The sequence below is a fragment of the Excalfactoria chinensis genome, chromosome 8 (assembly GCF_039878825.1).
Source record: "Excalfactoria chinensis isolate bCotChi1 chromosome 8, bCotChi1.hap2, whole genome shotgun sequence".
In the NCBI taxonomy this organism is placed as follows: domain Eukaryota; kingdom Metazoa; phylum Chordata; class Aves; order Galliformes; family Phasianidae; genus Excalfactoria; species Excalfactoria chinensis.
This window is the reverse complement of record NC_092832.1, coordinates 12,531,094-12,674,448: the sequence shown is the minus strand read 5'-3', so window position 1 is coordinate 12,674,448 and position 143,355 is coordinate 12,531,094. Positions and strand designations below refer to the sequence as shown.

General features: G+C 37.4%; 3 protein-coding genes and 1 long non-coding RNA gene across 10 annotated transcripts; 2 read left to right on the top strand and 2 right to left on the bottom strand.

Annotated features, from left to right (window-relative positions):
* Nucleotides 1-21,724: 21,724 nt before the first annotated feature.
* AGL (amylo-alpha-1,6-glucosidase and 4-alpha-glucanotransferase) lies at nucleotides 21,725-50,702 on the bottom strand. 2 transcript variants are annotated; one of them, XM_072342587.1, is made up of 34 exons: nucleotides 50,562-50,702; nucleotides 50,104-50,238; nucleotides 47,716-47,926; nucleotides 46,691-46,857; nucleotides 46,021-46,224; nucleotides 42,572-42,753; nucleotides 42,200-42,311; nucleotides 41,630-41,750; nucleotides 41,374-41,476; nucleotides 41,185-41,282; nucleotides 40,512-40,651; nucleotides 39,917-40,104; nucleotides 38,323-38,446; nucleotides 37,599-37,762; nucleotides 36,955-37,056; nucleotides 36,510-36,662; nucleotides 36,283-36,433; nucleotides 35,443-35,567; nucleotides 35,223-35,335; nucleotides 34,963-35,097; nucleotides 34,566-34,696; nucleotides 33,788-33,924; nucleotides 32,943-33,076; nucleotides 31,636-31,811; nucleotides 29,652-29,754; nucleotides 29,236-29,461; nucleotides 28,742-28,853; nucleotides 28,225-28,360; nucleotides 26,706-26,818; nucleotides 25,921-26,132; nucleotides 25,192-25,289; nucleotides 24,578-24,665; nucleotides 24,357-24,490; nucleotides 21,725-23,301 (listed from the first exon to the last, which is right to left on the bottom strand). In XM_072342587.1, the coding sequence occupies exons 2-34, from the start codon at nucleotides 50,183-50,185 to the stop codon at nucleotides 23,184-23,186; spliced, it is 4,593 nt and encodes a 1,530-aa protein (XP_072198688.1). In that variant the 5' UTR covers nucleotides 50,186-50,238; nucleotides 50,562-50,702; the 3' UTR covers nucleotides 21,725-23,183. The 2 variants fall into 2 exon arrangements, with proteins under 2 accessions (XP_072198688.1, XP_072198689.1); XM_072342588.1 differs by lacking the exon at nucleotides 50,562-50,702 and adding an exon at nucleotides 50,342-50,442.
* A 126-nt stretch (nucleotides 50,703-50,828) lies between these two features.
* Nucleotides 50,829-76,417, top strand: FRRS1 (ferric chelate reductase 1). 6 transcript variants are annotated; one of them, XM_072342589.1, is made up of 18 exons: nucleotides 50,831-51,186; nucleotides 56,576-56,675; nucleotides 59,701-59,803; nucleotides 63,124-63,319; nucleotides 63,530-63,666; nucleotides 64,506-64,600; nucleotides 65,268-65,418; nucleotides 66,232-66,411; nucleotides 67,322-67,420; nucleotides 68,791-68,938; nucleotides 69,488-69,604; nucleotides 70,229-70,344; nucleotides 70,615-70,701; nucleotides 71,515-71,612; nucleotides 71,759-71,817; nucleotides 72,635-72,778; nucleotides 73,811-73,872; nucleotides 73,978-76,417. In XM_072342589.1, the coding sequence occupies exons 4-18, from the start codon at nucleotides 63,124-63,126 to the stop codon at nucleotides 74,068-74,070; spliced, it is 1,782 nt and encodes a 593-aa protein (XP_072198690.1). In that variant the 5' UTR covers nucleotides 50,831-51,186; nucleotides 56,576-56,675; nucleotides 59,701-59,803; the 3' UTR covers nucleotides 74,071-76,417. The 6 variants fall into 6 exon arrangements, 5 of the variants coding, with proteins under 5 accessions (XP_072198691.1, XP_072198690.1, XP_072198694.1 ...); XM_072342590.1 differs by lacking the exon at nucleotides 59,701-59,803 and having other exon boundaries at nucleotides 50,829-51,186; XM_072342593.1 differs by lacking the exons at nucleotides 50,831-51,186; nucleotides 56,576-56,675 and adding an exon at nucleotides 58,069-58,168.
* A 1,666-nt stretch (nucleotides 76,418-78,083) lies between these two features.
* On the bottom strand, nucleotides 78,084-125,568 carry PALMD (palmdelphin). Its single transcript, XM_072343279.1, has 9 exons — nucleotides 125,466-125,568; nucleotides 102,359-102,404; nucleotides 98,752-98,832; nucleotides 94,903-95,033; nucleotides 86,559-86,673; nucleotides 85,960-85,993; nucleotides 85,744-85,854; nucleotides 83,959-85,047; nucleotides 78,084-79,575 (listed from the first exon to the last, which is right to left on the bottom strand). Exons 2-9 carry the CDS (start codon nucleotides 102,401-102,403, stop codon nucleotides 79,532-79,534), a joined length of 1,650 nt encoding a protein of 549 aa, XP_072199380.1. The 5' UTR covers nucleotide 102,404; nucleotides 125,466-125,568; the 3' UTR covers nucleotides 78,084-79,531.
* Nucleotides 82,178-84,654, top strand: LOC140255570 (uncharacterized). The gene is made up of 3 exons (XR_011904502.1): nucleotides 82,178-82,241; nucleotides 83,966-84,024; nucleotides 84,541-84,654. It is a non-coding gene; the product is annotated as an uncharacterized lncRNA (long non-coding RNA).
* Nucleotides 125,569-143,355: the final 17,787 nt, after the last annotated feature.

The window sequence follows — 143,355 nt, the reverse complement described above, 5'->3', positions numbered from 1 at the left end:
ACACACTATTCTCCATAATTCTGACAAAGAGAGAGAAAAAAACTGAACATACTTTCATCCTCTGAGTTGCCATATGCCCTCCAAAGATCATTCAGAACTTTCCTTTGTTCTCTTCTCACTCAGAAAGGGAAGGTCAAGAAAAATTCCTACAAATGCTAAAATAAAGTTTGCTTTCCTAATGCTCACCTTGAAGATCAAAAGGAAATTTCTGCAATTTAAATGAAAACATCATGCATGTCCAATCAAAATGAAAATGGCTTGTACAGTATTTTTGCTATTAAGACAATATTATCTGAGCTGCAATCCTCCAACACACTTTCAAAACCTGGAAAGTATTCAACTGAAGTTTAGAAATGCATTTTTGTGATCTAAATTTACTGTTGAGCTTTCTTACTAAGCTATGTGAATTATGCCATTGTGATTATGAAGACATTTATTTACATTTTATTTATAAACAGTATTTCTTCCTTGCCACTCTTCATAGCCTGTTGCCAAGGCCTCTAAATATTCCCACATTTTTTTGCTTATAGGTAAACATTGTACTTCCTATATTGCAGTTGTTCTCTTAAACATTCATCAACATGTCAACACATAATACAGTATAATTCCATACAGCCCCTAAGGAAATTCATTACATGTACTCTTGATAACTTTAACCAATAATCTAGCAAAACAGTAATTTTTACTTTTTTAGAAAAAAAAAAAAAAAAAAAAGAAGTGAAAACTTATTTCTCACATATTAAAAACTTTCAATTCCTTGTTCTCTTTCATTTATTGCCTTTGCTCATGTTAGCACTTTTCTAGTCTGATTTCAACCCTACCAACATTAATATAAGTCTGGTACTCTGTAAGTAATAATAATGGCCTACACCCTGAAATTCTTGGTTAGATGATGTCACTAGCAGAATTAGTGACTTTAAAAGTTCACTCAAGTACAAAAGAATAGAAATGGAGTGATCAAATGAGCCACTTCTACTGATTTTTTTATTTTTATTTTTTGATACAGCAGAATGAGGGGTGCAAAAGACTGGCTTACTGATGGCATATGCGTTTGTCAGGAGAAACACCTGATGTGAACAGCATATACAACAGCAATGACATATGAACATTGCATCATATTATCTTGTGTTGTGCAAGCTACCAAATGGTATTGTCCCTATGTACTTTCAAGGTGAGTTTTTGGGTGTAGCTGCAAGCATATGCAATACTTCATATAAACGACAGTAAGTACCATTTGCAATTTACCAGACTCTAAATTCAGATCGAAGAATAGAATTTAATGGAAGACACCTGCAGTTAATGTACTGCACATATATATAGCATATATGCATGTATTGCCTTTTCATGAGTGAGCAGCTAGGATTTGGTGATGACCAGCTTTAGAGAGCTTTGTAACTCAACAATACTGGATCAAAAATACCATAGCAACATGGTGCAAAACGCAGGTTGGTATAAACCTGTTTTGATAATGCACATTCATCAACAAGTTTTGACTGTTTAGGGTAATTGAGTTTGGGGTCACTTGACAAAAAAATATTCATATATCCATTACTTATAACCATGACATTTGCACAATTACATGACCAAATATAGCATTGACTTGGTATTAATAATCATGTAAGTCACTCTTAGGCCAAGATGGAGATTGTCACAATATCAGATGTCCTTTCGGATTTCCAAATTGATGCAGATCCCCAGGATCTACTTCTACAACACTGTAGCCCACCAGGAAGTTTATAATTTATCTTTATGCCAAACCAATACAGGATACCCTTTAGTAAGGGAATAAGACTTTAGCTTCGGAGGTCTAAGGTTCACCATTTATAGAAGCCAAAAAGCAGACGTCAAAGAAACATGCTTCTCTGTAGGCAGAGAAGCTGTCTAATTTCACCTAATAACGTGTGCACAATTACTTGAACATGAATGTGCAAAGGAAACAGAAGCAACAGGGAAGATACAATAGGCTTACATGGTTTCTGATAACAGCAGCTTCCCAAGCAAAAGCCAGCCAACGATATATATTTCCAGGACTTGATTAACACATTATTTGATTTTGTACAGGTTTCCAGTAATAAATATTAACACTTGTATTGTATCTTTTCTATTCACCTTCGGACACATCTTTCAAACACTAATGAGGTAACTCTCAGAGCTCCTTTTGAGGCAAGGAAGTAATATTATCACTATCTAATTTTACAGATGAGGAAATCAAGTCACAGAGGGATTAAGTGACTTGGTCAAGGTCATACAGAAAGTCTGCTGCCATACATGGTATGCGTCAGTCTTTGTCAGCATTCAGTGACACTCCCTGAGCAGTTCACTCAGCTCCTTTCTCTGCATAGAGTGAGCATCTGTAAGATTTCTTAAGTATCATCTTCTACCCCAATCTTGACAAAAAGGAGCATAGCCAGTCTTGGTGAGAATTGGGATGAGCAAGATCTCAGTTAATGGTTTTTCTGTTATTTCATTCAGGAATCCTGATTATCTCCAGGACTGTACTTTGCTTTCATCTCTGCCAAGAATTACTCCTAATGAACTCCTCTAATTTAAAACTGCCTAGTTAGGCAGGATAATGTTGCACAAATAAGCTATACAATAAATACACAAAGTAATTATTTTATATATGAATATATACAAATTTTGCTCAGAACATATTTGAAACACAAAACTCCCAATTTCTAAAAAAAATTTTAAAAAATCCTTCTCTGTGTAACATAAACCAGACAGATAGAAGCTTTGTAAAGTTCACTTCTTACACGCATATACGCATATTTATACATATACACAACACAGCACAATACCTCCTGTATAGGTGGTTACACTACAGGGCTAAATCTGTAAGCACATAATCCTCACAGCCAATAAGAGCCAGGGTAATATAAGAAAATCAAAACATATCCTGAAGTTTTTCATTTTTGCAGCAATTTTCTAAATAATGCTGACTTTTTTGTAAGATCAACATGACAGACAATAAATAGAGAGACCAATTCTATGAACTAAAAAGAGGACATCAGTAACAGAATAGTCAACACAGATTTTGGACGAATGTTATTAACCTATAAGCAGAAGTCAGTTGTGCTGCACTGGAAAATATTACTCCTTTATCTGTGTTAAGCTGTAAATTGAGAAACCGGACATAGCCCATGAGTCAGCAGTTAAATGTTGGCCACATCATATACAGCAAAAGAATTTCTGGATGTGCAACTGAAGTGATCTGTGCTTTTTTCCCCACACTGTAGTTGAGAAAACAGCATCAAACCCTGCAGGCCCATACAATGAAGACTGCATTTTCCTCACCTGAAACAAAAATGCTGAAATACAGACACAGCCAAATTGAGGAGTCCAAGAATGAACTGGCATGCTCAAGACTCAAGACCAGATTAAAAGCTGTTTCTCCAGTGCTGGTCATACTCAATTTCTGGGGGCTGGTGCAACACCAAACTGCTGAAAAACCCCTTTCCCTTCCTCACTTTCTTCAAATTCAGGTTCAGATTAGTACAATCTTTATGATCTGTCATTACTTAACATCATTCCTATGCTTCTGTAGCTCCATTCCTCCACTGTTTTAGAATAGAAATAGAGCTGCTGCTGTTTTCTTATGTCACTTACTCGGTAATCCAACTTCATACTTCATGCATTAGCAGCACTGCTACGAAATCAGGAGTGTCTTTTTCGGGGAACCAAAAGAGACATTTTGTGAATAAAACAATAGGCATAAGAGCTGAGGGAGCTGCCATCTATTGCTCTGTCACCAATTTCCTGTGTGACTCTAGCAAGTCATTCATCTCCATATGCCTCACCTAGAAAATGGGATAATAATATTCACCTATTTCACTAGGAGGCTTAATGGTTGTGAAATGTGCTGAGCTCCTTGGATAGAAGGAAGCTGCTGTCGGAATAAACAGTAATAGCATGATTATGGTTGGTGGGAAGGTGGTAGGAGAGTCACTTCGTAACATCAATATCATAATTATGCATTACACATACAAGACTGGCTAATCAAGTGAATCAGTTACCAAGAAATTTGTGGTTTACTTCAGTTGAGGCATCTATGAACACTATGGAATCCAAAGGTGAAAAGTTAACACCCTCTAAGCCTGTGAAAAGAGGTACCTTCTTTAAAGAATGACACATTCTTTTCTCTACTCTTAGAGACCAACTGAAAGCATCAGCCTACAAAAGGCTTAGAAAAATGTCTAGGGGCTCTGAAATTTGCTCCAGACAAGTATGCCCCATTATATGACAAAACAGTCATAGACAATAGAACAGTTATTAGTTCTTCATCGATATTTTCATCTTTTAGAAAACTGTGTTTTGAACTAATCAATCTACGTTTCCCATACTCTTAAGTAAGAACACAGCTATGGATTCTGACAACCTATGTGGAAAACTGCCTAATCCACAAAGTCAGTGGGAGATGTAGGTGCTCAGCATCTCAACAAAAGTAACACAACAGTTTTTGGAACTTCACTGTGGATGTAGGTACCAAATGTTAGACCTGCACACTGGGCAGCTAAAACTTCTCAAACGCTCTCTTCTTTTCAGTGACTCACCTTCACTCTCCTTCATATTAATATTTCAAGCCTTACTGTTGTTCTTTTGTTCATTTATTTTTAAAGGTTTTAGGCTTACATTCCTTTAATTCAGAAAAGAACACGACATTAATAACTTTCATGCACCTTTTGGCCAGCATCACACAAAAGATACTACAACTATCTCCTACTAATTCAAATCAACTGATTCTGACAAATTAACTGACAAAGTATGTAGAGGCACAAATCTGAAATGTTTGCTTCTGCTTCCATACCAATCCTCAGTTCATTGGTGATGAGGAACTAATGCTCGTCAGCTAAATCATCTCTAGTGTTATAATGTTGATGGAACATCAGTGCAAGTGTAGTTATCCTCTTCAAATTAAAAGGTAAATATGTTTATACACACAGTTTGTAAACAATTATTTCTTCCCTCACTGCTGATACCTATTAAAAAAAAACAAAAAACAAAAGAAACAAGATACCCACAACCAATACCTGCCGTACCTTGTCTACAGGAAATAGCATGCAACTTTCTTTTTTTTTTTTTTTCTTTTTTTTTTTAATTTTATTTGAAAAAGGATCTCTGTTCACTTTCACCTAAAAAAAACCTCAAACCATCATGTTGTGGTTACATTTTTTAATGATCAGGAGATCATACCACATCACACTAGTGTGTATTAAATTGCTGTATGATTGCAAAGTGACTGATTCCAAGTGGAGCCAAAAGATGTCATTTAAGATGGATTTTTAAGTAGCAGTAGTTTCGAATTCTATCATCAAATAACTTGTTTCTTGTCAACCAAACTAGAACAGAACTGTTATAACATGGTAGTGGTCAGCAGGCCAACAAGTTAGAATATTCATTCTACCACCAGCACCTTGGGAAACACGCTGAAATAGTCAAGCCTCAAAAGAAAAAAAAGTTACCGTTTACTACAGCAGTTTTCAATAACTCAGTCATAGATGAGCACTGAAATAGGAATTTGTAACCCAGAACAACTATGGCTGTTACTGCTTGGTAGTATCTGAATAATGCAAATTCTATTAGGAGCAACATTTAGCATTGTAAGCAGAAGACAATTATGAATGATTTAGTTGAATGTATAAATTGGATGTAGAAACATCTTAAGAGACTGTGTCTGTTTTCTGCTTTTTGTAAAAAAAAAAATTGTTCTGAAAAGAATTTGTGACAAGAATCTGTTTAATATATACGCTTTTTGAAATGCTGTTATCTTGCATGCCAAACCTAACAGATACGCCACAGAAGAGAGCATTAAACCCATGAAAAGCCCTTAGATTACCTGTAGTTCAGGAAATTCACGAATATAAAATAAGTACCTATTTTATCACAATTATTTATTTACTGATACAAGGCCTATCCGTTATCTGAAATTGACCATCCACCAAAGCTAGGGATTGTCTATTACAAACTTAGAATCTGCAGTTCTGAAATGAAATCATGTCACACAAGTTCCAAATATTCACTTCCAGCACAAGTTATGCACCAACAATTATGTATAAACAGACATCACTAAGAGATCTGTACAAGACTACAGCTGCTTACTATGATAACAGACATTTTCAACTGAGAATTCAGCCCTACTTTTGACTCAGTAGGCAGTGCCCTGTCATCAGGGCCTACCAATCAGCACAGAAAAATATGAGCTTGGCATGACCGAGGTTGCACTTCCAGAGCTAGGAGTGGAAAAACCAGAATGGGCAAGGTGGAGACTATTAAATTCTAGCCTATTTCTTCTCCTGAAATTCTCAAAGAAGGATTTTACAGGGATGAGGTAGCATGCAATTAGCATGCAAAAATAGTAAGAAATGCATAATTCTTCCCAAAAAAATGTTAGGAAGGGGAATGTATATGACAAGGTTCATGATTTTAGATTTCATAAAACTTAGGAAAATGTGACGAGGCATCCGAGAAACTAAAGAAAAAGTTGATTTTGCCCTAAATCTTGCTCTAGACATTCATATACAGCTATACAAGTGGAAGAAAGGATACAACATTGTATACACTGCACAGCTCATTCTTGCACCCTGCAGTTGATTCTCTTTCCATCTAATTAGAATTATAAGAACTTACAGCATATCATACCTCATCACTACAGAAAATATTTTACCAGCACTGTAGAATTCTTACAATGCATAAAATCTATGCCTTGCTCAAATGTATGAAATGGTTTAAATATGAAAAGTAAAAGATGAAAATGGGAGCTGGAGAAGCAAGTAATCTGCAGACCTCTGCTGGAGTGAGCCCCGGGAATAAGAATCTTAAACAGTAAGGCATTTCCAGTTTAGTATTTTCAAAGCTTCAAGCCCGTGTGACCAAAACAGCAATACAGTTCTATTGTCTTCAATATTTTGCATTCACCTTTCAGTACAAGTAACACACAGGGCTTTGAAAATCATCAACTTTCCATCTTTCTCTCAATGCAAAGCCTCAACACAGACAGTTGCAAGTGCAAATCATATGTAACAGTATGATCATTGACCTAACTACCATTCAAAAAAAGTCTGCTCCTTTTTCCCTTGTAATCAAATTAAGTGTTTAAGTAACAATAGGAAACTAATAATATCACAGTCCAAAAATCAAATTGCATTGTAAATCACATTTGTAATGTATGAAGATGAAAATGATAAAGTAGAAAAATTAAAAGTCTTTAAAATACACATATATAATAAATCCCCAAAGGTGATGTTTGTGTGGTTAGCCACAAGGTATTTAAACTTTTATACGTTTATAATTTATACTTTGAAAGTGTTTAAATGACTTTTATTTGCAAAGGGCTGCTTTGTTGGAAGGGTGCAACCCAAAGTCCAAAGGCTGATCCTGACCTGTGTGGTGATGACTTGGAGCCCTGGGAACTGGGATGTCCCTTAAGTTATTATGCTGGCTGAGACATCACAAGATTTTATGACCTCTTAGTTAAGGGTAAACTTGTTCCTCGTTCCCTCAGCAGAGAAACACAGCATTAGCATATACACTTTCCCCAGTACACCATAGCAGATTTATGCAGATAAACTGAAAGGGAAAAGCAAACAAACAAACACCAACCAACCAGAAAATTGAAACCCATTTGGTGGTTTTTGCAAAAGAAAGAATTTTTTTTTAAAAAGCATTCTAAGAAACACAGTAATGTCAGTTCTCATAATTCAATAATGAATTTCTTTAGGCCCAGAAGTGATTACATAAAAATATCAGCTTTCTTATTTTCATTCTAGTTATACATAAAGAAAACAAAAAAATTAATCTGTATTTTAAAGACTGAGGACAGAAATTACTATTTTTAAGCCTTGTATATTTTCAAGGCTAAATTTGCAATACTGGACATCACCTCATTGCTTTTGCTTCGCTAGTGAAAGAGCAGACCCTCCTGCTGCACAACCCCCTCAACACAAATAGGAGACTGGGCCAAATGTAACTGGGGAAATGACTGCCTGAACTTCTAAGGTGCTGAGAGAAATCTTTCAAGCAACTATGTAGCTATTTCTTATAATTGCTACTATATTTAAGAAATGCAAACCAGGGTATATTAGAGCAATGTTTTGTGTGTGCTGCTAGAACAGAAAGTATGCATTCAAATCATTTCAAAGCACAAACACCTAGGTAGATTCTTATTTTAATCAGTCCTTTTAATTCTTTCTGAAATGTGAATAATATCAGAAATAGATTCTGTACACAGGATGCAGTAAGGCTGAGATAGATATTTTTCACTATGGTGAAAAGTCTTGAATGCAAAGTTACTGTGAGTTGTTATTGCAACATAGGAGCAAGTTTAACTCTCCTACTTCTGAAGAAACAACGGTCCAGTACAACCCAAAGTAAACAGGAATGCTGGAAAACAGTTTAGTGTCTAAAATAAGAAAAAGGACAAAAGACAGGAGGCAGATAAAAGTAACATCTATGTAAGACTCAGTCTTTGGTATTTAACATCTACAGCAACCTAGAAACTAAAATGGAAAGCACAGTCCTAGGTAGCATTCTAACTCCAAAACGTCACAGCACATTTATTTTGACTCTACACGTAGGTGGAAAGGGGAGGGATTTGTGAGAGGGAGTGCTTTGTGTGGAAAACAGGATATGGTGAAACAGCTTCATTAGGCTTACCCTATAATTAATTTTAGGAGCACATTAGGCAGCACCCTAGGGACATCGATATCTACTCTTTCCTGGCTTTGTGCTCCTGAAGCTCATACTAAACTATTTTAATTCTAGACCAAAAATTTTTCCAAGCTCTTCGAGGGTCAGTAAAGCAAGATACTCACTGCACTGCAGAGTTCTAGACCAAAGTGTGTTAGTCTTTATTACTGGCATCTTGATAACACACCTTGGTAACCTGAGTTACCTCCTAACTAATTACCTATCAGTTATTACTATTATTTTGGAATTTGGGATAGAAAAAAAAAAAAAAAAAAAAGGAAGCCTGAAAAAATGGCTCATCTGACATATGGAAAAATCAGTGGAACCTACAAATTTACAGCGTTAATGAAGAATAAAATTAAAAGCATGACATATACTCTAAGATGGTCTAATCTACATTCAGTTAGCAAGACTGGATATCACAACTTATAGAGCAAGTTCATTAAAAAGTAACACTAGTAATAGGAAAAAGACTAGGAGCAAGTTAAAAGGTACAGAATCTTCAGATTCTCTTATTTTTCCCCAGTAAAGGCGTTACTAAAAATAACTAAAGGTTAAACAATGTGAGAGAAAACGTATTAACCGACTTGAAGTTGTGAGATGTTTTCCTTCTGGTACTCAACAAAAACAGGTTCCTAAAAATGAAGCTTGGGAACAAAAAGCAGCAATGCCACTACGAGCACCACAACAGTAACAATACCTCCAACCCCTAAGCACATCAAGGTGGAACACAGTATTATGAAAATGGGAGGGCGTCTGCTTCAATCTGTCTGTCAGTCTAGATGAAGGACCCTTCTGTGCTCCGAATTAATGGAACAGAAGAGGTGTGGATACACTTTCACACGCAAAGAAGACTATTTATTGATGCGGCCTGGGAAACAAGAAGTTAGGTGTGACAGGCTTGGGCAATGCCTGTTACCATTTCTGCAGATAGCTTGCTGCACTGGAATCAGTCCTGTGATGCGGATTTCCACAGGGTTGATAGGGTGGAGCTGTACTGTAACTCATTTTCAACTTTGTACCCGAACTATTTTTGCAGTTTTATCTAAAGCATCCAACAGGAATATGATGACAGGAAATGTATTTAAAAAAAAAAATAAATAAAAAATGAGGAAGAACACAGATGACACAGTAAGAGGCAGGTTAGTTACACTGCAAACACTACACTTATTCTCTGTTGATCATCTATGAGAAGCGTGCTGCGTACCAACGTCTGAACATGATTCCATTGGTAACTCTCAATAACAATCTGTGTTTGTTTCTTTTGAAGCAGCAAAAGAAAAAGCTGGCTGGATGGCCCAACCAACTCAGTTATATAGATGAAGATTTCTGAAAGACTTAGAACCATTTCTCAAGCATAAGCTTCTTTCACATTTAGACATGAGTGCATCTCAGATAGCTAAGATTTGTTATTGCTGACAGTCAGTACTATCCTCACACCCTTAACATGTGATACTTCTAGTCTGTGAAATGGAGCATTACTACACAAGCAAGCATACAACTCTGACACTAATGCTAATTTTATGTACTTTTAAAACAAGTGTATAGAATCATCAGTCAGGAAATGCAATTTCTATCTGAATCTTCACATTACTCTTTTAAGTCATATATAATTCAATTCTGTAGAGCTTTTAATTTATTTACAGTGACTATTGTTGGATTATTCCTAGGTTTTCTGACATTTCTGAGATAACAAAATCAGATTTTACTTAACCTTTTTAAAATACAATGGTCTGTACGGCAGTACAGATCTTACCACAGAGATGCAGCAATTAAAACCACAGAGGAAAGAATAACAAAAGAAAACACGATTGTTATGGCCTTTTTTCCTCAGAGGTGTTCCATTCTCACTGTACTAACAATGTATATTCAAGAAACAAACAAACAAAGAAAAAGACAACCAAAAAACAAACCATTGACAAAGCAGTCAAAGAAAGACAGCAGCCAGAAAAGACATATTCATGTTTTTGAGATTTTGGAAACACTACCATCATGAGTCTGGTTACTTTTGAGAAATAAATTACATATCCCAGCTTCACTGTCATATAAAAATGATCGCTGTTCACATTTTGCATAAATGTAAATGACTTCAGATACTCTCAAAGTCTGGAAGCTGTTTCATTAATTGGTCTAAATCTCACTTTGGTGACTTCTTCAAGTGAAAGATTTCTGTTTCGTATTTCTTTGAAGAAGGCTATCAATAAACTATAGTGAGAGTGCTAAGGAGATGTCACATGGATCTATTGGGCTGCATTTCCACTACAATGATTCTTTTAAAGAATTGCAAATTTCACGGGATAACAAATTAACATTTTCCACATTAACTTCTCATTTAGATGCTTTAAATTAGAAACAATGAGGAAAAAAATGTTTTAAATAAATAAAAATGATTGCTCACATTGAAAACAAGAACACCTTGGGGCTTCCACATATTTTCTTAATAGAAATGCACCAGTGTTCAGATTTGGACTTGCAAGGCATAAGAGAACCCGAAAAATAATCTGTTCAGCTATGGACTTTCTCAGTAGAATCAGCTGATCTTTGCTGTTTAATATTTAAGGATCTACTCTCAACATGCCAGAACTGGGACGAGAGTCAACCAGTTAATCTAGAGAGTTTCACATGTATTTTCTGACTGTTCACTCCCTTTCACTCCAAGTAGCAGTGAGAAGTCACTACAAGATGTGCTCTCATGATGCTGTATCATTAGGATTGCATGGAGTTTTCACTTTCAAGGGCAGAAGCAGGTGAAGTTCCACCCCTTCATTAAGGGAATACCAACACAACAATTTCTACTCAGAATTCTTAACGTGTTTTTTCACAGTCAATTTGAAATGTCTCTACTGAAAGGAAAAAAGAAACCTACTTACTACAGTCAGTTCCCCAAGATTGGAACAGTCTTCCATTTTGTTTTTAAATACAGTGCAAAACTGGAACCATTTCTGAAATAAATAAAAAATAAAAACGATAAATGCATGACAACTTAAGTCAAGCACAGATTCATTTCACTTAGAAATTGCTGTAGGGAACTCTATTCTGGAATATGACAACACCTCTTATTTACCTATTTACTCAGTAATACTCAGTAAATCTCAGTAAATACAAAAATACTTAGTTCATCAATAATTTTTTTTTTCCATTCTTATAGCAATAGAGAGAAGTGCAGCAACAGATGGAAATATTACAGAATCATAGAATAATTCAGATGGCAAAGAACTGCAGGAAATTTGTAATCCAGTGCCATTTGTATCTGTTGAGACTGTGCAACCTCTTTGAGAAACCTTTTCCAGTACCTGAATACTTTACTTTAGGAGAACTCAGCTTCTTTTCTGGAAGGAGTAGGGGTGTGTGCTTGTGCTTGATGGCATTATTCTATCTTTGTACGTTTGAGGCACTAATGGTTAAGATTTTATAGGACTAGTGAAAAAGTGCTAGTAGAGAGAGGAGGCAAGAGCATTTCTTGCAAGTACAGTTACGCAGACACACATGTACTTACCAATCTGCAATTGTTTGATTGGGATATGGCCTGTTAATGCCTACCAATATTATTCCAAACATGCCCATCACTTCATCCTCAGAACAAAAGCATTTAGCTGCCATTAGTCATCATCCTTGAATAGCAATCAATACACAAATACAATCTGTTTTGGAGGACAGAGCCTGTTTACAGGAAAGCGCAACTCATAGGGAAGCTTCCTGTGAAACTGAGGAAGAGTCTCTGGTGTACATAAGACAGTCCATTTGCAAGAGTGGTTAAATGTACATGATCTGCACATTGGATAAACACAGCTGCCCTTAAAAGTTTTCAGAAATAGACAAGTAAAGCGTTTCACACTAGTAGCACTTGCACTCATATATCCTTCATAAAACAATCTGAATACAGGGTTTACTTTATTACAAACATCTAACAAGTTAGCCAAGGTGAAGATTGTGGTTTAGTATTGTTGGCTCATTTTCTGTTTGTTTGGTTTTAAGTGGCCACTCTTCTTCCATCCAATTTTCCCCTTGTCTCTTGCTATCACTTGTTATGTCTAAACATATGATTATCACCTTCTGGAGGCAGACATGAGGTATTTTGTCTTTGAAGCACAATGAATCCTAATTAGGTATAATCAATAGTAATTAAAGTTATGTAATAGAAAACAAGAAGATGAGGAAAAGGAAACAGCTGGCATCATCATAATTACTTGGTTTTATGACTGGTAGGGAAAAGCTGGCTTCTCAAGTAAGCAGGTTCTTTTCTTTGGCATTCTACTGGAGTAGAAAAAGCAAAGTGTATTAAATGTCACAAAACATGATTAATAACTTGAACACTTACAATCTCTGAAATGAAGCTATGCTTTCTCTTCACCTGAGGTACAAGCAACTCCGAGGGTTTGCTGCTGTAATCTCTTTGGAATGCAACAATTACCGCTTACGTGTCAAATTGGAAGAGTTGCATTCCTCTGCTAATAATCCTCTCCTCTATTTAGCCAGAGGACAGGGAGGGGGAGGAGGTGACTCCAATGGAAAGAACAATCTGAGCCACAGAGCGTTCCAGTGGAAGAACGAAGAAGCACCAGGTGTTAACCTCTGTGAGTATGACTTAAAAGCTCTCCATGGAGAGTGTAAAAGCCTTCTACACTCATAAGATACAAGACAAATTGCTTAAAAATGAAATTGAGTTCCATGACACACTTTATGTTCATACAAAACACAAAATTTGGCATTCCCAGAAACATTGCACAATGCTGTCTTCCTAACCCAAGTCAGTTTGTTTTTTTGTATTTTGTTTTCTGACAGGCTCACATTTAAATGCTACACACCCGAAAGATAATTACATGTTACAGCTATTTTTTGCTTTCCAGGCCATGAAGAAGTCATGCTACGTCTGTAAAATGGTATCAGCACACACACACACACACACACACACACACACAGAGGTATGCATTTATGCATACATATAAACATATACATATATTTGCTAGTATGTATCATCACGATACTAGCATTTCAAAAATCAAGTTTAATAAATAAAATAATGTTTTATCCATGTAGCAGTTGAGGGTAAAAGAGTTACAAAATAAATTAGTAGTTTAAAGGAAAATATAGTAATGCTATACAGGTGTAAGTTTCTTAAGTTATTTTAAGATTCATAAGTTATTTTAAGAACATACAGCTGTGTTGTTTTGAACAAGTCCAGTTAAAACATGACAATACAAGGAAATCACATCTTTTTGGTTGCTGTTCAGCAGCCTTATGCAATCTTCAAGACCAAGCACAAATGCTTTTAGTTCTCAATCTGATTTAATGACTATATTTAAATAATCACTAAAAAAAACCCCAACATACTTGTCAAAGCTGTTTTCTCCATTGTCTTTACTACTGTAGACTCATATGCTGCTTTTCTGCTAACAAAGAAGTACTTGTGTTAATTTTAAAAAGCATGTTTGGAATCAGCTTTCTCTATTGCGCAAATTCCTGCTCTTGCTGCAACCTGCAGAGTTACATGAATGCTAACCACACCACTGTGAAGACCCAGAAATACCAGACTCAGTTCTGAACAGGTATAACAGATGCTACAGAACATGGTGTCAAGGAACATTAGATGATCTTAAAGGTCCCTTTCACTCCAAACCACTCTATGATTCCATGCATACTGAGAAGTTAATTGTTCCATGGAGAATCTGCTGACCATGGAGGCTGATGGGACAGGGTTTTTCACAGCTATGCTAGATCTGTAGTGCGCCAGCTTATAGGAAATCAGGGGAATAAGTTTGTGTGTGGCAAGTCTGGCCAATCCAAATTTTAGATCTCCAGAATTTTTTTTTGTGGTTTTGCTCTGCAATAATAATCTACTGTCCAGCCTTTTTCAGGCCATCAGATCACTGCAATCAGGTAAAGCTTTAGCTCAAAAGGACTTGGAAGTCAACTTATTTGAGTTCCTCCAGACTGACATTCCATCTATTGAACAGACTACTTAGAGAATGCATTACTTTTTTTGCAGTAAGTTTGAATGCAATTGTATTACATGGCATAGACAACCTAACTGATATCCTAAATAATGGTTACAATGCCGTATTATGTTGAGTAAATGGTGCCATTGCACAGTCATCCTTATGAAGAAGTATTCATCTCTTCTGATAAATGAAAGACTTTCACATTTAGTATGCGTTTGTTAAACAAAAGGATAGCATTCTTTTAGGAACTGTAACAACGAGAAAGAGTAAAATAAATATACTTCATATGTCTTTTAAGTAGGTTTAAGAAGTGAAAATATTTGAGAGTCAATTAATGGTCAGATGTCTAAGGACCAGCTGTCAGTGATTTACCATCCTGCAGTGATTCACAGATTGAGAACTTATGCAAAAACTCAACTACTTGCTATAGCTCCATACTCCCACCCCTGTTTGTATAACCTGTGCATAAATATGCCTCCTGTAAAGGTTTAAACCATGTCCAGATCCACAGTGTGTGATATTAATTACATACTTGAAACTAGGTCACTGCATATAGCTTTCAACAATAATTCAAACTGAGCACAAATAAAAGGATAATCGAAATGAATAATAGGGTCTGAAAAAGTAAAAAGGAAAGCATTTAATAAGCACATCTCAAGTCAGAAAGAAGCAATGGAGTAGTCTTGCAATTAGGTAATCCACAGGATTCAGCCATGGTGCCAGACACTCAGCTTCACATCAGCGGTCAGAAAACTCACGCTTCAGCTTTAATTTATGGGATATTGGTTTTTTGTTTGTTTTTTACATTTCCATCCCTTTCTCCATCAGTGTGAAATTAAAAGAGCCAAAAGAAGTTCGTGGCTTCCAGTAATATATATTAATATAACTATTATTATTTGTTTCAGAATACGCAAACCTGTTGTCTTCTGACACAAATCACAGAATAACCTTAAAAATATATATATATATTCCAGCCACACTGAAGTGAAATATAAATTTCATACACCAGTTCTTACATGCCATGAAACTTTCTGCAGAATGCAGCAGGACAAATTACATCACAAAGGCATCTGATGAGAGTTTAAGCTACTTCATCAGATACTGCCATCCAAGGATCAAAAGACAGAGCAGTTCAGGACCTTTAGAAAACTGAACTCAGCCAGAAGAATGTCTCTCAGTGTCTGATCAGCTGTACACAGTTAAGTCACAGCACAGGCTGTGAGGTTTCCTGACAGCTAAACATGATATGACACGACAGATACAAGAGTAAAGCAGCTGTAAATTCTAAGAGATCAAGAGTTAGTTCTATAGAGTTGGCTGCATCATTAACTATAGGCAATGATCTAAAGACATCCACAGGTGGACCTCAAGACCTACTGCACAGTGAAACATCATGAGATTGGGCATGGTGTATACTGCTGCATAATGCCTGACAGGTAGACAGCAAGATTACACATGAGGCACATGCAGAGGGTGTACCCAAAATCTCACCACTTCTTATGATAATCCCGATAATAGCACAGATTTAAGTAACTCCTGATGAGTATAGCTCACAGAAAAATACTGGTATTACTGATACATTGTTGGGCAAGATCTAAGCAGGCAGAATTGAAACTGTACAGACTGGAAGCAAACTCTCCACATTCTGTTTTTAAATGTTTGAGTTCTGCTGAACTTAACAGTGTATATTACCTACAAACTCATTAACATGAGGTACAACATGACAGCAAAAGCAAAACAACATTTGCAGTTAATTGTACCACTAGAAGCATCAATATTTAGAGATCCCATCCACATCCAACAGTAGCAGCAAGAGTGATGGTTCTTCACTTACACTACATCTTTTTGGCCAAGCAGGAGCTTGGCTAGGAGCATTATGTTACTTAGCAGAAAAAGATTACTGATTAACTGGATATTGGAAATGATGGGGCTGTAGAACCAAATCAAAACTACTCCCAGAGAAGTGTTTTAACCAGCCAGCACTGCTGCCATACACTTCCAGGTGTCCTGAGGATGCCAAAAGTTCTCAGGGTGCAACAGTCATAGTTTTCCAAGAAAGGAAACGTAAGCCACAGAGACATGTCTTGTGCAAGCATCTCTCCAGCTAGTTTAGGTCAAAACATAAATTAACCTTAGATAATGAAAATGGAAATAAACTAGTGTTAGGGGTATGTACTAATTACTGTCACAGCTACTTAGAATTTCAAAGCTTTCTCTAAGTTTCACACCAAATTTATAATGTATTATAACATACAGTAAAGCAGTCATACTAAAAAAAAAAAAAGCTTACAATGATGTATCCTTCACTTCTATTTTTTTTCTCTCATGTTTGAAAACATGTACATCAAACACTGAAACAGTATATTTATTACCATCAAGCATATAATAAAAAATGAAACAAAGTTAGTTCTGAACATTCTCTAAGACAGAAGTTACTATTACGGTAATTAGAATTGTGAGTCACTTTTGTATATGGTATTACATTATGATAAACTCTAAACTGGGAAGTTCAAGCACATAAAAACATAGGGTTTGATGCAGCACTTACGTTTTCACAGAGTTCAATGATTCCTGGGAGAAATTCACAGCTGTACATTTACTATAACGAAGAAGGGTGAAGGGCAGACAAATTGAGAGTTCTATAAAATATCATAGTGAACTAATTGAAGAGCTTGAAATGGAGCTTAGAAAATACAAGGTTTTGACCACATTCAGGTGGAAAATGTCTTTTTCTTCTCTACAGCTGATCATCTAAATTTAAAAATTGTTGATAAAAGTTTCTTTGCAAAGTTTTCTTAAAATCTGTAACCCAAGGCCCATCTTTTTGCATTCAGCTGCTTCATCTCAGAATTAACCTCTACAAGCCCCCCCCCCAAAAAAAAACCAACAACCACCCAACAACAAAATAACAAAACAATATTAAAGGGATTATTTCAAAGAAACATTAATAAAACCAATACAAGTCAAGTGACATGAGCTCAATAGTTTCTGTGAGATTATAATGTGGACGAAGAGCTAAATGTGAAATGCCAATTTAGTTGCCAAAAATCTTTCTGATGAAAGCCTTTCTAGCATGAAACGAACTAAAAGCAGAGCTCTTATCTATTGGAAACCGTTAAGCATTTTCATTCATACAACTTGATGGCAACAATCTAAAATGCTACCATACAGTTAAAAACTCAAGCAGTGCTGAAGATAAAATGCCTTTTTATTTTCAAAGCATCTATGATACAATAAGCTATTGTTGTAATCCTGTTAAACAACAGGCTGCAACATGCTGCCACGCAAAACACTGGGCTTGCCTCCTTCCTGCTTCCTCCATTTGAAACACTCTGGAGCAAAGCCTACTTCCTCCTTGTCCCTCCTTGCTATCATAGGCCTTTCTCTCATGTGCTGCCCCTAACCATCACCTCATCTCTCTCTACCCAGAAGGATTTGCTGACCACCCAAGCAGAAGGCTGCTCTGCAGTGAAGCAGTCCAGATTAAAACAGAGGTTCCACCTCTCATGAGAATTTAACAGATCCCATTCAATTAGCAATTCTGCATCTCTCCTTCCCAACAGAAAAAAAAAATAAAATTAAGTGCTTCATAATTTAAACACTGGCACAAAAAGCGGAACACACACGAAAACCCGTTAAATAGGGCCTTTTATGCTAAATGAAGTAAGAGAGAAGAGGAAGAAGAAACAGAGCTCTTGAACTTCTGACTTCACAGCAACTTTCAGTTCAGAGCAGTAAATTCACCACAGACACAAATACACTTGAGGTTTCTCACTGCCTGACTCAAAGCTGCTATTTCAGCTGCCAGACTAAAACCTCATTTTGAATATTTTAACTTTTAAACCTCCCTAGTCAGTCTTCCAGCAGAAACAACAAAACTTCCCAACAGTAGCAGAGCAAATCTTTTAACACACACCTCATCACCAACTAACTTAATAGTCTTACAGCGAATGTTTTTTACAGTTTAATAAATGCAAAGGATGAAACTTTTGGGGAACACATCAGAATATGCCATCTGTTAGATGGGGACACGGGCACTGACCTTCCACTTCATGGAAGGAAAAACCAGCTGTGCAGGACTAGTTTAAAGAACTGACCATGATGATGCACCTGACTACAATGCAGGCTCCTACCCTGGAGCAAACAATAGCTTGCAGTCTCAATACTTCTGTTTTCTATTCTAAGTGCTGTTTGTAAAGGTGTCCAAACCCAAAATCATACCAAAGTTAATCTACAATAACTCACAAGCTGAATGCCATAAAAAAAAAAATCTGCACACCAAAATACTTAGGTTAGAATTACCACAGTTATTATGAAAGATCTTCGGTAGATAATTATTTTCAGGTTTCATATTAAGTATGCTTGTATATAAACAAAACATCTAAGGAAACACATGGATGTAAGCAATTATAGAATAATTTGATGAACTACAGGGCAGATAAAATTGAATATGCAATGTATGTCTGGCTTTATAACCTAGCATTTCCCACTCTGTAGGAGATAAGCAGATTCCTGGACTTCATGACAAAACAAATAAGCAATTTCCTCATTTCTTCATCTTTTTAAACCAAAACCTCTTTGTTGGCTCCAATCCATACTTTAAAACATCAAATCAAAGATGCACACCTTGCCTCTTCCCCTACGTGGAAATATAGTACTGAAATATTTTCTAAGCATCTCAAAATTATGATGATCTTGACCTGGGGGAGTAGGAACAGAAACATCAGCCATTAAAATGCAGACAAGCACACCAGGCTGCACAGATGCATGGAGATTTTCTCAGAAGGAAGAGCTGGAGAAGTGAATTGCACAAGACTTAGCAATGGCGTATGGCTAACTGGCACCACCTTCTGCTATCAAGCAGGAAATGTTACCTTTTCAGCTATAATAAAAATATATGTAATTTTTAGTATAGAAATCATCCCCAGTTCTCTGCTGATTTACTTCCAGCCAGCCCGCAGTTCTAGTCTCTAGGTCAGCATATTTTCAAGAAAGATGCTTTCTAAAACATCACCCACAACATTTAAGCCATCCATCAATCTCTACAATTTACGTATCAACTTCTTTTAAAATGGCATTTATTCCAATATGTTTTTAGAGAAATACTATAAAGCATTTTGACAACTGTTAAGCTCTGACCCACTACCCTGGCTAAAACAATATAATCTCATTATTTCCATACACTTCAGAGTATTATGGTAGGAACCACATATCCTCCTAAGCCCCCTATTTGGCACCAATCTTTCACTGCATTATTAAGCAGATGCCCCTCTCCATAACATAGGCTGCATGTAGGACTTTTATAGACAGGCTTTTCCACTACAGAAAATAAATAACTTTATCAAAACATCAAATATACATTTTGCTTCTAAAAACATAGACTTGTCTTTTCTTCCTGGGAAGCAACACTAGGCAGTCTTTTACTTATAGTGCTATATTGAGTGCAAATGAATCATGCTATTCAGAAAGGTATAGAATGATTGTATAAAAGTGCATTTCTTTTCCAAAGAAGCCTATACATACCAGCAGTCCAGAAGGTTTCATTATAGCTAGAATATGTCATATATTCAACAAAGTAAATGTGTTTGGTAAGCGTTGGCCTCATGGACCATCTCCAAAGTTGCTGGGTGCCAGCCACACCATCTGAAACATTAGATCAAGATACACACCCGAAACTCTGCTTTTTGTAGGCAAAGCCATGACTATCTGTGGTGAACTTGTGAACGACTGCTTCAGAAATCCAGGTTGAAAAGCACAGGGTGTTTTCGTGGAAGCTGGGCCGTGTGCCCCCAGCTGTGCTCTTGCACAAGCAACTGACAAGCTGCAGCCTTGCTTACTAAGAACGTCTGTGAAGAACAAAACACACAGGAAATCTCCCGGATTACAAACTGCAGTCCTCCTCGCAGCTACGTTAACCAACAGGTACGTAAGCTCCGACGTTTGCACATCAAGCCAATCATTCACAAGCAAAAGCAAAAACCAGCGCACACCTTCCACCACGCGACCCGCACCCTCCGGCCGCCTTGCAGAGCTGGTTCTCCTGAGGCGGCTGAGCCACCCCGCGGCCGGGTATGGCGGTGCGAACCAGGAGATCTTTCCACAGCAACCACATAGCCGCTCTAAGGAGCCAGAAGGGTACGTGCCGGCTGGGGTACGGTAGTGTGGTCAGATTCAGTGCTTACCACCTGCCCGCTGCCGGCTCCGAGGCGCTGCCGTGGCTCCCGCTCCTCCCGCCTCGTGCACGCGGGCTGCCCGGAGCGGCTCTAGGAAGCATCGGTAGTGGTACAAGCTGTGCACTGAAAGTAATGCCTAACGGTGCTGCTCCAGAACAGCTGTTAGCCGGTCATTGGTTGGAAAAGGAAAAGGACAAAAGCTTAGCTATAAGCCTAACTCTTCTTCTGTTGCTGCTATACATTATTTTCCCTTGTTTTAAAAGACTTCTATAATTAAAGCTATACTTAGCGGTGCAAAAACATCATAATAAGCAAGCATATATCCCATATGTATTTGTGTACACAAGTAATTTTATCTTTTAGAATATTACTAATCCATTAGAAAATAAACTAGCAGTTATAAAAATACTCTCTTTCAGGAGAGGAGCCCATGCTACAGTGAAATTTCCTGCAGTAGCATAGGGACATTTTGATGAGCTTTTAACCCCAATGTAGTATTACTGCCACTGTAGGTAACCTGATACCTTGCAGGCTGTTTTTCAGTCACAGCTCTTCAGATGGCACTTCTCAGTTCTAAGCATGCTCATCAGACAGGAACAATTCGTTGTGCCAGAGAAGCTATAAAACATACCTCGATGTAACAAAGAAGGAAAAATTATCTGGGAAAACTGCAAATCACAGTGACATAGTAAGACAAACCTCGATATCATGAACAAGAATTCTATAGCATTTGCTTCTTGGTGTAAGAGGCATACAAAACGTTTCTCACTCTATTTCTAACATTTCAGTAAAGCTTTTGATCAAGTGACAGCTATCATGCATTATGCCAATAAAACAAAAGTCTCCTGTACCATGTATCACAGCAGCTCAATGCCTGAGATGTAATATACACCATCTTAAATCATAATTTCAAGCAACAAACACTTTAACAAGGGAGTTCATAAGTTTATTAGCCTTTCAAATAAACAGTGCAAGGATAGCCAGCTCTTACAGTTCATTTGTTTTCAGTCTGTTAACTTGCCCTTAAATCCATCTGGAACATCTCTCTGATGAAGACAGCACCCTTGCACTCTACTTCAGACAGCGTAATAAAACTTAAAACACAGAAAATATTGTCCTATAATAGTTTGTTTTAATTACATCCTATGTATGTTTTATTTTCAGAATGTTTTTCAACAACAGGAAATACATCATCAGTTTTGCTCTTTCCCTTTGTGATTCTAGAAGCAGCGTCACCTTCTGCCTGTTTCTGTTGCTCACGACCACAGAGATGGGAATTACAGCTGCACTTCTGCCAGACACCTCTCAGACTGGGAGCAATGTACAGAAGTCAGTAAGGGTGTCAAAAGACTTAAGAACATGTGTTTTGCATTGTGTTCACTGCACGCTATTCCCAAAGAACTACATATACAGATAGCCTGCTTATTCTTACTGGTGAAATTCAAAGAGGTCTAGAAACCTCATTTTCTCCAGGGGTAGGTTAATATCTTTTCATACTGAACTTAACTCCACCTGCTTCAGAGCCAGGATTTTACTAACAATGAAGGACTGAAGTGACCACGTATCTTCAGTAACAGAAAAAATGTCTCCACCTCTGACATACAGACAGTGCATTTTATGCACATGCATGTTTCTTATATTCTTATAGTGAAACACATAACATGTAAATAAATTTATCAGTGGATTATCACACGGTATCATCTCATCACTGCTCAAGAGTTAACTTGAGAGTAGTTTAAGATTTTAAAAATCTCATATTTAACTGCAAAAGTTCATGTGTAAACTTCTGCCAGTAGTTGCTTGATGGAGTGTTCAACTGAATACATATAAAAGACCTACCCCAGTGCAGTTGAACAGACAAAGTAGTCTGCCTTTATTAATGTATGGTGCTGTAGCTCAATGCATACCAAATCCAGAAAGATTAGTCTACTCCCCTTTAAGCGTGTGTTTCAAACATCTGTTTACTCTTTAAGAGACAAAGAAAAAAGCAAAAGCAAAACATGAGAGCTCTCCCTCATACAATCAGCTCAGTAAAGAACCACTCCAGTTTGCTACATGTAAGATTTTGATTTGACAAGTCTAAAAATCATAGCGACCTAAAGTAAGTTTGTGCATATTCTTAAAATTGCTCCTTACTAGAACTTTCTGCATCAAATGTGCACGGCAGTTTTACTTTATTGTCATGGCCTTATTTTCTAAAGAGAAACAAGCCCCACACAATTTGTCAGAATAGGAGCAGGTGACTTTCAGCGTTTTTGCTAGTCAGGATGCAGTTTAAATGATAGTGCAAGCAGGACGATTCTGTTGCTATATAAGCAAAATGTTCATTTATGCCCAGTGGTGAGAAGACCACAGAAGTTTCATGGAAATCAATCAACATAAACTTCTATAAGTCATAAAGAACTTCAAGGATAACACCAATCGACCAGGCCTGAGTCTCACAGCTAAAAGGACAATACTGCCCATTTTCATTGGTCAGTTCTGGAAGCCCTTTCCAAGATGATCTGATAAAAGAAAAACAAACAAACAAGAGTATTGTTGTTAGATTACACAATGAAATGAACATTTCATTATAAAACTTTTAAGACCAGTATTTCAGCAGGAAACTTAAACAATGCTTGTATTCCTACATTATGTTATTTAATAACAAAGCTCTAACTCAATTATTTCTGCTGCAGAAATTTACAGGTTTCTGTGAGAAAGCTTCTCTATCAAAGTAGATTCTCTGACACAATAATACCTGAAGTTATGCTACTGGAAGGATGCTCCTGTTTTCCATTCAGTAGCTTGAAGTACCTAAGTTATCTTTGAGATAACTAAATAACTGGATTATCTATCCTGTTTCAAACTACAGTTGAAAGTGGATTATGGTGCTAAGAAGTGATGAAGGTTGGAAGATAGTGTGAAACCATAAACCTTCCTCCGCCCCCCCAAAGATTTGTTTATATACAAAATCCCTTTTGCTCCTTATGTGGCTACTAGACAAACCCTTCCATCATAGACTACCAAACCCAACTGATTTACTCTTAGGGGTACAAATGAATGCATATTTGAAGCACAGCATAACAGATTGTATAGAAGTGTTATCAAGGGGAAGACTTTTGTTTGTTATTGTCTCGAATTCTTAAGAATTAACAATATAATAGAAAAAGCAATTTGTTTATTTTAAAGGAGGAGACTTAAAAATGCAAAGGAACATTTCTGTGCCATACAGTGAATTCCTCTGTCTTTTTGGAACATCAATATTATTAAGATTCTGAAATGGACAGACTAATTGGTTGATTTATAACACGTTAAATCTTCCCTAAAATTTATTTTCTCTTCACATGGGTAGATATTAGTAATTCTAAGTATCTATGAACAGCACTAGATCTGAGCTGTACTTGAAACATGACTTGAAATTTGCAATAGCATTCATAGAGGCCAACTTTGTTAGTAGAAAGCAGATGCTATTTATGTTCCAGTCATTTGTGTAGTACACTACTGTACATGCAATCAGATAGTAGATACCACCAGTCCCTGAATATTTTGAATGTTAGATTGTTAGATGGCATTTTACCTTTCAAGGTGAACATAGTGGCGAGAAAGGACATTCTTGATCATAACTACAGTTTTCGCATATATCTCTGGACCAATCAACTTTGAGAAGTACAATTTGGCACGAAGAAAATATCCAATCGGCCACAGCCATTCCTAAGCAAAGATAGGAGTAATTATTATAGCTGGCAGTTTCAAAAAAAATGTTAGCACTTATTTAGAAATTCAAGAAACAGCTCTTACAGGTCCTTGGTGGTAATTAAAACCTCTGGCTACATTATAGTTGTCATTGTCAAGAGCATTATCATATACTCCACAGTACACCATATCGCTGCAAGAAAAAAAAAAAACAAACAAAAAACAAAACATAAGCAAAGTATTAACAGAAACTGTGTATAAAATGCACAGCAGAAATTTATCACGGGATTTACATCTGACAGGCGTTAAGTCAGGGAAGTCCCAAAGTTCTCAGTTTTGTATCCCGATCCTGCATTAACTAGTGGGAAAATTGTTAACATTTTCAGATTACTTGTATAATTTCACCCTTATGTTTTTATTAGAACTGTAATGCTATGCATTGTATGATACTGAATTTGCATTTTGATGCCTACTCATATCTTTTGTGATAACAAATTTGAATTGTTTGCCATGTGGCATCCAAAAACACCTGGAAATTGTCAGCATAAATAAAATCAATTGTTTGGAGTTTTAGAACTGTAAGATACTCATTCCTGGAATATTTATTGCAGCCTTATTTCCCAACTACATATGGGAAACTTTAACAAAATATTAACCCCCCCCCCCCCCCCCAGATCATAACTTCTACTGTGACTTACTCTTTTGCCTCCTATACTTACTCTGGATCTAAAGTTTTCATGCCCAACGGACCAAGTAGTTTTTCCTCTGCTATTTTCAGAGCTTTCCAAGCTCTCTCAGGTGAGAACAACTCAGGGGCCTATAAAACAGGAGATCGACTCACTGAATTTTGCATATGTACACACGTAAGACCACGCATATGAATGTAGAAGATGACAAAAACCTCCCGTATTACTGAATGAAAATACAATTACAATTCCAGAATCTAGAGACAGAGTAAGCAAGAGAAAAGCTCTAAGTTACTTTGGGTTTTATTATTATTTTTTTTATAACAGTTGAAAAACATTTTTATAAAAATAATCCACACATTTCAGCTACTCTGAGGGGATTCATTAGCAGGGGGCTGGACTTGATCTTCAGAGGTTCCCTCCAACCCCTGCAATTCTTGATTCTTTGAGTCTGTGACTCCCCTCCCATCCATCTAATCTAAAACAGATAACCTCAACACTACAAAAATACCAGACACAGCTAATTTTTCCCAGTGATAACTTTGGAGAGCAATTTCATATAGATAAGTTCTGGCGAAGTTATCACTTTTATCAGATATTCTAACATGGGTCAATATTAAAAGCACAGACAAGAAAAAACACTTTCAAGATGTATTTTAAGCATTATTTTTCCTGATATAATGCCATGCAGCTGAGCCTTATAACACAAGTTTGGTTCAATAATAAAATAATTTTAAGTGCAAATGCTTCTTACTCACTTACCACAACCATTGCTATTGTAAAATTTGGCCTGAGTTGGTAATCACACCATGGACTTGAAGCACCATAGCTGTCTTTGTAAATCCCGCGTTTGTGAACTAGATTTGGATGTTTTTCATTTGGATCTGCAGGGTTCTCAGAGACAAAGAAGAGTCTTTCAAAGTGTCCTTGAATTTTTCTGTTCCATTCATCATACGTGATGGTCTCCTCCCTTCCTGCAAAAATTACACACGGATTTTCTTCAAACCACCAACAGTGTGTGCTTATGGCTAGTTCTGCTTACTACTGTTTTACCTATTACATTACCTATTACACTCCTAACACAAGCAAGGCCGTAGAAGCACTGGAAAAAAACTTAAGCTGAATTATGTTGCAGATCAACTCCGCCACCTGCACAATTTCTTACAATACAAATCTTTCTCACTTCTTTTAACTAGCCAAAAATGAACAGTGTGAGTTACTATGAACTACAGTAAATATTTAACTAAGTCTAAAGTTGACGTTCAGCATTCTCAAGACAATAACACGCCATCTTTTCTTTAGTAGTTTGCATACATACGCTTAATACCTAGGAGACTACAAAGAGAATGTCTTGATCTGATATCTGACTCCTAGTAATTTTAGTAATGGAAGAGTTTATTTATACAAGATACTTTCCTCAAGCTTATTTTTTCTCCTATACTTTTGTGAATAGTTTTGACAGTCATTCCTGATGTAATATGGCCACCAGCTCATTTGACTTATTTTCATACTCCCATAATAGATTCATGACATGTGTTCAATCTTACCGTTTCTTTTTATGGTGACGCCATGGAACGGATATTCATTTTTCCTAGATAAATCCAGCAACCAGCGAACAGCTGACTTGCACAAGCCAACAATTTCCACTGCAGAGCCATCTCTAAAACAAATGTTTTACAAGTCCAAAAATTACTTTAAGAAGGCTATTTAACATGCAGATTTTATTCAGTTACTTGCAGAACTTTAAGCACATTAATTAAATAGCGTATTTTTTTCCCCATAGGTTATTGCACATTATGCCTGCTTGTTTTTAGTTAATATTTTGCTTCAAAACTGCATACCACATGCATGAAGAACTGATACACACATACTCATCATCTTCTACAGACAGTTTCTAGTACATTATGATATTTCTAACACAGGTTTTTTCATCACCTTTTCCTTGCTATTACTTAAAGACTTCTAAGAATCTGATAACCTAAACTTTTGTTAGTAAACAGTCACAAGCCATTCACAGCATCATTCACCTTTCAGTTTTCTCCTACTAGCTTTGAATACATATTCAATGAAGAGGGCTAAAAGGGAGAAAAACCCACAAAAACTGCAATTTAGAGGAAGACAAAGTGTCCAATATGATAATCCAAAATGGAAATAATAATTCAAATCCAGCCCCATTTACTACAGCCACAGCCTGCAGTAAAGCATAAGCGTGAATGCTGAACTCTGGTCTATGCAAATGACCAAAGTAGATGCTTGCAGTGAAGACGGTACATATTAATAAAATGGAACTTAATGCAACTATTAGGTGATATTGCAAGTCTGCAAAGATACTGCACTAACCTTGCAAAAAATGCCATTAATAAGCAACATAGGGCATGCACCACAGATATACTAATGGTTGCTATTAGACTATACCACAGGAGCTTGTGCTTTTATTTCAATACTATTACCACGAAGAACCATTTCCCAGAGAAAACATAATATATATTCTTTATGAAAAAAGACAACGGCAGTTTACAGCTTGTAACTCAAGACTAAAGTTTACAAATCACACAAGTAAAAAAAGCCAGAAACAGGGAAACAACAGCACAAGCCTGCCATCCATTAGACTCTTTTAAATCAATCTGCTTGAATATGTAATTAGCATATCACATACTTGCATACTACATTGCCACCCTATTTCTCCTTATCGTATATAGATTTTTGTCATCAGTATAAAGCAAAAAAAATCACAGGGTTTGCTTTGCTAATCACTTCATATCCATAGAGTTTGTTAGAGAAGACCTTGATTCCTAAATAAATTACCCTTCATTTTTAACTTTGATATTGCAGATATTTTTAAATTTCAAAAAAGAAATATTTAAATCAATTATCAAAAGTACTCCTGTAACAAGAGGTCATGCATAATCCATCCAGATAACAAATATTTCAATGATCTATTACTGCAAGCATACAAATTTTCCTAAATTGTTTTACTACTTGAAGTTACTATTTATAAGGACTGAAGTCCTTGTAACTTCTCCTGCTTAAAATAAATAAATAAATAAATAAAAATGGATTTTGGACCTTGGAGTAGCAGGAATTCCTTTGTTGCGAGCTCTGTCACTCTCTCCCATTTTATCCATCCAAGTGCCACAATTGAAGCGGTTCCCTCCAAAGACAAAGCCAGTTTCCTGGTCAACACCTGCTACGATATTAAAACCTGCCAAGCAAAAATATCACATGTGAAATGTATATGCTAAAAAACACAAAACCCCAAGTGTCTGCCCCAGCCCAAAGATCCTACATAGGCAATAGCCCTGCACAAAAGAGTGGTCTAAGATGGGTTTTCATAGGCAGCTGCACTTTTTGTGTGAACTTCTGAGATAACTTCTACCACAACAATTGCTGAAAGGAAACAAGCACTTCCTAAACATTAAATGAATTTACATTAAGCAAACCATTAATTTTTCAAAAGTAAACTCAATAGCTTGATGAAAAATAACCAAATGCAATATTCATAGTTTAAATTGCAAAGCAAACGTGCTCTCTCTCTCTCTCTATATATATATATATATACACACACACACACATTTATTTTTACCTTCATCTCTCATGTTTTGATCTATCTGTGGACCAGCATTTCTTTCTCTGAAATTTATGCCTTCCATGTGTCGTTGCATTGCTTCCTGTATTACTTCATAGAGTGGCTGATCCTAGATTGGTTAGCATTGAGAAAGGCAAGATCAACAGACCTAGTAAAAAGGCTCGATATAATGTGCAGGTAGTAGGAATTCTTAGCCTCTATGATACTTAAAAGAGCAACATCTACATTTTCATCACATCTTTGTCAATGTGATACATGCTGATTAATTTTCAGTATTGTACAATTATTAAGTTCTTTTCAAAACTAAAAGTAAATAAAAATTTAGAAGCTGATCAATATTTTTTCCATACTCCCACCCCACATCTGTCTAAGCAAGTAATGCAAACATAGTGGAAAGTGTCCAAAACATAATTCTTGTAGATAGAAAAGTTATACTCTTTCATAAAAATTACAGCCGTGTTAAAGACTTTAAAATCAGAAGTCATCTTTACCACAGTGCCTGCAGGCTGAGGAGAAGAATCATCTCTTGGGTACATTCTAGAAACAGGACACCTGAGAATATCTAATCCATTTGGAACAATCTTACAGTAGTCCTGGATACACTGAAGCCACCACCACACAGCATCACGACAGTTGTATCTGGCATGTGTACCCTGGCCGAGCAGGTTGGGAATGAGACCATGTCTTAAAGTCCCACCAAATGCTAGAATTATGTTTCTATAAAGAAGAAAACAGTCTTAAGTTACTCCAGGCAATTAGTGGACCAAAGATTAATTACAAAGCACACAAGTTTACCTTAATAGCACAGTTAAGGAGAAAAACAGTATCTTAAAGACATATATATATACACTACATCAACTGTTTCTATTTTGGTCAACAGAAAGAACTAAGGAATCATCACTCTTACCTTGCTTCTATATAACGTCCCGTAAGTAACATTAGGCCTCTAAGTGCAATAAAAGTATCCCTTCCCCAAGAACGGAAGATTCCAGAAGAGAAGTGAGGCAAACCTATTAAGAAACACTGATGTTAATCTCAACTACAGACAGGGCAAAAATCTCTGAGCAAACAGGTGTAACAGGTATATAGAAAACAAACAGAAGTAAAAATACATCCATGTGCAATTGTTGATTTTTCCTAGAATTGTGCAAAGAAGAGTTTTCATTGTATTCTACAACTTTAAAATCATGCAATAGACTATCCCAGATTAATAAGTCACATCAGTTGCTAGTTTTTATTTATTATTTTATTTACATAATGTAACCAAACGCTGTCCTTTAATTAAAAGAACCACAAAAAAAAAAAAAAAAAAAAAAAAAAAAAAAAAAAAAAAAAAAAGAAGAAAAAAAAAGACATAACCAGAAAAGGAACAAAAAGCCAGAACAGTGACATGATATCTAATGCTTTGTTGGCAAGAGTTTATGTTCAAGAGCCATGTCACTTAAAAGGAATGGCTAGAGAGCTATGAATCTCTTCAGTCTAATAATATTCTCAGCCACTATAAAAGGAATCCTGCTTCTCTCTTTTGGAGCAGTTTCCAGAGTTACATTTTAAAGCAGACATTATGACGTAACTTTATGCTTTCAAAGCAAATTTCCTCTTCTTAATTTCAACAGTGAAGTACATTTTTTGTCTTTTCTTCTATTTGTTAACTTTCCCAAGCTAACAAAAATAAAATAAAATAAAATAAAAAAGCATTATGGTAAAGGTTCAAAACAATAGCCTGCTGTGCGTGCTTGCTTAAACAAAACTGTGCGTCCTGTCAGTAAACCATCCACTGTATTTGCTAAAGCTCCAATACAGCCTCTGCACCTCTGTAATTTTACAGAATATAGCAACAGCAACTTGAGAACAACAATCCATTTATGAGTTAATAGTATCACAGGCTCAAATATGTGATGAGAATATTTAACACGAAGCCCTTCTGTATAATTAATCTCTATGATTAAATTAAGTGAGCAGTGGTTGTCTGTGCTTCCAGGCAACACTAAAACAGCCAAACGGAATGTTACTAGAAACCAGAAGCTCAAAGCAGTACAATTCTATGGAAAAGACATACAACAGAAAGAGCAGGAAAGGAAATCCAGCCAGGCAGGGGCCATGGAACCTTTAGATGCTACAAGTTTCCATGGTTCAAAAAAAAAAAAAAAAAAAAAAAAAAAAAAAAAAGAAAAAGAAAAAGAAAAAAGAAAAAAGGAACGGGCCAATTTGGAGAAAAAAAAAATACAAAAGCTGCTAAACACAGTAAATAGTGCTTCTGACATAGGAAAGTGCCCACTTCCAAGACATGCTGGCAGAACATTTGGAGGAATAAAATGCATCTGCTTGACTGCTTTTATGGCCTTTCCTAAACAACTATTGTTGCCCCTTTTGGACACAGCTCCAGACCAGAGATTCTTTTGGTCCATTAATAGCCCTTACGTCACTTCAGAAAACTTGCAAGCAGTAAATCCATACTTGCAATTAATTACACAACTCAGTTGTTAACATTTTAAAACAACCTTGAACCTATTATGGGAAGCATTATTATCCCAAGTAAGTCTTTTGGAAAGAAAGAAGACATACTTGCAGATCTCTGTAAATGGGAAAACTGGGTAAGTTAAAAATGCTTAAATATAATATTGAAAAGCTTTTTTCCCCCCCAAGAGCAAAAATATAATTGTTACCCGCAAAAGTACTGCTAGACAAAACTCCATTATTTTTAAACAGAGAAACCTTTACCTTAAAGGCAAGTTTAAAACACGGGGGAAGAGTAAAGACATAAACAACATTTTCAAAACAGTTTCTGGCATTTAGATCTCAAATGCAGTGAAAGCAACTCCAGTAGTTTTGAAAGAAATATAACTGTTCCGCAAGAACTTATTCCTCCTGTTGTAAACTTCCTCACTTACCAGCTGCTAAAGTAACACAGCACTGTTCTTTCTCATTTGTAATCTCATTCAGCCTATAGGGAACATCATGTAAGGAAGGAGACAGATTTGGCAGACATGCATATTTTCCTATCCCACACATCTGGATTGAGCCCAACGAAAGGTGTTTAACAAATGTTGATCCGTTCTGCACAAAGCTGTAATATAATACAATCAAATTAAGAAATACATTCATACAAAGATGTCAGTACCCTTTTTCATTTGCAGAGAGGTAAAACACGTTATACACAATATAACAAAGTGACAGAATGAGTTAATTTATTATGCATTATCTTTGCACATAAGATTTAATTTGTAAATCACTTTTTTTTTCTTTCCAGAAGATCTGCCCACAGTTAGCCTTACATAGTTAATTCATGAATGCCAATGGGAATGTTTACATGTTAAATACTTCCAGGGAAAGGGGTAGCAAAGTGAAACTGGTTTAATTTATTTGATACCTACAGATGGATGTCAGAGTGCAAAATAGGAGAAACTAAAAAGATAATTTATCATCTTATTCTATAAACAAAATTTTGTAAAACCCAGTCAGCAATTTTATAGACCTCTGCATTTGTATATATACTTATATATCATACACATATATATTCTTACATGATAGAATCCTAAGTCGTTTATTCGTTTAGCATATTGGCTAATATAATGCAGCCTGCATTCTTGACTTTTTTCATACTCTGCTTTCCACATGGTATTAAATCCATACCAAATCCAACATCTTTTTTTTTTTTTTTTTTTTTTTTTTTTTTTTTTAATGAAATTTGTTGAAAATACTCATAACTAGAATAGAGCTACATGAATCTTCCTTCCCCTTCCAGGAAAGGGCACTGATAATCAATTTCCAGAACTAAAGACAGAAGAAACACTGGACAAAGCATCAGAAGAAGTGCAATCTCTTTCTCCCAGAAAGTATTGCAGCTTCACTAAAAAGTGCAGCAAGAAAGTTTCTGCAATGCTTCAGAAAAATGCTTGTTATAATATTTATCTTCCAACATAATTTGGAATATTTATTATTTATTATTTGGAATATTTATAATATTTATCTTCCAACAGTACAATGCCAGCAATAGTTATAAATCCAAATCCAGGATAGAAACAGCAATCAAACCTTCCAAACTAATGCAGTTTGGAGATTGGTTTGATTTTCACCACCAATATTACCATCCTCCATTGGACAGCACAAGTACAAAAACAAATACACAAATATCATTTTCCAACACTTTAAACATAAAAGTTGCAATATCTCCATATTAATGACATGCCAAACATACCTAGACATCTGATGCCATCCCACATCCAGAAGAGTTGTGTATGCACCTACTAAAATGGCATCAAAATAACATGGAATAAGGTAACGTGGAATTTTCTTTAAATACACAAACATGGCCTTCAACCATTTACCAACCTGTTAAAATACAAGACAATATTAGACGCTGATGACACTGGAGTTCAAAAACAGTGCTTTTAGGATCAATTTGGTTAAAACATTTATTAGATTTTGAACAGATGTGAGAATGCTACAGAGTTTGTTACTATATAAATTAATTACCTGAGTCACCTAAATCAAGTCTTCTGAAATGAATAAAGCAATTCCCTTGTAGGAAAGTAAAGGTGTTTTATAATGTGGGTATGCAGATAACTTGAATCTCAGTGCTAGATGGGGCAAATCTTACTCTAACTGCATCATAATCGTGTATGTCTCAGTAGTATTTACAGCCCTATCTGAAAGAACTCACTTAAAAAGAAAAACTCTCCATGCCCTACATATATTTTCCACATCTCTTTTCTAATGTATTCTTAAATAAGTTCAGTGAGAGGTAAGAAAACCATATTACTGTCTTAGTCTCCCAAAATAAACTGCCTAGACAATAAATATTTTATAGACATACTGAACCTGAAGGCCAGGTTGGATGGGGCCCAGGGCAGCCTGATCTAGTATTAAATATGGAGGTTGGCAGCCTTGCCTGTGGCAGGACAGTTGGAGCTCGATGATCCCCTGAGGTCCCTTTCAACCCAAGCCATTCTATGATTCTATGAACTTAGAAACAGCAATAATGAAAAACAAAGCAAAGCAGTCATTTGAAACCCCAAAGTCATGAAACATATTTTTACTCACTTCTGCACAGGCTCCTGCACGTGAAATCAGACGATTACTGACATAATCAATCATCCAGTCTCCAGATCTTAAATTATCACAGAAAGGATGTCCCAAATCATTCTTTGGTCTAATGTCTGCCATCACCGACATTAACCCTGAAGAGATAAATCAAACACAGTATTATAGAACATGTAAATATCACGAACAGAAGAAAAGCTACAAAGTAACAAAGAACATTAACTGGTTTTAACTGCAGTACTTCTCTTGATCTGCAGGGGGAGTGAGGATATAACTCATATGCATTTGCTCTTCGTTTTAAATGTCAGAGACTGGTGTTTAAAACATACTAGAATTAATTTTTTAGTCAAAGGGTGGTGAGACACTGGCACAGGTTGCCCAGAGAAACTGCAGATGCCCCATCACACCTTGGGGTGTGTTCAAAGTCAGGTTGGATGGGGCCCTGGACAGGCTGATCTGGTGGGTGGCAGCCCTGCCCATGGCAAGGATGGCTGTTAATAGATGATCTTTAAAGTCTATTCCATCCCAAGCCAATCTATGCTAATTTTATGATTAATTTTGAATTCAAAAATACTGGAAAAGAGTTAAGTACATTGCTCCAATTTGATTCCCTGGGGTAAAACACCGATTAATGTGATGAAGCTGAAACAACATATTGTTTTTCATTCAAGCAGTAGCGCTATCCATTAAACAGTACTAAGGAATGATCTACAGGGACGAGTTCTATTTTATCCCTTTTCCTGACAGAAAAAAGAAAATAGAATTCCGAAGCTATTACCTTGGAGACCTGCATACTTCAGGGATGACCAGTTTGGTATATTGTAACAGCCTCCGCCATCTTCCTGTTCTTCCGACTCGCACCTATACAGCACTTGATTTAAGTCAGCCAAAGTTAGTTTAGATGCAATTCTGAAAAAACAAAAACAAACCACAAAACACAATATACTCCATGTTAGAAGTCTACTTTAAGTCACAATTACACCAAACATCAATGAACTAGCCTGGAAACCTCTTAAGTATCAATTCTATTCAGTATTATACATAGGAAGAGAAAATCTCAGTTTTATAACAGTCCAAAAATCCAACCACAGAAACAGCAACAAATCCTTTTTTTAAATTTACAGATATTTTTGCTCTTACTCTAATTCTCATTTAGAAACCCAAAGAATACTTACGAAGAAAATAATGTTTTTAATATAGGGGCTGAATGATCATCAGGAAGACTCCCAGATTTAAAATGAGGACTGAACTGAATCAGATGATTGCGAAGTACGCCAACAGCCTCTTGTGCCTTTGGATCAAGACTAACTCTGAAATATGAACATATAATTTATAGAATGAAGTACTTATGATAACATTTCCCAAGTCTCAAAAACAAAGAATCCTAATATTCTATTTTGACTAATACAGCCATTTGGCAATTATTATAACGTACCTGAATACTATTACACTTCCTGGTGTTAAATTTTCAAATTCTATTTCTTGAACAAATTCATTTGGCCCTTTTATGGTAGTTCCAGCTTGCTTTATAATTTTACTGTCTTTAATCTTAGAAAAGAAAACATATTTGCAACTGAAATTCAATGTATTTTTTCTAAGGTAAAAAAATCATAACAAGATGTTACATCAGAACACAGGTAAATAAGGATAATTACCTGGATATGCTCCCTGAGTTCCACTGTGAAATTAGGCAATCCATTTATAAAATGTTCATCTTTTTTGTAAGGACTAATACTTCTCTCAACAGTTCTAGCCTCAAATACTACTTCTTCAATTTTTCCTAAGGAAAGCAAAATCATGTTGCAGCTGTTAATATGGGTTAAATGTGAGGTAATACTTTTGAGTGCATTAACTAAAAAAACACCAACTAAAAAACTAAATATGTAAAATACAAGTCCCTACTGTACAACTAAAGAATAACTAACAAAACAGATGGAAGTGCTATAAAATAACCCATAAAACATTCATTACAATTAATCTACATTTCATTTAAAACATACATTTCATTTAAAACTCTCTTGTTTTAAAATTGCTGGTTTTTTTTTTTTTCCATTTTATAATAAATCAAACCATGAAATCAATTATCAGATGGTGAACTAGATCTTCTTTTCCTCGTTAAAGCATTAGACTAGTTTCCAAACTACAGAAACAGATAGTGTTTTTTCCAAGAGTAACAACTTACATTAATAGTTACAAACAGTAACTTCTTTCTCGCACCTTGTACAACTGATCACCTTCCGCTTGTCTTACCATTTTACAGACACACATACATGGTGCACTTAGAGCAGAAAATTGTATGAAAACATGAAAACCTTTGAAAAATCCAAAGCAAGTTTGATTACACATTAGTCCTTACAAAATGAGTATTACATACTGAATATTGACACATTAAGTTTGTGTGTTCAAAGTTTAAAAAATAAAAAGGAATATTTTGAACTAATGCACACACGCATACATACATTAGTATGTTACCGTTTGCAAAGAAATCTCATTACCTGGGATGAACATTTCAGGTACTTCTTTACTGTAGAAGGAAGTCTTTGGATCCCTGAAAGCAGTTCTACTTACAGCCACAACAGACTGGTGCGTGTTAGGGCAGTGTCTTGTCACTGCCACTATATCTTCATCAACTTGATCTACATACACCTAGAAGACATATACCATTACAAACAGGCTAGTCCAAACTACATAGAGAAATCAAATTGTTACCCCCATGTCTTGCCTGATTGAAGCCTTTAGTTCCCAGCTCCTGATGCAGTCTGTTCATAGCCAGCCTTCCAGCTAGAATTCCTGTCTGGAAATTAACTTCACCAGAATTCAGGAGTGCTTGTGGATTCCAGGTTGAATAAAATCTCTCTTCAGATACTACAGAAATCTGTAGGAACATTAACTTTTTTGCAAATATCAACTATGCTTAAAACCAAATAGCAATTACAATTAATCAGTTCAGGTATCATACGAAATTAGACAATCCTAAATAATGCTAACTAGTTAACTGTTTGGAATTTAAAGCCAAAACAAAAGCATACCAAAAACCAACAAATGAACCCATGAAAAACAAAAAACAAAAGCTCACAAAAACACACCAAAAAACCCCAATGTTAAAACACTTAGAATCAAATGTATAGTTTTAGAGGTAATTTAAAAGTTAAGCTGTAAACACAGACCTGGTGTGGTACTAGTTCATCATAACCTTTGGTGCTTCCTGTAGCACAACACGCCATGGAAACAATCATGGCACTTGGAAGTGCATCATATGCAGATCGGTGCTAGGATGAAAAATAAAATAAAATCACATACAAAACAAGTAAGATACATAATTCATCCCTCCTGACTCAGCAAATAGAAGACAAACTCAGTTTAGTAGAGGAACTAATTACTTACCACATGTTTATAATTTTCTCAATCACAGTAGATTTATGGATGACTTATTACAAACACACTAACAAAAGCAATGTAAGAGCAATCCTCAAATATAAGCACTTCCCTTCACACCATTCTCTCTCATCCTCTCCTGTGTAGGAGAACAGATGAACCATCATACAGAACCAATCATAGCAGCTGCAATAAAAGAACCAAAACAGCTCACTGAGTAGCTTTACATATCTTTTTTTCTTAGAAGACAAAATCTTGGAAGCCAGTAGGACTTCTGTTTTTCACATCAATTTTATACCTCCAGTAAATCAATTTTCTAAATATTGCTCAGACGGGGAAAAAAAAAGCACATAAACTGCATCAAGCCCTCCCATCATTCAGAAACATGAATTTAGAATAGAATAAACAAACTCTGGTTTCCAATTTATGTGCCTACCTGAATTGGACACTCGTTGTCATGCGTAATATCCATGAACAGCGCATGTGCTATTGCTGGTACCAAAGGCCGCAAACGTGGCTGAACAAAAGAGCCAACGGGTTCACCTCCAAAACGGTAGACTAACCTCCCCTCTTCATGGCTATTATAAGCTGTCATGGCCTCTACAGAACAAAATAGGTAAGTGTTTACATAAGAGTAGCTACCATATAGTACAGCGTGTACAGAGATGTTAATGTAGAGTTTTACATTTGTTATTTTGGTGTGTTCAGATACCACATTAAAACTTTTTTCTCCAATATTCTCCAGTATGGATGCACAAACTTGAAATATTCTGTCCACTATAAGACAGTCAGGTAGGAAAGGGAGAAAAGGGAGAAAAAAAAAGCATATATATGTAGCAGTTTCCCCAGAGGACTTAAGAAACTCATGCAACAAAAATCAGACACGGCGCAGCACTTGCATAGCAGAGCTGTGCTACAGTTTTTCTCCCTCACTGTAACATAAGTGAAATAGTTAACCTCCAGTAAATTAATGCAGGGTGTCTTCTCTCAATTTACAGCTAATACTGTAATTTTTCTCTTTGTTGAGAATCAAAAAGTTGCAATACTTTACATCCCGTAATTACATTAGTGTATAATCCAGAAAGAATTTTTCTTTGAAAAAAAAATTCCATCCTCTATTATCTCCAGTTGGAAAGACAGCACATGCACAGCAAGCCTACCTCTTATTAAGGAGGTAATGCCCAGACTATTCACAAAGATATTGTCCAGCTCCTCATCTCCTGTGAACAGTTCAGCCACTACAAACAAATCAGCTCGCAACTTTCTAGCTGTGTCCAGCATGTACTGCAAAAAGCACAGCCAAAAAAGCCACAGAAAGGGGAAAGGTAGACATAAAAGAGGACAATTTCAAAGCTAGGCAGGGATTGAAATAGGAAAATGCCATGCAGCAAGGATAAATAGAAAGCCAAAATTAAGTAATTTAAATAACAGATGAGGATAACACAAACATAAGCAAAAATTAAGTTTTAAGATTCAGCATAGGAGAAATTAAGTACAACATGAAGAAGAGAATTGCATAAGCAAAGAACATAAGGGGAAAAAAAAAAAGCATACCAATGTTAGTTTCACATTAAGAACTCCAAACCATACGTGACAATCCTACACGACTTTTAACTGCTTATTGTACCTCTAATCAGGCTGGTAATTCCCAGGCGGTTGACAAAAACATTGTCAATGTACTCACTGCCCGTGAAGAGTTCAGCTACCACATAAAGATTAGGTCTGACTGATCTGGCTGTGGCTAGCATCTCCTATAGATCATAATACATTTTTAATGGAAGTCATCCATTGTCAGCTACATATAGGCAATCATCAGTGTGAATGTTAACCAAATATAAGTGCATTCTTAATATATGCGATTCACAAAAACAGTCATAATAGGCAACACTCATAAAGTTACATTTTTATTTTATAGAAATTTACAAATTACCCAAATAATTCTAAAAAATATCCTGAAGATTTTAAGCTAATTACAACTCCGTTTTAAATAAAAATTTGGCTCAAATTTAACAACCAAAGGTTGGATAGAAAAGATCTATCAAGCCTTCAAGGTTACTATTCCAAAAATTAGTAACAGGTGTACTAATGGTGGAAAGTGTTTAAGCAGCTGCATTTCAGAATCACAACTTCTATGCAGACACATCAGCTAGTCTGAGTTCTTCACAGATGTAGGTGAGCTCTGTACCCAAGCTAAGACACCACACAGCAAACTCAAGCCTGTGTAAAAGTAATATACTAGTTAAGTACAATTTCTGGATGTAGTCAGTTCCATAGGGAACAAGCACTAAGTATTAGCAACAAGCCCGACTAAATTTTTGCTGATGTTTTTGCCAACTTTTTAATTATGGAACATAGAAACCTTCCTGTTTAATTCAGCAACAGTAAAACATACATGGCAAATAAACACTAATATAATTTTTACCAAGTCTTAGAAATAACTGAGACTAGCACTGACATACTATATACTAGCACTGACTGCATTTCAGTCCACAGCTGCATATGCAGAATGTTTCCCATACCCGTCAGTGCCTTTGCTATTTCAGCTGAAATGCAGAATGAAAACATACAATAGCTACACTACTTTGCTAACTGTTCAGAGTAACTGAAACTACATCTAAACATTGCCAGTCAAGAAACATTATCTACACAGAGTAAGCTTCACTCATACAAACCCTGTGGATTTTGTATAAGCAGTGGAGAACTTATTTCACAGTCAGAAGCTGCTTTATCATCAATGCACTTAGTTTCACGTACCTCAGCTACATGAATAGGCGTTGAATGACAGTTGTCAAGACGAACACCGTGGAAATTTTTGGCAGTGATTTCAGTGTATTTTTTCATATGTGCCCAGAGGTATGGGCAGTCTTCGGGTTTGTTACCATACCGCAGTTTCACACTGTCTCCCCAACAAATAAGCTCTCTTCTCAAGTAAACATTTGAACCTGGAACAATGTAAACAGAATAAACCACAATTTATGTCAGAGGTTTAACTGTGGCACAGTCTTATCTAAAAAAAAAGTGACTTATCTCCCATATAAAATAGATATTTGATGCAGCAGTATCAAGATATTTTTTCAACGTTCATTTGCAATAAGTGATATCTGAGCACAATAAAATGAAATTTTCAATAATCAGAGAGCAACAGGACAAATAAATTGTATTGACTATTGACTACTGTATTGACACTATATACAGAGTATCTGCCTGACATTTGGCTTTTTCCAACTTCATAGGGATATTTGTGGAAAAATGTAGACTCAACAAAATGGACTACAAATTCAGTCTATTTATTATGCCTTGGCTAAAATATTAAAAGGTTAACAAGACTATTCACATTTATTTTACAAACCTGGTTCTGCAAAGTTTCTAAGAGGATCATCACCCATAACCCATCCATTATGGGCCATGAAATAACAAGCTTTATCTGGCTGATGCATCATACTTTGTTCTTCCTCCACAGTCAGGTCTTTGAACGGATAAGTAAAATACCTATGGAATGGACAAGCAAATTAAAAAAATACATATGCATAAAGTGAAAACCACTGTCTTCAAAATTAAAGTATCTGCTATGAACTGACAAAAAACACAAATAGCTGTTGTTAGAAAACTCGCCATCATTTATTCTTATTTTTTAATCACATTTTGAAAGATTGAGGCAGCCACTATCTTGGTGTGAAGTGGTAGGGTAAGTTTAAAGTCACAGCCCTTCAGATATATTAGTGGCACCAAGTACGTCAGACTTAAACCTTTCACGTTTTTCTAGTTCTATTCCTTTTCCACCTACAAAAGCAATAAGCACTATGTCAGGTTTTAGTGTGCTCTGAGCACTTTTAATGCCCTCCAACATCCCATTTGTTTTTTAAATTTTTTTTTTTTTTTTAATATAGTCAGTTCATTGATGACGTGACATGTGTCTATGGGAGAGAAAAAAACATAAGTGTACTTATGTTTACTTTTAATGAATTTTACATTCATATTCCCTGAATAGATTCTAATAGTTTTTAACAACAAAAAAATAATACCTTGTAACTAAAGGATATTTCCTACTAACAGGACCTAGTTTAGGACCATGACCAGCCAGACGTTCATAAACCACAGTTCCTGCAAGACAGTTGACAGCCTAGAAATAATTGAATTATGCATTATTAGAATGCCTGAATTTAATTTCAATGCAGAACAGTTCAGCATTGAAAACACAGAAACTATGAAACCTGCTCTTGATGATGATGAATCTGTCTGTATTGCTCAGCATTCAGTTCCTCAATTCTCTTGCGAAACCAGTTACAACATTCTTCTATTGCACCTGGTCCATTGCTTAGCAGGAAGAAAGAGCAGAGAACAATTAGAGACATTGTTAAAACATGTAACTGAAATGAAATAAGATTTTTATCTTTGATTTTTTATTTATTTATTTATTTTAATTTAGCTTTACAAGTAAATTTTAACTTGTGGTTAACAGTACAATACCTGTGTGGTATGAATGTTGCCAATGCTATATTCATATCTACAGTACAACCTAATCTTCTATAATCAGGGTCTTGAACTATTTGAAGATGTTGATTCGGATCAGACTTAGTGCCTATTTTTCCTGAGGACAAAACGAAAATAGCATTGATAAAATAGAAATTACATTTAAAAGACATACAACTCATACAGTTCAAACACAAGCAATGCATGGGCAGACGAAAAGCTTTGAAGGACTAAAAAGGAAAAGAATACTTAAGGCATAACAGAGTTGGCTAATCAAAAATATTCATGCTCAGATACAATATTGGATTCTAGTGAAAACAGCAATTTATTCATTTTATAAATCTCCTTTTCTATCTAAAGTATGTCCAGACTATTGAGCAGAGTCTTCCAAGACTCTACCAGGACTCAAAAGATCCTCATATGCTTAGATCAGCATGGTAGATTTCTCACATAACAAAAACTGTCAATATTTGGTTTTCCAGCTGGGGCCTTTTAGAGTTTCCCTATAACATTTCTTGAATTCTAAATAAAGGATCTGCCTGCTCTAGCAACACACTCTTGCTTTACCTTTAGTTAGAAGGGTTCTAAATTGCTGCACAGCTTTATTAACATCCACTTGGAAAAATTCCCATAGTTTAATTTTTGGATATATATCTTCCCAAATGATTTTACGGATACACTGCAAAAACAACAACAACAAAAAAAATACATCTGTTGAAGCTGATGATTAATTTAACCAAAGAAAAGCTAAATGCTCATATGAATTGATCAGAGGGGAAAAAAATGCAGGAATAAGGAGCGGTTTTGTCAAATGTACCTGCAAAGTACATCTGCTGTGAGTTTCCACAACAGAACTGTGGACTGGTAATTCATATTGGCAAAGGATTATTCAGCTGTTTACAATGTTAATTAGCTTACACTCAATTCTCATTTACTTACATTCAGGTGATGATCATTTTCAATCAAGGGAGGGACTCCTTTATCAATACATCTTCCATCAGCCACCATACAGCTCAGGTGCCACAGAGCCCTATCTAAAACCCAGGCTGGCTTCAGGTGAGGAGAATTTACAAGGTTGTAGCCACACTCTGGATGCATCCTGAGCCACTCACTGTTAGCAGCTTATTCAAAAAAAAAAAAGGAGGAAGGAAAAAGTACACAAGCTGTTATTCTATGCAAAAATCTTAAGAACAGAAAGCTAAGGTAATACAGTATGGTTAAGTAGCTCACATTCAAATTAAAATTTTCCATGCTAATAGAAAATAGCATCTTATGCAGATCTGTGCATCACCGATAGCTATTTGTTCCATTCAGCAAGAACCACAGTTTATTACATAGGACTTTCATGACTAAATACAAGGAATTCTAAAGAGGCAGTAAAGTCTAAATCTACTATGTTCCTATATCTACTATGTTTATGGAGGGGAAAAAAAAAAAAAGAAAAAAGGTAAACAGGCCTTCTGCTAATTCTGGTAAGGCATAGAACTACATTTTCTGTTAAGAAGATAAGAAATGCCATCTGGTTGGGCCAAAGAAGGTTTTGGTGGAATATCAGGAAGCATTTATTTACAGAAAAATAGTTAAGTACTAGAAGTGTCTCCACAGGGAACTGATAGAGTTGCCATCCCTGGAGAAATTTAAGAGATGTGTGGATGTGTCTATTAGGGAAATGGCTTAGCAGCAGACTTGGTTGTCAGGTGATGGTTTGACTTGATATCCTTATGGATCTTGTCCAGCATAAATGACTTTATGATTTATAACATCAAAAAAAATCTGCTTCTGGAGAAAAAAACTGCACAAAGCAAAGCGTGTGATTACATTTGTTACAGATAGCAACAGTACTCACAGGTATAAAAACATTTCAATAGGAAGATGGAGAATTACAGAAAACAAGTTCTAAAAGTCAATACATTTTTATGCAAGGAAGATTATCCTATTTCATGATCTTCAAAAGACTGATTTATTGTTATATAAACTAAACAGAATCAAGACCTAGTATTGATGCTCTCTGCTTCTGACTCGTTTTTCCCTTTATAAAGCCAAAGAAAGGAGGCATTTGATGGCACTGGCCAAGGGCTTGGGAGTAAGATTTACTGAAGTGTTAAACTGCATTTAGACAATAGTAGCCTCTTCTGAAAGAGGATATTTCAGCTCAGAAAAAAAGGAATTAACCTTTTCCTATCTCTGGATAAAAACAAGGAAATGCAGATGAACACAGTATTCTTATTTCACGTTGTTTGTTTGAATACACTGAAGGGAAAACAACCAACAGGGCTCATCTAGTCAGTTTACCAGGCAGAGGTGGCAAGTTTACTTATAATATTCTGCCTAATGTGCCAAGGCGCATTCATCTACGTTACACGTACGGTCAGGCCATAGATGCTGCTTTCAATAGAAACTAACAGAGATATTATCATAAAAAACTGACTCCCACCATTCTCTGTTATAGAAGCATTCTATACCTCTTTGCAGTGGAAATAAACCCACGTATTTAAGCTTAACCACTTCATAATGAAACTGAGTTGTCTGACTGTACAGTAGAAACAATAGGGAAGCACTGACATTTTATACAGCAGTCTCAGCTAGAAAGTAGAAACTACCACAGGTACTGACTGCTGTAAGCTGACAGCTCATGAGCTGTGTTACCAGCATGAGAGGATTTGTTGTGAGACGATCTGTGCTTCAGGCATTTAATGCAGACATACTGTGGAATTAATAAGTGACGTGAAGTATTCATAATCCACTCAAAATAACTGGCTATACATTTTATGTCTTTTACATCCAAATAAATCTGAAACATTTTATAGTTAAATCGTCAAAAAATGATAAAGTCAAATTTCCCTCTGATCAAGTTGTACATGCAAAGAACACCTTAAGTAGTTATTTTTGCATTACAGAAGCACCTAAAATATCTACCTCCACCTGCATACGCAAAACTACAGCTTTAGCAGTCAATGATCATTTAGCATAAGCATAAATGTGTATAAATCTGGCATTCAACTAAGTCTGTAGTCAGTTGGGAATCAAAAGGTTCTGATATTTAACAACCAAAAGGGGAAAAAACATTCAGCTCTCATTGTGAGTTCAGAACCTTGAAGCCAAACACAGTTTGATTAATAGCTTAAGACAGAACCTTGGTCATTTTGAAGACACTTATAAACATCCACACACCACAGTATAATTTAAAAAATAAATCACTTATCCATCCAATCAAGGAAAAATAATTTGGGCTCTGCTTGAAAACTGACAAAGTCCTTCAGCTACTGTAACCAAGTAGCAATGTGACTGCTTTCTCAAGAATATATATATTGAAGTCCAATAGTTAGTTTTGACAAATATTTCTGTCCACAGAAACATTTTCCTTGGTAGGACATAAATGCACAGGATTTCAAGCATGTCTGGGACAAACTAAACTCTTCATTAATTGTTAAAGTGAAAGAAACTTTTTTTTCCTGATGAGAAAGTCAAAACCAAATTCCCCTCAGACACAGGGTTAATAACCACATGGAGTAACATTTCAACAAACAGACAGGGCAAACAACAGGGCCCATTTTACACTGCAGACTGATTGGCTAAGAATGTTTGGCAACAGTCAACACCAAAGAACTAAAGCAAATAAAAGCCTGTAATTCATAGGAATCTATGATTCAGGGTTTGTGTTTTTTTTAAACAGAGGACAGGGACAGAAATGTTAACAGAAATTTGTTGTTCTCTGCCACTAGAATACTAATTAGTGCAGTCTTCAAGCTAAGAGTGCAAGACGAAAACTGAAATTGAAACATAATAAAAACTCTCATAATCCAAATAACTAAACTTGCAAGTAACAAAATACTGTGACTGACTTCTCATAGTTTGAATACAATCTCACTGTCCCTCTCTGCAGGGCAGACAACATTAGCTATGAAGGGCAATTGGATGCAAGACCTTCAGTGCACCAGCACATTTATGCTTAAACAACAAAACTGTCTACTTCACCACCAACACACCCACAGCTGTAACATTTCCTCGACTGCTTAATCCTAGTTCCCATTTCTATTCTGATTGTTATCCATGTATAAAACACCATTAGAGCAGAAAAAAAAAAAAAAAGCAGTAATAATAATTCTGTAGTCAAGAAAGTAGTCTGTTTACCTTAAATCCATTACATAGGCTGAAAGCTGAACAATACAGATCACAAAAATAAGCAAGATATGAAAAATACAGATATGCACAGTTCGTTAATGCCACCTAAGAAAGGCTCAGTTCAGCTCAAGCACCAATACAAAATACTTCTACATCTGTTATGGAGACACAGCTGTTGTAATTTCAATGATTTTTCGAGGGGGAAAAGTCAAAGGAAATGAAATAAAATTATAGGACCAACTTGGTTATTCACACAGAAATCATACCAGTATGATTGTAGACTACATCTGTGATGCAAAGCATATTCCATTCATTTTTCATCTTTTCCACAAGAGCTCCTATATCATTCCAAGTGCACTTTTTGTTATGGCTTGAAAAGTCAGGATTTACTTCTAACTGATCAGCCAGTGAATAACATGATCTAGACAGTCCAAGTTTCTGTAGTGGTGTAAAATGAATCATGTTGTAACCTATGAAATAAAAAAACATTGATATAATAAGAAATCAAATTTCAGTAAAAGAAGTTAACTGACAGAAGCATAAGTTATAGTTATATACATAAGCCTGGCATTTGAAAGATCCAGTGCAAATTAAATCCAAATCTTTACTTTAAAATTCTAAGTAGTATTTTAAAAAAATTATCCTTAAATTTCTACAAACAAATCTATCTGAAATCAACAGAATACAATAGAAGTAGATTCCTGTATTAGGAAATCCTGAATTTTTGCACGACTGAAAATACTTCAATCTGATTACTTAAATCTACCAGCTTAATCTGTTAATTAAAATTGAATGCAGGGGGAAAAAAATATCTACAAACAAAAGGACAAATGAACTGTGAACTCTCAGTGTAACTTTGTTTTCTGGTCACAAGATTAAAAAAGAAAAAAAAAAAAAAAAAAAAAAGGTATTCTTTGATATCTATATTGGCATTACCTGTTTCTTTTGCAACTTTAAGCCTACTTTCCCATTCATGGAATGGTCCCAGACATTTAGCGAGGAATGTCTGGAGTGTAACACAATCCAAAGGTAATACATGGTTATCGGCTCCAACACGTAAAATAGGATCCACAACTATGTAGCCTCCACCACTTTTCTCATTTCTAGGAGAAATAATTTTCATTGGTATAGTAAACACACATTGCACCAGTCAGTTTCAGAAACAAAATGCAACAAGCACAACTATTTCAAATACACAGTAACTCAGTGGAGTAGCTGGGGAGAAAGACTGCAGGTAGCCTAAGCAGAAACACCGGAGAGATGTTTATCACCTCCGCAGCATCTCTCTAATGGGCTTAGAACAGCTGCTAACAAGAATGCCATTAGCAAACAGTTTAAACGCTATGCAAGTAAGATACCTTTTTCACCTTGGGAGAGAGAATACTGGTTTAGCATACGGATGGAAACAAAGAAAAGACGACTGCCTATCTTTTACACAAAGACCTTCATTTGGAGCACTATGCTGGGAAAGAGATCTCAGCTAAATGCCCTTTTAAACCTGAGGGAATTTAGCGACCAACTACCTTACAGAAGCTGAGAGTAGTAGGGCATTAAAAGACACTCACTCTCCCCTGTTGAAACAAAGAAGTAAATAATGTGAAATAAATAATGACGGAGCCTTTACTCTAGAAAGACAGAGAACAACCTCCTATTAAATGAAATAAGTACAAGCTAATCACTCATGTTTAAATTTTGATGACTGAAATCTTGTAAAGCTGTTCTTCTTTTCCAGCGTTCACAGAATATTGATCACCGTTGCAAATTCTCCAGAACATATTTGATTCAGAAAGTCTTCAACAACCTCAACAGCTGTTGTTGAGCAGATTCAGATTGACTTCATTGTTGCATTTAAAAAATGCATGGAAAAAATAATGATTTTATTCTTAACAGCAATTTCTTCAGGTCAAAACAAACCAAAGGAGCAGGTTGCATTGTGGCTGTAAGCATTGTGCTTCACTTACCCAAGACTAAAATAGTACTGATATGATCCAGAAATTTGGAGATCTAACTTGCAATATTTGTCAGAGTCATCCTCTTTTCCCGTGGGGTTGTGCCATGATAACGTTCTGAACTTGTGGCGATCAAATACTTCTCCAGAAGCTGGATAATTTGTACACACAGTAACATGCTTGCCTTGAAGAGTTGGGCCCAATCGAAACTGCAGTTCAAACCCTCAAGAAAAAAAAAAAAAAGAAAACAAATCTCATCAGGCAGACTAGACATTTCTACTCTTTAATAGCAAACTGTAAATTGGTTTTATGTTAATAAGAAAATACTAACATATCTGCAGAGACCTTTGGCAGAATGGTATATTTCTGCAGCATCTTTTTCTCCTGCTTTCTAAACCTTTTTATTCATTCAAGTCTATCTCATTACTTACTGAGCACTTTTCATCTCCTACTCATTTTGTTCTGCTTTGCATCATAAAAAGTGTTGGAAATAAAATGCAACAGAAGATTACAGTCATCAGACTACATACAATTTTAGGCAGGTTGTTGTACTGTGAAAAAAAGCTAAAATCTAAAAAGTAAAATTAAAGTTTACCAAGTCTATATATTAAGCTGAACCATGAAAATATCTGGAAAAAAGGAACAAATTTGAAACCATAATATTTTAAATTCCTTCTTTTTCTAGTGAGAATTCATTGAAGTCTAAATTCCTTATGCTTTAACTGCAAGGTAATTTACATCTATGTGTAGTCTAGAGGGTACATATTATTAAACTGAGAGCTCAGCAAGTTTAAGCGAGCTTTGTATACGTGCTGCAGCTCACAGACACTTCAGGGAGAGCTGTATTTAGAATAAAGATACCCATGATGAAGGGACTACAATTAAGTTTAAAATGTAATGTGAAAATGTGCTGTAGTCTGTTCAGCTGGATATGAAGAACACAATTTAGCCAGCAGATTTCAGAATTGGTCTTACATGAAGGAATGAGAGCTTCTTACCAGGTACCTAACTAGTTACAGTGTCCTTTCAAATGACTGAAAGAGGTGCAAGTGCTTGCACCTCTGACTTCTACTGAATTACACATGAAGTCATGAAGGTGACTGTAGTAACAGTTGCCCTAATCGTCTACAGAATTGGAATTTTAAGTAAAAGAATTATGCGTATTTGTAAAAAGAAAGCTATCAAAATACACATAATGAATTTAAGTTTGAACAGTTCTAGAACAAACTATCTTAAATTGAAGCAAAGTAAAACAAACAATCCAACCCAAATAAGTGCTCATCATGTAGAATCCTAACAGATCTAATATCAGTTTGATCACTGAGTACACGTAAATTAAAGTCTCACCAAGCTTACAGCTTCTCTTATTAACTACTACACCAAGAACATCAGATAAAACAGTGGTTTTAAGACCTGAATGTCTGCTGTGTAAAATGAAGCTCATTTTATTGCCAACAAAAACAAATCTTCCATGAAAAAACTGAAGGCTTAGTGCACTGTCTCTAGTACAGTCCTGACATTTTATTGCAGGGATGACTAAAATTAGAGCACAGGGATACATGGCATCAATATCTTATTTCCTGTAACAGTTATACTGATATGAAGACCGCTGTGCTCAAAATTAGCCATGCCCTCTCAGAGACTGCCACCAGCAGAGGTGTTCTGAATGTCTAGTAGGAGTGCATTGCCGAGTCCTTCCAAGAAAACTTACACAACTTGGAGAAAGATAATAACAAGGGTTGGGGCCAGCACTGCACTTCTTCCCTAATGACATGTTTTAGATTATGCTGTCAGAAAGTTTTTAAATTGATAAACTTGAAGAGAATTCTTATTCTCAAGAGCCAAACCTCCATCCTCTTAACTGAAGTACTTTGACGCGAGGCTCCAGCGTAAAGGGAAAATAAGCAGAAGACCTGCATGAGCAGTAACAGTTGCATCATTTAAAAAGTGTTTCTAAATAGACTGGCTTTGACTTTAGAACCTGAAATTGCTGACCAGTATAATAATAGAACAGTTCTAGGTGGGGCTGTCTTGGGGAATACACTTGACACTATCAAAGAGAAATATCAAGTTCATATTAGCAGGCAGCAAGAACACCAACACAGCACAACACGGGAAATCTGAGGGTACTGTACTCTCAAACGTGACCTAAGACACTACAAAAAGTTTCTGTCATTACTCTGTTTCAATGTTGTTGTATTAAAGATGAGGTGTTGCATAACATAGCACAGATTAACACTACAGTTTGACTTATGAGGACGTTTCAGGGTCAGTACAGCCCGGTTTGTACAAGGAGAGCCTCTGTTCCTCAAGGGCCACATAGAAAACATTAAGAGGGGGAAGGATAAACAGAACCCTACAACAAACCAGCCCCGGCAGCCCTCCCGTCACCCGGCCCACCTTGTTCCAGCCTGAAGAGGGTCTTATCCAGCTTCTCCATCTCGTTGAGGTGCAACAGCCGCGTCTCCTTATGGCTCACCATGGCTGCAGGCGGCCGCTCGCGGCGTGCTCAGCGCTGGCGGGGAGCGGCGAGCCCTGCCGGGAGAACACACACAGATACACAGCCTCGGTCAGCGGGCAACCCGGCAGGCAAGCAGCCGGCCGCTGGGAAACGCCTCCCGTCGCCGGGCCAGCTTACATCTTCCCCAGCCCCGGGGCGAGAGGAGACGGGGCGCGGGCAGGGAGGAGGAAGGGAGCACCCCGCCCTCCCCCGAGCGGCGGCACCCGAGAGCGGTCCCGGCCCCACAGCTGCCACAGCCGCCTCCGGGGGGGGCCTGGCACCTGTCACTCCCGCTCGCCGGAGACGCCGGGCCCCCCACTCAGCCCTGCCCGCTCTCCTCGGCGCTATCCGTACTCACGAGCGGGCCCGCAGCTGTGCTCGCGCAGCTCCCGGCGAAGGCAGCAGCGGACTCGGGCGGGACAGCCCGACAGCTCGCAGTCTGCAGCTCCGGGCCGGCCAGCCGCTCGCGCACCCTCTGACAGCGGCGACAAATGCCTCAGAGCTCCTTTCCCCCACCCCTTTTCTTGCTTTTCCGAAATAAACTTCACCGGTTCCGCCCGGCCCCGCTCCGAGGCAGGCGGTGCCGGCACAGCTCGCGCGAGAGCATCGTGCCCGCCCCGGGGATGCGGCCGGGCCCGCCCCGCGCTGCGGACGGCGGCGGTGCTGCTGCTCGGGGCTCCCTCAAGGAGCGCGGGGCGGTGTCGCTCTGTTTCTATTTCTCAGCCGGGGCTCCCGGCGGTGCCTTTTCCGCACGGTGTGTGAGTGGGCGAGCGTAAGAGGCGTGCAAGCGCTGTACGCAGCGTGCGGCTCAGGCTGCGAACTCTAGGGAGCTTTCACTAGGCAAAACGCGAGGTGTTTTCGAAGAGCGCTGTTGCTCGAATGGCGGTCAGCAGGAGGCCCCGCAGCGGAGCGGCTGCCTGGGGCCTCAGCCCTGATGCCGCGAGCTGCCCCCGCTGGAAAGGTCAGCCTCGCGTTTTTGGAAGGTCAGTCTATTTTTATGGTCTAGAACTACTTTTAAAAAAAAAGAAAAATGCTTCTCGATTTACAGCCCCTTTGCTATACTGTTTATTTCCAAAGATAGTGTACTTGGGGAACTACAAGTCTGCAAGACCATTTAGATTAACCATTTGCTTCCAGTCTCCCAGTACACCTCATACCTGTGTCTTGCTGCAATGTGTTCCTCCTGCCTTAGTTCACTAAGCAGGCACATTCCATGGACAGACTGGACTTGCTAAAACAGAAGCACGGCTCAACCCATGCTCTGCTCTCTCCACATTGGAGGAGCCCTAACAAAGACACAATGTAGCCTTTGAGTGCTTACAGGGGATTTTATTTTGAAGAATACTAGAGCAACTTTCTTATATGCACAGACAGGACAAGGGATAGCAAGAGGAGGTTTAGATTAGATATTAGGAGAGAAATTTGTTATTCAAAGAGCAGTGAGGCACTGGCCCAAGGCTGTCCCATCTCTGGTAACTTTGATGGTCTTTTGGGCCACTTCCAACCTAAGCCATGCTATGGCTCTATTATTTTCAAAAGGTATGGGAGTAAAAAAATAAAATTAAACTCAACAGACATGTAACTGAAAGATCTTGACCCTGACTTTGGTATGATCCTCAGTATCCCAAAATTACTTTGCAGATGTGCTGCCACAGAGCCTTGTACCAGTGCCCCTGCCTCCAGGCTCATTCTGTCCTATCATATGCTGCAGACAGGAGGATATTGAGATCTCATGAGAGTTCTGCATATGCAGCAAATGGTTTCAAGAGAGGGAGAGCAAACAATCCTATGTAATCATGTCCTTTGCATATATAACTATCCTGAAGTGCATATTTCTGAGAAACAAGAAAAGCTAGAAGTCTATTCCTGAATGCAGCTTCACTAGTGCTAGTAAGACTGTCTTCTTTACTTGAATTTCCATTGTGAGTAGGAAAACTCTTTAGTTACTAGGTCTGCACTGACACATCTGTGTGATATATATATTGTGAATTCAGACATGTTTTGAAACAGATCCAGGTTTATGTTAAAGGATTTTTGAGTCTCACAGGAAAAGAAGATTCAGAAACAAAGCTGTCCAATTACAAATCCTGAAGCTGTTGCATTGGCTGACATTCATGGCAGTAGCTAGAACAGGCATCAAGAATCTAAATGAAGGACTTGATGCACTACAGAACAGAGAAGTTATGAAGTATTATTTAATAACATAATTAAAGCAGCATCATTTCATTAGCTATCAATATGAAAGAAAAAAGACTATTACAAAGTTATTAAATGAGTTATCCCAGGTTCCTCAATGAAGTTTACTCAAAAACTGAAGAGGCTTCCCTAATCCTCTTTCCGTGAACATCACTTGATATTCCAGCATATCCATAGAGACTTCACGCCTGTTTTTACTTGCAGTGATAAATTAAGCATGCTTTCTGATCACAGGAAGCATGCCAGGAACATCTAGCACTGTAAACATTGCACAGAACACAGCCAACAGCACGTATACATGGCATTTACTACACTGGCATCTACTTGGTGAATTTCACAGTGCCATTTCATCTTCAGTTTGCTGAATTTCCCTGTGTGATATAATATACTAGAGTAGGGAAAAAAAAAAAAAAAAAAAAAAAAAAAACCAATAATGCTTCAAAGTAAGAGTGGATACCATATCAATGTCATTTTAAGGAAATGTTTTTGGTTTTTTTTTTCAGCTTTTTCAAGCATATTCAGAACCTTTCAGGTCCCTCTCCCCTCCCCCCATACACCTTTCTAGTACTCTCCTCCTTCCTGCATTCTGTTTCACAGCACAATATTACAGAATACTTCTAGCAGTGACCCTGTACACTTTAGGAAGCCTGTTCACTAGATATCAGGTCACACTTAAGTCCTATAACTCATGGCTGTATTAAAGATTAACTTGAAAGTGTAGCAAAGTAGAATACTTGCAAGTACAGTATTCTTCAAAAACAAAAAGACAACCCACAGAACAGTAGCTCCCTGTAACAACAGGGAAATTAGCACAGAGAGAACTTAACTGAGCTTCAAGCTGCCTAAATACAAGAAATATTTGATTTTATAAAATTTAACATGGTAGCATTGTTGTCTCAACACCTCACTGTCCTGGTCTGTAAAACTGATGGATACTGCACAGTGATGCAAACAACAGGAAGCTTCAAAGGTATTGACTCTTCTGTCCAACTTTTGTTTTCTAATAGGCAGATCTCTCCGAAATGCAAACCTAACTTTGAAAGAAAGCTGTTTTTTCTTTAGATATGTATCTTTGCAATTTGTTTAGACCAGAACCTTCTCTGTGTGTAGCTGAAGACAAGTGCTGTTCCTAGATGCATGTGCTCTTGGATTTCAGAGTCTAGTATTGAGATAAAATATTGGCCAGAACATTTAATTGGTCACCTCCAGGCTATTTTTATTATTATTTTTTTAATATCTCTTCTATATAAAAGAACAGATTGCAATATTTGATATTCAAAAAAAAAGTAGTATGTTCAATTAAAATACTGTTTATAAATAAGAAATCACCTGAGATGAAGAGGCTAGGGCACCAACTTGTGCTGACTGGACAAATCAATTCCTTTTGCTTCACAGTCATTTGGAAGTAATGGTTTAAACTTTCAGAGCTGAACTTGGAGTCATCAGGAATTTTTGTACTTCAGAAACACTTTAATGGTTTTGTTCAGTTTTATTCCTAGCTCTGCTGTCCTCTTAATGAGGTTTCAAACAAGCCAAACTTCCTGCCAAAATATCTGTATAAAGCCGAACTGCCAATAATTTCGATATAAATTTGTCAAATTAAATGCATTTGTCTTTAAGGAAGCCCAAATAAGATTTTACTGTTCTTGATGTAGCTTTCATATACTTAAGATATGTTTGACTGTGTTTTAGCTAACAGTGTCACATCGATTTAGTATTAATGTTCTTCCGAGAACGTTGTGACGTAACACACATGATTTTCAACTAAGCATTTGAATGGTATTCTTGTATCATTTAACTTAGTTAAACATAAAATAAAGTCACTTGTGCCTGACCGGTTTTTTATTTTACAAGCAGAACTTGCTGAATCATTACCAGCATTTTTATTTTACTGTAAATTGTTCCAGTTAACTCCAGCAACACATACTGAGATCTAAGGCTGCAGACTATCTATTCCTAAAGTCATTGTGATAATGCTTTGTTGAGTGGAACTACTTCTCTTATATCACCTCCTCAGAAGTAAAATATTTTAAGTGCTTTTTGAGCACTCTATTTTCTTTACAGTGCTCCTTCTTATCACATCAAGCTGTCACAAAAATACCATGGATGTTTTCCTGGTCCATTGAATTAACTATTCTTAAATCTTACCCAGACAACTCTTTAAGCTCAGATGATAAATGACTGTGGCTGCTGTATAAAACACCGGTATCTGGTTCTTCAATGGAGCAATAACCACATACTAGACTCATGTAACCTGAGGTTACTTGATGGCTAAGAGAGATCAGTGGGCCTGCTATGAACTCTTTCAGTGCAAGCAGAGTTCAACTCAAAATTTAAACAGCCCACCACAGTGTGGTACATTGCAGATGGACAACATTGTCCAGTTTGTAAGCACTTGAAAATCACCACAAACATTTGGCTGAAACTTGCTGAAGTAACAGCTAAAATCCCTGCAAGCATTCCTACTGAGCACACTCAGCTATTGCCACACAATTACCTCACAGAGGTGCTGTGCAAGTAATAACAAGCATAACATTGCATCTAGCAAACAGCATTGCTCTGCAAAATCCCCAGGGAAAAAGTAAACTTGCTTTAACTTGGAGCATCCACACATACACACAAAAGGCATCTCAGGCCCAAATAAAGAATGAACAAAGTCTTGAAGGAGGCAGACTAAGAATTACTCAGAAAAAGGTGGGAAAACTGGATATTGGTTGCTTGGGAAAAGCCCTCTAAAATCAGATAGGGAGGAATGAAAAATTGGTTCTCAGTTCCAGAGAAAGAAAAAAAAGGGGGGGGGAGGGGGGGCATTATGAAGAAGAGCATTGTACTCAATTTCAGTTCAGCTTGCAGGTTCACTTAACAGATTCCTGCTTAGCCCAGTGCACAGCATAATTAAGTCAATTGATTAAGCACTGCAATAAAGTTATTTTACTCGCTTTAAGGGATGTCAGCCATCAGTTTATCCAAAGCACATATCTGAAGTTTCCTTAAGAAAGTTCTGAACAGTGAGCTTTATTCAGTTTCTACGTTCTTCAACATTTCCATGGGGTATTTATTATTAATTCCATTGTGCCTGTAAGATGTGCTGAGATGCTATTATTCTACTTCCCAGGGAGCAACTAGCTTGCTGTCAAAAGCACGGAGCAACAAGTGCCTCAGTTTCTGGTACTTAACATAAACTTAACATAATCTGGTGACATAATCTGTTAAGTGAAACTACAAGCTGAATTGAAATCTAGTACAATGTTCTTCTTTGCACTGACCCTTCCTTTTTGTAGGGGGAAACTGGGAACAGTGACAAGTTGTTGTTGCATCATAGTGTCTGAACAGTCATAGCTCTAATTACCATAAGCAACTAAAATCCTGTTACTTCAGATGAGCAAGCAAATATTGCTTGTTTAAATTTTCCTTATGCCAAAGTAAATGTATATTGCAACAGAAAGATATTGCACATGTATGTAACAATACAACAGAAAGCACAGCAATAATAGCAGAGTATAACAAAGTCCTAGGACTACAACAAGAGAGAATAAACCCAAATGCAGCAGCAACAAACACACAGGGGGAACCCCACAAAACCCTAAACTACATACCTTCAAATGGCCTCTAGTACCAGCAAAACACACTTACTGCCCCCCTGCCAGCCCTTAAATGAGGCCTGGGAAGAGGTGATCCTGTCTCCACCCCTTCTTCCAGTCACTCAGGTACATTGCACACACCTGAGCTCCCCCTGGTTTGGCCCTGCCTTCTACCAGGTGCTCAATCGCTGCTTTAGGCTGTGACTTAACATTTCTGCTACAATGTATTTAAGTTGTTGATGAATCATGACAGTGATGGAAAGCTAAGTTTCTATGATGAGGTAGTTATTTTCCTTAGTGGCTGCTGCCACCAGGTGGCTGATTAGTGTATTTTGTTGTAAGCCATAAATACCGTTTCCCTTTTGCCTCTGGATAGTATTTTGTGTGAATATGTTTTTCAGAGCTATTTTTTTTGTTTCTATATACAAGGCATTTTAAGGTAAGTGAAAGCAGAAGGATGTGATTAACAAGTAGAAATTAAGAGTAATGGAAAACGTTTCAAAATTTGTCAGGCTGCAAGTTAAATGAATTAAGTGTGGGGAAAAAAAGATTTCATCTCCCACTGTGACTTTTATCTTCATCTCTTGTCTTTTAGGTGGTTAGAATCATTTCCATGACTCAAGTTTCACTTTGTGAGGGGGAAAATAAAAAAGACATGTGAGAGCTGTATTGTAGGAAAAAGGCTTCATCCTAAGGTAATGGTTTTGTTTTTTTTTTCTCCATTGCTTTCCTAATAAATACTTAACTAAAGCAGCAAAGCTGGAAAGCTTGAAAATGACTTGATTTAAATTCAGGTATATTTTGCAGTAATGTTTTAATCAATTATACAAAGAAACTGTTTGCCTACTGCAAGTGTGTATGGAACCTGGGTATGAGCTGACCTAGAATTCCTCTGTTTTGCTCTACTGTTAAACTAATAGCTGGGGGAGAATGGATTACAGGGAGCCACATAGTAACATGGAGTCTCTTCAAAGCTAGCTGCAATGGCTTATTGTTTTGTTACTTTGTGATTAAAAAATACCACAAGTATCAGTAGGTGCACTGGGCTGTATAACACTTAATTTTCAAAATTATATGTTTTTCTTGTTTCCTCAGTTATTAAGCAACAGATATTTGCCTTTATGTACTTATCTTGCAGTTATCTTCATTGAATTGCATTTGAAGCTATATGCTGCCTCTTACTTCCTTGTAGCCTTGTTAGAATCTATGCAAAAAAAGTCATCAACTTCTTTTTATGCTTGTTATTACATTATTTTCCATAACGGAGGAATTTGTTTGCCATTTGACATAATCTTCCTCTGGTGTTGTTCAGTAGCAGATTACACAACTTCATCTCTCTTCAAACTTGCAATAGTGATAAAAGCTGACCTCCAGCCCTCTGTTTCTAATGGATATTGTAGTTAAAGTAAAAACCTCTGCTTTGCTATAAGTACATTATTGTTATCCATACATTAATACAGCTATAACTGCAGTACATTTTACAAAGATACATTTGCAGCCTTTTATAGTTCATGTTTGAGTTTACTTTCTTGATACTACTTGGCTATCCATGCCTAAGGACAAATAAGCATGCAGCATTACTTCCATATACTTTTATTCTTCTACCAGTGTTTCAGAGGCATGGACCTCATTCTGTCAGTGGATCAAGTCCTTAAAATAAAACCTTCAAAATTATTTGGCTATTAGTTCATACTGTAGATTGTGTAAGCTGTGAACTCGGATGTTGGAATTCTGCTGTATTTCAGTCAATTGAACTTTTAAAGAAAATATGACTAAATTAACGGAGTTTGACACCACTGGAAGTGCTCAGATCTCCTAATAGGCACCTGAATCAGCTGAGACTCTCATCAAGTATTTGTTAACACAAACACAATGTTTCTGTTCTGTGGGAAAGTTAAACGTCTGCTCTGCAGAAAGCAGGTAAGGGTCAATTTATCCTTTTTGCAAAAAACCAGAAAGAAGATGTGTCTGAAGGTGCATTTGTTGAAGTATCTGACTTCTCAGTAAGAATCTTCTGGAAAATGCTCAATATGTGCATTTGGTTCAAAAGGTTGCTATCAACAAACAAACCATTCTTCTGTGTGCCAGGTAAAATCAGAGGATCAGTTCTGCTAACAGAGGTCCTGCTGTAAGCTCAGCCAGTGGGAGCTGTGGCAACCCTACTCACACTTTGCTACCCTCATCCCAGGTGTGTAGGGTGGGCTGTGTGCATTAATGCTGTATTTCTAGGAAATAAGTGACTTTGTTCTGCTGTCAACAACTGAAAACTGAGTAAAACGAAGAGAAATAAAATTCAGAGCGGTCTGTGTATCTGTCATCTCTGCCAATGAAGGTCCAGTTACAAACAATATGTAGTTGCTTCCTTGATAAGAAAAAATCTGACTGTGGGAGCATGCAAACAGCACTGCAAATAAAAGCATTACTGTGCAGATTTTACAAGGACAAGGTCTGGGTAAAACCTGTGGGGCAAGACTCTAGTTGCAAAATCAGGGCACCCGTCACCAGCTCTCGGCGTTCTCGGTGTCAGGAACGAAATTCCGCAGCTGGGAAGCTGCATCTTACAGGTCCCTGCTGGAGCAGCGACGCGGGCTGTGCCGCTGAGGCCCCAGCTGTCAGCGGATGCCTCCCCTCGGGCCGCTGCCTTCCCCTCCCCTCTGCTGCGGAAGGCGGAGCCGGCAGGTGAGGGGCGGCCGCAGCAGCCAGCCTTGCGGGGCTGCGGTGGAGGAGGGAGCGGGCTGCGGGTGCTGCTGTGCTGCCGGACGGCCGGGCGTGAGCGAAGCCTAGGTACGGCGAACGTTTTGAAAGCTATTTGCACTTAATAGAGTAGCTGGAGCAATTGGGAAGCAAGCTGAAGTCTGGCGAACTTTTTGAAACGCCTCTGAACTGCCGTATTTCACCCAGGCGTTTCTGAATCTCTATAGAAAGCTTGTGGGCATGTTTTTTGTAATGAGGTTTATACTCTAAAAAATGCTGTAAAAATAGACTTGGGCTTAACGTGCCTGAAAGCTTAACACTCGAGTTCCTCTGGTGTCTCATTTGCTTCTTAGTATTCTATAATTACCGCTTTCTTACTTTGTTTTGTTGTTAATATGCAGAGGAGATAGCTGAACTAAGGCTGTTACAGTTGATGCTGTGCTTGAAATTGTTTGTTGGGGTAACTGAAACAGGGCCAATCCTATGTCAGCCTGCAGCTTATTTAAGAGGGCTTTTTGCATAGGTATGAGTTTGCAAGGTTGGGGTCTTAATGGTTTATACACAGAGCAGATGTTCAATAGAAGATTAATAAAATAATTAGGGTGAAATCCTTTGCTCTTGTCCATTCTTGGTAGAAGATAGGGAGAAGAAAGAGGGAAAAGCAGGCGAAACCTTATCTCTTTTCTAAAATATAGTATCTTTTCAATATAGTCTAATACACTATAAAATCATGCTTTATATTTGTACGCTTTGAGGAATAAGGTATAAAAAGTTTGTGGCTATTTATTTACTTTTGTTCTCCCTGTAACTGCACCAGAAGATAATTGCAGTAATGTCTTAATATGAAACTGCTCTGTGGAAGTTCAAACCAAAAGAAGCTGTGGGGTAGTGCTTCGTTATAACTTTGTGCAATTCAGCTGAAGTCTAGGAGGTTGTAGTCTTAGCTGGGGGGGCAATCATAAGATATGTGCCTTATCACTCATAAACATTTCCTTTGTAGCATCTGGGTACTGTTTCTTGTTGCAGAACTTCCTCTGATCCCGATTATGATCAAGTTTAACACTGAGGTGCAAGTCAAGTAGAAGTTAAATGTGCTGCATGTTCACTTACTACAAGTAGAAAGCCAAAGGTAATTATATTTAGGCTTCATCGCTGCTACAGAAAGATTGGCTGTAATGTAAATACTTGTAGTTAAGTTTATAAAAGTTTGTTTAGAAAGAAGTTAGAAATCTTAAATCTCTCTTTGAATTTCTTCATTGTAGGAAGACCATGAGGTGTGTGTGTGTTTTGTTGTCATGTGAGTGTATGTGTGTGTTCCTTTTTTCATTTAGAGAAGTAAAGAGTTACTGTGTAAATGCTATCTCTTTTCTGCCCTTGCTCATGCAGCTATTCTGTTATGACAACATTTAAGTGAGCAGGGGAAATTAACACAAGCTCCTTTACTCAGAGGAAAAAATGACTCTTGAACAGTATGGTTCTCTGCTTCTGCTTTGTAAGAATAGGTTTCAACAGAGAAGTGGCAAAGTATCATTTGGGCAAGCATCTTATAGCTTATAGCTATAAGTTCTTATAGCTTATTATTAGTTCTTACAGCTTATTCTGCTTTAGGTAACTTTTTCCTCTCCTGCTTGCCATCTTCTCTTACGGTGCTCAGGAGATACATTTTGACCATAATGGCTTTTATTCCTTTTGGTTATCAGTGTCTTTGTCTTACTTCTTCTCTCCCTCTCTAAAACTAGCTTTAAGTTTCATACTATGCAGCTAATGAAGTTCTGTTAAGTAGTTGAAAGTCAATTTCTGTGAAGAGATCCTATGTTTGTGTAGGTGTTGTGCTCTTAAGTAACTGAGCTGCCAGAGCTTTCTAAGCTGTCTATGCCTGCAGACTAGAAGTCTTTTCAATGTAGGAAGAGGTAAGCTTAAAATGTGCAAATTTATCATGGACCCTGTGGTTCCTTGTGTTTTCTTTGGGGATATGCTGATAACACAGAAACACTGCCATACAAATGCTGTGTATTCATAGATAACTGCCCCAAGAAACATTCCTTTAGCTTTTAATTCTTAGTTGATTTGTGGTCAGTTTTGAAGCCGCACAATAAATATCTAAATCAGGCTGCCAAATTAGCCAGCTGATGGTGAGTAACTATGACTTCTCTTTCCTCTTTTCCTTCTTTGTGGCTGAGTGAAAATACAGCTGCTTTTCATCTTTAAAACTCCACAAGTTTAATGTATCCATCTAAAAGACTGTTGAACTCCCTCCTGTGTTTTAAGCAAAGCCTGTTGGATAACCCCTAGCAATCTAGTTACTAGCTGAAGCCCTATGGATGTTTTTTGGGAGTTTTCATAAAGCTACAAGTCGATTAATTAGCTACAGAGTGACTGATGTTTTAGTAGTGTTTCCTGTCTTCATTCAGTATGTTTTACTCTGTAGGCAGAGAACGTGGAGTACTGGATTATATTTCCCAGTTAAAATGGACTTCTCAACACAACTGAGTAACAAGTTAAAGGATAAATATAAGTCTGGAAGGTGCTATTTAAAAAAAAATTCTCTCCATCCCTTGAAAATGCATAGAGAAGATTGCCACAGTTAATCCTCCTTAAAATAAGAATAATAAAATTGCTCCTCTGTATAGTACTTTTTCCCCACTTTTTTTTTTTTTTTTTTTTTTTTTTTTTTTTTACGTTGGGCTTTGCTTGTTCTTCTGCAAGCTTTTGAGTTGGGTGAGTCTGTCAAAGCATATTACTTGTTTGAAATCCTTACCACATCCTCTGCTACTTCAACTAGAACGTGAACCTGCTCTTTTTTTCTTGTCTCTTTGATACTCAGCTTTATCTCTTCTGGCAGCAGCTTTTTTTTTTTTTTGAAGATTTCTTGTATATGTATAAACTACTTTAATACCACAATTGATAAGAAACTTAGTTTTTAGCCTCCCAAAGACTTCCTTAACATACAAATCTCCATCAATGCAATTTATTTTGTTTATATAGGTATTGGTATTAAAAGAAAACATCAGTTTAACTAGGCGTTATCGGTGCTACCTTAGATGAGTATCGAAAGAGTTATTTTTATTTTTTTTCATTTTTATATTTTCTCTGGTTTCTGAAATGTAGCTGCACGATCCCCTCCCCTAAATTTTCTTGTATTTGCTGATACAGTGTTGCCAAGGAACTCTTAATTTCAAACGCAAATGTAGCATTGCCTTGGATATTGTAGATGTTTAGCACGGAATGTATAAGTAGTCTAGGAAAATCAGTACTGATTATTCTTACAGAGTATAGGACTAATTACATCTCTCTCTTTTTGTTTTTCTTTTTTGACTTTTAGATATCAGAGCTCAGCTTGAAACAGCTCTGTGCCCTTTCTTATCTTCACAACCATATGTGCTGTCAGGGAATATCTTTACCTGATGTTTCTTATCACTTAGTGCAAAATGAACATGACTCCTCCATAAAGCAGACTTATTTGCCTGGTACATCTTCTGCTGGAGCTGATAATCAACTTTTTTTCTGTCTAAGGATTGAAAGGATGGTGTCTTTGTTCTTGTAGCCCATTAAACATAAAAATTCTGGTTGACTAAAGCTTTCTACAAGTGTTGGGTGCAATTGTAAGGCCTTCGTGCTGCTGAGTAACAGAATGGTTACCACAGCTTTCCTGAAAACAGTATTGTGTCAAAGCAAATCATCACATAATAAATGCTGGGATTAGGGGGTTTTTTATAACTGCTATAGGCTATTCAGTCACATGAACTCACAAGGTTTTTCATGTTCCTCAGTTCCTTAAGAAAGTCATAGCAAGAAATCATGTCTGGAGGTCCAGTATCCAAAAGAATTTCTAAGATGTTCTTTTGCTTGATAAAGATATATTTCTTTGTCTATCTCCTTGTAACAAATTATTGCTCTTCTGCTTGTATAAAATCTTTCAGATGTCTGGTAACTTTAGTCTTCTGAAGAAAGAAGAACTTGTCATCTTGGAGTTCTTTGTCATATGTGAAGAAATAGACATGAGTTGTGGAAACAAATAACAGTCTATGATGATACGTAGTTTGGAGCTATGATTAATAAATAAGCAGGAGTGATGTTAGCTCAGTATTTCCTCAATACTGTGGACCTTTTTTAAAAGGACTTGGATTTTATTTTATTTTTTAACTGAGAACGGTATAGCTGTAAGTGAAATTTTTTTTTAGTCATCTCTAAATTTGCTAAGAAGAATAGTCCAACTATTATTAATACTCTTGAGCATATAAACCACCTAAAACACAATATCTGTGAATGTTCTTGCAGTGTTCTTGTAGTTATCCCACAGTCTGGGATTAGTGTTTTCTCTCACACACTTTTGTTTTTAAGCAGGTTTCTAAAAATTAGTACTGAACTAATTCTTGTAAGGATGAGTTGCAACCTGCTATGCAAATGCTTATTGTATTTAATTGCCTATAACTCTTGTTTTTTATTCAGATGGAGCTGCCTGGCCTTGCTTTTGTTGTTTGGATGTTTATTTGCTTCTGTGTATCTGTGGATGGATATCCAAATGGGAAAGTAAGAGAAGCCTGTGCTAGCATGGTACCCTGTCATGGTAGCTCTCCAAAACTGTCACCTGAGCATGTCATTACAGTTAATAGGACTGAATTTAAACCTGGCGACAGTGTAGAAGGTATGGTGCCAATTATAATTGAAGAGTTTAATTGTTTCTTTGTACTTTAGTATGTCTTTACTTGGCTAACTACATCAGAACTGTGTAAGAAATTGAGTCTTGTTCAGTTGACCTAGTCAGCAACCACTTGTAAAATCAGCTTGTCATTGTGGAAGCACTTCATTTTTCCTCTGGAGAACATTACAACTTCCTTTTATTTTGATTCTTCAGTTCAGCTGTCTGGTCCAGATTTTGAAGGATTTTTCTTACAAGCTCGGGATGCAGAAGACTTGGATAGCCCTGCAGTTGGTTCTTTCGTATTAGTTGACCGGAGACATTCTCAGCTTCTGACGTGTGGCCATATCATGGTACAGTCTAGTATCTTAAAATGGGATGGGAAGTATTTTATACTAGTTCATGTATGTAACAGTGCAGAACAAATCTTTCTACTCTGTTATCTTTGAGCTCAGTAAATCTCAGGAAATTGCTATAAATTTCATCATGTAGGCATAGTTCACTGCAATTTTCTGACTATTCTTATGAGCTATTTAAATTCTCTGGGTCATATAGTACTACTGTAGTAAGGTGTAGCAGTCATAACACAACTTGAGTACAATGAATGTTATGTTCTGCATTCATCTCATTGTGCTTGTTCTTAAAAAGATGAGTGCATGCTCTACTTGCTTTGAAGAGGGAAGTTATCATTTTTCATGCTTGTTAAGGACAAAATTAATGTCTTAGAGCGAGGAAAGTTTAGGTCAATTATTGTGGAAAACAAAGGCTACAACAGGCTATTATCCGTAGTGTTGTTTGGTCAGTTAATGTTAATGGAGCTTTCTTATTAACAGGTTAGATCACAGTCTCAAGTATCTGTTTTAGATGAATCGGTTTAGCCTCATGCAAAGGATTGACTCTGACCAGAGTTTCAGCAACTGTCTTGAGCTTTATGAACTTATTTGAGCTGGTCTGAACAAAGTTCTCAGTTTCCCTGGAAGCATTTTTCTTTCTCCATTTCTTCCACATGATACGTATGGAATCCAGTTATTCATTAGTACTTTAAGGCCATGCTATTGTTGATCACAACTTAAGCTAAGAAGTTTTTGCTAAGGCTGTGTATTTGCAGGGTAATGGTGCAATATTTATTCAGGGTTTAAATTAAAGCTCTTTAGTGCATATACTGTGTAACTCTTAATATGTTTGTTTTCAGAATTCAGCTGTCAGTCACACAAGTAAAGCAAAAAAGAAAGTTGTAAAAGTTTATTGGATTGCTCCAGGGGATGCACCAAAACATGTGCAATTTCTGTAAGTAGTCCTAATGTTAGTTCTGGAATATTAAAATGCAGAAGATAAATATGTAGCATTGTCTGTAACAAATACTGGCCAGCAACTGGGAAGGGTTGCTGGACTAATGGCCTGAAAAGTCAACACCTACACACCACAGAGTTTACATTAATGCAGGTGTTTGTTCTTTAGGGAAATCTGTGAGACTCACATTTTATTTTTGAGATGAGAGTAGAATGGAATTCTGCAATCTAGAATTCCTAATTAACTGATGAATTATTGTGCATATATTGTTCTGTAATACACAGTGAGAATCTTTTTCTCTATACATAACAAAATGCTACACGTTCTCTTCCACTATACTGTCAGTTGTTGTTTTTTTTTTTTTTCTGGAACTAATGAATATAAGCGAAGTTATAAAATCTGTCTTCTGAGACTGTTGTCTATGCTGGAAGCAAGAATGTAAGGAACATGCAGTTGGATGCTTTAAAATTATTTTTCCATAGGTATTTTAGGTATTTTTCCACTTGAAGCACAAGAAATGATAGAGGATAAAGCATAAAGACAGAAGCATGCTGTAAAAACAGCAGACTACTGGTTTTTTTTTGTTGTTTGTTTGTTTTTTTAAATGATATTCAGCTGTTGATGTATATAGTACTGATCAAGTGTATGTGTGGGTTTTCTTAAGAGCCACAGTTGTGAAGAAATACAAGATTTTCTGGGTGAAGATTCCTGGTCCTGTTGTTTCTCAGCCCAATGCACTGTTCTCAACAACACCCTTGTACACAGCATCAGAGGCTGTATCAACTTCACATTCAGTTTCCTACTTAACAAAGCCTGTAAGTAATTATAAACCCAAGAAATGCAATTTCTTATGCTTGTGATGAATGGAATTTAAGTCCTATTAATACAGTCTCAGATATTTTGCCTCTGGATTGACAGAAGGGGAAAGACGAAGTCTCTAATACTTATGTATTAGAGACTAAGAGCACTAGATGTCCACCTTTTTGCATTAGGCTAATTATTTTGAGTTTGTGTGGGTTAAATGTTGCCATCCCACACGTAGGCTAATTTCTAAATGTTCCTCAGCTTTTTAAAGGCCAGAGTTTAATAAAGAAAAATGTACATCTGAGAGGAGAGGTGAGAATAGACTTGTTCTACTCTTGATTCCAAACTGCAGGTTCAGAAACTTTTGATTTAATCAATATTATTGATTTTTGTTTCTTGAAGTTTTGGTGGACTGAGAAAGCATCAGTACTTGATCCAGAGTAACACTGATTTGTAATACATGTATTGTCTCATTGCTTATCAGTGGGATTGCTTCTTTTAATAAGGAAACAAAGCTGGTCTTTCCTTCTTTCCTACCCTATGGCTGACTTTTTTTTTTTTTTTTCTTTTCTAATCTTTTAAGTTATTGAATTAAGTCTTTGAAGTGGGAATTCAGTTTAACTAAAAATATATCTTAGTATGTAAAATTACAATAAATTTTACCCTCTGGTAATTGTAGGGGTGAATTCAGAAATTGGTATATGGGCACGTGTAGTATCCAAGGAAGTGGAAAGAAGTGCCACCTTCTAGAGAAGGTTAAAAAGGGAGGAAGAAGAGCAGAAAAACTCTCATTACTTATGACATATGTTTGATTATTATTCTAGTTTAATGCATCAGGTTGTGGAAATACAAAGTTCTGCCTTAGGAACCCTTCTAACTGTGATCCTGAGAGTGCTTCCTGCTTTTTCCTATCCTTCCATCAAGAGAGGAGTTCAGTACTTATTGAAATGAGTGGTCCCAGTGAAGGATATTTAGCATTTGCACTGTCCTTTGACCAATGGATGGTGAGTATCCTATTCTACCTCTCTAGCTTCTTTTGTAATCCTAGTAGAGTTTCAATGGTACCTTAGCAAAACATCATATGGAAAACTGAAATATTTCTAAACTGATAACAAGGACATTTCTTACTTATAGTGCTGGTGAAGAGGTAATGGCCTTTTATAGGTGGTATGGAGTCTTAGCTTGAGGTTGGCTTTCTGCAGTAATTACTCCTGTGGATATGTCTTCACAGAATCCAACCTTAGTAGTAGTACAGTAGCTGACTGGAATTCCTGGTAAGATTAGTCTTGCCTTGCTACCTGGGAATGAGAAACCAAACCACTATCTGTTTGAAGCATGTTGTTAGGTTTTCTGAAAACCACTTGAATTTCAGCATCATTAACATGGTGACTCAATCCAATCTTTAAAATGTGTTCAAAGACTTTTAATTGTGGTTGAAGTGAATGCTGCTAACAAATATGAAATCCATAAAGTATCTGTTGTATAAAGAAGATACTTTTGATTTTCCTGTTCCTAGTAAAAGAGCACTTAGTTCTTAAATATTTTGTATCTATACAGCACTTTTAACTAAAGAGTTTTTTAAAATACCATCGGTATCCAACCATATCTTTTTTGGTAAATTCAGTAGAATTATAATGATGTAAAACATTGTGATAATATGGTTGTCACTGGGTAGTAGGGTAAGTCACGATATGCCTGTTTCATCTGCTTGGCTTAATGCAGCACTCCTGTGAAACTGAGATGTTTGGAAGATGGGAAATAGCTTAAAAGCTAGAAGAATTTGTCTTGAGTCTTCTGCTAGACCACTGACTAACACTACAAGTTTGTTGCATGTATTAAATTAACGTTCTTTAGGAGGTTGCCAGTAGGAGTTTTTACTAATGTGTGAATACCTTTTTCTTTTAAACTTTCTAGGGTGATGATGATACATATCTGTGTGTTAATGAGGACCACCATGTTAGTGTAAGCACTGCTTACCTGAAGGGACGAAGTCCTCCTGTTCTGGATTCAAAGGTACGTGTGGAGCATCTCAACTTCCTAACAGATATGGGTTTGAAATGCTCAGCAGTCCATGACTGCTCTGTGCTTTTATTTTGAAAAGCTGTCGTAAGTAGGAAGTTAAATGTAGAATTCTTTATAGTGAGAATGGTTAGGCTCTTTCTTCCTAGTAAACATTACCTTTGGAAGTCTAAATTTATTTAAAAAAAAAAAGTCGTGGTGAGAGTTCTGAACTTAGTGTGCATTGATGGTACAACTGTGCCCTTCTACTAGGGAGATCATAGTAATGAGTTGAAAAAACTTGTAATAAATACAAACCTTGTGTCAGTAAATCAACACAGTAACCTGCCTTCTAAGTTCCTATGCAAGAGATTATTCTTTCCCCAGATCATTGCCTCATTATTTCTTCGTGCAAGTGATACTTACATCTCTTGAAAGGCTAATTTTTAACTAGTTACTCTCCAAATCTCTTTGGATGTATTAGCACAGCAGAAGATGCAGCAAAAAGAAGTCTTGACATTTAAGCTAGAAGTATCTGCTTAACCAGGGGATTTTAAAACAGAAAAGTGAGTCAGGACCTCTATAGTACATGACCTTGTTAGAGTGGTGAGATGCTGGAACAGGTTGCCCAGAGAATGTGTAGGTGCTCTATCCCTGGGGTGTTCAAGGCCAGGTTGGATGCGACTCAGGCAGTCTGATCCAGTGAGTGGCATCCCTGCCCATGGCAGGGGGTTGGAACTAGAAGATTTTAAGGTCCCTTACAACTCAAGCCATTCTTTGGTTCTATGACTGTTGTTCTTACTCTTATACACACTTTCTTATGGTTGTACTGGGCTTTTACCTTCCAATTGTTCCCATGGTGTGGAACAGTTCTATGGAGAAGGCTGGTCATTTATTTGCTATTAACATATAGCTTATTGGAAAGCAGTTGGCCCAAATTGTGAGGGTCTGACCCTAGAGCTAAACTAGATACCAGATAACTTACTGTGATGGTGGTCAAACACTGGAAGAGAATAACTGTAAGGTAACTGATACCTGGTGCATGTCAGAGTTCAAAAAGCATTTAGATAATGCACTTAATATGCTTTAACCTTCAGTTATCCCTGAAGTAGTTAGGCAGTTGAACTTGATTATTGCAGGTACCTTCCAACTGAACTGTTTTATATCCAATATTCTGTTACTGTATTATGGCCATCTAGAGCTGCAGAAGTGAAAAAAATTACCTCTTGATTCTGTTAGTGTAAGAAATGCTTTAGCTCGTTACCTGAGATATAGGAATACTGCTTGTGTTGACATCTTGAACCAATCTCAAACAGTGACCTTAAAAGCAATAGAATAATTATTTGTCTGGAAAGGCTGCATATCAAATGTTTTTTGTTTCACAGAATGCTCTTGAAGATGTGTCATGGAGGCTTGTGGATGGTCTACTTCAATGTTCTTTTAGAAGAAATGTTAGCCTCCCTACATATAAGGGGAGGTTTAACATGAATGCTAGTTACTACATCTTTCTGGCAGATGGGGAAGCTAGTGAAGGTAAATTTGATGTGTGGTTGCTTTTATTTTATTTTTTTAACAGCTCTAAGTGAGTTGTCCCAATGTAAGACATGTTATCTGTAATAATTGGTATCCAAACTATGGACTTGATTTCCAAGCTTGAGTGATGTACTTTGTATAGTCACCTTTATTGGCTCATGGATTTGCTCTTGGAAAATAAAGTAAGCTTACTTGTGTTGCATTCCCACTTGATCCTAGCAACTGTTAGCTTCTTGAGTGCTGGGTGCATTCCTTTTAAAATGGAGATTAGCATCAGCAGGAATCATTCTTCACATCTTGTGTGTGTAGGGGAGAGATCTGTTTTCTGTGGAGGGACGAACTGGTTCTTGTATATATACAAGGTAGTTTGGATGACATCTTCAAATTTGTATTCACGAGCTGAGTTCCTACCTTATTTCATGTTAGACTTTTTGTATAACTACCCTCCATGGTCACAGTAGGGCTTAAATTCATAAATAAGGGTTAGACTTATTTTGCAAGTACAGTAACTTTCATATGCCATAATTAAACCACTTTGTTACTGGATAGGTGGTCCAATATATAAACATCGTCATCAGCCTTTGATCACCAATGGAATGTACAATGTCACAGGCATTCCTCAGGATATTGGAGGTTCCCGGTCCCCAAGGCTTATCAAGGCTCATGGTAAGTTGCATGTTTTAGCTTTGACTTCCTGGTCAAGATCTGCTGAGACTTGAGAGCTGTTTTCCTCACTGTTGTAGAGTAGGTATTTCCTCTTGTCTTTCTGACATTTGCATTTTATATATACTGTTGGGTAGCAAGATCTGAGACTGTGAAGTCCCAATAAAGTTATTGCGTTCCATTTCAAGAACAGTGTCATAGGATTTCCCTCCCCCCTCCCCAGTTTCCTATCTGAAATGACAAAATTCTCAATTGACAGTCCAGAGCCAATGAAACTGTGGTGAATTATTTTCTCAGTACTGAAGTATAAACCAGGCTCATGAGAGAACTGTCACTCATTCTGTTGATGAAAGCTTGTAATAAAGGTCAATTACAATTCTTTGTATAAGCGTGTAAAAGCTGCTCCATCGTGCCAGGAGTGTTTTAAACATCCTTATATGGATGATTTTGCTAGATAAAATACTATGACATTTTAGACTGAACTAGGTGGTTAAAAACTTCTCTGCTATATTCTGACTGTATAAATATGGAGTAAACTATTAATACCACTCTGAAGCAATTTTAATGTACAGTCAAATTACCCATTATTAACTGTTTCTTTTTTTTTTTTTTTTTCCTGTTTTTCAGGTGCACTGATGTTTGTTGCTTGGATAAGTACAGTTAGTATTGGTGTTGTTGTTGCACGATTCTTCAAGCCTGTCTGGTCTCATTTGTTCCTATTTGGAAGGGAGATATGGTTTCAGGTGGGCAAAATCTCTCCCGTATCTCTAGCTATATGTTCTGCCTCTGTAGTTGGAAAATTAAAACCTCTAAGGAATCAGAGATCAAATTTGATGTTGTTTACTTTATTTAATCTTGTAGAATAACTACAAATCAGAAGCTTGCCTACTCCACTAGTAAAAATAAAGTCCAAAGAGGCAGCTAAGAACATTCTTACTTATTGATCATTAGATGTATTTTAATACATATTGGGAAAGGTGTAGAGTTTCTAAATGTGAACTTCATTTTCCCAGGTGCATCGTATGCTTATGTTGACCACCGTTGTGCTTACAAGCATTTCATTTGTATTGCCTTTTCTATATCGAGGTGGTTGGAGCAAAGTAAGTGTGTGACTTTTGTTTTTAACTTTTACTAATGTAAAAGTAGAACCAAATGAATGAGAAGTAGATCAATTGCTGGCTGACTCTGCTCTGTTAGAACTCTTGTCAAAGGAATTTCCTGTAAATCTGTTAAGAAGGCTGACCAGATTCTAGCAACATAGATGAGGAATGTCCCTCCTCTAGCAATAAGTGGATAATATTCCATCGTATTTTCCTTCTTTCTACTTTCTCCTAAATGAAGTCCTTGTTTATGCTGGGGTTCAGGCAGGGCTCTGTTGCTGTCACCTGTATACTATCTGGTGCAAGGTGGTTCCAGAAACTGGGAAGTTCTCCAAGGGAATCTCTATTAAAGGTGGGATGCAAATGTCAGGCATGAGTTGATGGCTAGGGAAAACGAAAAAAGATCTTTTAGAGTAAAACTAGAACAAACAGAATGAAAGGAGGAAATCAGTACTGGGAGGAGTTAAGAAATAGGCCTTTCCTGATGATGTGATTGAGGATGAAGAGTTTGCAGCATTGCTGCTACAGTGTAACTCTACCCTTTTTTTAGGTTGATTGAAGAATTCCTTAGTACAACGGAAAGATGATGTAAAACCTAAGCAGACTTATCTCTCTCCCTCCTCCTTTGTGGGAGGAGGCAGGGATGTTCAGCTGCAGAACAGCTTGTGTTCTGTCACCATTGCTAGTTTAAACACACTGCTGTTCTACCACTGTGATATACTTTTGCTAGCTTATGTAAAATTAACATATTTCTGATATTTTTCTATATCTTCATATGGATAAGACTTTAAACAAAAAATGTTTTATGTTTAGCAAGCAGGTTTTCATCCATATCTTGGCTGTACTGTGATGGCTCTGACAATCTTTCAACCTTTTATGGCAGGTTTTAGACCATCTCCTCATGCACCAAGGTACTCACAACTAACTCATTAAATTGTAATCACAGAAATAAAATGCCTTATTGTTACTTGCTTTAAATAAATCTTTTCAATATCTTTTTAATTTTTTTTTCCCTCAAATGTAATAAAATGCTTTTTTTTTAATTTTTATTTTATAGGAGGCAGTTGTTTAACTGGTTTCACTGGAGTATTGGTACAACTGCTAGAATACTAGCTGGTGAGTAGGAGTAATAGTTGTAACTATCTTTTATGTGAAATGAAGGAACTCATGCTGTTAATTATCTAGACTATTATTCATCTAGAACATCTGTCTGGACATCCAGATGTTGAGCTTTTAGCTCATGTGATCTTTTCTGGTGTGAGGCAAACTATTCTGATTTTGAAAATGAAGAAAAAAAAAAAAACAAAAAAAAGAAACATCCAAAGGATTTAACTATTATCTATGGTCTGTTTTTCTTACACTCAGCCCTATTTAAAGTGGAGGTTCAAAATGTGTTGTCTCACCTCATGACTTTCACATCATAATATGGATTCTAGAGATTTTTCTTCCTCTTTTTCATGACTATCTTCTGCACCTTTAAAGGAGATCAAGTGACTTGTAATACCAGTTTGACTTGAGCAAATTTCTTCTTACAGTAACGTAGCTCAATGTTGCAGTGTTATTTAAGTTAACTTACAGGACTACAAACTAGATTTTGTTCTATTTCTGGTGATAAGGTTCCATAGACAACTTAAGCACAAAAGTTTCAGTGAGTGTGGTCATCTTCCATAGTCAGAAATGCTCGTGCTTTCATGGCTGTGAAGAACACTGTGCAGGATAGGAAACTATTTTGGCCTCCTGGTCTTTTTCCTTCTGTTTCCATACCCGTTCCATACAGCAAAAGCTTTTTGGTTTCATTGACTCCTTTAAACTCACTCCCCCAGAAACTATAGGCATTTTGTGGGAAATCTGTTGACAAAAGTGTGTTAAGAAATTTGTTTTAATTGCCCTGATACAGCACTCAGCATCTCTTCATCTCATTTTTACTGACTAGTGGTTACTATGTTCTTGGGAATGGATCTGCCAGCACTTGACCTACCAAACCCATGGGACACCTATACAATGATTGGTTTTGTAGCTTGGCATGTTGGTACCGATGTTCTTCTGGAGATACACAGCTACTGTCTTATACGTAAAGGTACAAGCCAACTAATCTTATTTTTACCTTGCTTGCTGAGTTCTGTGACACAAAAGATCTGAGTGAACTGAATTTCATGAGGTGTTCTTTAATTTCTAACCTAGAAGCTGAAGGGAATAACTAGGGAACAATGGTGCACAAATTGATACAGGAGTAAAAAAGTTTTCAAGACCAGTGTGTTAGAGAACAGTCATTCTTTGTGCTAGCAATAGCTTGTTCTATCATCTTTTGCGGTGATCTCCATCCTAGGTGGAGTAGGTACAGCTGAGGCCTGATTCACACAGATTTAATCTACATCTTATTACTATGATTTTCTAGTATAAATGGGTGTTGTTAAATTAGTAGAATGATGTGAAACTGGAAGCATTTGTACTTGAATTTTTAGCAAGCAGGGGAAAAAGAATGAAATTCTGACTCCAAAATCTCTACAGAGAAACTAGTAGTAACTTCATTGGAAGTAGACTTTCTGGCAGGTGTCACTGAAAGGAGATCATTGTACACAGTAAATGACCTGTATCTAAATTGGGGAGCAGATACTTTCAGTATTGAAGAATCCTGATTTGCTATGAGAATGGTGTAAGGCAGCAAGTGGAGAAAGGGTGATAAAAAAAGTGACTTCAGATTTAATTACAGTTAATTTCTCTAGAACTAGAGAAATCAGCCTAAAATGTTTGACCAAAAACTGTTCTTGTGTTGGCTAATTGAAAATATTTATTAAAAAAAAACCTACCTATTCTAAAATGAAAATGTTTTAACTCATAAATGTTTTGTTCAGCTCAGATCTCAGTATCTTGATTCATTCTATTGAAATACAACTTTGTTTTGTCATTTTAATGACCAAAGACTAATTTTTGTAGTTTAACTCAAAATTTGTTTCTGCTGTAGAGTTTTTGAAAGGTCAAGTGACTTGAAGTACTTTTCAAATTTGGTGGAATAATTTACTTAGTCATTGGATCCAAACTTCTGCTATGTGACTATAAAAAGCTCTTCCTGTTAATAGCAGACAACTGTATTTTTTCTTCCACATAACAGTTGAACTGATTGAGGATGACAGAGTACAGATATTGCAGTCACTCACGTCTGCAGAAGCAGAAGTAAGTAACCATTTTTACATACCTACCTTGTGATTATGTTTTTAAAAACAAATAGGAAGACTAATACTTCTCTGTTTTTTCTTGTTTTCTTCTGTTGTCTTGCAGGGTAACCTGTTTAAACAGATTGTGTTAGCCATCTATATCTGTGGAAATATAATATTCCTCATTGCCTTCCTGGCAGCAATCAACCAAGTATGAGATAAGAAATTTGCAGTGAAGTACCATGCAGCTGAAAAACATGCAAGGAATACTTTTATTGTTTCCATCAACACATCCTGGAAGATGTGGTTGAAGAGCAATAGCATGTGCGTGAGGGAGAACTTCAAATCAATAGAATGCTGGAATCCTGTGAAAGCTGTCTTCAGGTCTTATTTTTAATGAGAATCTGCCTGAGTAAGGAATGAAGTTGTTGTTTTTAAATAAGTATAATAATTAATGTGGTTAGAGTTTACAGGCCAAGAAGAGTGATAAGATGAAGAAGAGTGAGAAAACAGTTTTGATAGTCACAATTTCATAAACCTTTCAGGAGTATTACTGTGAAAACTGAAAAGTGTGATCCCAATTCTGTGTTCTGACATGGTTTGACAGTCTCCTGCTTGTGACAATTTTTGTCCCACACAAAGAAAAAAAACTTACTGAAAAAAAGTCACAAATACTTGATCTAACATTGAGCTAAACATTATCTTTGCAGTTTAATGCAAAAAATATTCTCTGCTCTAAGAGCAGTGCACTTATACAGGGATAAGGGAACTACAGTTCTTTAGTAAGGTCACCATTCTCATCACCTCAAAATACTGTTTTGTTCTCTCAGTGCTTCCAAACCATAACAAGGAAAAACATGCTTGCAGATGTACATTAAAACCTGTTTATCCAAAATTCAAACAGGAAAAACCTATCTGTGTGTATGTAGTTGTTCTGCTGTCTCTGCTGGTCACTTGTTGCCTCTGAATTGCTGTTCTGTATGAATAACATGGGCTTATGCAACTTGATTCTTAAAGTTAAGTGAAAATATTTGCTCAGTTATATTGCAGTTGTGTTTGCTCTATTGAATGTGCTGTTGAAATAGTGATTAGGAGTTGAATTGACTTCAGGAAAATGCAGCTCCTTTTAGTGTTAAATGAGTGTCCTTTGAGCTGGTTTGTCTGACTTTTTCTCCTACTTTCATAGACACTTTTTTTTAGTCAGTAACTAAATAATCTTAATGTGGTATTGGGAATGGAAGGAGACTTCTCAACTTCTTTGTTTTCTGGTTTACCTAGATACTGAGGGTCACTTTTTAGCTGAAATCTCATAACTTAACCCTTCTTATGCTATGCAGTAAAATGCTTTGCTTTTTCTTTCTTTCTTTCTTTCTTTTTTTTTTTTTTTTAAGTTGTAAATTTTCAAAGTATACCTCTACCAAAGGGTTGTTAACCTAGCTAAGAATAAAGGTGTTGGCAAATAGGTCCCAGTATTTACTATTCTAGATATAGAACATAATAGCAAGATCTCTGCTATCTGATCATCCTGACTCACAGAAGTGTTTTAGACATGAAGTGGTTCTTTCCATTAACTAAAGCACTAAAGCTGTCTAGTTCAGCCTCTTTCTTGAAACTCACAATGCAGCCTGTTGCAAAGACAAGTCATTCAGAATGTATCAAGTTTGTGGTCTGATCTTGCCTGCTCAAGTAACTTCTGTAGTTCTAAGAGCCTTTACAGAGCTTGGATTAATCCCTTTTTGTTAGCAGCTCAATAGACTACTAGTGAGTTTTTAGGTGAGTGATCTTCCTTCCCCTCATCTGGAGAAGATGTTCTCAGATAGACAAAAGGAGGTTAAGAAGAAATATGGCAAAACTCAGGCTGAAGGGCAACATGCATTTTCTTTATATGACATTTTCAGCTTGTTCTTTGGATATCTTTGATTTCAAATACTTAGGAGTCACAGATCTATCCAGCACTAAAATTTTGAGAGCTCTTCCATATACTGCGTATACAAAAGAAAATCTCTATTCAGACCTGATAGATGGCTTTTTAAATTAAGTCAGTGCCAGATTCTTTCTATAATACAACAGCTGTGCTGTGTTGCTTCATTCTCATGTGAAAGTGGGGGTTTTAAAGCATGAATGTAAGTATCTTAATTGTTTCTCTTTTAATGCAGTGGAAACACTACCAAATAAAATTTAGACTAGTTTTGCATTGCAGTAATCAATCAATGTTTTCGTTGTAAATGCTTATTTTACAAATAAAAGCAGTTCAAATGCTTCCTGGAGAAACTGTTATTGAAAGTTAGTGTTAGAAACTGGATGTTACAATGTTTTTGTAATGTGGAATAACTTTCCTGAGAGCTACAGATTTTGCAGATTTCTTGGTTGCTCTTAAATAATGCACTTTCCTAGTACTAGGGATAGGACATAGTTCATGAGGCCTTTCCTGACATATTCCAGCATCTTCAAATCAAAGACTTGTTCATTTTGTTATCACCTTCCTGCCCACCTGCATGACTAGTAAGAGGAAGCAAAGTTATTGTATTAGAGTGACTCTCCCAAAGTTCCTGTTACAATCTTTGAAAATAAAAATAAAAATGTGAAAATGAAAAAAACAAAACGCCTTGTGCAAGTGGTTGGTAGAAAAACGGGTAGCAGGAAGTTTGGTTCTAGAGGCACTGATGGCTTAATATTGTTTAGAGGGAGACTCCTGCGGCTTTTCTTCATAAAGGAATCCTGCTGAAGTTGTGAGAAATTCACATGAAAAGATGAATCTTTTGATGTACCTAGCCTTGGATTAAGCTTCTGATGACAAATCAGTGATAGCATATTTCAGATTGGTTCCTTCTAGACTAGTAAATTCATCAAGAAGAAATTCGCCTCAAAATACTGCTCATCTGCTCTTGACAGCTTCAAATGATGTTTCTTGAATATGCTCCAAAGAAAACTAGGTGGTGCAAATTGTTTAAATGCATTTGAATTTATTGCTACTTTGACTTTAAATTCATTTATTTTTTGCAAGCGGAAGTTTGGGTGCAAGATGAACTAAGACAGGAAAACATTTTTTAATGCTGAACACTGAACTGGTTGTTTTGCTCTGGAGAGTTATGTATTGAGTGTAATAATGTCAGTGTTTGTTCTTTCATTCGGCTTTGAGAAGGCTAGAGAGATCTTGCCTGTTGTTTTCTATCATTATTTGTAACACTGTGTGGCGCTCTTGTTCAAATAACAACATTCTTATTTTGCCCTCAGTGTGAAGTTCAGCCACGTAAACAGCCTCCAAAACAGGAAGTATTCCAAGACAAAATATCTGTAATATTTTTCAAGCTTTGTTAAATAAACCTTTAGATTCAAGACAGCTCATACAGATAGACGTAATGAGATGTCTATGCTTAAACTTTGTTGGAACAGTAATGACCTGTTTTCTTTTGAAAGTAAACTGTGCTTTACACGTCTCTCTTTTTCCCAAACAGCTTAAGATGGGTGACTATCATGGAGTGCTAAACTCTTCTGCATTTCACTGCATGAATCAAACTTGGTGATTTCTGACTGTGAAGAAGAAAGAGTGTGAAAGAAAGATGGTTAAAAGGGATGATCTGTTAGTCTGGTACCCTGAGAAATTCTTAGCTCAGATCAGTATGATCCTAAGCTTTAAGGTGCGTCTATGTGTGAAAGGTAGATCTGTTCCAAACATTTCTCTGAAGGAGTGGTACAGCAGAATAGTCACAGGAAAAGTGAAGAACCTCAACCCCCTCCCTCCCCCTTCCCCCTCAGCCAGAAGCCTAACTAAAATTTTGAAATACTGCAGAGGTGTCCTCCTACCCAAGAGACTGGTTGTAATAAATCAGCTTGTGATGTATATGGTATTTTTATACTACTTTCTGTTTTTCAGTACTGAATTTTACCTGCCAATTTACTTAATAGTCACAACAACATTACTGATGTTTTCTCGGTTTCCCTTCTTTTAAACTATTTGTTTTGTGTTTTGCCAGATCGCTTGAGGATATTATTGGGGAATGCAGAGAACGAGTGCCCAAATCAGTCTGCCTCTGTTATAAAAGCTGCCCATGTCACTTTTTCCTACTGTCCAAATTACATTCCATTGAGAACCTCTAAGATGTATCTTGAAACGAAACAAAACCACTCCACTGAGTGTAATTGTCAGAACTAAGGAGTAATGGGAAAACAAATATCTTCAGAGAAAGAGGGAGGAAAAAATTCTACAACAAATAAGGACAGACTAGATGTAGAGAAAATGTATTTGTTTATTCATCTACTATTTCCGTCTCCAGGTAACAATCTTTGACTATTCCTAAATTCTGAGATTATCACCTTTCACTGCTACTTCAGACTGGGACCACCACCTGCTTAGAGGCCATATGTCAGCTGGTTACTACCATTGTGCCTCAGCATGAGGTAGTGGCTTGTTTCCTGCTTTGAAACGGGGAAGGCAAGCAAAACAGTTAGGGTTGTTTTTCGGTAGTTATTTCTTAGTCAGCTACAACAGAACAATACAACCTGAGCGATTCAAACCAGTGTAAGACCTACCAATGCTATCATACTGATTTGAATAGAAGGAAGTAGAGTGATGAGGCACTTTTTTCCCAAGAACCTGGTATTACAAAAAGGACTAGCATGTGACTTTCCTCTATGTGATTACACTTTATGGCTGTTCTAAGCGCCATAGCTTTCCTCCATTGTGGAAACAATGAACGTGTTGAATGTTGGGAGCCTTGCTGCTTGCTAGGGAGCCATGCCCAGTGGCAGCTGCCCCTGAAACAGACCTGTTGCAGCTGTGGGACAAGCCATTGATAAGTTGGTTTCTGATGGGAGACCGGGACTAATTTTAGCTCCCCTGGCTGATGAAACCTGTGTACTAAGCAATAATGTTAATGACTGACAGGCACTGCCTGTCTGGCAACCAGCTTTCTGGAAAAGTAAGGCTTTGTGAAGCGAGCTAGAGGTGAAGCCGTGCCTGGGAGGTCAGGCTGTTTATAGTGTTATGCACGGGGTCTGTGAGGTATGGGCAGGAAGTATGTAAGTGATGTGGAAAGGAGAACAGGGTTTTAGGATTGTTGTATTGTTACATGTAAAGGAGAAGGGCAGGCGGACTGTGGTGCTCTAGAAACAGCTAAAAACTTAAATGTAGGCTTTACTATTTTGAAATTGTTTTACTCTTAAAAAGGAATGCTTCAAATTTTGGGCAAGATACTAAGCTTGGAAATCAGCTTTAATACATACACTTTTTTCTGGCTCTTATCTCTCATACTTAGTTATTAACTAATGTTTGGGGGGAAAAAAAAAAGATTGAAACATCAGACTGGTATGCTTTAAAGGGAACAACATCCTGTGAAATTCCCTGGAGATGGGTGTTTCTCTGCTGTGTATGTAGCAACAATATATTTCTGATGGCGGGGACAGGTTATGCATGTCTTCACTCTTGCATACGTGCTGCATTTATGGCCTTGGGTAGCTTTCTATTACCTTTAAAAATTCAGGATTTTATTTCTGTGTGGCACAGTTGGTCAAAACTAAGTCTGTTAGAGTCCATTGGGTTATGCAAAGTGCAAAATAACCCAGATGCATAAAACAGAGGAGCAAAACACTGGGCATTAAGATGCAAAATGTATATTGAAGAAACTCCTTAGCTTTACTCTGCTTTGAGTAGTAATTTCTACTTCCATGTCACACAGCTGTTAAATCACCTTTTTCCCCAGCTTTGCCATTCTCATCCTTAGAGCTGGAAAAAAACAAAAGAAAACAAAGCCACTGTTATTTCAAGTCAAACTTTCTGATACTAAATCACTGTATTTAGAATAATGAAGAATACACGTACCTCCAATGGTGAATCCAGCAGAATAAGCATTGTTTTAGTGTTACAGAAAGAAATTAGTAGAAGGTATTAGTTCTGGTAACTTTATTGCAAAGTGAGCACATATTTAAGAAAAAAAGTATTCCATTATTGCTACTTGAAAATTAACACAGCTCTCCTGTTTTGTTTGCTACCTTTACTAACACGCTGCAGACAGATGGTATTGTCCTTGACAAGATGCTGGCAGATTAAAAGGATGCATGAATAATTAAACAAACCCTTTGTTTAAACTAAACTCCTCAGCTGGAGCTGTAACTGCTTGGAAGCCTTTTTCTTTTATGTTGATGTTCACAGAGAACTTTCCTCTTCCTGGTGCAGTGAGTCAGGGTGGCAGTTAGTCATATTCCTGAATTAAATCTGACAGGGTAATTTATCCGTATAAACATCAGTATGGCTACAGTCTGTGGCTGGATATAAGGTAGGTTAGTTTGAAAGTGATAGTGCAGGGCGGATGATTAAATGTTATGGTTATTTTTAGAACAGCAATATAATGCTTTTGTATGATACGTAAGAGCCTCCCCCACCAAGTTGCTGATCTGAGAATGCAGTAGCAATAATCTTCAGCCCTCTGACCTGGCAGTTTGAAGAGTCCCCCAAAATAGCATCTCTTCCATATACTCTGTGTACTGGGACACAAGGAGGTTAAAGCAGCTGTTTACTTGATTTATGTAGGTCAACAAATGTCCAGCTCAGATTTTGTTTTGAGCACTGAAGTTTGTTGTTGCAAATCATAGAAGCACCTGTGTATAACCTTATGTCATGGGACTGGAGATGTTAAACTTGGCTCTTATCGAACTGAGTACTGTCTGCAGACCAAAGAATTCAAGAGGGTTTGAATTCTGGTTGTTGGTTTGAGAACAATTGGTCAGATATGTCATTTAAAAATACACCAATACTATTGATTTTCTTGCCTTCTGTACAGACATTTTCTTTATTAAAAAGTTTTCTTGCACAGTTCTTAGCACAAATGGAGCAATTGCTCACTGCTTTTCAAGGCTGCGCAGCTTCCAATGATAAAGCTATCTTATGTAACCAGGTACCTGCCAAAAGCCTTGCACTTTTGTTTCCCATGAGGCACTGTTGCATACTGTCTGGAAGCTTTCTTGCCAATTCAGCTTCAGTTGTTGGGTTTTTTTTTTTCCAGTTATCCCATTATGTCTTAGCTTTTGTTCCATCACAGGGGTTTTTATTTTCCCTGGAGAATATTTAATTTTCAAACCATTTGCATTTCTTAAATACAGAGAAAATAAACTCAAATGAAATGAAATGCTAGCAGGATAACTATAGCATTGCTATCCCTTCTCCCTTTGTTATTTCTGAAAGCATGTACCATGCTTATGGGGAAGTGAAACTTGCTACCATATGGAAGGAAGCGGGTGCTACATGTCTGCCACCTTGGGCCCACGCTAAAAATTCTGCATTTAATCCCATAATTTCTCTGTCTAAATCAGTATGTGGAACATGTTACTATGCTTCCAAGTTGTCCTTTGCCATCAACAGCTTTTCAGTAGCTTCCTCTGAAGGTTTGTATTCTCAAAGTAAGGTTGTCATGTAAGGGAACCTCTTTCTTATCCTGTCTGAACTTTTGTGCTTTCCATTCCTTCAGAGACCCTTCAGCGTTTGTTCAATATTAAAATGCTACAATTGCTTCCGAAAGCTTTCCCTGCAGAATTTCAAAGAGGATTACTTTTGTTCTATGGCTTGTTGTTTTAGGAATGAAGGATGAGGGCCAAAAATCATTTTGTTATTTCCCCCTTTTCACTGGTGGTGGTCAGGGCAAACCTGGTTGGCTGAAGCATCAGTGATTGGTTTGAAAACAGTTCATTTCTCTTAAGAAACAATGCTTTGTCATACATTGTTCTAAAAGTGAGAGGCTTTCCTGGTTTTGTTTCATTTTTAGAAGTAGCAATAGGATTATGGGACTGCTTAGGAAAAATTGAGCCATTTCCTGCCTTTTTCCTCAGATCAAACTGCCCTGAGGAGTGATGATAAATAGGGCAAAGAGGAATGGGCACTTCAAGGCACTCAGCTGGAGGCAGTGCTGAATACCAGGGTGTATTTTTGCCTTGATGTCATTGCCTTAACTACTATTAATCAGAATCAGGATTTTTCACAAATGGCTGTATTCTGTTTGGCGTAGTACTTGTAAATAAACAGGTAAGAACAACAGAAGTTGATAGAAGAGTTTTCCAAATGTCTTTGCTAGGTTTACCTCTTCCTCTAAAGTCAGTATTTTTCACAAACCTCCAAAAAGACTTTTCAGAAATTGATTGACAGAGAAAAAAGAAGCTTCAAAAGCTGCTTCTAGGAGGTAAAAAAAATAAGCAAAGATTGTTATAGGCAGAGGTGCTCAGATAACTTGTTTGTGACTTGAAGCAGTGATTAAACACCTGGTGGAAGGCAGGGCTAACCCAGGGGAGCTCAGGTGCATACAATGTGCCTGAGTGATAGGAAGGGATGGAACCAGGAACAGGCTGGCAGTGGGATTAAGGGTATTCCACTGGAGATCCCTGTCTACCTGAGGCCTTCTGAAGGTAAGCAGCTTTTTTTCTTTGTTTCTGTGCCCAGGGCTGTTGCATTTGAGCAAGCCCTCACTTGCTGCAGCCTAGGACTTTGTTGCACTGCTGGCATTGTTGTGCTTTCCACCGCATTACAGTACTTGTGGTTTGTGGTTACTTCTTAGAAACCTCTTTCCCAGGGTCTATTCCACAGAACAGATGATGAATAAATAGTTTTGCTCACAACCAGCTTCTGGATGTTGGGTGTTGATTCTCTGTTCTGTCTATAGATATGTGATGGGGGTAATTAAGAGACTGTCTCCCAAGAATAATGGACTGGAGCAGTTGCTGGAATGGCTTATCTTGCCTGTGGCTGGCCACTGCTGCTTTCAGCTGCTGGCATCGGACTGTTGGCAACAGCTTTTACTTCTAGGAGATTTGGGGAAATGCACAGATGGCAGAATTGGTGCTCAAGGGAAGTGAAAGGTTCTTCTGATTAATATATTGATCTTAACCTGATTGATCAGAAGTGCTAGGCAGCACTGCTGGAGTACTTCAAGCTGTGTTGTGCATGACTGTATGAGGTTGTTGATGCTCCTAATCTGAAAGCACTGATTAACAGCTCTTCCCTGTCAATGCAGACAGTTGCAAAAATACTTGAAATTTCTGTGATATCCAACACCCACCTGACTTCTGGCTTCATTTTTATTGTAAAGAAATACTCATCTGCCACTACTAGGCAGGGTTCTAGGCATGGCCTTGTACTTTTCCTTCTAAATTGAAAAATTACTGAGTATATAGTAGTGAAGAGAGCAGTGGAAAAGAATATAGAAACAGAACCTCTGTTCTCCCTATATTTCAAATACAACACTTTTTTTTTTTTTTTTTTTTTTTTTTTTTTTTTTTTTAGTGTGGAATATGATTGCAGTCTGAAATCTTCTGATCTGTGAATACTCTTAAATGCAGTTTAGTTATATACTTTAAAATGCAGCATAAACGTGCTATTTGTTCTATCACCCTCTCTTGCTATTATTCCTTCAAACTTTATAATAAAACTTAGCAGTAAGAAACAGACACCTTAATGTGAATAGATTATAAAAAAGTGTTAAGAAATAATACTGTTGACTAACCAAATGTAGGGAAGAAAGCTTTCATTATTTCTCAGAACCTATAAAGATTAAGTTAAAGTCAACAACAACAAAAGTTAAAACTTGCATAGATGTTGTCAAGGCAAGGCTGGAAATGTTGAATCCAGAAAAATAATGTGAAGTATAGCTGGTTATTAAACAGCCTTTCTGATTTAACACACAACTCAAATTATGTAGGAAGTACACAGAATGCAGATAGGCACAAAATATTTCCAGTTAGTGTTAAGAAGCAGTGCTGTAAGTTACATAGTAGAAATGAAAGCTATCCTTCTAACTGAGGTAGTATTAATGAATCCTTCAATTGTAACTTTAAATAGGACCACTTTTAAACTCTGAAAATCACAGAGATTCTTTTGAGATTTTCTGAGATTGGTTGTAGTTGTTATCCCCCCAAAAATTTTAATATGGTAACTAGTGCCTTGCTGAAGATGAAACTGAGCAGTATTAAAATGCAGATTAGAATTTGTTAACAAAAGAGAAAAGAAATGATTAACAATTGTGTATTGGTCTGTGAAAAGAAGTACTGAAGTGACTGCTACCAGATAAAGCAGTATAAGTTTGCTACATAAGTGAACAGCAGCGACATGATTTTCTTTTTCTGTTACCTGTTAGTGAAGGATCTTCAGTACCATCTCCAGGTACTTGGCTCTGAAGATGAACACGGCTCGTAGGTGAGCTTAAGCATTCCTCTTGTTCTCGTAGGGAGATGGAATTTTTGTGGGGTGCGTTGTTCATGCTTGTGCCTAGGCTGCTCATGGGGTTTGTCTGTGTGACTTCTGTGGTTTTCCTGCTTGGTGGCTGGTAAACCTGACTGTAGTGGCCAACGGGATGATATGATGGTTTCTCAGATTTGCTATCATCATCGTCATCATCAATGATAACTAATTCTGCACGAATAACCCCATCGTATCTTGTCAACTTCTGGTCTGCTTCTGTGTCATCATCATCAACGCGCTGATAACCCATGAAAATCATTGTAACTGGTTCTGAATCATCCACATAACATGGCACAGCTTGGACCATACGATAATGAACATCTTCCTCATCTTGAGGTGCAGGGGGTGCTTCATTGGGATGACAAGAACTTAAAAACCTTGTTTCATCATGTCTTTCTGTTGTATTGTGATAGGTTCTTAACTCCTCATGTGTAGCATTGTTTTTCTCATTATCTACCATCTTGCTCTCAGGATTAACATGCACTTTCTTCTCTAAATCCGGAAGTATCGGAGAGGGAGATTTTGGCGCTACCTTTTGAAGATTAAGCCCATTCTCTTTAGGTTGCTGTATAAAGGGTTCTGCCACAGGGGAAAATTCAGTCTGACTGCTGAGTCCATTCATCTCTCTTTTGTGTGCGTCTTCCAGTTTCAGTCCAGGGATTAATTTGTCTTTCTGAGGAGTAACTGGCCTGCAGAACTTGTTTGCAAACACAGGCTCATGATACTCCGTGGGAGACTGGGAATTTTTTTCATTTGCCTGCCTTAGAAGATCTTCCACCTCAACAGGAGCAAGTTCATCCATCCTATTTTGTGTTGTGCTGCCATTTGAGGACACAGCATATACTGACTTCCTACCATCATCGTAGACTTTAATTCCTGTCTCTTTAAACTCATTTGAGGGAAGAGGTATTGTTGACAACACTGTGTTTTCGCCTGTCTTCATGTCTTTTTCAACTTTCATTTCCATTGCAAACAATGCTGTTGAAAGAAACAAATACTTAAACTGATGATGCAGCAGCTGTGAGATGTTATAGGAGAGTTCTGACTGATAGAAAATAAATGTCAGAGTGAATTGGAAATCATGTAAAAGTGTTAACATCTGTAACCAATATATAAAAGGTTTTCATTCAGAACCTTGAACCAGAGAAAATATTTCTTGTTTGATCTACATCTTGAGGAAAAATAAGCTGATGAGGAGCCAGATTTTGTGATGTGTTTGACTGAGAAAGCCAGATTTAACCTTGGCTTCTGGTGGTGTACTTGGCAATAACAGTCAAAAGACCTTGACATGCTACATTAGTTTTGGGCACTCAAAGGGGTTAGGAAGTGTTCCAATTAATTAGAAATAATAAGTTGCTACTGGCTACCCCAGGGGTGTAACTACTGGTTATGAAATGTGAGGGGGAAACTAAAAGGTATGCTAGATAGAGGGATGAGTTACCAGAGGAAAGTGTCAGTGTTGAAAACATTTGATCTCAGTTTCAAAGGTGCAAGCTATACACTAGTGTCCCACCTCTCAGTTTTTATGACATCACTGATAACGCAATATGGTTTAATTGAGAAGAGCATTGTCCTGTATTGATAATACTTATTCTTTCCTTAAGGCTCATTCAATTAAAGGTTAAGAAGATTTTGCAGACACTGGCACCCTTTGCAGTTAGTGGTGAGCATTACCTTTTCTCTTTTCTTCTTCATCAGTGGTAGCATGCCCTGCCCTTCTCAGTGCAGAGGGTCTAAAATGCTTGGGAAGGTCAGGTATGTTGGCATATATGTAGTCTGCTGCCTCTGAATAAAGAAGATCCACAATGAGTTCCACCATTAATTTGTTTTTTACTGGTTTCTATGAGAACTTTTTTTTTCTTTTTTAAATTGTTTTTTGAGTAAACATACCTCCTGCAACTCCTGCTTTTTCGGTCTTCACAGACTGCAAAAGAGAACCATTGATGATAAATGTGGATTAGTCAACTTCAAAACAATGAGGTGAAGCAAAACATTGCCTAGTTAATGTCTCAGCCTATATAAGTGGCCTCATGATGAGAGATACTTAAAGATGGAATCTGCTCAGCTGGAGCATGGAGTGTGGGAAAGAATTTTTTTTTGTCTTTTTTTCCAGTATGATGTCAAGTCACACAAAGTAAGGTAGAGTATTAGAAAGTTAATCAGTGAGACAGCTGCACGCTGTGGCCCAAACTGGTTGTCTTCAACAATTCTCAAAGGCTACATTTTTCTGTTCATGTTATGTATTTTCTTGTTATGTGCCATGAATGAGTAGTATGCGTTTCTTTCTGACCTCCACTCCTTGCCCCAAAAAACAAATGGGAACACGGGCACTTGAACAGTATAATTTCTTAACACCTCTTTGTGTTTGAACTACCATTGCTTCAGAAAAAAAATTCATGACCCCTCACATGATCTAGCTAGTTCTTGTTTGCTTAATTATGGCGATGAACATCTAGTGCTTTCTATGTCTTAAGTAATCTGGTACTTACCTTGATTATGTCTTCTGTTGTTTTCTCAACTGATTTAAGTTTCTTTAAAATAGCTTCTTCCTTAGCTGAGACTCTAATTTCCTCTTTTTCGAGGGCCTCTATTTCCTTTTCCAGTCTGCAATTACAATTCATTTTGATTTAATACCAGGTAGAGAACAATATCACAGATTCAGTTGATGTTGAATGCAGACATTAGAAAGGTTAGCTGTAAATCTCACTCTGATATGGAATCAGTTTAGAATTTCAAATGCCTCAGAAAAAAGCTGGGTTAGTATTCTCAATTAAAAAAAAAAAAAAAAAAAGTGTTACAGATTCTGTGAAAGCAGTGTCTGAAATTATGTATTTTTCATGAGAGAATAAATAAGGAAAATACACCCCCACACAGGATTTCCTCATTTTAAGCAAATTTTCTCTCTTCATTGTCTCAAGGAATTTGATTCTCTCCCAAGTAATTATGATATAGGAAATAAATGTAGTTACAGACACTAGGGTTATGACTTTGTTTCTTCAATACAAATTCTTTAGTTGTAAATGTCAACAAGAGTTCAAGAACTATAGTAGATCACCTCATATGTTTTAGTATACAAATGAAACCGAATTCAGGAAGATCGTGCAAAGAAAAGTTGTAGGCAATATATAAAAGCTGCAATTCCACTAGAACCACCTTTATTCACTGAAATAACGTTGCATCCATATTTCTGAGAGAGAAAATGAGTATCATGCCAATACATCAGGGCTTTGTTTGATTAAAAAAAAAATACCATTTGCAAGTACTCTTAGTAGAACTAAATTAGGTAAAACAGAGCTTAAGTAATTTTCTAGTATGAAAACTCAGTAACCTGTGGCTTAATGAAGATAGGCTCAAAGACAGCAAGACAAGTCTCTACAGCTTTGCATATGTGAGTGTCAGTTCTGGTATTTCACAGATCTTTGCTATGCTAAAATCAATGTACCAACACCTGATGAAAAGCTTAAGCTTGATTCTGGAGATGAAGAAATGCACGATACTACTGATGTCTGGCTGGAGGGTTGGGAGAGTTATTGCAGCATTTCTCACAGCAACACAGGCTTTTGTCTAGTGTAAAAAACTTAAAATCACTTAGTTTTAAGAGTTCTGTCTCAGGTTTGTGAGCTAAGACATTTGCAGCTATGCAAGCGCTTCCTAACTGTTGATCAACATTTTGTGTATGTGATTCCCTGGGAAAATGCCCAAATGATGTCTCTGGAAAGCATCCATTTTCAGCAAAACAGTAGTCACGTAAGCTGCAATGGATTAATTTACCAAGAACAAGCAGCTTGGAAGATTCATGTCTGCAGTGTCTGCTTAAGTAATATCCTCACAAACATTATTAGTGCATCGGCAAGAGAAGTCAGGTAGTTCATATAGGCACTGACATATCACATCAGGTGTTCATAACCACTTTCTAAATGCGCATTTATGTGAGATTTCCTGCATTAAGAAACAATTTTAATTGTTCATTTATTTTTATTTTTTTTTACTACAGCTAGGTCTCATCAGTGTGACTGTGTTTTACAAAGACTACAAGCCTATAGCTTAATATCAAATACGCTACCTCCAAATTCTCTTGAACAGCATGATGTTCCGGACTTAGCTCATCAGTCAGATTTAGTAATATAAAACACAAGCATCTTGCCAGTTAAGATGTAATTTGTGAGTTATTTTCTTTAAAAGCTCTCATTATGTAAAATATTAAATCTCAGTAGTCAGAATTTCTTTTTGACCCTTAACTTGAATGTTATTTAGAAGGGGCTACAGCTCCCTTCTCTCTCTCCTCATTCAGTTACATGCTAAAGCTATGTTATGCAGTTTCTTGTACCTTAAAAATTTTACTTAGTGTATCTCTCGCTAACTAAAATTTTCATTTTCTTAGCATTAAGCTGTTTGATGAAACGCTTCTAGTCAGGAAGGTCTGGGACAAAATATCTTGTCTCTGTAAAGGTGAGAAGGAGAAGTCTATACCTATTCAGGCACACCTCTAAGGTAAAATATCTTGGTCAAATTCTTTTCTTGGATGTGACTAAGGCAGTGACGTTAGGGAGGTGTCCTGTAACCTGCTTTTTCATTTTTGTAGTAAAGACTTTCATTCTGCAGAAGCACATATTTGCTGAGGTTAAGATAGAAGCTTGCCTTGTAGCCTGGTAATTGGGGAAGTTGCTTCTCTATTGAGATCCAGAATCATGTCCCTAATTCAGCTCTGAGTTGGGACTTGAACTAGATCTCACCTGCTGTATAGCTTCAGTCTCCCTGTTCATCTCTATCTTTTTTTGGAAACATTTTTTGTTTTAACTTAAGGGGGAAAAAAAAAAAAAAAAAAAAAAAAAAAAGAACAAATTTCAGAATGCTCTGTATTTGATTGATTGTTTTGGAATCTGTCAGAAGTTGATGAGTGTAGGCTTAAGGCAACTGCAAAAGACATCAAAGATGCTAAGATTACTCATAAGATGATCTTATCTGAAGTTAAAAATATATGATAGACTGTATCCCAAAATTCTAGGAAAAAAAACCCAAACCATTATGTTTTGACTCCTTTGATTCTTACCAAAGTCAACATCAGTAATAGGAATCTGTCCTCTCTTAAAGCAGTAAGCAGATTCAATAGTTACATGCAAGCCAGTTGAGAAACATTGTTTAACTTCTCTATGATTATCTGAGGAGTTTAAATAGCACTGTGATTCTTGCCTTTTAAAACTCAAAAATTTTGAAGCTGTACCAATAGAATACTGTGGGTTTTTTAGCAACTGATGAGAAGATTTTTTACTTTTTTTTTTTTTTTAACACAAAAATGGTATCTCAGACCTTAAAACTATGATGTGAAGAATAACGCATTCAAGATGAAATTAAGAAAAAAAACCAAAACAACCCCGCAGCACTCTGAAAGAAACTAGTGCAATGACTGTGCCATATTTCTGCACTTGCAGAGTAGTATTTAATATTCGGAAATGTGTTTTTACTAGAGGCTTGATTGCAATATTATAATACCAAAATTGTTCATGAGAAGTTCAGAAGAATAATGAACTGAAGGATCGGTATCTTTTTCTGTAGTCTGGATTCTAACTGCTTCTAGACAGAGATGGAAGAAGAAAAATCCTGGAAGGATATATTGAAGGGAGAAAATAAAGACTAATTCAGTGCTCAGTGGGGCAAAGAAAAGTTATACCTCTCTCTCCAAATGGAAAACTGCAACAAGAACTTGTCTCTTTTATATGTGCTACCACTATTCAGATGTAAATAACTTTTTGGTTAGTTTTCAGAGGATATTGTTGTTTGCATGCATGCTAATTCCAAGAAACTAAAGTCCTTTTGACTTCATATGTTGGAAAAGTTAGACTTAAATCTCTTTCCAGTATTTAAGTCTTTAGAAACTTCCTAAACATGTCACTGATTCAGAGTATTTTGAAGTTAATCACAGTTTGTGTTTTGAAAGGTTCTAGCAGCTGCACCGGTTATTATTTAAAACAAATATTTTGAAGGAGCTGCTGCATCCTGCAGATGAATGAAGTATGACGGTTACTGTATGAGATCAATCATTTTGATGTTTCTCCTTCTTGATTAAGGTAAATTATTTTAGAGGGGAAAGTAAGTAATACTGAACTAGATTAAACAAGGAGCTTTAGAAGCTGAGATTCTAAATTGGAGGTTCCTCTTCCGAATCAGTAGCTGAATCAAGAAATACTACAGTGTGTACTTGACTGCTGCTGGCTACGAACTCATCTGCTGCAGTTGACACCAATGCCACCCTAGAAGAAAAATGGGATATGGATGGAACATAGATAGCAGGATACCACCCTGGAGGATACCAGACCAAGGAGAAAACACAGCTTTTAACAAGTTCTTACATGTTTTGAGGTGAGTCAAATGCTTATAACAGCTCTGGAGTCCACCTACCGTTAGTCTGCCTTCAGGTATCACATTACAAACTAGTTGAGTTGCCCTTAATAACATGATGCTGTTTGTATGTTTCTAAGTGTGCTGTTTAATGATAATTCTGTCAAGAATTAATGCTCTTTGCTGAAAATCAAGTGATAAAATGGGACCAATTTTTCATTCACTGTGTTCCCTGACATGAGCCATGCACAGGTGGCTGACTGTAAGCTTTATCATATAAGCATAATGAGAGGAAGAGATGGTGTAAGTACTGTTTCTGTCTGTAACCAGAGTGCTGAGCTACTCCTCTGTAAGGTGACACAGACCACCCTCTAGTCACTGTTTTATTGTTGATAGAAGGTATAGAACTTTTCCTCTCATCTTGGAATGCTCAAATACTAACTGATTAGTACATAAATGCTAGCTCTATTTGACATCCAAATAAAGAGTATTTCAAAATGAGGGCCTATTTAGTAGAGGGTAACATAAATGCCTCTGTTGGGAATAACATGTCTACAACTGCAAGCAATTCTCTCAGAAGATAAAGGCTGTTACGGGGTAGTGGAAAAACTTTAAAGTTTTTTTCTTGTTGTTTTTTTTGTTTGGTTTTTTTTAACACTGAAATGGAAAAAAGACAGAATAATTATCAGAGTGGTCAGGATCTACCTGAAGCAACAGCGAAACTCAATAATCAAAGGTGTGGTAGAAAGAATTCCACTGAGCTTCTCCATGTATCTTGTTTTTACTGCTTGACAAGCACGTACATGAACAGTATAGCAATTTCTGACTTTGTTCAGAGATGTGACTTCATTTCATGTGTGTGAAATCAGGCAGGCTTCTGCTAGCTTGAGCGCTATCTGTGGTACAACAAAAGTATTGGTTGAGTGTGATGCAGTGATGTTTTGTGATTTTTAGTGGACTTTGCTTGACTTGTACTTGATGTTATTCGCTTTTTGTGTCTCTGGATGATTTGAGACTGAGTTGGGTGTGTCTGAACAAGAAGACATGATGTCTGGAAAGGCAGCATAGATGCTTCTGTAGAGGCTTTCTAGACAACTGTTGAACACTGTCTAAAGTATAATTTATAGGTGTATATGTTTGAGAATAAACCTGCTTAACCTCCTTGTTCTGAGAGAAGTTTCCATGTGACTCCAGGTATGTTCCCTCTTCATTCTTCATATGTAAAATCAAATATCCTTGCTGACCCCTTCTATGTACATTATGAGAATAAAAGCTGTCAAAATCTCATAGGCATACTGATTGCTTACCTATGAGAGTAAATATAACAATAATGAAAATGTTTAAAAGCCTTGCTAGGAAAAGAAACATCTAAACTGTTCTTGTAAGTTCAGCAATAGTGGTACAAACTTCTTTTCTACTCCTGATTGTTTCAGCAGTGTTTCTCCATGGTTAACTCCATGGCCAGGAATTAAGAGCATTTCTGTACTGATTCTCATTTCCAGGATGCAGATTTCTCTTGTGCTGTCTTAGCTATTGCTTCATGCGCTTTTTTTTTTTTTTTTTTTTCTGGTGAGTATCAACACTAATTACTTTCTGTTTGCTGTATTACAAAACACATTAATGACAGAAGGAAATATTTGCTACATATCACTTTGTTCTACCTGTGAGATCCCATGTTGTAAATGCAAGGACTGTTGTTTTCTGTTACACTTTCAGTTATTTTTTTTATATTTTATGCTCATCATTTGTCTGATGCACTTCACTCCAAATAAATATGAGCTATTTCTAGAAGTAGGAGTCATTTTAAGGCGGAAGATGTCTGGGTGAGCTTGCCAGGAGAAGCTCACAGGCAAGACAAGTTAGTTGGTGATACTGATATTAACAGCAGGTGGCTGTGGAAATATTTAGTTAACCATGGAGAAACAATCAATTGTAAAAAATAATAGGAAACATTCAGAAGTTGAATTAAGCCAGTGCAGTAAAATAAATAGCCTTATTTTTGTAGGAAAAAATAAAATAAAATAGTGTTTGAAATAGGAAGAGAAAGGCCAGCATCAAACAATCAAACATTTAATGTTTAATGTACAGCTGCATGTGCAGTTATGCAAGTAAGTTATTTCATTTTCATTATTGCTAGTTTATGGTTGAAATCTCAGCCATCTAGATATGAAAGCATTGTTTATATTTTCATTTGCCCAAAGTAGCTGTGGATGTTCCATCTTTGGAGAGGCCCAAGGCTGGATTGGATGGGGTGGGCAGCTTGATAATGGTGGGTGGCAACCAGCCCACAGCAGGGGTTGAGAACTAAATGAGCTTTATAGTTTGTTCTGACCCTAGATGTATGATTATGTAGAAAAAGATGCCTAATGCGTTTCTCTTAAGTGTGGGATTATAAATAAGAATTAGTTACAAAATAGTAATAATAAAACAAAACTGGCATCCCCACATCTGACCTACAAGGAAAAGGTGCTTCCCCCCCTGAAAATGTCAATGAAGTCTGGCAAAAATTCAGGTAGAGATTTATCAGACGTATTTCTATAGTTCAGCTATTACAGGCTCAGATATATATTAATTGTATGAACTCAGGAACTTCACCTTACGCTTGTTTGGTGTAACGTATGTGCTGATGTGATGCAGTATTAAGCAAGCAGCCTTCCCATTCATAGTGTGTCTGCAGCCAGCCCTTGAAATCTTACATTTGTGTGTGTGCATATATGTGTAAAATATACTTGTTATTTAAGTAAGCGATCAAGTACAAATGAATGGCTTGGCACTCTTATTTCTCCTTCCTTAAAGCATAAGTGGGTTTAGACTCATTTCAAAGCCTATGGCCTCCTTCTAAAGTATTTGGAAGCTTCTAATTCAGGTAAACTTCAAAGATGCGTTACCCTTTCTCAACTCCAATCTGGAATTAAAACAGAGAAACTAAAATTTTTCTGATGTTAATGTACCTCTACAAATAGAATGACATTTTCAGTTTTGAAGTTCTAGTTTAATTACTGTTTTCTGTTTGTGACAGTGATAAATTCAGCTCAAGTTATAAATAGCTTATATGGATGCTGATATCATTGCCACAACAAATCTGCACACTAAATCTGGTTCATGACTTCAAAAAACAAACTTTTCTGAACAAAATTATTAAGGCACAAAGGAGACTTCAGCTAAATTTCCAGCTCTTACTCAAAGTCATAGGATTTTTTAAACTCTAGTTCCTAGTACTACTATACTAGTTCCTAGTACTCAGAGAAGTGTTGAACTACCAGTGGGCTGCTGCAGGGCAGCTGCCTGCTCTGTGCAACTTCCATGGCACTCTGAAGTCAGCCTGTCCTCACACAGCTCCTTTTCCTGGTGATCACACTGTCATGGGGACCCATCTCACATCTTTGTAATTGCCACCTATGGGGATGTTTTCAGAGCACACTGTCTATTTTCTACTTCTCCAATAAAAATTCTGCAGAGGTACCTGAAAAGCTGTTCTGTTGATAAAAATGCCTTCTAACAACAAGTCAGAATAATTATAGGACAAACCAGAACTAGGCTGCTGCCTGTCAGCAATGAAAATTATCATTTGCATTAGAGAGAATGAGTAAGAAGGGAAGTTGTGAGATAACCAGAGGAGATAATCTTGGTGATAATTTTGCCAAAGGAGTGCGTAGGAGAACAGTGGGGTGTAAGAGAAGAGCATAGAGGAAGGCACCACTGAACTGAAAGAGTAATAAGAAATAAGGATGATGATTCTTTTCTGAATCTAAAACAATAGAAACACTTCTCCTTGGCAGTGGTTGCTAATGGGAAGTACTATCCATGTGCCTGGATCTGGTTTGTGTATCGAATCTTAATGTTTTTGGGAAAAGCTACGTTTGTCTAAAAAGCATCTACAGTTACATCCAAATAAATTAAATATAAATAAAGAAAGAAGATGCCAGTGAGGTTCAAATGTAGCCCTGTGTGGGAGGGCAACATGATGGAATGAGATTTATAGTAGCATTTTTAATAAAGGTTACAGGAAGGCCCTGACTTCAGCAGTTAAAGTGAGGACAATGGTATGGAAGATATACAAAAATAAGGCAAGCTAGGCAACTTGTACTGTTCAGAAGTGCTGAGTTCTGGTAGAAGTCAGGGACAAAAAGCTGTGCAGGATCTACGGAAATAGAGCTTTTTACGTGATTTACTGTTATTTCAAAATTTTAACTTAACTATATCTATCTCAAAGTAAAACCACAATCTGTGGCTGGCTTACCATTAAGTAGAGCACGACTTTTATCATAGCAAGGAATACTCTTCAAAACATTGTACAGCTGAAGAAAATTCATAACATAGATATCTGCATTTTGTGTGCTCTAGTTTTAGCTGACTAGAAAACAGAGTGGATTCCTTTATGCTGCACATCAAACCTCTTCCATTTAACCCTCAATGACACTGTAATCTTTCACAAGGAAGAGAGAGGTATTTCAGGAAGGACCATTTTAACTCAGACCGGCAGCAATACTGCCCTACCTGAAAATGTCATCTTCCAGCTCACGAGTTTGCTGTTGGTCCTCTTGATTTTGCTTTTGCATTTCTTCCTGCTCTTTTGGAGTAAGAGAACTGAAGCCATCCAAGAGCCATTTTTCTCGTAAGGCCTTTTTCTGATGGGGAAAAATAGAGAGAGTTGTACTTTAAAAACTGGGCTAATCAGAAATGTATTGTATATGTCTTGCTGTCATAGGTGTGTTTTTGTGCTGTATCTAGCATAAGGCAAGTGCCACTGAAAAAAACAACCAAAAATACCAAATTTCAAGATTGACTTAGATACAAATTCAGTAAGAACGTCATTGCATTTTATTTGTCCATCCTATGAAAAGGTGGAGGATATCAGTTGCTACCTGTAACAGAGAAATATTTCTGAAAGTAAGAACATCACTTAATAAAGCAGAATGTTTGGGTCAAAGCATACATACTACAGGCTTATGCAAAAGACTTCAGTCAGTAGTCACCTGGTTCCTTGGCTGATGGTGCTATATAAATGCCTGGAGAGGTGGAGAAAAGATGAAAAGCTTTTGTTTGCATGGGGTGGGGAGAAGAAATCTTCAGGGAGTTAGTGATGCAATGGTATCTCCTGAGTTTACAGAGAACTTGGGTACAGAGAACTCTGATGCAGAGGCATGAGTGTGGGACTGAAAATGTGAAGCCTGTGATGTTGATATCTGGTTAATGCACCAGCAGACCTCCTACATGTTTAGAACCCCCTACTCTAGGGTCAGTCCAGGGGCTACATCTCTAGGTTCTGACCTGTTCAGCGCCTGTGGAGATTTTTGTGTAGTAGTGGCTTCTAAGTAAGTGTCTTGTGTGTGTGTGTATATGTATTCTATATATACGTATGTATATATAATTATATAATTATATATATATATGTATGTGTATATATATATGTATATATGTATATGTGTATATATATATACACACACACACACACACAGTCTAGCTAAGTCAATCTGTCTTCAGATTCTGAAAAATCCAGCTGCACACGCTGATTCTTATAGCCACTCCACAACATCAGAAGTTGCATGTGGAAGTAATTCGACAGTTCGTTTATTTGGGGGGAGAGAAATATTAATGGAGATAAATTTCAGATTGGTTGGTTAGAGGTTGTAAGCCATGCAAACTGTTCTTGCTCTCTTTTCCCTTTCTTCAGTTTAACTTGAGAATATAAATCCAGGTCTGCCTTGGGGAAGAAGAGCCAGAGCTCTTCAGTGAAACTTCTTCAGTAAGAAGGAAAAAGCATGCACGTAAGGCTTATAATTAACTGTGATTTCTCTTTGCAATTTAGATTCATTGAGCTTGTCTGACAGCTGTGTTTTTGTTTTTTCACTTCTTTCACACACACACACACCCCTTCTTTCTATAAAGAGTTGTTAACTGTAGGATAAGACTGAAGATTAAATCTGATTTTGACTATTGCAGCTTTGAGGAAGAGTAGTGCCCAGCACTGATGAGAAGTCTATGTTACTGTCAGAGCTGCTTGGAGAGGTTGCTGGTGTCCTTACCTGCCTCCTGCACACTGAATTTTTTTAGAGCATTTCTTCCTTGTCTTTTTGCTGTGAGGTTACATGTGAGGGCCAGCTGGTGGTAGAGGATGCATATGAAACCTTGCTGCAGTTAAGTGCATATTTTCAACTGGCTTCATGTATCACACAACTGTTCTGATAGAGACTGCAGGTATAATGGGCTTGTTGGGAACTCTGTGGCACTCCTTGGTAGTATTATTTTGTAGCAACTTGTAGCAACGTTTACAATCACACTAGCCCTACAGGACAGTATTGTCTCACAGTGCTGGATCCTAGGATATTTGCAGGAAGCAAAGGCTGTTCAAGAATTCAGTCTTGAGCCTTGATTCTGGGTTTCCTTGGCAGCCTTTTCCAACTTCATGGCAAAGGTATTTTAGGCTCAGATAAAATAGTTGGAAATACTTTTACTTGATCCAGTAGGTGCTTATAATTCGGTATTGGCATAATTCCTATTGATCACAAAATACTGCTCTCCCAAGTCAGAGGGAGTACAGTTATTATCTCTGAATCAGAGCACAGATTTTAGTGATAGGTGGAAATATGAGATTTTAATCTTGCTTGGAACTGACAGTTTTATACTGCTGGCTCAAAAAATAAATCTGATTCCTTGCGAAAACTGCAGCAAGGCTGGTACTGCAGACCTCAGAAACTGATAACATCCATTGAAATCAAATCAACAAAAACATTATGCTTATTTCAGATTAGAAAACAAAGATTAGACCCAAGAAAACAAACTCCCTGAATACCAACGTAACACAATGGTGTTATTTTTCCATTTTCCTAGAATAGTTCACTGCTGCTCACAACTACGTATCATGTAATCCCCAGCATTTTCTTAGCTGCTTCTGGAAGAGCGATGCATTACATAGCAGAAACACCCTTTGAACAACACACAACTTTTAGGTGTTTGTCAGAGAGGGTTGCTCCGCAGGGCACTGGCACAGGGGTGCTGTCAGGTTTTTATCTTTTTTGCTGTCAGCATTTCCTTCTGCTGTAAAGTGTACTCCGTGCAGTACTAGGCTGTGCATGTTTTACCATGTTATAGCTCTAATACAAAAGCACGTTTCATACATGTCTTGTTACCTTCAGGGAAAAAGATGCTTATACACTCTGATCTGACAAGACCATGGGAATGTCCAGAATTCTGGAAAGTGACCTTTCTCTTCTATGGTTTGTTATCACAGCTCATGTGACTAATGTCTGCAAATTCTGTGAATGACGTCCTACACATGCTGCTGGTTTAAGTCCACTGTAATTAATTCTTGACAAGGTAGAACCAACCCTGAAAGATTTCAGATGTGCCCCTGGAAGGCACACATGTTTTGAATTTGCATGCTTTACTCTCACACTGGTATGACAGTTTATCTTACAGTTTGCTGGGAGAAGCAAATGTCTCCCTGGAGGCTAGATGTTGCTCTGGGCAGCCTGGTCTGGTGGTTGGTGACCTTGTACATAACAGGGAGGTTAAAACTGGATGATCATTATGGTCCTTTTCAACCCAGGCCATTGTATGATTCCATGATCTGTATAAGAGTGGGAGTAAGGTCATTGCTCTTGTATTCTGTAAAGAAAAGTAGCGAGGAATAGTGGGATGTGTACAACAGATGAGTTCATCCTTCTTAAAAGAAAGGAGAAAGAGTCATTTTGAATTAATAAGTCAAACTTGAAATATAAATTGCAGCTCTCTATACATGTGGAGGAACACAGTCACATGTTTGTTATTAGTTATCAGATTTGGAAGATATATCTTTCTCACTTAGGTAATGCACTATGTGATTATGTCTGTCCTCATGGTCACTACCTTGCAATAAAACCTTAAGCATGGAGGACTTTTTCATTGGCTTGCCTGTCACAGTAAACTAACAGCATAACTTGGCTTGACACAAAAGAGAAGGTAGATGAAACTTGGGAGCAGGTGTCTGTTTTGAAGGGTATTGCATTTTAAATATGCTTAGTAAGATATACCACACCCTAAATATTGCATTCCATGTCTTTCTTGAAAAACTGTATCTGCTCCTATGTAAGAGTGCATATAAAGCACCATATATGGCATGTTTCTAGAAACAAAATTAGGATTTTTTTTCCTTCCCCATCTTCCTGAAAATAAAATAATGCAATTTATTTATCAACAAAACATGGTGCTTATTAGAATCAAATGGAGTCCTGCCATGATTTTAGAAAGCCCTGAAAATTTGATAGTAAAAGCATGACTTAAATGCATGAAAATTTGCATTACAAAACTTTTATTCAAGTTGAACAACTTAAAGCTGTCTTTAATTATATAAATCCAACAACTTACCTTTAAATGTTGGTGTTTCAGTTTTTCCTCTTCTATTTTTCGACGTTTCTGTGCAATTTCTTCTTGCAGTTTTCTTTTGTCCTATAGCATGAGAGAGCAGAACAGTTTTCTTGGTAATGAAAACAGTGTGGCTTGTTAGGACGATGAGAATAAAGACTAATATATCTCTCTTAAGAGATGGTTTACCCAAGAGCTGGTACTTTAGAGATAAATCATCTGTTCTTGGACCTTCACACATTTCCTTAGGAAATATTCCTGATCACAGTGTGTTATTGGCCATTAAATAACTGATCATTAGTTGAGTGAAGTATGACAAGAGCTTGTGTTTACAGGCTGATAAAATATGTGAAGAAAGAAAAATGTTGGATGAGGTTTCTAGCCAGAGATTGAACTCCTACTTGATTTATGGTATTAAAAACATTCCCAGTTAATTCAAATATTCAATAAATACCAGTGGAGATATGAGTTAGTAGCCTGCAGTTTGAAATGAAAAGTAGTAAATAACAATACTGCAATGAAAGAAATTATTTTGAAAGCACAAGTATCTGCATTATAAGTGACTGTAAAATTAGCAGTCTGTTCAGTAAAGTGTTCCTCTGACTGTTCCTCTTGTCAGAATGATGTACTAGTTTTCCATTCTGTATTTTTTCTCTCAAATTTTTCTACTTCTGTCCTGTGGTGTTCTAGATGTATTTTAATTTTCCTAGTTGGTAATAAGGACCTCCTACATAATTATCCATACAAAATAGGTCGAAATAGGTTGTTTTTTGTATAGTTAGTGAAAGAAAGCTGAAGATCCAATGCCAGAAGCTAAATTCAAAAGATGTAGAGCATGCAAACCCTGTGTAGCCAGAATAATTTTAGAACGTTATACGACACTTCCCACAGTGCGCTCTGTGAAACTTAGTCTACAAATGACATCTTGCTGTACGAAGTTTTGACTATTCATGCAGTGCAATAGATGTCTGCCCCTAGGTACCTAAGGGATCCATGCTTCCTCTGAACTCCACACTGTGCAACTGCACAGAAGTTCTCTAATGCTCTTGGGTTAAATGTGTCCAGGATTTACTTATTTGGAGAAGGCAGCTTCATCACTTTCCTTCTGTTGCGCATCAGTGTAAGTTAAAACTTGATCTGACATCATTTTCACTCCTACTGAAGCATGTGGGGCTTCTTGACTTTTGATCACAAAGAATCGTGTATCAAAGTGGGCCTATCTGAAAGAAACGGAAGCACACCTACGGGCTGATGTCTTTCTAGCCATCTTGTGTGCCAAGTCTGCAAGTTTGCAGCACCTTTCCATGGATATACCTATGCTGGTGTGCATGGTACCGTGGCAGATGCCATGTGCTGTTAAAGCCAATAGGGCAGCTCATGTTCTAGCAAACATGTTTTGCTTTCATGCTGCTTTCCAGAAGTGGTGCTTGGTTATTCAGAGGTCTTACCTGGAGGTATGGATGTGCTTTTCTAGTGGCATAAGACTGCAGAAATATTGAAATTAAAATCTTCAAGAGTTTCTATTGTTATTAATCTTTACTGTAGAAAGGAGTATTTGAGAGAGGAATGAGCCTAGGGTTTCTCTTTGCTGTTCCTCAATGTGCTTGCTACAGCAAATGCCATAGTTTTTATTTTAAATTATGACAGTCTCTCCACGGAGAGGACATGAAAGCTACATAGAGAAAGTGCTTCTTTTCATAGCATGAGAGCATCAAAATATTGATAAAATTGGGTTTTTGCTTATTGCTGTGCTATTCACAAAATATATGAAAGAATTTGAAGCTCCCCTAGTGGCTATGAGAGTCATCTGCTGTAAATGAGTCAGACACTTAACAACAGAAACCAATTCACTTTTAGTGCAAGTGTTGTCTACTGGTATGCATACCCAAATGCTCCTTGCTATCCTCTTTTAGATCTTATACAATAAACATCTTGTAGGCATGTTTTTAAGGTTGTTTGGAATAAATGTTCCTAAAGCCATGGAATAACTTGCACTCAAAGTGTATTATTTTCTTATACAGCTCAAACTGTTGATTCTGAAAGCTGATGATAACTTCATTTTATCTAAGCTCTTTCATTTCTTCAGTACATTGAAGAAAATAGCCTGAGTTGTTTCAATTAAATGCTCTGAACTGATGGACAACTACCAAATTAGAGAGCAAATAGTTTATGCAGCAGGTGTAATAAATGAAGTTGTGGCCAGAATCCAAGCATGAATTCCTGTAAGACACTGGAAGCTGTCACAGGATTCTAAATATATTTATATACATATATATGTATTATACAGTATTCCTCTGGTAGCAAAGTTGCAGCCAAAGGATGCTAACCTTGTTACGCACACAGAAATCCTTGGCAGAGAGGAGTGCTACGCCTTTTGTCCTGACAGATACCAGGAAGTACTAAAATACTGAAAGGCCTGGATTTTTTTCTCTGCAGCTCAAAAACATTTATTATCTCTTGAGCCTGTACACTAGAGACAAAGTCCAGGTTATGAGTTGAGTTTAAACACCATTAGAGTAAACAAACAAAATTCTCCAACTAAACACCCCCCAAACATTTCAAATGATCTTATCATGGTTTTCAATCAGTATAAATGGACCTACTGGCTTTTATCAATTGTTATCTGTTGAAAATCCCAAATCTTATTCAACTCCTTTTAGATACTGAGTTCTCGCACCTTTCAGTTCTAATAAGCTTTGTTTTTAAACACTGTCCACCATTTATTCAGATGTTACTTGTAAAGCAAATGCTTCTCTATCATGCTAAAAGTGTGAAAACTACTTTTGCTCTAGTTAGTACTATTTATTAAGAGATCTTGTGACAGTGGGTGACTCTTCTGCAGTTTTTCTCTTATCCCAAGGGGCCAAATTCTGTTTAATAATTTGGCAACTGAATAGTTTGAAGTGGAGGTGAAACCAGAGGAAAAATTGATTTGGCTATTTATTTTCATGGAGTTAACATATACATATATATTTAATAATTCAATAGTTTATTTTAAGCACAGACTTTTGAAGTAAATTCCCTTTCAGAAACAGAAAAGATTTACTTAAGTCTTCAGATTTAATTTCACTCAGCCATTATTTTCCCCCCCCCTTTGGAAAATGACAGGTAGGAATTTACTTAATTTGAGCTTCTCATTTTTTCTTTTTAGACAGTGATAGTTTAAGGTAGTGCATCAGTTCAGCAATTTTGTTTAATTCCATAATGCAAAAAGGAAAATCTTTCATCTCTCAGTTCTGTGAAGCAGTAAAATTCTTAGTTGTTCTGGAATTCTCTATCTGCCTTTTGACCTGCTGTCCTTCAAACAAACAGAAAAAATTGTGATGATAATAATATGTATTTTAGACTGCCAGTAGCAGCTTGTACACAGACTTTCACTGCCTTAAATTCAATTTGAAAGCGTAACGCAATCAGCAGTAAGATCAGTGCAGGCAACTTAACTGTCTTAGATCAATAGCTTATAAACCAGGATCAAAATGAAACAATTTCCAGCAAATGTAAGTCTTTTTCCTTCCTGCGATGAAGTATTCTTCAGGAAAAGCACAGTAACCCATTAATACATTATTTCTAAGCTGATTTTTAAAAGCAAGTTATAACTATAAGCACTTACTGTTATGGCCTGGAGTCTTTCCTTCAGCAATTCAGTTTCCTCCATTCTAGAAATCAAAAACAGACAAGTAGTGGAGAAAAACAGAATGAGACCATAAGCAAAAGCCTCTTGATGGTGCTGCAAGAAACAGCTGAGGTGATTTAATCCAATTCCAGAGCAGAGGGAAGGCAGAATTTTTGACTTGACGGGAGAGTCCCTGAACAGACGAGCAGATCAGTCCAGACAGACGCATGTAATGAGGGTGTGTAGAAGAAGCAGACGTGGAGAGTGCTGGCATGAGTTGACTGACAAGTTGGAACAGTGGAGCACAAGCCCTTTTCCTTCAGAAGCTGCCAACTCTTTGTTTTAATGTGCTCTGTTAGCGTGCCATTGCTTCTTTAACTGTTAAATGCCCAAAACAGAATCTGCCAGGGTTGTGGTAGAAGTAATATTATGCTCCTATTTCTTTCTTTCCTTTCTGAACATCTCTGGTGGCAAGCAGATATTTTGAACTTAAGTATTTTTATTTATTGTGAAGCTTGTTTTACCTGTAATATTTTAACCCATTGTAATGCTAGCAGTGTAGCTGGTGTGGGGTTTGTAGAGTCAGCACCTTTAACTTGATTTCCAAAGGGGTTTTTTAGAGCAGCTGTATTCATAGCTGGAATAATGTTTTAGAGATACTAAACTAAATGAAATGAATTTTAAACAGTCAGTTGTATGGCTGAATGCTAGTATTAGCTGAGCAGTAATTGCTCAGATTATCTCAGACTCAGTGGAAGCTTTGTCTAAGTAAGGATTTCAGGATCATCATTTCAGTGTCTAAAACGACAGTGCTGTGTTAGGTGACTGCAAAATGACTCTCACACTGAATTTCCATTCTGCTGACTTGAAGTTTGTGTGTGTGTGTGTGTGTGTGTGTGTGTGTGTGTGTGTGTGTGTGTGTGTGTGTTTGCTTCTGCTGAAAACTGCATTGTGCTCCTTAAGGGAAGGTAACCTTTCCAATTCCATGAGTGGGAGTCAGCCTTCCAACATCAGCTTAGGAAACTTGCAAAACAAGTGGAACAGCCTCTAGTGAAATCCAGTTGTGGAAAAAAAAAATCTGACACAAAAGCAAGATAAAGATAAATTCAAACAGCATGAAGTCATAATGTGAATCTGGGCTCTCTTACTCTTAGTATCATGTAACTTCAGTCTTTGCAAGGGTGCAAGGACACCAGCATGAGAGTCAGCATGTTTTGCTTTTTTTCTTTCTACTAATAGATTAAGATGACTGACCTCAGCAGGACTGGGTGAGATGTTTTACTTTACATGTCAGTCTTGGCAAATCAGTCTTGTTAATAACAAATTCTAAAATGCTACAAGATTGAACACTTGAAGTTACATTCTCATAATCCAACAGGAACAGATATTTAATTTCCATTTCCACCTTTCTATTATGCCATCCCCAATCTGCATACCCTAACAGACTCCTCCTCTCCACACAGAGACTAAGGATGCGTTAATGTGTTGTTTCTGCTGTGATCCTCCCTGAGGTTTTGTTCAAACATGCAAGATCCCGTGCTTAATTTTCCAATGAAGATTATTATTTTTGTAAATATTAATATATGCTTCACTTGGTCAGCACCCAAAATTAAAAAAAAAGTTACCACATAAAAGCAAATAAGAGTTCAAAGACAAGTGTATTGAGGTATATCAAGAGCTGGATTACATGGAAATTTAAATGTATGTAGTTCATGGATTTGAGAATAAGTTCAACCACTCTTCACTAATTCTATCTGAATTAGATACTCTTGGTACAGAAGCCAGTAGAGGCTTTCTGTTTAATCTTTCCTAAATGAGTATAGGCTTCATTTCTTCTTTGTGTTCTTTAAAGTTCATCTTAATATGGAAGTGCTTATGTGAATTTCAAAGTGTTTAAGTGTAGTTTAAGCAGTAAATGATTACATCAGAAATAGAGAAGTATATTATTTTCTGTTCTGATATAAATGGGATTCAGTTATCAGTGCCTGAAGAAATGAGACCAGTTTTGCAGGTTGAAATTTAAAATAAATAGGACTACATTGCTTTGAATTTCTGTGATCTAAAGTATTTTATTAATCTTATGCTCCAAAAGTAATTTAAATGTTAACCACCTTTCATATTTACAGACTAGAAAAGTGTTTACTGTCATTCCCTAAATTAAAACCCAGATTTTTTTTAATAAACCTGAAGATGGCTATTTAAAGCCCTCTTAAAAAGTCACATATATTCTCTTACTACGTATGCTCTGTTGTTCACTCAGTAGGTTGTTTTCCAGTTATCTTAATCCTATTTGAAATGGGATTTATGTGCAAGAGAAGAAATGGACCAGCTGTCACTCTGTCTGCCCCTTAAGCCTGCTTCACCAATGGGAGCATCCACAGGGTCATGTTGTCAGATGAGTGAATCCTAACAGCTGTGTTTTCAGTAGGCAAGATTCATTAACCTGTGTTTCCCTAAATGGCAACTGTATTATTCCTTGATTTTCTGAGTTATGCAGATGCTTGTTGTATGGCTGTGTGATACAGGTTGTATTTTTGAGGCTTCACTTCTTCCCTTGTTTACTTTCATTTTGTACTGGATGCCTAATACAGGATTAATAGTGAGAATGCAAAGCATGTGGTGAAGAGGTTGAATTATGAAATGAAACAGAAAAGTGGGCTGAGATGTAGGAAAATGGAATATCAAAAATCCAGAAGTAGGACTACAGAAGCACCATCTCAGTGGGAAACGCAGATTTTGTTGTTCATTTCTAGAGCAAAGACTGAATATTGGCACAGAGAAATCCCTTCTCTTCAGAACTGTTGCAGCTGTCCCTCTGTAGAGGCTGTACCCTATGAACAAAACCATCCTCACTAGTAGAATTGTCACACTATGATTTTCTTTGGAGGAAGAAAAATCAAAAATTAGTCTAATTTAACACCTGTGTGATGAATTATAGATTATTGTAGTAAAACATTCATTCTAAGGACAAACATCTTGTTGAAGGCAAGGAGAAGCTTTCTTACACCTTTTGGAAACTACATGCGAAGAAGTGAGTTTGAAGTGAATAGCACTGAGCAGATTGTTACCTGTTGGAAAGATAGCCTGTATTACTTATTTCTGTATTTATTTTTGGAAGATTGGTTGCTAATTTCACAATTCACCTTTTTGTGCATCTGAAACTGTTTTACTTCTTGATGAGTTGCTTTTGTAGATCTGCTTCCATAGTTCCTTCTTCTTTTTTAAGAATAGAAGAAGGGTCTCTCTTACACAGAAATGAGGTGAATTTTGTATTCTTACAGTGAGCAAATGCACTGTTGCTGTGCATGTAGTCTTGAATTTCTGACAGCAGAGGAGTGGAGAGAGGATAAATGTTATGGGAGGTCCCTCACTGAGAATGCCATAGCCTTCTGTAAATTAACCCTAAGCCCTGGTGTTTGAGATGTCTCAACTGATTGAGGTGTGGTCTCTAACATTCAGAATCAAGGTGAAAAATATCCCAACAAGAATTAAAAAACCTGAAAATCTGAAAACTAGTGCTTATTCTTGATGAAGTAGGTAGAAATGCACAGCTAATGTATTTAAGTAATTTTACCTGGAATTTTTGTTAGAGGCTTTCTTACTGGCTTTAAGCCATTTCATAGCATTTCCAAGCGGAATGAGGCTCATTTGTTTTACTCACATTCTGGTTTAATGCCTTCAAAGCTGAAGGTGGTTTACACCATCAGTCTGCAAAGCACTTCCAGCAGGTTGGTCCTGATAAACTCTGCTGGGTTCCTTATGGTGCTGATTTTTTTGCTAGAAAGTGTGACTGTACTTCTTATTGATGGAAAACTTGCCCATCTATAAATGAAATATATGAAGTTGAGGGACTTCAGTAGCAGCACCCATTGCATTACATCTGTTTTACTTTAAACTGAACCCATTTACATTATAAATAATTTTGTCAGACATCCATAAAATCATAAATGTTCAGCTAAACTGACAGGTGTTTCGTGGAATAATATGTGTTCTTAAAAAAGAAAAAAAAAAAAGCTTTAAAATGAGAAGAACTTAAGAGATGAAGAAAGTTGACAACTCCCAGAATGTAGTATTTCATATATAAATATGTGTAGGCATACATGTATATTAGCAATTAGTAAGGATACTCAGTATCCTTATGGGAATATATATTATGGGAATATTAGTATGGGAATATATATAGATGTAAATGCTGCAGGTAGGGCTGTGTGTGACTATCATGTTAATCTGTATAGCAAGTTCCACGGTGGACTTTTCTCACTGTTTTCCTTCCTTGGCTAAAATATCTACGACTCTGTTTCTATAGGTCTCTACACTTCTACACCTTTAATCTTTAATCGCCTGTTTAGTATGTAGGATTGCTTGGACATTACTGAGTGAATGAGAATTAATGATGCTTTCTTAAATATTTAGGTTAAAATCCAGGTTGTATTGGTTTGTGTATTGAAGGCATGTGGTAAATTGAGGTGAAAATGAACAGGGAAAAAAGCCTGCACATACATCCTTCTATTTAATTACACAATATTAGAAATCATATAAAAGTAAATTGCGTACATTTCTGGGATTGTAGTGGAAGTTCATAACCTAATCCCACTGAAGTGCTGGCAGAAGTTAAAGTTTTGCCTTGAAGGCCAATCTTGGCAAAGCAACACTTGAAAAATGTTATTACCTACCAGACAGGTCTTCTACTGTAATGTATTTCTTACTTCCTCTCACTGAAGCAAAAAATACCCTAGTATCCCAGTTCTTACATTTTTATGAAGCTAAATTCCACCATCTTTACTTGTTTGAATAGACACACACCCTGAACCTCTGGGAGGAAAAGCCTTAAACTATTGTGTTTCTGTTGGTACAACTCCCTTCCTGTTGCTATTCATAACTGTGAATATATGTCTTTAAAAATTGAACTAGAGAAACCACTGTTGGTCATTGCCTTCAATTGTTTTCATAGTATTGATTATTTTTATTATATCTTACAATAAATCTTGATGATTGTCTTTCAATGTTAGAGAGAAACACTTGGAAGACAGCATGGGCTCTATTGTCTCCTCCACATCAGGTGTGTAATGCACATTAAATGCATAATGGAGTTGGTCTATAAAAGCTATTGTGCTAAATTTGATTAATCTTGCTCCATTTTCTAAGAATTACACAGTGAAATTTGTCAGTCTGTCAATAGATTTTTAGTAAACTAAACATGTTTTGGTGGCCTATTTCACATTCACAGACACTTGTTGCTCTTGGTTTTTATGTATTTTAGAAGTGTTTTATGAAACTCAGAATGTAGGAGGCTTTCGAAAGCAGCTTTAGCAAGCTGTTGTTTCTCATTTAAATATCACAATTCAGTGATTAGTTGTAATGTAATCACTGTAGTGACAACAAACACGAGATTCCTAATAGAATGGTTCAAGTGCTTACATAAATGATAGTGTATTTGTCATTATACATATGTATGTATATTTAATGAAAATAAATAAAACCACAGTTTGAAATACTCAGGATTGCAGCCTTAAACACTGTGGAGTGCATTGACTGCAACTTAGCATTTTCCAGCTGCTGCAGATATGTATGTCTAAGAATAGTGCAGAATTTTAAATCCTACCCGGACAACTGCGTGGGGAATTTTTTACAGGGCTGTGCAAGTTAGCTTTAGTTGTGCAGTTAAGTTGTTTTGTAACAGGAAATCAAATACCTCATGAAATCCTAGGGAAAGTAACAAAACTCAGACTGTTGCTTTGTTGTAATGTAAACTGCATGACATTCTGATTCTTGTTTGCTGATGATTTTGGAGAGCACAAACAACTGTAAATGGTGTTCTGACTAATAGGAGAGCAGAGTAAAATTAGGGCCATGTACATAAACATTTTGTGTTAACGAGTATTGTGCTCTGAGTGGAGATGCTGCTGGTGGAAGTTCTGAACATATAGAGGTGAATTGCTATAGAATATGGAGCTGAAGTAAGAATTCCTTAGCTGGGGGAAACCAGAAGATGCCAGGACAAAACTGATGATAGGGAAGCTATTCAGCAAGCACTCCTAATGACTGGCCTCTTGTTTGCTGCAGAATGGAAGCTATGTATGTTACATCAGTTTATTTCCATCTCCAGAGGCGTGGGCAAAGCTCTGCTCCCCTGGGAATCTGCCTAGCCAGCTTCTGCCTGTAGCAAGGTCTACTCTGAATGCTGGAGCTTGGGTGTTCTGCAGGACTGGATTATCCTTGTCTGATGGCTCCTCAACAGGAGGAGGTTCTTTCTCCACCCACACTTACATCTTTGTTTTCCAGCCACTTTCCTTCCTCATCTGTGAACTAATTAAATTCGCTAATCTGTCAGGAATGTAATTAAAACAAGACACCACCACAACTAAAAACCTAAATCCTTGAAAGTCCACTATGCCAGCAGGCTGAATAGGCTCTCTGAAAATCAAGAGGGACAGCAGCATTAAGGGCTAATAGGGAATGGGATTCTGGCTGGAGGTGGACAGGAAGAGAAGGACAGAGATATGACTCTTAGCAGCAATAAGTTGCTGGATGAACTCAGCCATCTTGCAGACCTCAGGCCTGCCTTACCACTTGTTGCAGGGATTGAGACCTCTTACACTGACATATATAATAAGCATGTATGCTTAGCTGTTTATCTGAAACTTGAAACTGCTGTGAAAACATGATGACTTCAGACTTTAGCAATCCTTCCTGTACTTTCACTTGTTCTCTATCCTGCACTGTGGGTGGGCAGAAAGTATCCTCATGAGATTTGTTTAGTGCAAACCCTTCCTAATATTAATGTGGAAATAAACATGATAAGATTATGCAAAATCATGTTGTCATGAACTGATAAAGGATTATTTATGGGAGATAACTCTTGTTGCACATGTAGACCTTTTTTCTTCAGCGGAGCAGAACTATTTCATGCTGAGAAGTTTGTTAATTGGTGGCAGTGGCTGAGAAAACTTGGAACTTATCATTCATTAAGACTGTCAACTTCAGCTGTTCCCTGTTCCTTCATAGTACTGGTAGGTCGTCTGAATAACACTGGGATTTTGACTGAATGGCTGGAGCCTATCAAATGGAATACCGAGTGATGCAGTGCCAGGAGCTGAAGCTGAATAGTCATCTGCATGCCTGGGACAGTATGTCACCATGTTAGATTTTTCAACATTCAGATAAGAGCACCTTCAGTTTAACCCCTTGTCTCATTATTAACAAGAGGAAAAAAAAAAATGTAATAGGATTTTCTTTTTTTTTTTTCTTGTAAGGTGTATTTTGATTGCCAGGATTGTAGACCTTTTTCATAGCTATGTTTTCTTACTGGAAAGATAATAGCATGCTCCTTCTTTTCACCTGAATCTGAAGTGGGCTGCCTGAGTAATATTATACTACTTGCTTTGTAGTTCCTGAGGGTAAAATTACATGAGAAGTCTGAACAGATATAATGACTAGCTGGTGCTGAGAGAAAGCATCTTGCTTCCCTCTCTCACAGCCTCTCTCCCCTGGATATTCATTCCTGAAGCTTACTTAGCTATCAGCTCCCTAAGCTGGCAGGAACCTAACCAAGCAAAGAAAGTGGCTATTACTGATCTGGTGAGTCACATCATAGCCCAGAGAAATCTGATGAGTGACAAAATATGGCAAAGGAAGACCGTTATAGGGTGGAAATGTTTGGCTCCTGCAAAACGTAAAGGGGAGGGGGGTGGAAAGAGGTGGGAGGAGTGGGAAGAAAAGGAAATGATGGGAAGCTGTTAGATAAGCTTCACTGTTATATGCAAATTATCCTTAACACAATGCGGGAATGTTTTAATTTTTTTTTTTTTTTTTTTTTTTTTTTTTCCTTTTTTGAAGCCTGAAAAGGTTTTTCAAATGCTTTTGGCAGATCAAAGGTTAACATTTAATTACGATTCATGAATAACACAAGAAATAATCTAGCTGCAGGTTGTATGAAAGAATATTTCAGGGAATATATAAATGTTCTTCTGCTGTTCCACTTCATATCTGGTCATATCTCGAGAACTCCATGCCTAATAATCATGAATGCATGTGTCCGTCATCTCTCAGCCCCTCATTCATTTCATAATTCTGTAAATATCTCAATAAAATATTGAGGCTATTATTTCAAATTCCTATTCTGAACATTATTTGTGTAGAAGTAGTTAGAATAAAATAAAAATGAATTTACATTTTTTTTTTTTTTAAGAGTATCCTGCCACCAACACAAGTTAAACAGCTTTTGCAGTTAAGAGGGATCTCGAGGAGTAATATCCCTTCTTGACAGAGGCAGTAAATGACTTTATATTCATTTGATCTTGGAGAACTTCAGAAACTAATTTCCCTTGCTAGCAAATCTGGTAAATCACTGACTTTCTGAAACCAGGTTTAAAGTATAAAACACAACTTTTAAATTACGTGTAAATTCTAAAGAAGTGCAATATAGAGCAAAATAGCAATCTGTGTGCATTATGAGCTAGTACTTAACTGTGTTCAGCTGAATTTGGCATCATTCAGATACTGACTGGGGGACCTCTCCTGAAAAACGTGTGAAGATGTGTACGGGGGATTTTCAGAGCTGTGTGAGTGCTACATCTTTGTACTAATTGGGCTGGTGATGGCTGAGCTAACACTGCTTGTCCTGTGCTACCATCTGCAAAACAGCAATTGTAATTGATGATGCTTGTAGTGGAATGTGTCTGCTCAGTGGCTCCTGCTAGAGGATTGTAAATAACTCTTCTTCCAAACTCTAATTTCTTGGACTGCATCCTCTTGCCTTAATTATCTTATTATTATTGCAGCTTTAGCAAAACTGACATCAGCTCCTGAGCTGCAACATGGTACTTTCACCAAACAGACAGTGCCTATTCTCTAAAAAACCTTGTGTGAGCTGCTTCCTCCTCCCTGCTTAGACATTATCCTAATGCCCAATGTTTCGCCTGTCCTTTTTTAATCCTATAAATCCTCAGCAAGTCTGTCAGTGTTTTGTGAGGAGGGGAGGACGCTGTTTTTCAGGGTGGCAGATCTCAGCGTGCACCACCAGTCCATAGGGGCTGCTGTCTGACTGCAGTTTGAATCCCCTGCTTCAGGTGTCCCTTGCTTAAGTAGTCATGAATCCCTCAGAGTAGCTTTAAGCACTCATGGGGCATTCTGAAAGCATTCCTCACATACCTGTCCCCTAAGCTGTCTTCGGATAATGGCTATTGGTTGTGGTGTTGGACTCTTAGTGAGTAAAATGAAATGGCAGTTTTGAAAGCAACGTGAATAATACGAGAGTAGATATATAGGACAGACTTTAAGATATCACAAACAATACTGAAGCAGTGAGGATTTCATTCTGGTCACACAGTGCTATCAAAAGACAAAACTGAATCAGCACAATATCTTGACTGAATTCTTCTTTCTCTTCTGGAATATTACTTTAAATTCTCTAATTACCCGTTTCTTTGAAGTACTGATACATTTGTGGTTTTATAAATCCTGTTGGTAAAAGATATCTGCAGCAGTCAAAAACATTTATTATGAAAAGCAAATATACTAGAGACTGCCACAAGTCCTTCTGTGCTAAATCAATGCTTTCAGATCCACTTTCTGGGTTTTGTTTGGTTGTTGTTTTTTTTTTTTGTTGTTTTTGTTTTTTTTCTTCCTCCTTATAGTCCTACTTTCACTCTGTGTATGAATCCTGCGATATCATTATCTAGAATACCCTCTCAGATCTGATTTTTGCCTTTAATTTACTTACTTGACTGATTGCTTAGCCAGCAAACTGTGATCTGGTTTACAGGAATATTCCTAGCTAGCGAGATGATGATCACCCACTCTAACTTACAGTTTCTTCTATTACCTACGTATGCTCAGTTTCAGGCATGAAAGCGGGTAATAATTATTTTAATTATTTTGTTTGTACGTCATTTGATTATTTAATTATTTTGCCATTTAGTCGTTCTGAATAAGTGGATTCTCCAGGGTAATGAAAAGATTTACAACTCATGAATAAGTTCCATGTCTTTCTGTGTAAATGTGCAATGATAACTAAATAGTTGCAGATCTGCCATGAATTCTCATTTACCTACAGGTTAAATTGATAGTCTGCCTGGTTTAATCTCATTGTGTTAAAAGTTTACAGAAAGTCTCTAATGGCATCTGCCTCAAATCTGTTTATTTACAAAACAGAGTTCTCTAATCAGGCTTTTTTTCCCCCCCTTTCAAATTCTAGTTTGATAGTCTCATATTAACAGTAAAATGTTATGTAGGAATAGCTGAAGATCTCTATTCTTCCACATACTGTGACAATTCGTAAATAGAAGTGTTTTGTGTTACTTCTTTCTCTGAGAATCCCTGTGTGAGGCAAATGTAATTTTGCCACGGCCCGCTGTGCAATTCAGAAATGACCAATTCTGCATATGTGCTCTTCTAACAAACTGAAGCTTTTTTGTTTTTTGAATCAGTGTGTATGTAAACTCTAATAAAAATGACAGTACTAGCTAGCAGTTATTATAATTCAGACCCAGTAGACCCTAGAGCTAATACAACAGGACAATATCCAGTGGTTGAGATTTTATTTGCCATTACGCAGTAGGAAGACTATGTGTGCTAAAACAAACTGTAAGCAGTGGACTTTTGTACTCCTCAGTTTTTCAGTCCATGGGGCATTTTTAAAATTAGAAACTGAATGAGAGAAACTATCTAAAAACATCTGATTCAGTTGGTAGTATCCTCCTATTTAGGTATTTTGATCAACAATTCCTGCTTTAGGATTAATATAATGGATGGGAAAATAACGTCATCATTACACATTCTTCTTTGTTCATTCAATAAGAATTTTAAAAGTGCTACTGTCTTATCTTCACTGTTGCAGAATAGTCTTTTGCAGTTGTGATATAGAAGAATAATTTGACATCATTCTGAAGAAGAGTTGAGTAGAACTTTCCCAGCACTGTGATGGATCAGAATTAGTGTCCTACAGTAAATGAAAAGTGAGTGATGCTGCACAGGATAGATGCAGTTCATACATCACCTTCATCATGTTAAAGCTTAACAGCATTTCTAGTGACTTCTAACAGATTGTATTATCGAGCTCTTGTGGTGTTTGAAGACAGTAATAGCCTCTTTCGCAGAATCTTGAAGCCTGGCTGTGGTTTCTTTCCCTTGCAGATATCATTTACTCTTGAATGGAGAGGAATAATTTTTTTCTTTGCCTTTCTTTAGGACAATAAGAGAAATGCAGTCGTTCACAAAAAGTTATTGATTTAAACTGCTGCATATAGTATAGCTTAAGATTCTTCAGTGAGATGTATGATGGTATTAGAAGAGAGAAATAATATAATCCAGAGAATTTTTTACTTGACAGCCTGAAGCCTTTTGCAGGGAAAGTGTTGAGTAGGCTGATACAAGGTCTAACCTTCTATTAAAGGAAGGTAATCCAGTGAGTACCAATAAAGGGAAAATAATTACTCGTGCTTATTTGATGTTACTTCTGGAAAAGCAAATAGAGCTAATACGTAAGAGCCATGCTTACATAAAGGCAATCCAAGAACACCGAGACTGGTAAAAAGCAAAGAAGACAGTTCACTGTTACAGCATGATCTGGAACGCTAGCAGGCTGTGTTCTCATAAACAAGAGTCATTTCAATAGTCTCACATAGAGGGTCATATGTTTAGGAAGGATAAAATTCATAAGACTAAGGCATTGTCCTGTAAAATATTGATGCCGAATCATGCTGGATAATCACATGAAACTTAAAAGCAAGCTTGTAGCTGAAATGCCAGTTCTGCTGGCAGTGTTTCCAAGAGGATGCTAACTTACTGAAATGATAGAAGGATTTAATAGTTAGAAACCATGTTCTGAAAAAGAAATTCAAGGGGTTCTTCAGAAACACTTTTATGTCAGATTTCCACTTCTTATAAAGGTTTTTCTACTTTAGCAAAATATTAATGGAATATGGTGAGTGAATGTTGATAGGTGAAATTTATGCACATGAGAAGAGATTTTTATTAGGAATGATGAGCAGTTAATGTAAGAAGATCTGTGCACAGTCTGATGCTGCAGATTTTAGTGAGATAAAAAAGTGGAATGTGTAGAGTAAAAATTATGAAGTCTGTGGTAGAAACTGGAAAATTTCTTAGCGTGGTCTGGAAAATGACAAATTAGATGGTAAAAAAAGAACTAATACAGTGTCAGCCAAACTTGCTTGTGTTGTCCAGTACTGTTTTAGCCATTAAACAAGTGTTTCAAAAACCTCTGCTGCAGAATTGCTATTACCATATTCCTAGCCATTCTGCCATCCCAGCCCACTGAAATACTCTGCTCTTCTACAACATGGCTAGAGCAGTTTGCAGTTTGCAGTTTTTGGGAAGAACCAAGCTTTCCTTAGATATTCAGCCACCTCTTTCTGGTTTAATGAAGCATTGCCTCATTTATTTTTGAGAATAAATCTGTTTAGTGACTGACATACACAGGCAAGAGTGCAGATAGGAGTCTCTCTCCTTAAACTAAACTGGTATAAAATTTGTACCTTTAACAACATGTTTATACCTTAAAGTAAATTTGACTTTTACTTAAACAACATAATTGTGTTCAGTCCTTAATCTATCAAGTACAGTTATTCAAATTATTTAGAAACAAATGGCTTACTGTGTAATTGGAAATGCCATTTACAGGACAATTATATATATATTATATATAATTCCTTATGTATTTTTTCTTCAGTTTTCCTCTGACCTTTTACACTGTGATAAGAATTTTTCAAATTGTAGCACATCAGACTTTGCTTGTTGTCACAGGCAGGTGGTGTTTTTTAGCAGTCAAGTGGGACTATTTTGGCATCTACAATCCCACTGCATAGGTTAAAGACTATATTAATAGAATGTGATTTTTGTGACAGCTATTGAATGTAATTTCTTCTGTCCTCCTTTCTTGAAACTTGCAAACTGTCTTTATAGTCGCACATGTCTTTATAATATAGAACAATTGATTTTTTTAAATGCAGACTGGTTTTGTCAGTTTGGTGGCATTAGTAATGAAATGAAAGTGTAAAGACAATGTGTCTCTTCATTATCATAATATAAGCCTAGCTGGAGCACAACAATTTGAATGAAATCTGAATTATTCACAATCTAGCTAAAATGATAGTTACCCATTTGGTAAAACAGATGTTGAAGAAATCCCTTTAAACTGCACTTTTACCTTCCAGATACTCATACAAAATAGTGATTGCAAATGACAATGGCTGTAGTGACATATTGCTAAAGTTTTGCTACCAAAAAAAGGCTAGTCAGGAAGAGAACTAGAACAACTGCTTGAAAGCCCTGGAAGTCTTTACTGCTTACCATGGAGTATGAGCTGCTTATGTTTCAGAGTGTGTCTCTTTTATTTCCACTGCAATAGGCTTCTGTGCATTTCTGGTCTTTATTACTTTTCATCAATTATTTTGGATGGCTTAGACCCAGCAGCAGGCTAATAGACTATAGTCGTCATTAGCAAATGTGATTTGCCCTTGAACAGTCTCCTATGCTAATCTTTCTATGATATCACCATTCTTTTTCTGGGAGTAGCTGCATTTGCCAAATGCAACCTGCCCCTGTCAATTTGCCAAGTGAAGGTCCTGTCGTGATTTAGTACCTCTCAAAAAAAAATGTCTCAGTATGGCTTGGCTGACTTCTTCATTCTTTGCATGCAGAGACTGTGTATAGTAGGCTGTCTTCATAGAGTGCTACAGTTCAGATCTCATCTTTGTGCCCTTCTAAATCAGTAACCAGGCTCATTATGCACAAGCAGATGACAATGCTTAGTTTGGTGATGAGGAGTGGCATTTTTCACCCTGAGAGACTGGAGGATGAGATGGGGGCTGCCACAGCATTTCTTCTGTCATAGCTTCTGCAAGAGGCCCTGGCTGTTCTGAGACAGAGCAGAAGATGTAACCCAGTAAGCAGGGCTTCTGCTAAATCCTGAGCCTCCTGCAGCACTCAGGTTTTCCTTAGGGATCAGCCCAATGGCATGAAGAAGAATTGTCTGGAAGGGATAGCACTTCTCACTTGGCAGAAGTTCCGTCTTGGCTAAGTTGCAGCAGTGTTGTTGTCTCGGTTTAATCCTTGTGACAAGGCTGTTGGCTGCAGCAGGCACAACTGCTCCTTACAGATGTGTTACATGAGTGCATCCGGTTCAGCACACAGGCAGATTTTCATGAGTGCTCAGTCAACTCCTGTGACACTGACAGGCTGTTTTCTGAAGACCCAGAGCAGGGAGCTCTGAACAGAGAAGAGCTCTAGAAATTCTGCCTCTGTCAGCAACATGGAAAGTCTCTTTCTCTGTGCAGCAATAATCTATTCATGCAGGGAACCACTGTAGGTTGTCTGGATTTTAGAGGGGCTGTTAATTGACTTTTGAAAAGAAAAATATGAATTTACTATTTCTGAGCTTCAAATATTTAATTCCTTCTGTCTTGATAAATGGTAGTCAGTGGCAATTATTGTATGGTGTATATACAGTACAAGCAGCAAAATGTTGAATAGAAGAGAATAGAAGAATAACATCTCTCTAGTTGCCAGTGTATATCAGCAAAGTGTATATTATATTTTTCTCAGAAACACCTCTGCAGCTACCCCCTTCTTCATACAAGTACTGACCACTGATAGAATATGCAGTCTGTGCAGTACTGGATATTTTGTGAACCCTTGGACAGGCAGTAGTATCTGCAGTGATCTTAACAATTAGAAAATAAGGGGGCCTTCATAAAGATTTATCTCTGAATTGGTGATGTTGTGCATGTGCTACCTTTTCCAGTAATGCTAGAGACTTTATCTGTGCTGGGCAAAGTGTGCTGTTAGAAAACAGGTCTTTAATCTACCTTAAATAACATTATATGATTCAGTGCTTAGTGTGATCAAAGATCATCTGGAGCTACTTGGAACTTAGCCTTTTACTCTCTTTCCTTTAACTATAACTGCATAACTCATTTTAAAGCAGGTTTGTTTTTTGTTTTTTTAAACTCCAATGTCTGTTTATTCTAGACAATAACTTATTTTATAGCATTTAGCATTTTTTTTCCTGAAACTGCTTTCCCTATTGAGAAAGGGAGCAGAACACTGCCTTAAAGGGTTACAAAATGTAAGGAAAGAGATGGGGGATGGAAGTTCATGGTCTCAAACACACACTATGTGACAGTAAATTGAAGTTTCTCATGAACAGTCATAGGGATTGACAGAAAAACATCTGGAGTGGGGAGACTTGACTGGGCTGTAGTTCTAACAGTGAGTGAGATGGAAGGGTAAGTAACTCCAGAAAAGGGTACCACAGACCAGAGGGGGTGTGTGTGTGTGTGGGGAAACAACAGAAAAAATATACTGGAAGCCCACTACTTCCTATTGATTACTCCTATTTCATTTTATATTTAATACCTTTTCACATTAGTAATTAAATTCTGAACGTGTCTTAACAAGTCCGGAAACACTGAAATAGATCATACTTGAAATTTTGGAAGAAATCTTATTACAAAGGTAACCTCAAGAGCATATTAAACAGGAAAGAAATTGTGAAAATCAATTTGTGGTGAACTCTAGGAAAAAGTTGACTGATGTGTGAGAAAGTAAGTTTCTGAAGCAGCAGCCTTCATGACCTGTAGGTTGGTCTTTTGTCTGAGCAGGTACATAATAACAACATGAAAGTTCTTTGAGCAGCAGTTCTGTTCCCACGCTAGGAATGAGGCAGGGCTTGCTCGGCTGATACCTCATTCTGACACATAAATTGAGTTACGGGATGAACATGGAGCAGGAGTTGCTGTGGCATCAGTGAGAATAATAACAGAGTAAACCTCCACCAACCATTGTTTGTAGGAGAAGTAAGAGCGGAGGAAGGGTGACCCATAGCACTTCTAGCATTACTCAGCCAGAGTAAAGGGTGAATTTTTGAAAAAGGGAAGAAAGAAGTTGGCCTTGCTCCAAGGATAAACCTGCTAGGTCTTGTACGTGTCAGCTGTCTGAAGTGGATGAGTAGATCCTACATGTCTTGTCAGATCCTAGCAGGGTATGTATTGCCTATGCAGAGGGATGGGTTGTGTTCTGGCTGGTAAAGAATGAATGACACAGTAGGTTAAGTATGGAAACAGCATAATGACATGATCATCAGGCTGCATGAATCTTAGCAAGAGCAGAAAGATACTGTTTGAGCTGGAATTTTAAGAGAGGGTTCTCCCTCAGTCCTGACATGATAACGCTTCTTCCCAAGTGTACTAGCAATTCTCCTTGTGTGTTTTTGTACTGGATGAAACTAATGTTTCTAAGAAGGCGTCCCTAAGTGCTTGTAAAGCATGGCTCTTGAGAACCGTGTGAGTGTTAACATGCATTGCAGTTACTGATCCTGATCCTTCAATCCTGCAATGCAATGAAATAAGTAGTAACAAATCATGGTGGCTAGAGCTTCATTATATGGAACCTGATCCTCATTATACAGAGCTTGATCCTCTATGTCTAATCACCTGTTCACATATATAGCCTAGCTCCCCCTCTTCATGATTACGTGTGCTGTAAATAATGTACAGAATCAGACCTGCTATTTGTGTGGAGCAATGCATGCTGCTGACCACCATGAGATTTCAGAGGACAGAAAGTGTTTATGGGAAATGATAGCTAAGAATGAAGTGCGTAAAGGAATATATCTGTTCCTGCTCAAGTACAAGACAAGCTACATTAATGTGCTTTGCTACATTGAATTACTCTGCAGGGAAATTATATGCCAAGCAGTTTTTTGGAAAAGAGCAATTGTTAATTTCTAACAGAAGCATGTGGTCAAATGGTAGTTAAGATACATATCAGCCAGGCTATTCTGCAGTCAGCTGGGAACGTACTCTTTGCATCAAGGGTGATTCTGCTTTCGTTGTTTGGCTATTACCAAAACAGGACCAAATAAATTCCTTGGTAGTTTTGGAGACTGAAGAGTTATAGTTGTATAAGGATCCGAACTTCTTAGTATACTGTTTGTGTTGAATCTTGCAGGAGAATCTCTTTCTGAGAACTTTTCTCTAATTGAATGCAGTGTTTAGCTTGGCTTTGCATTGTTCATTATGAGTTACCCTCCAGCCTATTCAAAAGCTGCACTTGCACAGGATTGCTTTTGCCTTTTCTCCATTTTCAGTTAAACTTTATCAGATAATTCCCAATACTGTGACTTCAGCATCACGTAGTTCCAACAGGACTGATGTCACTTAAAACCTACAGCAAGCTGCAAATACTTGGAATTCTAATCCATGTAGCAGGTAAATACTTACTTAAAGCCATCACAGTGGTGACACTGGTGGACAAACTCAAGCTTGTTGAAACTGTTGAAAAATTGTTAGCTTTCCCACTTTGTTCTTCCATATAATATTGCTATATTTTTCAGCTCTCTGTTTGCTCTGGTTACTTTGCCAACATTAGCTATTTCCAGACTAATGGAAACTTTCTTCTGAGTGAAGCATGTTATACTGTCATCTATTTGAAAATGGAAAACATTTGTTGTCTTTGTATACAAAGAAATAAGATCTTACCACAAATATAGAAGCAAAGCACTGCTTATGCCCAGATCTTAAATCTGTGTTTGAAATAGCTGTGAGCTTGGAAAAAAAAAAGGATGGGGAATACAATGGAGGATGAGTACTCTAAACATCTAATCATGAAATGAAAAAATTATTCAATTATTTTGTTTCTTGAGCTTTTTATTCCCACAGGAGGTGTTCTTTTGAAAGGAAATGTGGTAAACAGGAAAGGAAGGCATTTAAGGAAGAAGCTTGACTGTAGTTTGAATTGTTGGCTTGGCCTTATCTAGAGAGAGGAATGGAAGATGAATGGATACACACCCAAATTCTGCTGCTGTCATCAGCAGAAATTTAGAACTGGGCACAGAAGCCATATACCCACCTCCATGTGGAGCTGTTAAAGTGCAAAGTTCTCTGAGCCTGTGGCCTAAGGTACACTTGGTTGGTCTTGTTCTATGAATGGTAATGCTTAGGTATTATGGATGCAGTGCCAGAGCTATCCGTAACCTACCAAAAGAGAGGCTGTGTGTACTTTTTGGGCCAGGGATCTGTGGTGCTACAAATCTGGATTGCTTTCTTTTTTTTATTTTTTTTCTCTCTAGACAGTATTTTCAGGCCTCCCAAAAGAGCATACCTACTGTCTTCATCTTCTTCTTGCAGTCTAAAGCCATGGTGTGGCACAGTGTTATGTTAAGGACATAAAATTCTGATCTCTTGAGTAATTTCTCAGTTGTGTTTATTGTATGGAATAGTTTTACAGTTAAAGCAATTTTGCAGATTCAGAAATGCCTCAGTTTGAAAATACAGAATCACAGAAATGAAGCTACAAGAGGATACACAAGAATGTTCCGAACTTGTGTAACAAGCTTTAGATAGACCAGATTTTGTAGCTATGTATTGAATTCTGATAACTGATAAGATCTCTCTTTGTTCTTAAAACCAGAGTAGAAAAAGGAAGTATCTGCTGAACAAATAGTTTATATTTTAGTTTGTGGTCATGTATCACAAAGTCAGTCACATATTTCTGTAACATTTCTGTAACAACTGCCAGAAAGGAACAAGTAAAGAAACCAGCGCAAAGGTATGGGTTCATTTACCTTTTTTTGCATATTTGCATGGTCCATGTCATTGCTTAGAAATAGTTGCTTTGTGGGATTAGTGAGTGACCAGTCATCCACCACGTGATACCTGGCCCTCAGCACAGATTTTTGAGAAGTTCAGTTCTACCTATTTGTTCTCATTAAGAGCATTAGCTGGAAGGCCTGTCAAGTGCTTTGTCAACGATCCCTCTAAAACCTTTCCTGTACTTGTTAATTGCCTGAAAATTATTATGGTATGCTCATTTCAGAGCTTTCATTACAGGCTAAAGTACAATATTATAAAGTAAACCAGGAACAATTTCACCTCTTTCTTCATTATTTAATTGGTCCAGAAGTCCTCACTGAGGTGTTTTTTTGTTTTGGTTTGGTTTTTTGTTTTGTTTTTTCCAATGTTTGGTTTGTCTAAAGTAGAAAATGTTATGAATTTAAAGAATTAGGCTATTAGCATAGCATCATGAGTTTTAGTTCAACGTATACCACAATGAATCCATAATCTAATGCTTCTGAAGTTGTTTGCGTACTGCTCTATGCCCTTTAAATTTTGGACTAAACATTATCATCTATTTAAGTGTGAGACCTTCCTGTGCTAGGAATTTTCCTTTATTGGAGCTGGGTAATCTGATGCTGTTGCAGTGCCTCTCGGTCAGTGTATGAAGTGGGATGATTGAATCCTCCTAGCTAGTGGTTAATAGATAGGTGCTACTGAGTAGGTTTCCCTTTCATACTTAATGCTTGCTATCTAGCTTTTGAGAAACTTGATTCATGTAATCCATTTAGCATTCAGTATGGAAAGTTATTTTGGAGTGTACACAAGCAGTATTAAATAGAATAAAAGAACTGTGCTGGCTATAGCAGAGTAAAGGAAAGCTTTCCAAGAGGATAAATGAAGATTCACTGCTATAGGTATAAAAAAGCTGTAACTACACTTTCATGGTGTTTGCTAGAAACGACATTGTTCACAGGCCTGTGTGGAAATGTACAGCGATAGAGAATCTCAAACTACATTTCTACATCAAATTGTGAATTCTGCTTGGAATTCCAAAACTTGAAGTATCTTTGAACAAGACGAAGATTTGAATCTGCAGTTCTGAGCATGATTGTACAGATCAATTTACTTTGGTTCAAATGCCTCCATGAGGTTACTTTGTTTTGTTGTTTTTTTTTTTTATAGAAAATACTACCTGGAAACAGCAGGATGTGTGTTGAACTATGATCACCAGCATCGCTGCTGCTATGTAACACTGCTGGAAACAGTGTGCACTGACAGACTACAGTCAAACAGGCTGTTATTACTGTCACTCTGAGTCAGTCCAGACTTCCCTTAGTGCCCAGCCTTCCTCTCTTGAACACTTCTACTTTGAGATTTCACGGTGTGACCTGTTACACCTTTTCTTTGCTGCATCCTAATACTTATATTAACGAAGGATCTTGCTGCTTTGTGCACAGATAAGCTTTGTTATCAGTTGTGCAGCATTTGTGACTGATTCCACAAGTCCTAGGCTGAATTCTGCAGGTGACACAGATGGTGCCAGGCAATCACAGCTCTGCTCTTTGCTATTTGACTTTTGCTCTATATAGCCACATTCTGTGTACTTATGACATAAGGAATCCTGTTGCTGAAAATGTCTGCCTGTTCTGACATGCGAGTGGCAGTTAAACTCTTTCATAACTGCAGAATGAAATGAAATCCCTCAGGTGTGTATTAGCAAAGTATTTCATTGTTATGGAAAGTTTTAGTGTGCTGTTGGAGATTGCTATATGGGATATCTTCCCTTTCTGATCCTTCTTGAATATTCCCTTTTCTGATGCAAAATCAGTGTGAATTGACTTTGTGTTAAAGTGTTGCAGTTTGTGTGAGAATCCATTAGCTTTAGAGGGCAAGTCTGAGACTAACATTTATGGGAGTCAGGGCTTGCTAATGAAGCAGTAAGCTATGGGAGATAATTGTAGATGTGATTTTAAAAAATATATATTTCTGATGCAAATTAGAAAATGAATGACCGTAGATCACTGCTGAAAAACTGGAGAACCTCTATATTTTTTGTACATCTTGGATTTCTGAGATGAGTTTATCATGACTTCCAGCCAACAGGACCAGAGATGCCTGTGGAACAAATTCAGGCATTCCCAAGGAAAGGATGGGTGTCAGTGGCAGCTTGTTGGACTGAAGCTTCCAGAATTTGATTTCAGCCTTCTCTGAAGGCAGGAGTTGCCTGAAGTTAGATTTATTTTCATTTGTATGTGGATGATGTTTACACAACTGTGAATCGGCAAAAGTCTTCACTATGTGTTCAATGGGATCTGCTTAAAACTTCTCAGATGAAGTCAGCAGACCAGTTCTTTGTTGAGGTGGATGTTCTGAGATTAAACTAATTATGTACCAATGTTGATTAGGATTTTGTTGGAGAGTGTCATTCCACCAATTTGATAAGAAAATTTCTGCAGTTCATAATGGATTTAACTTAGACTTTGGATTGCTACTGCATGCAGTAAGTGGAGATGGGAACCTCTGGAGGGCACTTTCACCATTTTGAAACTGATGAATTGCTCTGAAAGTGGCTGACTCCCTCTGCTAATTACAGAACCTCTTTCTGCTGTGCTAATTTTCCTGTTGACAAAACAATATACTCGCTTCTTTTCTTTTTCTTTTTTTTTTTCTTTATTTTGTTTGTTTTTTGAATGCAGGTTAGAACAGCTCTAACTGTAAGCAAATTAGATTCCACAGACTTTGCAAATACATTAAATGAGTGCTGCAACCTGAACACAAGCGTTATGTTGCATTTTCATGTTAATGTGTACAGGCTTTATACTTCTAATGTGAGCATTCAGTACTGTAACTGTATTTCAACTGCTGATAACTGTCAAATCTAGAAAGAAAAAAAAAAAAATGGAATGCTATCCTGAAAGAGAACAGAGCTGGTACTAAGATGTCTATTAACCCTTTGGCAATGACATGCCATCCAGCTCTTGACAAAGTCCTGTCAGCCTCATAGCAGGCAGATATGGAATAATCTGCCCTTTCTCCTTCTCTCAGGAGGTTTAGCCTCATCTGTAGCAATTAGTTGTTGGCTTGAATTCTAAAACTTTAAATAGTTCTTACACAAAACTGATGTCTTAATTATACCTGAAATTTCTGGAAATAACTACTTTGTCCCTTTCTTAATATGGAGTCACAGATTTCAGCAGCCTCCTATAGCAACAGATTGTTTAGATAGTGAGAGTAGAAGTCTTCTTTCATATATTTATTTTTTCTATTGATTATGGTATTCTTCCTTGCTTTTAAAGAGATGCAAACAGATTAGGGATCTATCTTCCTCCATTTATCTGCTCCTATCTGCATCATTTCTAAAAATAAATGATTTTATTTTAGACCAATTCATGTTAATGGTGTCTATAAATGCAATTTAAAATTCTTATTCATAATTTCAACACTCTTATAACTTCTTTGCATATTTTGCTACAGCTGTAGGCACAACATCTTCACTGACATAACGTAATGTAGATGTCCACTTCTTGAGCAAAAATTGCAATGTAAGCACACCTACCACTAATTCAGGGTTTGACAAAATGTGCTGGTAATTCATACCTTGTGTTCATGGACTTTGTTCTTACTTTTTCATCACTGCAACTGTTTGCTTTCTGTGCTAGGATCCCTTTCTCTTATGTTGTACATGGTGCATTGATAACAGAACTGAGATTCTGCATTCCTAGAGTGGATATAACCCATAGTAAGCTATGGAGGAACATAATAACTAACTTTGTACCTAAGCATATCAAGGAAAAACTCCATATAATACGCAATATGCATTACTTAAATGAAATAAAAGCCAATAATGGCTGAAGTTAAACTAGTGAGAAAGGGGAAAAAATAAGTGTGCTATTTGTTAAATACTGTATAATTCTTATAATTCATCTGCTTATTTATATAAAATGTGCAAATCTTTCTACCAAAACTATTGACATTAGAGGCTATAATTTGTCATAAAACAGGCAAAAATGACTAAAGTTATCTTTCTTCCCAGAGAGACCACACAGTGTTCTGTCTGAAATTATTCTGTGTGATTTGACAAACAGAAGTAGGTTTAGAACAATGGAATTAAATTTATTTATGTTTCAACATTCCTGTCTTTTGTTTGCCACCTGCCTTTCCATCTTCTCTTCCCACTTTCCTCATGTCCCAAGAACAGTTACAGTCACACTAATATTTTAAGATTTGTTTGTTTCTAACTTAAAAGTAAATTCTGTCTACTGTGAACTGGCACAAAAACATTAAGGCTGTTCTGGATCAATCCAGTTTGTTCTTGTCCTGTCCTCCCACATCCAGATGCATAATAACTCAACATCCAAATTCACATCATAATTGTTCATGTATGAAACAGGATTTTTAAAATTATTATTATTTTTTTAATAAGAAAGAGAAAAGCACAATAAAGAGTAAAATCAAAATACAGTGGAAAGGCAGATTTTGATTGTCACATTTCCTAAGAGCAGTATAGAGCCTGTAAGTGGGGATCTTACCTTTTGTGTCTTTGGTGTCCAGAAACAAAAGCATCAGCCTGTATTTTGATGTCACGTTTCTCACTACCACTTTGCAGATGGCAGAGCACCAAAAGATGTATGGTCTGAGATAAATCCGCTTGGTGCTGTTACAGTGCTTTATTCATTCATGCATCCAGGCAAAGTCTGACCATTTTGTGAAGAAAAGCAGATGGAAAGAGAGATTGTAGTAATGGCAGTGGTGGGTCTGAGAAATACTTGCTAAAGATACTTCCTCTAAAAATCAGTTTATTATCTAAGAGAACTACTGATTTGCTTGCTGGTTATATTCTAGTAAATATTTAACTCGCTGCATAAGAAACTTGGGTCTGTGTGATTTGTAAGCAGGTGCAGCCCTTTGGCATTTATTGGAGCCCTTTGTTCTGGACAAAGCCTAACTAAATTAGTGGGTGAGGTAAAGCATGATGACTTACTGTAGCTGCTGGATGTTAGGCAGGTGATAAAAGCTGGCTTGGAACCCAAGTGATAAACTTTCATATCATGAACTATATATACTGACAGTCTTCTAGAAAAATCAGAGTGAATGCATTCTAAAATTGAATGCCTGTGATCAGGGATGCTACAGTTTCTTGCAGATATGATGTGCGTATGTGATATTGGACGTGGAATTGATATGTTTTGCTTCATGCAAAGTTGCTTTAAAGGTAATAATTTCATGGCAGCTCTTCAATTTTCCTATGTCAACTTCCATGACACTTGATTTACAGCTCTTGTGGTATGTGAAGAATGGAAGGAAATGTACCTCCACGTTTGCCAGGATGCCACACCTGGCTCCTGGGGCAATGGCTCAGACTGGGAAGGTTCACCATGTACCTCCAAAACAGAATGTCTGTGAAGCATTTGCCCAAAAAAATACGTGGTCTCAAATATTCATGTTGTATGTTGGACAGATTGATAAGCCGGGAAAAGCGCTTTAGTAAGCACGGTGAGCTAAGGACGCAGTGATGACCGCGCTTCGCAGGAGCCCCTCGCTCCGCAGCGCAGTGCCGGCTCCCCCTGGCGGAGCTCCCGTGTCCCGCTGCGCTCTGTGCTGCGCGGCCGCTGTGCCCGGCTGGGCGCGTGCCCGTGTCCTTGGGCACTGCGGGGCGACGGTGAGCTTAATCGTTAACTGCTGGTGCCTCAGTGCAGTTATGCCTGGAGCCGTGTGAGAGTCTGAATTCACTGAAGTACTTGTGCTTCTCACTGCGATAGAAACAAAGGAGCTTGGTTTTGAGTATTTTTCCCTCCTACCTGTTATGATATCTTTGAAAATATATACGTGGCATTCTACCTGTTGGCATAAAATGGTATCTGGCTCAGTCAAGAGCTGTACATAAGTAGACCCTTTGAACTGGGGTATGTTACAACAATGTCGAAATGCAAGTGCGTGTCCTGACTGAAAATCAATACAGATTTGAAAATATTATCCTTGATCATTTAAGGATACTGAGCCACTCAAATGGATAAAGAATGACTCATCTGGCACTGCATCATCTCTCAGATTAGTATTCTTGTTATTAATTTATATGTTATCTTTAATAATATCTTGTTTAATTTTGTTGTGTGTGAAAGTGACCCACCCTCACTGTGTCATTTCCTATGTGTCATTTTCCTATAAGTAGTGCCAGGCTTTCATCTGAGACTGATGTGCTGCTCTGATTCAATGTGATCTGAAGCAATAGAAATCTAGCTGCCCTCCTCTTAAGTGTGTAAATATTTCCAAACAAATATGTGACCTGGACAGCCTGGATTGCTGGGCTGAGACTGATGGGACTTTAGTCATAATCCTGAGCAACACTACAGGCTTGGGACAGAGTGGCTGGAAGACCCTGCAGGGGAAAACAACGGGGTGTTGGTTGATACTTGCCTGAACATGAGCCAGCAGTGTGCCCAGGTAGCTGAGAAGGCCAATGGCATTTTGGTTTGTATCAGAAATAGTGTTGCCAGCAGGAGCAGGGAAGTGATCGTTCCTCTGTATTCAGCTCTGGTGAGGCTGCATCTTGAGAACTGGTTTCAGTTTTGGACCCCACACTACAAGAAAGACACGGAGACCCTAGAACATGTTCAGAGAAGTGCAATGAAGCTGGTGATAGGGCAAGACAGGGCAAGAAGCAATGGTTTCAAGTTGTGCCGTGGGAGGTTCTGGTTGAATATTGGGAAAAACTTCTCCAAAAGAGTGTCCAGGCACTGGAACGGGCTGCCCAGGAAGGTGGCTGAGTTGCCCTTTCTGGAGATGTTCAGGAAATGTGGAGATGTGGTACTAAGTGATGTGGTTTAGCAGGCATTGTGGTAGGTGGATGGTTGGACTAGATTATCTTAGAGACCTTTCCCAGCCTTGATAATTCTATTTACAAATATATATACAATGGCTAATATTTTCCAGCCTATTGTAGACTGCTGAATATAGATTGCATTGAAGTTTTGTTTTCATTTCTGTCTGAGTAACAGAAGAGTCTTATTTCTCTCTAGGCATAACAAAATACATCTGGTTAACTCTGTGTGACAAAGCCTGGACAAGCTGAGAGTGGTTAAGATCTTCAGCCTGTAAATTACCTCTTTTTATTTTATTTTATTTTATTTTTTTAAATTTGAAGGCAGATTTTATTCTTAGAGGGAGCAAAACTGCTTCAAAATGCCTTATTCCAATATGTCTAATTTAAAAAATTCCCTGCCCATCTAGTTTGTTTTTCACATTTCATCTTCTCACCTTGGAAGATTCATTCTGATACCTCTGTCAGAGGAGTATTTCTGGGCACTAAGTATATTTTATTCCTCAGTCTGTTCAGCTGTTAGGATCTCATACAGTACTTCTAGTGTGCCTAGATCAGTGTTCTAGTTTGGATCAGGAATGCACTTTTGAAGTCAATCTGCTTGTCCCGTGCTTCTCCCAAACACGTTTTGATTCACATTGTGGGGAAGTCTTGGTGTGCTTTCACTGGATTTCTTTCAGATGAATCTGAAGAGAACACTGTGTCCCAGGACACAGGTCTGTTGTTGACCAAGTGCATTGAGTCTGTAATAGGACCTGATAAATCTGTTTGAGGTAACCCCCTAAAACACGTATAGCAAGGATGTCAGGTAGTCAGCTCCAACTCTTGCATTTTACAGATCTGTTTCTAGTGGAGCCCAGTCCTTGCTACTGTGTTTTTGTTTGTTTTGTTTTTGTGACCTCACACATCCAGAGGCATATTTCCTTTTTTGGAAGAGAAGGAGAAAGAATTTTTTTTTTTTAATTTTTTATTTTATTTTATTTTTTTTTGCCAGAGGCGAGTCTGAGGTCTTATCAAATACACAGCAGGATGCTCAGTGTTGGGGTTTTGAATTACCTAAATTAGAGAAGATGGAATCAACTGTTTTTGGGATCATATTTCTCTAGACTTTCTTGGCAGTTGATCTGGAGCTTAACTTCAGGCTTGTCCATCCTAAGAAAGCAGGGGAGAAGAGAAAGAGGCAAAAAGATGTTTGCCAGCAAGCAACAGAGAAATGACAGAAGTATTCTTACACCATCTCTGAAATCTTCTGGGATGCATTTTCATTTTCTTTCTTACATTCCCAAAAACTTCCTCCAGAAAGAAGTTATAGAGGTTGACCTTTGAATGTCATGTTCCTACATGTGGTATCTTTTTGAGAATGCTAACATGTCTAAATGAAAAATAAACTTCAGGAACAATGAACTAATGCATTCCTAATGAAATGCCCCTAGATGGACTGAAGTTTAATGCCATGGCAGCATAGCAGATTTCTGGATTTTAATGAGATAAGCAAAATAACTGGCCTTTACATCATACTGTTAACAGGCTGAACCTGATTACATTAGAACAGAAGCAGTTTGTAGACCGAGACAAACAAATTGTGAAAGAACCAAGATCAGAGTCAGAGACATGGCAAAGATGCCAGGTACAAATTACAGACATAGGAGGAAAAAAAAAGGTATATTTGAAAGTTGTCCACATTAGCAGATTCAGTTGCTGGTGCTTCATTACATCTTTCCCCCCCCCCCCCCCCCCCCTTCATGTGTTTATTTATTTATTTTTAAAATTTATTTTCCCTCTATAAAAGGTCAGCTAAAGTTCCCATAAAGTTGTAATGAGCTCTGAAATGAAATGAGCAAAAATGTCAACTCTGAATTGCTCAAGATACTTGACACCAAGCAAGCCAGTAATATTTGTTTCCTACAGGACATTTCAGAGCAGATTTGAGGTGGTCCAGGGTTTTTTTAGTTTTACCATGATTTTGCACTTGGAATTCTGTACTATGGTTGAATCTAGCTTAGATATTTGAGGTTAATGTATCTCCATCACTTAAAGAAACTGATGTTCCTTAAGGTTTGAGGCAAGTACTTGGTCAAGTACCTATAGTAAAAGCATTCTCCAGCCAGATCTTTTTAAACAAATAGTTCAATCTGAACTTGCTAAATTTTTGATATGCTGTTCACATACAAAACTTGCTATTTCTGACTGCATGTAGAATTGAATTTCACTGGCTCTTTGTATTCTGGATCTGAAAGGCCCAAGTCTTCAGGCTTGAATGGTGACAGGACAGGATCTGTGCTCTCCCCAGAGGATTATTTTTCCAAATAATTCACAAAATTGATTGCTTATTTAATTGCCTTAGCTCAAGAGACTGCAAAAGTGCTCAAACCGAGACACAGCAGAAGCACCTGGTTTCTTAGATCTGCCTCACAGTGTCTGATGTTGGTTCTGCACCCCTCAAAGGGTGCTATGATGGTTGTTTAAATGCAAGAGTCACAGAGAGGAGGGAGTCCTCGGTAAGAAGGCTGCAAGTTTTCCCTCTGAAATGGTATCAGTGGTAGGGAGTCCTCTAACAGCAGTCAGGAGCACAGTGCTCTAAATAAAAGATGTTGGATGCCAATCTCCCTGAAATTCAGCTTCTAGATGTTTTAGTCATTTTGTTTCTCACTAGAACTCTGAGGCAGGAAATAAGCCTCAAGGAGATGTTAGTGTAGCAGTGATTATTAACCTCTTTTTGCAGCTGGATGAAGCCTTGAAAAATTTCAGTTAACATTGAGCTGTCTTAATGAAAGTGCACTATTTTGTAACTGTATTATGTACTAAGCTAATAGCTTCTTCAAAAGTTTGCTTCATTAATTGGGAAGCATTGAAAGCTCAAAACCACTGTGAAGGATGTGTTAATCAAAATTATTAATGAAACGTGATGACCTCCACGTAGATGTTCCCGTACACAAAAGTAAGGGCTTTGTAATTGAGATCCATTAAATTGTGCCTACATTGGCTGAGTTAGCAGCCTCGGGTGCAGACTGGCATTCAATATTGCAAATTTTTTGCTCTGTTAGCTATATGAATGGGATAGAAAAGAGAGCTATAGCGGAATTCCACTCTTTACTAATAGGAAGGTGTTTAAGATGCAAATGAAAAGCTCTTCTACCTCCTCTTTTAATACATAGAATCTTCAGTCCATCCTAACTTCTATTAAAAGAAATTTATTCTTTGAGACTGAGCTTGTGCAGTTTTCCATGCTCAGCAGTTGTGCTGCAATACATAGATCATAGATCTCATTCTCATGTAAGGACACCTCTTTCCTTCTGTAGCAGAAACTCATTAATTTTAATATACACCAGTGAAGCAGCTGAGTGGGCTTTGAGGTCTCCTTCATAGCAGCATGTTGTGTTGCTTCTGCACCACTGAGCTCATTATTCTTTTATTAAGAAAGCAAGGAGGAATACAGTGTATACAGTCCTAATGCTGACTTCCTCAGATATTACAGAGCATCAGCACTCTCCAGCAACACAAACAACCTGCTTGGAAAGTGAAGTGAAGCATACTTTGTTTTCTTTAACCCACAAGTAAAGGAATATGTGGCACAACTGATCTCTGCACTGTTTGCTTCACTATGTCCTAAGCTCCTCCTAAACTTTATAGGTCAAGGCTAGGAAAATTGGCTGTATACGAAATAAATACTAGAGATAATATATATATAGCTGATATAGAACCTGCCTGCTTTTCCTCTGCAAACACCTGAATGTAAGGTATTTCCTAAAGTCTCCAATATTTATCTGTGTTTACTTAAGTATATATTTTCAGAACTGCACATTTGCTCTTTTTTAATTGCTTCTTTAGGACTGGGACTTTCAAGATTTCAGAGCCCAGTTCCATTTCTGATGGTTCCTAAATTGGTCTGAAGACCTCAGCCCAGTTCTGTCAGGATGCACGAGGGAGGCATTCATCTAATGTTTAGGTCACAGGAGCATTTTAGGGGAGGCACACAGCAATGCTCAAGACACGACTGATTCAGGTCTATTTCAGACTGGAATTCAAAATGGAGGATAGATTCACCTCTCATATCTTCCAGCTTGTTTTCCCCTCCTCCAGTCTTTCAATACAAAAATGAATAGCAAATAGAGAATCTGAAAATTCCAGAACACTGTAATTTGAAGTTAGTACTCGAGCAGAATGCCAGGAGATTCCTGCATATCCAGTATTAGCCACGGTTTTATTTTGCTCATTAAATAAGTTTCTATTTATTTTCAGTTTTGTTTCCAAAGAATTCTTCAGGATTCAGCTGCAGGAATTAACCACAAGCAGAAATTATTTAGGTTTTTAAGATCAAGTATGTCTTCCTCCTCCTGTTTCATTTTTGTTTTGTCTGGAGGTAGGTTTGTCTTTCCTTAGTGTCTGTATGGAAATATGCCCCTTTTCCTTTTTCCATTTCCTTTTTCTTTTTTCTTTTTCCTTTTTCTTTCTTCCCTTCTGGTTTGCCCCAAGACTTGTTAATTCTAATTTACAGGCCTGAAACTTTACACTGTATGCAGTAATTCCTGTACTCTGAAAAGATGTGCACACAAACCTCCAGAAGAGCCTTATCCAACCTACCTCTGCTGGGCAACAGTTCAAGAAAAAGGATGAAGAAAAGCATATTGGAATGTCTCCCAGTTACACCATGCTGTTATCTCCCTATGGTGATCAATTCGTGTTATGTAAAGAACAGCAAGCATTAGCCCAGTTGATTCTGTGAGTGTGTTGTATGGCAGAGGCTATGAGTTTTGTTTATTAGTTTGCAGTTCAGTTTGCAGTTTGTGTACAACAGAATCATACTATGTAGCTTGGCATCTTTCTGTTCCACTCTGTCAGGTGGAGCATAGCTAGTCAGAAGGCAACCTTGTTTCCCTGTCCTGGCTACCTGTTTAACAGGTTGGGTGAATCCTTTGGCAGGTAGACAAGGCAGCAACATTTCTGGGAGCAGCTGAGTGTGTTCTGCTGAGTAGGCTTTTGTGTGACATGGGTAGAGACCAGAGGGCTCCTATGAAGAGCAGAGAGTAAACGCAAAGCCCAGGCACTGGAAATGCTGGAAAAGACTTTCCAGAGGACCCACAGTGGTGTGCTGTAATCCAGAGATGAAGCAAAGTTCATTGTGTAGTCTCCTCCCTCCTGTTTGCTTTAATGTTAGTGCTTTCATGTTCACTGAGAGTTTTAACAGCCATCAGAAAACTTGCAGACAGATCAGCGCTTCTGAATCTCTATGCAGCGCTTTGGTTGCCAGTTGAAAGGGAAGGAGGTGAAGGTTGTGACCTCTTTGAAGCAGTGTGGCTTTGGACCAACTGTAAGCTGACTGGAACAATTCCACACTTCTGGGCAGTCTGTTCTGGTGCCTCACTACCCTCTGACAATTTATTCCTGACATCTAACCTGAATTTCCTCTCTATGAGTTTTAAGCCGTTTCCCCTTGTCCTGTTGCTATCATGATACCTTTTTATCATGATACATTTTTACCATGTAAAAGGTCAGAGCCCCTCCTGCTTTTAAGACCCTTCAATTACTGGAAGGCCACAATGAGGTCTCCCTAGAGCCTTCTCTTCTCCAAGCTAAACAAACACAGCTCTCTCAATTGCTCCAGCCCTCTGATCACCTCTGTGGCCCTCCTGTTCAAACAGCTCTGTGTCCTTGTCCCAGGTGCCTCAGGACTGGACACAGTACTCCAGATGGGGCCTCACAAGGGAAGAAGCAGAAGGGGGCTATCACCTTCCTCTCCTTGCTGGCCTCCACTCTTTGGATGCAGCCCAGCATAGAGCTGGCCTTCTGGACTGCAAGCATACACTGATGGCTCAAGTCCAGCTTTTTGTCCACCAGGACAGAGCTGCTCTCATAGTCTATACATGAATCTGGGATGGCCCTGATCCATGTGCAACATGCAGATATCTGCATTCCTCAGGTAAGGATGACAGTCAGGATGCTGGGGGCTGGCATGCTAAAGATAACTAGCTTGTTAACGGGATATCTTTGGCGTATGGCTGAGAGGCACTGGAATCTGAGCAGTTGATCTGAGTATGAAAAGACTCATCGTTCAACATCTCTTCTTTCTACTGAGTGCTAGTTAGGCAAAGGGAGCTGCCTGCCTTACCAGGAGGCTGGGTAAATATACTGGGAGTGTGGTAGATGGAGAGAATGGCTTGTGGCTTGGACAAAGACAAATCCTAATTGTGAAATACTATCAGGAAAAGCACTGAATATTTTTGCCCAGGGGAAAAAAAAAAGCAAATTTAGAGATAAGAGTTATAAAATGTCAGATTTTATGAAAGGAACCAGATGATGGCAGCATAGAATGCAAAGAAGACTGAGAAAATTCCTGGGTTAAATAGCAACAGACCCGTTCTTGAACATGGAGTCAGAGTTCAACCTTTCCATCTCATCCCTCACTTCAGCAGTGGCTTTTGAGATACAAGTTTATGGCACTAAGAAAGGAGAAAAGAAGACAATTATTGTGTTGTGTTCGTGTGCTGATCTTTCATAAGCTATGTAATAAATCAGCTCATTCTCCAAGATAGAATTTAGAATACATCTCTGGGTATAATGAGAAATACTAGCCAGATTGCTCTCCTGAATAGATACATTGGTGTTTTATGTTTTAAATTTATTTTAAAAAAGGCTTATATGATTTTTTTTTTTTTTTCTGGAAAAGAATGAATGATGTGGTGCATTTATCAACACAGTAATAAAGCATTTACAATTAGACCCTGTACTTTGTATATGCTTCAAGGAGAGGAATTTCTGAGTCAGCATGTGGTGCCATTAAACATTTTAAATGTAGCTTAATAATAGCTTTTCACATCTTTTTAGTTGAATGTGACTCTTGCTTTAAAAATAAAATGAAATAATAATATTAAAAAAACCCTACCCCTGGAGGCTGAGTGTTCTGTATTTGTCCTGTTCTGTATCTGATTGCAAGTACTGCAATCAAGAGAGCAAACAAAACGGAACCATGAAAATGGGCATTGTAATTGTGGAGTGACACTGGTAGTGCACATTTTCCAAGAATGGCAATTAGGCATGTCAGGGGTAAGCACACAGAACCTCAACATATAGCTGCATCGTTCCCTCCAGAGATGTGTGTTTCTATTCACGATATCCTTACGATCTCTTCTAACCCATAATTTCCAAGACAGCAAAGCACTGTTGTTTTTGTTGTGCATCTCTGCTGTTCTCCCTTCAGAGCAAACAGGAAATGTTGCCACAGTCAATTTTAAGCAGTTGAACATCTTGAAGAAAACACTTTGCTCCCAATTTGTAGCTGGTTCAATATGCAGTTTTGCAGCTAATACTGTGCTGGAAATGCTGCTCTCTTGGCTACAAAAGGTAACTTGTGTTACACTGAGGACAGCACCTGCTGATGGTTTACTATGGAAGCTGTAATAGTAATACTGTCTTTACATCTTCCTGCTTTCTAGGAGGAGGACCACTGTGGCTAGTTTATGAAGCTAAGCACAGTACTAAGAGTGCTGTTACACTGTGTGAACAGGATTTCTGCACATGGAGGGCAGCAGCTATTCAAAAGAGAAAATCAAAACGCAGGCAATGGCAGCTGAACTCCTGGGTTCCTTGCAAACCTTCATCACAAAATCCCCTTAAATGAAGATACAATTCTTGTTTCTTTTTAAATGAAGTGATTTTCACAGAATCACAGAATTGTGATTTTGTAGAACTTTCTTCCATAGGTTCTATAAATATACAGCATAACTTAAGTTGTATGCCTACGATTTCTACTTATTCTTTTGCATAGTGTTTGCAACTGTCTTCTCACAGCACATAGATATAACATGAATACATCTACAGGAGATAAGATAGAGATTCTAGGCTGAAACAAAGCATCAATCTGAAAGTGGTAGAATGGTAACCAAAGAAAGTGACATTTTTGTGAAATAGACCTTACTTAGCAATTATAAGTTGTTTCATTTGAAAATCAGGTACTAATTTCACTGCCAGTTCCAATGTGTGCTGCACTCTATCCTGCATTCTTTCTCTTCTGTTCTTTTTCTTAGGATGGACAGAAAGAATACTTTACTTGAGATAACTGCTGTCATGTTAATTCTAATGTGTAGTGAGATGCAGGATAGTACCAGAAACTGCCCAGAACCACTCAAACTACCTCCCAATACTACATATAAGAAATAGTAGAGCTTTCTTTTTTGTACAATGGCATTAAAATTATACATATACATTTATGCATTTATCAAAAGGAAGAAAGTAGCTTTCATAAATTATCGCTTCCCATAAGGGGTCAAATTGTTCAGTTTAAAACTGATTTGTGACTATAATTTGTCAACCAATATTCCTTCCACAGTTTCAATTTGCTATGATTTTAGTCTTCACAGCATTGCAAGTTGTTTCCTAGCATTATTGCAGGCTGTTATATTTGCCAAGTTTTACCCCAAAGGTATTTGCATTGCAGTTCTGAGTGAAACTCTTCCTGTACAGCAGGTGATTTGCAAGGTGCTTTGTGATATTTGCTGATAAAAAGTTCTATGTAAATTATCTTTACTACCATATGGCCTGTTCACGTTCCCAGTTCAAATCCACTGGGAGAAATCTCTCAGCAAAATCAACAGAAGCGCATCTGGTCCACACACAGGCTACAACAGAAAGTTCTTTTGGTTTGATTAGTCCTTCAATGGAAGTTCAAATAAATCAGATGTAAGAAGAAGCAAACTTTCTCAAAAACAAAAACCACTCTGTGATGTGTCTGAGATATGCCAGAAGTACTTCTCAGTAGAGACAAGTATAATGGATTATATATCGCCTTGGTCAGAGTGAAAATCACTTGTAAGAGCGTTGTTAACAAACCATCTGGATTTTCAGGTCAGTAGTTTGCTGCAGTAACACTCAAGACACTGCATATTCAAGCAGAACAAAATAGACTTTACTAAGTTCTCCTTTTCTTCTGTCACTGACCAAAGTTGTGTAGATGCAAAAACAAACGATGACTACTGATGCAGCTATGTTCTGTGCTGCTCTGCTTTTGTTGAGGAAACAAATACCTTTACAAGGGAGATGTGCTGATTGTCGTGCCAGCAATGCAGGCAGTTTGTTTTTGCTGCTTACAGAAAAGTCTGCCAAATTTGTGTTAGCGGTTCTTTCCATTGCAGCCTCCCGTAATCTGAAAACATTTTCCAAACAAAAATGACAATGCCAGTGAGAATGAACTTTGACAGCAGTATAATGAAATGTGTGGGAGGAAGCACTCAATCTGCAGAATGTGAGAGAAAATCTAATTTCATCTCCAGTCCTTCAAGATGTGGTTTTGGACCAAGGACTCTTCAATACAAGTAGCAAGAGCATACAGCCTAATTGAAGCGTGGTGAGAATAGTCTCTTCTGGTGCATGCAATATTAATCCTCCAGGGTTTTCTCCATCTGTTGTCATGTATGCTTGAAGTGTAACCTCTTTGAGGCAGGAAGTAATTTTATTTCATGCATTTACTGTGCCAACCTAGCACAGGCAGACACTGTCAGGGAGATATAATCACTACTGTAGTACAAGTAACAGTCTTTTTCCTTGGAGAAGTCATCACAGTGATGAAAGAATAATGATATAACTCATGTTTATAACATATTTCCTAAAAAACAAACAAACAAACAAAAAACAAACAAACAAAAAAACCAAATAGGTGCATTTTATTTTGTATTTATATATATTTGTATATTTTTTATATTTCCTTATATATGCCCTTTGTCCCGAGTTTTCCTTTATTAGTTGTTTTTGCACCCAGATTTGCGGTGAGGTGCTGGCCACAGTAGTGCCTGGTTCCGGAACGTTCTAGTCGGTTCCAGAAAGTTCTGGCCGGTTCTAGAGAGCTCTATGCAGCTGCAGCAGGTCCCACCTGCTGCCACAGCGCCCCCTGCCGGGTTGAGCGCAGCCGGTCAGCGGTGGTGCTGGTGCGGAGTGCCGTGTAAGTGAGGAAAGAAGTGTGGGAAGCAGCATGGTCAGAGCAGGAGCTGGTGCTGGAACAGAGCCTGCAGCACGTAGCACTAAGGCTGGGATTCCAGGTCTCCATTTTGTGGCTTAGAAGAAGATGACTGCGGCTGGGCAATGGGTGAGTAGCTGGTGTTTGGCTGTCCGCATCTTCCTTGAATGTGTGAGGAAGGCAGGTTATGGGCCAGGTGTCCCAACCTAGCCATTCTAATGCTTTATAATCTAAAGTACCACAGAAAATAAGAGATATTTTTTCCTTGCAAAGCTACCTATTGATTTATTTCATTATTAAATATAATAATGATTATTCCCCAGAGTGTGTCTTGTTTGACACAAATCTGGATGGCAGAATCAGGGCCTATTCTGAACTATTTGGAGTATAAACGTGTATGGATTAGGGACTAAATCAATTACAGGGAGTGGAGATGAGCCAGTATCCTCTTGTTTTACATTGGAAACAGTGAGATCTCTGTCTCTCTCTCTCTCTTTTTTTTTTTTTTTTTTTTTTTTTTTTTTTTTTTTTTTTAATTAGATGTTCAGCAACTTCTTGTACCCTTGGCAATTTAGAACTTAACCAAACTCAAATCTCATCAGGTTTTAATTGTGTGGTTCAAGCATTATTAAAATAAGCCACCAAACAGCCCTTTGAAGACAATCCTATGTACATCAGTATGCGGGACTTATAAAGACAGGTAATCCCTAAGCACCTGAGCACAAATCAGTCTGGGTTTGGTGGATAAATTGAGAAAATCTTAAGAAAATGTTCTCTAAATATTCTGGTTTTAGTTTGCAGCTGATAGATAGTCTCCATCTGCAGGCTGCCCTGCCTTGCCATGTTTTCGATCAGAGACAGCAGAGTAACTGCACCGTGCAGCCTGGGGTGTTCTCACACACACGTGGGTGTGCCTCTGCAGGGGAGACCTGTCTGATTGCAAGTTGCAAATTCAGAGTGTAGGCAGATGGTTGTGTAACTGCAATAAGATGGCTAATCTCCCTTTGCCCAAAGCTGTTATACACAGAGAGATTCATGGTGAGTGCAAAGCAGTTAAGCTGAAGGGAGTGCCAATTGCTCTGCTTTGTGCCAGCTGAGAACCAGGCCACCCTAATAGGCCACCTAAGAATTCCATGGGAGATATGCTATTTTTTTCTTTGATGACCCACCTGTGATGAAGCAAGCATTGTTGCCTCAAGGCCCAGGTGTGTTCACAGACTGCAGTGCTGGTGTTTTCATTGTAAAACCACCTGAGAACCAAATAGGACTGGATGGTTTTCCCCACCTCTAGTCCAGCTCTAACATAGACAAGAGTAAAATGTTCTGCCAGCAGCCACGAGGGTCTGCAACACCCAGAGTTCTGGGCAAGATGAATGTGGCTGCGCACTGCACCAGGGTGTGAACTTGCTGTCTGAAGGAGATGTTGAGTATACAGCAGTGTTTTGAGCTAGAATGGGGTGAAAGACCCCATTTCAGTTTATGCAGTTCAGGTGTGATAAAAAAAAAAGTCTAAATGGGCTGAATGAAGGGAAGAGGTGAAAGTATCTCTCTATGCAATGCTGAATACTCTAGGGCAACATTGTAGAAATATGCCTTTGTGAAACCAACGGACTCTTGGCCGGTGCTCCCACCAGGGGGCAGGACGAGACAAAAATTAAGGAGCTATTAAGGGGTAAAAAAAAGCCGTGTCCCTCCTTTTAATATTTGTTCCTGCAAAAGCACAGTCCCTGCAGCAGTATGGCTGGCTGAGTGAAAGAAGTAAGCTCCTTTTTTTGTTTTGTTTTGTTCTGTAAGCAGTGCTCGGCTTCTGCTTCAGTGACTGTATACATATTGCTGTTTCTAAGATACTCTCTCGTCACAAGCATGAGCATTTTAATGATATATAAAACTATATGATAAATTTGATTATTTTTTTTCTTCCCTATTGCAAAAAGCTGATATTTTAAGTCCCTTCTGTAGCATTTTAGCTCTTATTTGAGCACAGTTTAGGGATTATCTTAGGTACTTCAATGCAAGACTGCACTATACTGTCCTTTGTAAAAACACAGTCACAGGAGCCTAAGGCTTATGCCATGCCCAATTACAGGAAGACTCTGACATCTTAAGCATTACTCGTGTCTAGGAATAATGCAGACAGTGGCCTACTTCCTGAGATATTGTTGTGACCCACTGCGTGACCATGGAAGGGTTCGCTGGCTGAAGGCTGTTTAGCCCAACCATAATACAGGTAGCTGTGAAGAGCAAAAAAATAGGTTTGTTCATGCAGAAGTGGATGTGCTTGGAAGAAATGCTGTTCATAATTAATTATAGCCTAATCCCGGATGATCTGAGCACTCGGCTCTGAGCAAGAAGATTGTGAAAGTCTTTTCAGTAATTGCACTACAGAATGTAGTATATGTAAGAGGAAGTGAATCACCCAAGAGCAGAATTATATCAAGTAGTTCCCAGGCCACTCCAAATCTATGTGTGAGATGTGAAGCCAGTAGCTGCTGTCTGTGGGTAGCTGTTTATTATTGCTTGCAGCCACGTTACATGTATGCTACCAAAGTTACCAGAAACTGGTGAGAATAAGTGGTCATTCATTCATCATAGAGTTGTACAGGAACGAGAAACCATCCTACCTCTTCACTTTGGTATTGAAAAAGTAACTTTAAATTGTGTTCTTAGATTTGCCAAGGGTTTTCCCAACCTGAAGGGGTTTATTTCTGCATGTATCAGCAAAGAAAGGCAGAAGGTGGTCTGTGATTCTATGATAGTTTATATGTGTATTAATTATCTATAATCTTGTATAAAAAAAGGTTTCTGACATCAGGTGATCAAAGCAATTTTTGTACTATGCAGAAACTTCTTCAGAAAACTCCTATATTTAAATGCAGAAAGTAACTTGTATCAAACAGCTGTAGCCTGGTAGTAAAAAGGAAGGTAACTGACGCTTAGATTTAGTGAGCTGAACATTGTCTAGTCCTATGAATAGATGGAAAAAGAAACATCTGACCATTATCCCTGGCCCCATTCATTCAAAAAGCATGAGTCAGCCCTCCAAATGGGATTAAAAACATTTATTAAGACTTTTCTTATTTCCCTTCGCTTTTGCTTGTAGTTGTATTTGTTTTGTATTTTGCACTTTCCCCACTGGCTACTGAAGTTAAAAGCTTCATAATAAAGGAAATAAAAAATCTGTGATTTGTCCTTAATGGGGGCAATGGGCCTGTCTCTGGAGATGCCATTCTTCCAGAATTCTCTGCTATTCCAGCAACTGATTGGGGCTGTAATGAGGGCGCAGCAGGGGAATCTCTGGGTACTTTATTTCCAGCAGAATGAGAGAGCAAGGAAAAAGCAAAGGTCTGGAGAAGGCAAAAGTGGAAAAAAGCACAAAAGGGGAGAATTTTCTTGGGCATATTAGTATGCACGAACTAACAGAGGTATAAATATTTACACAAAGTGCAAGCCAGAAACAATGCTTCAGCTATTTTATTTGTTTTCTTCCCTCCATAGAACAGTTCAGAAAGTTTCTTTGTGTGGAGGAGTGTAACAGTTGGCTGAAACTCAAATTCAGGAAGTTTTCAGCTAAAAATATTTGGCAGGCAACTGAAATTTTCCAAAACAGCTACAGAGGCTGTTCTGTTCGGTCCTGTCAGTGCTTTATTCCTTGCTGTCCTTCCCGGGGTGCTCCTAGGCTGGACTGGGGTGGCGGCATGGGCTCACTGTGATGCTGCTCAGGGTGCTCAAAGGCAGGAAAGGCCTCTATACTCTTAATTGCACTGTATTTCCTCAACAGGGGATGAGCTAGAACTGTGTGAACTCATAAATATGTACCTACTAGGCAAATATAGTGCTGTTGTGTGGCAAGAAAATATGTAAACACGGCTAAGATGTACTGAAATAACAAGTGTCCAGATTTGAAATTATGAAGTTAGATCAGGGTCGGGTTAGTGATGTATATCTGTGGGGTTACCTGGATACAGAAGAGATCAGGACTGACCTCATTCGGTGGTAAAGAAAAAGGAAAAGAATACTGAAAGCATGCACACTTTTGTCATAAATGTGTATATTTCTTGAAGATGTGAGTTTCAGTGACCAAATGTGCATCTTAGCTTTTTGGACCTCAAAGTAAAATAAAACAAAATCTTTTTCCTGTGTTAATTGCAGATTATTAAGCTATTTAAGCTTATTTGATAATATGATAATATTATCTAATAATAATAATAGATAATATGAAGTATTCAGAATGTTAAAAATGTTACTTCTTTTTTTCCCCTAACAGTCTGTAAATTCTCACAAATCCAATATTGTGATCTTTAGCTCTGAATTTGATTTTGTAATATGTTTATTCTACAGTACTTAAAAAAATTCTTATTTTTTTATAATATAATATATAAATATTTATAATATATAAAATTATTATTATGGGCCCTAAATGGATGTCACTTGAGAATGTTCAGTTATTAACTTCAGATAAAGTAAGAGTCCTTTACAGTGAAAGCTGCCAGAAAGAAACTGGCACATATTTGGTATTTTATATTGTAGTACAGTTCAAATGCTCTTTTTGTTTCATAATCCACATATATATATATTATTTTTTTAAATGTTCATCCTTTTTATATAAAGTCATCATTCATATATACATATGAATAACATACACCGCTGTATGTTGTTCCCAGTGACACCAAGGGGTGATGTTGGCGTCGGGAGTGAAGGAGCTGTGAAGGAGCCACTATGTTGCATACATCTGTTTGTGTTCTGCCTTGGCTGCTGCCAGGCATGAAGGAGGTGCAGTCCTGAGTCCATCTTGTTGCACGGGTGTGACTGTGAAAACACGGTCTGACTCACCAGTGTTCCTTAGATACAATTAATGTGTTATGGATGCATTTTGTGGGTTGCTTATTTCCTAGAGTAGGGCATAATATGGAATTTCACCTTAGTTGGCGGCAAACAGGCAGCTGTAGGAAAGAAGGGAAAGAAGTAATTAACAGAGGAAAAGCTGAGTGAAACACTCTAAAATTTGTCCTTGTTTTATTTGTAATTATGACAGTTAATTCAAAGTTTCCTCAAAGCTCTACATACACATACTGTTTCTTCATCTGAGAATCTCAAGAGTGCTAGAAACATTAATTAAATAACCCTCTTAATAACTATGTGAAAGAAGATGGATAATTATTGCACAATATTTGAAGCGATAAGGCACAGATAAGCATTATACATAATGTTAAATACCTTGGTAGTATCTGGAGTAGTTACAGTGTGAATTCTGGCAGTTAGGATCTAAGAGCAGGCTAGAAAAAATAGCCCCCTTCAGGGTATCTTCATCTGAGAACAAGAAATCATTTTCTGATCTTGATACTCTTTTGAGTGTTGGAGCCATAAAGCTGTCAGACACATCAGGTGAACAGCAATCTGAATTTCTGTAGCTATGGGGACAGGTGTAAGTATAAATATCTTTTATGAAGAATTAGCTTTCATGGGGTATTTTTTTCTAAACTTCTTAAGACCAAAAATAAAATAAAATAAAATCCAAGACAATCTTTGCTTCTCAGATGTTGTTCTAAAGGTTATACTGCATGCAGAAGCCTTGAAATATGAGTGTAGATAATGGCTTATTTATTAGAAGCAGTCCTTTCTCAAGAAAGTTGTATTGGCTTAAGGATGCCCAAGTCATTAT

Coding starts and splice junctions, on each gene's coding strand:
- AGL (XM_072342587.1), bottom strand. CDS start 50,185: ATGGTGAGCCATAAGGAGACGCGGCTGTTGCACCTCAACGAGATGGAG. Junction 38,447..39,916: donor CGCCTATTCATGTAGCTGAG/GTACGTGAAACT, acceptor TGCTTTTTGCAG/TACATGCTGGACACAGCTAG. Junction 35,098..35,222: donor GGAAGTGTAATAGTATTCAG/GTACGTTATAAT, acceptor TTCATATTTCAG/AGTTAGTCTTGATCCAAAGG.
- FRRS1 (XM_072342590.1), top strand. CDS start 63,124: ATGGAGCTGCCTGGCCTTGCTTTTGTTGTTTGGATGTTTATTTGCTTC. Junction 71,613..71,758: donor CCATCTCCTCATGCACCAAG/GTACTCACAACT, acceptor TTTATTTTATAG/GAGGCAGTTGTTTAACTGGT. Junction 73,873..73,977: donor TCACGTCTGCAGAAGCAGAA/GTAAGTAACCAT, acceptor GTTGTCTTGCAG/GGTAACCTGTTTAAACAGAT.
- PALMD (XM_072343279.1), bottom strand. CDS start 102,403: ATGGAGGAAACTGAATTGCTGAAGGAAAGACTCCAGGCCATAACA. Junction 85,994..86,558: donor CAACAGAAGACATAATCAAG/GTAAGTACCAGA, acceptor TCTCTTTTGCAG/TCTGTGAAGACCGAAAAAGC. Junction 85,855..85,959: donor AAAAGCAGGAGTTGCAGGAG/GTATGTTTACTC, acceptor TTCTTTATTCAG/AGGCAGCAGACTACATATAT.